The sequence below is a fragment of the Schistocerca gregaria genome, chromosome 5, assembly GCF_023897955.1.
Source record: "Schistocerca gregaria isolate iqSchGreg1 chromosome 5, iqSchGreg1.2, whole genome shotgun sequence".
Classification (NCBI taxonomy): domain Eukaryota; kingdom Metazoa; phylum Arthropoda; class Insecta; order Orthoptera; family Acrididae; genus Schistocerca; species Schistocerca gregaria.
Genome location: NC_064924.1, coordinates 208,429,711 through 208,548,195, shown reverse-complemented (window position 1 = coordinate 208,548,195; position 118,485 = coordinate 208,429,711). Strand labels below are relative to the sequence as shown.

General features: G+C 38.6%; 1 protein-coding gene across 1 annotated transcript; it reads left to right on the top strand.

Annotated features, from left to right (window-relative positions):
* The first annotated feature begins 43,937 nt into the window (after positions 1–43,937).
* LOC126272345 (H/ACA ribonucleoprotein complex subunit 4) lies at positions 43,938–112,189 on the top strand. The gene is made up of 13 exons (XM_049975143.1): positions 43,938–44,063; positions 44,545–44,687; positions 44,841–45,057; positions 60,651–60,766; positions 64,123–64,258; positions 71,649–71,762; positions 71,901–72,061; positions 81,860–81,980; positions 82,065–82,183; positions 85,371–85,474; positions 92,155–92,227; positions 96,907–97,080; positions 111,921–112,189. Exons 1-13 carry the CDS (start codon positions 44,051–44,053, stop codon positions 111,999–112,001), a joined length of 1,572 nt encoding a protein of 523 aa, XP_049831100.1. The 5' UTR covers positions 43,938–44,050; the 3' UTR covers positions 112,002–112,189.
* Positions 112,190–118,485: the final 6,296 nt, after the last annotated feature.

The window sequence follows — 118,485 nt, the reverse complement described above, 5'->3', positions numbered from 1 at the left end:
TATTGACTTTCATTGTGTTTGTGTCGATAATTGATAAAGCCAGAACTCCAAAAGCAATGATTGGTAGTTTAGAGGCACCAATTTGTATTCGATGCATTTTCAAGTCAAATGCAAATTTTAAATGTTCAAGTTTGCAAGAAACTTATCTTATATCCTTTGGTGTCTCATGGATGTATGCAGGGATGATATAAACAAGCCAGCTGTCATGTCAACAAAGTGAAAGATTTGTAGTGACCTATTTGTGACAATCGATCCCTACAAGTGTACAATGTTTCATAAACATTCCGTGAAGTGTTATAGTTATTCTTTGACTTACCTTTTGTTAGTTATTCCGTGCTGTTCGTGCCTACACAATTCATTCATGCGTGTACTGTTAAGTTATTGCTACATATGTGTGGGAATAAAGGAATCAGCTTTTGTCAGTTATTCCATGCTGTTCATGTCTACACAATTCATTCATGTGTGTAGTGTTACGTTATTGCTAAATATATGTGGGAATAAAGGAATTGTTTTCTCCAACACCCACATCTGGTGGCCCTGTCGAACTAAGTTAACATCCGCGTCAGCTTCAGCGTTTAACGAAGTTCCGCAACATTCACGTTTGTAACTTCCGCGCCAGCCGCGTCGCGCTCATTTCAGCACGATAATGACCGATTCGCCAGTCTCAATTCAACCTGAAGCCAGCAGTGCAATTAACAAGGTGACAATAAAACCTCCACCATTCTGGTTACATAATCCTCTATTGTGGTTTGCCCAGTTAGAAAGCAGGTTCGTCCTCGCACAAATATCGCCGGACGAAATTAAGTACAGCTATGTCGTTGCAGCACTTACAGAAGATCTAGCACCAGAAGTACAAGATATCCTAGCCGCGCCACCGGATACCGATCGTTATACATCCATTAAAAACAATCAGAGGCAATCAGAGGCAAAACGGCTTGAGAAGCTACTGCGCACTGAAGAACTCGGAGATCGCACTCCATCACAACTCTTACGACGTTTGCGCACACTGTAACTGATGATGTGCTGCGAAATATATGGTTGTCTCGGTTGCCGTTAGATACTAAAAAAATTCCCACGGTATATGCAGGCGATTTAAACGCACTGGGACAAACGGCCGACAGGTTAATTGAAATGTATCCCATATCAAGTGTCTCAACATTAACGCCACTACAAGAAAATTCGCCCACAGTGACGTTAATCTCCCTACAATCACAACTGGCAGAGTTGACCGCACGGGTAGCTGCATTACAAACAACGCACAACCGCCAACGGCCACGCGGCCGACGGTCACGAAGTCGCAGTCGATCACCATCACTACAGAACTTATGCTGGTACCACAAGACATTTGGTAATGATGCACGAAAGTGTACACCACCTTGCAAGTGGAAACATGAAGCAGACACCATTGCAGCGATAACTTCCAGTGCAGACACTCGCCGACTTTTTGTGACAGACCGCGAAACAAAACTACAGTTTCTCGTCGATACAGGCCCATAAGTGTCCGTATATCCAGCAAACTGCCTATCACGCCGGAGCTGCGACGACTGTTATCCATTCGCCGCCAATGACTCCAAAATTAGAACATACGGTCGAGTAACATTATTCCTTAACTTGGGGCTCCGCCATGTGTTTGAATGGCAATTTACAGTGGCAGATATATCACAGCCTATTATCGGAGCAGATTTTTTGTCCTTCTACGACTTACTGCCAGATCTGCGACGTCTGCGACTAATAGATTTGGCTACTAGTCTGCATAAAACAGGAAAAGTCCGTTGTATCACACCACTGGAGGTACGCACAGTCACAGGCGACACACTATATATACGATTACTGAAAGGATACCCCGAGATCACACAGCAATGGCCTATTCTCCCACCAGTCAAGCATACAACCGTCCACCACATTTTGACCACGTAAGGGCCGCCAACTCACGCTCGGCCTAGACGTTTAACGGCCGAAAAGCTAAAAGTGGTAAAGCAGAAATTTCGCAGCGTGCTGTCACAAGGTATCTGCAGAGTTTCTAGTAGCAGTTGGGCATCCTCAATTCACATTGTGCCTAAGAAGAAGAATGGATGGCCCCCCCTGCGGTGACTATCGCCAACTCAATGCAAGGACCATTCCAGACCGCTACCCAGTTCCACATACAGAAGAATTTTCTGCAAATGTTCACGGTAAGACTATATTTTCTACCATTGATCTAGTTCTAGCTTACTATCAGATCCCTATAGCTGCAGAAGACATTCCTAAAACATCGGTGGCAACACGTTTCGGTCTATTTTAATTCACCTGAATGCCATTCGGACTATGTAATGCTGCCCAGACCTTCCAACGCTTTGTGGATGAGGTTACAAGAGATTTAGATTTTTGCTATGCGTATGTAGATGATTTATTGGTGATGTCTGCATCAGAAGAGGAGCATTTACAGCATTTGGCACAAGTGTTTGACCGCCTGCACACACATGGACTGGTAATTAATCCTTCCAAGTGTGTTTTTGGTGAGAAAGAGGTCCACTTTCTAGGATATTTGGTGAATGCACAGTGTATTCGACCGCCACACAGTATAGTAGAGGCCATAAACAAATACCCCCACCCTGTCACAGTCAGAGAATTACGACGATTCATTGGAGTAGTGAATTTCTACCAACGCTTCATTCGCAATCATGCACTGATAACTGCACCATTGAATGCACTACTTAAAGGCACACCTAAACCTAACCACAGTGTGCATCGGACTATCGAGGCGGACACCGCGTTTCACGCTATAAAAAAGCTATAACAGAGGCCGCATAATTAGCACACCCGGTCACGCATGCTCCGCTTGTTCTCATGGTTGATGCTTCGTCCACTGCCATTGGTGCCGTACTTCAGCAACAAATTGATCAGTTATGGCAGCTCATTGCATTTTATAGTCACAAGTTGTCATCATCTCAGCAACATTGGGCAACATATGACCGTGAGCTGTACGCCGCTTATGCGGCAGTAAAAAAATTCAGACATGCATTAGAAGGGCGACAGTTCACGATTTACACAGATCATAAACCGCTTACCTATGACTTTAAGGTAAAGCCAGAGAAAGCATCGCCCAGGCAGCTGCGACACTTAGATTATATCAGCCAGTTCACGACCAGCATTGTGTATGTGGAAGGGAAGCTAAATGTTCCAGCCGATGCACTTTCTCGCATAAAAGCAATGTCCACAGTAGCAGATGACATCGCACAGGTGGAAGCAGTGACAAAGGCCATTGATTACGACGCTCTCGCGCATGCGCAACAAGAGAAAGGATTGAAGCTACAGCTCGTGACATTTCCTGAAGCAAGCATTGAGTTGTACTGTGATGTGGGAAGAGGAAAGATACGTCCATTTGTGCCACAAACTGCATCAATGCACAATCTGTTACACCCAGAATTAAGAGCCACACTCAGATTGCTCAAACAAAAATTTTTATGGCCACGTATGCACACAGACTGTAAAACATTTGTGAAGCAATGCTTTGTGTGCGAGAGGAATAAAATCACACAGCACGTCAGGGCACCATTAGGCACATTTCTTCCACCAAATCAGCGTTTTGACCATGTGCATGTTGACATCATCGGACCACTCTCGACATCGGAAGGCTACAGTTATTGCCCCACGGTGATTGACAGATTTACTAGGTGGCCTGAGGCATTTCCAATGAAGGACATCACTGCAGAAACTATAGCTCAAACATTTTTTCGTGGTTCGATTGTCCAGTTTGGAGTTCCACTGAGAATTACAACTGATCAAGGACGACAATTTGAAGCCTACGTTTTCAAAGCATTGGCTACATTATTAGGTGCGAAACGCATACGCACCACTACATACCACCCCGCATCAAATGGCATGGTTGAGCGTCTTCATCGACAGTTAAAGGCAGCACTGAGATGTCACGCAACACCGAATTGGACAGAGATACTACCTACCGTACTTTTGGGTCTACGAACGTCATTCAAAAGTGATCTGAAAGCAACAGTAGCAGAACTGGTGTATGGACAAACGTTACAACTACTTGGAGAATTTCTGACAGATGATACAATCACAGCCTCAGAATTCGCCACAAAATTAAGAGAGCATATACGCCAATTGAGACCAACAACGCCTACAAACCAGCTTGGAAGACTCTCGTTCGTTTTTGTAGAGCTAGACAAGTGCACGCATGTATTCTTACGCAATGATACTGTGCGTAAACCACTGCAGCCACCATACGATGGACCATATCTGGTACTCAGTAGGGATACCAATACTTTCCGCATAATGATTAACGATACACCCACCACAGTTGCAGTGGACCGTATGAAGCCTGCATTTCTGGAAGCAACAGACACCACAGCTACCACTGAACGCAAACCAGAGAAGACAGGAGAAGCTACAAGGTGTGTTCCTGTACCCCATGAACACCACAACGCTCAGCGAACACCAGTCACTGCAACACCAAGACCAACGTCGAGGACTACTACACCACTCCCTGACACAACCACTGACACACGTGATGCACCACCCGGTTTCTAGAAAGAAGTAGTTACAAGAGCTGGACGGCGTGTGAAATTTAATTTGCGGTATCGTTAGCATTAAAGGGGGGAGTCATGTAGTGACCTACTTCTGACAATCGATCCCTACAAGTGTACATTGCTTCATAAACATTCCGTGAAGTGTTAATTTACGTGCAGTGATATAGTTATTCTTTGACTTAGCTTTTGTTAGTTATTCCGTGATGTTTGTGTCTACACAATTTGCTTTTGTAGAATGGAATCAAAACATGGAGGAACTTGTATATATGTAAAAAAAATGTAGATTGTATAGCCTCTGTTTGCAAACTTGGTTGTGAAAAAGACTTTGAAATCTCAGCTGTTGAGTTAATGTCTGAAAAAATATTGTTTTATGTGTGTGTAGATCTCTTGTTACAACGTGTTTTTTTCTTTTTTTACAAAAAACTAGACCTTGTATTAGGAAAACTTAAGACAGCTGGGAAAACAGTGGTACTGTGTGGAGATTTTGATACTGACTTTCTGAGCCATAGTCCTCAGAGGGAAAAGTTTTTAAATATCAAAGTCTACAATCTTTCTTGGACTATTAGCTCTCCAACACATGTAACAAAAACTAGTGTCGCTCTCCTTGATCAGGTATGTGTAAACATGGACAAGTGTACATCAGAAAACTTTGATACTGGCTACAGTGACCACTTTCCGCAATTACTAACCATACTTGTAAATCGCATTTCGAACAGTGTAGCAAATATTACCCACAAAAGTATTTATAGTCAGAAAAATATTGAATGCTTACAGTATCTAATCAGCCAACAATCTTGTAGAGAAGTAATACCAATGAAAAGATGGAAAACTTTTTGAACATTTTCAATCATAACTTTGACATAGCTTTTCCATAAAGGAAAGTGATTTCCAGAAGCACAGATAGATTCAGAAACTGGATTACCTCAGGCACCACTAGAGTATCTTATAAAAGGAAGTGGGAATTTTTTCCGCAGTCAAAAACTGACAGCAACCCTGAATTTATTAGTTATTTAAGAATTGCAAGCTAGTTTTGAAACATGTAAAACAGGCAAACATCAAGGAAAATTACAAATATATTATGAAGTTATCCAACAAAACTAAGTCCATGTGGAAATATATCCAGGATCTTATGGGGAAGAAGACAACTCACAAAAATATTGTGATACTGCACAATAGCAAGAATATCACTGACCTTAAGGCGGTTGCAAACAGCTTCAATTCTTAATATACATCTGTTGCTGGAAAATTTATGAAGGAAAAATTTGTTAATCCACCTAATACAATATGGAAAGAACTTTCAGTTATTGAAATAAATAATATATCCATGTCCTTGGCCAATAGGCCGAACAATGCTCCTAAGAGATAGTTATTCAACTGGTATTGATGGTATTCCAGATTGCATTATAAAAATAGCAGCAAGACAAATACTCTCTCCTTCATTAAACATATGTAATTCATCCTTATCTTGTGGTGCCTTCCTACAGTAACTGAAAATGGCAAAAGTAATATCCCTATATAAAAAAGGTGATCAGCAATGCATGGGTAACTATAGGACTGTGTCTCTGCTGTCAGGATTTTCGAAAATTATTGAAAAAATTCACCTTTCACAACTAACTGCATTCTGCGACAAGAATAACGTTATTTCTGAATATCCACATGGTTTCAGACCACAGTGATCAAATGAAACTGCCACTTTCAATCTGATCAACCACGTCTTAAATGCAGTCGACAACCACAGAAATATCTCAGGTTTATTGTTAGACCTAACAAAAGCTTTTGATGTGATTAATCATTCTGTGCTCCTGAGGTAGCTTGAACAATATGGTCTAAGAGGTGCGCCAAACCAGTGGATTAAAGCAAATCTGGAATCTCGCTATCAGGTAACTAAAATTAAGTACTTGAAAAGGAATGAGCTCTGAGTACACATTTCAGAGCCATGTGGACTATGTTCTGGTGTTCCACAGGGCTCTATTTTAGGTCCCTTTCTTTTTTTGGTTCACATTGGTGATTTCGCGATACACGTTAGTGTTCCTGGAATAGTACTGTTTGCAGATGACACTAGTCTATTGATTGAAGGGAATAATGAAGAAAATCCTACTGCACTTGCAAAATATATTATAAAATATTTTTCAATATCATGAAAGAAGTGTCTGAATGGTTTACCAGATACAGGCTAATAGTTAATCCCCAAAAACGGTACTCATGAATTTCCACACGGATCAAAATAAAAATGTGGCACAACCCTTAATATGTGTAGATGCCCAGAACATTAGTGCTGTCAATGAAATTAAATTCACATCCAGGAAAATCTTAAATGGTGTATTCATATCACATCCCTAAATTCAAAACTAGCAAAAAATGAGCTATGTAGTAAGAATTACTTGCAAAAATATTTGTGCAGAAACAGTTAGGGCTGTATGCTTTGCTCGTGTACATTGAGTACTGAAGTACGATAGCGTTTTCTGGGGGAAAAGTACACCAGGTCATAACAGGTTTTAGGAAACAAAAGCAGTTATAAGGATAATGAAACAACTGAGCAATATAAATCATGCAAATCCTTCTTTAAAGATCTAAAGATCGTGCTCCTTCCCTGCATTTAAATACTGGAAGTATTCTTGCATGTCAAAAAAAGTGTACAAAGAAAAGGAAACCATTTTCCTTAAAACAAAAGTGTCCATGTCCATTACAGTACCAGGTCAGACTGTGCCATACGTGTTAATCATTGTAACACCAAATTATCAAAAAGGTGTATATCATCCAGGAACTAAACTATACAACAGATTACCAAGAGATATAAAATCTCTTCCTAAACTACAGGGCTTTAAAAAGTCTGTGACATCCCACCTTCTGAAAAACTGCTGCTATTCAATCTCACAGTATCTTATGCAAGAGAAAATATAGTTTGTATCTTTAATTGTAGAAATAATTTATAAATATACAGTATTTAAAAATTGTAATTGTTAATTTTAGACATCCAATTTGTTATAAAAATTTACGTAATATATGTTTGATATTTGACAAACCAATAGATAAAAAGGTTTTCTGTCCAACATCCTGTGTACGATATATGTACTGAAAAATGGATTTAAATGGACACATAAATAAAAAATAAAAAAGCAAGAAGCACATAAATAGTATACCTAGAAAAAAGTAGCAGATTGATGGCATCCCGCATGTGGCATATAAGTTCCAATTTGTATACAATGGGATACACAATTTAATAAACTTGTCAGTTCGATTCAGATGAAACATTTCCACACACGATAATATTCCATCAAATACAGGTGTACAATAGATGGTGAATTGTAAGTAGGTATGTAATATAGAAGCAACTTTGAAATGCTGTCTGCTTCGTGAAATAGTAGGTCTTTCCAATCTCTCCAATAAACAGTGACAGCACAGACATTGTGGAGACTGATTTCATTGAAAATTCTGAAAGGTGTTATTGACTAGCTAGCTGTTGTATTTATATCTTAGACTGATTAATTAATGACAGCAGCAATAGTTGTTCTACAGAACAAACCCTTGCTGAATTACTTAGCACTATTAGTGCATCCACTTTTGCAGTTCTTGGGCATACATAAATCCTGTTTCTGTGGTGTGGTGATTATTAATTATATTGAGGGTATATATGAAGAATAAGATTCCAACACTTACAATATGCAAACTTTATCTTTTTTTATAATAATGGGGTAGAAATGCACCTATGGTATGTATCAAACTGGAGGTTGTTGTTATTGTATCCCACCCTAGGTATTTGAGGAACAGTAACCATTTCGTACATAATTTTGGCTTGTGCAATCACCTTAGCACTTAAATGTCATCTGGGAGGGAAGAGGACATAACTGGAGGTCAGACTACTTCACTGTGTTCATCCTTCTTCTGTACAATCATCTCAGTCATCTCAGTGTAGAACTGTCAGTTTAGTTTTCAGAATAAAAATACCTATTTTCAAATGTGAAAGAAGTAGCAGAGTTGCAGATGGTATTGCTATGAAAGTAGCTTGGGAAGCACCAGAGTGGTGATGGTTAAAAACAGAACATAAAGTACAAAATTAGGATCAGAAAATAAAATTGAAACATGACTTTAGAATAACATATGTAAATCCACGTTGACACCAAAACAGTTTTTCAACAGACAAAAGCACGGAGGAAAGCTCAACAAATGCTAATAGCCCAGTTGGCACCCAATGCACCATCGTGTTGGATGCTGCATGCAGGCCTTCAGACTCTGGGGAGCCTATGCCAACACACTTGAAGGTATCAGAGACTTCTGCAAAGATTAAGCACATACGCCCAAATTACTTTGCCACCTTTAATGACAACTCACTTCTGAAGGCTGATGAACTGAAACAATTTACAGATACCCTGCAGCAACATAAGATACTAATTGCAGCGATGGTTCTCAGATGAACGTACCTTTGAGTCACAGGGCTACAGAAGACCTAAAGATAAAACTGGCAGACGAGTTGTAACAACTATCCGTCATCTTGACACAGGATTTATAGTCAACAAGAAAGTTCTAGATTCCATCATAGACTTTGCCTCATAAAATATCCGAGTATCTACTATTTCTTCCCAAAGCACAAACAAAGTTTGCTGGATTATTAATGTTCAATCACCTACCAACCAGGCTAACTATAAGACCTCCTACCCAAGGTCCCAGACAAACACATCATCATCCTGCTCAGTGATCCCAATGCGCAACTTGTTAAGGAGAAATATTCCAAGACATTGTTAGAAATTACCCAGCTAATAAAAGAACCAACCGCAATGGAGAGAGAGTCATCAAACTGTGTAAAGCTTCTCACCTAATCATGAAACCAACAGCATTAAAACACTTGCCAAGAAAACAGAAAACCTGGTCATGCCCAAATCCGAATCTTGGAGAATATCAAATTGATGCAGTTGCCATCACCCGAAAAGCACAACGAAACATCCAGATTGTTAAAGTTCTGAGGAATGCCAATGTGGATTCAGATCGCTGTCTCTAAAAGATTAAAATTAAGGCAATTGCAAGAAATTCCAGCAAAACACAGCAAAGAAGACAGGCATGTTTGACACAGAAAAGCTGATGTACAATCGAGAATTCACTCGTAAACTTGAATCCTTAGATCCAGGTTCTGGTCTGAACTGCAAAGGAAACTGTTCTGCTTCTGAAACCGAAGACACATGCTTAGTGGAACAGTGATTGTGAGGCAGCAGTGAAGCAAAGACATAAGTGTGGCAGAGATGAAATGCCAAGAAAAATGAAGCTAATGAAACTAACTTCCTGGATGCTAGAAAACACGCTGAAATGATCACACAGAGAGTGAGGCATACGTTTGAGAAAATGCAGTGGGCACAAATTGAATAAGACTTCCAGAAGACAAATACACGAAACTTCTATAGAACATTTAAGGACAATCTCACCATGTACAATCCTCCAAGCCTACACTTCAAAGCTACAAATGGGAAGCTAACTCACAATGATAAGACAACTGCCAGATGTTAGCGAATTACTTTACAGCTCTTCTGAATTGTAAACCTTCAAACTCCACATTCCCTTGACTGACTATGAAGAAGTACACCGAAATTCAACACCACCACAAAAGAGGAATCAAGCGAATTATTCATTCACTTAAGAACAACAAAGCACGGGAAGATTCTATAGCTGCTGAGATTTGTAAGCATGCAGGGGATAAGGCAGTAGATAAACTAATAGAAATTATCAGCCAGATTTGGGAAACTGAAAGACTCTCACATGGCTGGAGTTCTGCTCTAATTCATCCTCTTCATAAGAAAGGCAACAAATAGATGGAAATAACTACCTTGACATCTCTCTCATGTCAACAACGTACAAGATTTTGTCGAAATCTCTGCAAACTAGGACAGACCCACAGCTGGGAGAGTATGATGGAGGTTTCAGGAAGGAGCGATCATGTGTCAAACAGATAATGAACGTCAAATGCATCCTTTTGTACCTGCAGCCAAAGGAATAAAAATTTTGGTGTGACGTTTGTGGGTTTAAAAAAGGCTTACGATTGATCGCAAAACCCTGGTCAGAATTCTAGAAGAATTTGGCCTACACATGAAGACCAAAGCGACAATCCAACGAAGTCTAGCCAACATAACCTCGAAAGCTAAATTTAGAGGAGAAACATCAAAAGCTTTGGAAATGAAGACTGGAGTGAGGCATGGAGTTGGGCTCTCACCGCTGTTCTTCAACGGTGCCCTCGAGAAGGCGATTCGTGAGTGGCGCAAAGAAATGGAAAACCAATGAATTGAAAGTGGTGCTCAGGTGGATTACAAGAAATAAAATCTTGTAATCGATTGTCTCGATTTTGCAGACGATCTTGTATTTTTTTCTGATACTATGGAAACAGCTGAGAGACAGATTAATGAGCTTAATGTACAAGCACAGAAGACTGACCTCCAAACTTCATTTGCGAAAACCGAGTTTATAACTAACATAAATTCACCACCAAGGGAGTTTGTAGTGGGTCAAGACATGATTAAGCGTGTTGAAAAGTTTAAATATTTCGGGGAATGGATAACAGACACATTATAAGAGAAAGAAGCCTTCACATCATGCATGAACAAAACGGAAATGGTATCTCCAACAAAAGATCAGTATCATTAAAAGCAAAATTAAGGCATTACTGTAGTGTTATCCATCTGGAGGTCTTTTACGCTTCTGAATGAACAAAAACGCCTAATACAAATACTGGAGGCCAAGGAAAGGAAGATTTTGAGAAAGATCTTAGGTCCCATCAAAGAGAATGGGGATATAGAAGACGTCATAATCATGAACTGTATTCCCACATAGAGAAGATTATGTTTTATGAACATATGCACCTAATGAGCCCTGGAAGACTCACCAACCATATGATCACCTACTTTCAGGAGAAGAAAACAAAATGGGCCTCGTTCACAGAGGTGGAGAAACATCTTAAAGAAGTGGGGATCACACATGATGACACTTAGGAGTGTGTACCACTCAAGGAGGAACTTATGGCATGGCAGGTTTTCCAGCAAAATCCAAAACTAAAAACAGGAATAGCTTGGACCCAAAACAAGAAGGAGCAACACCAAGAACGAATGCTGGAGCATTGGGAAAACATCAGAACATGTAAAGCAAGACAGTTGAATAACATGGTCCGACTATGGCCTATACGAAGTGAATGAATGAATGAATATTAATCCATACACATTTGCTTATTATCTTTTCTTTTAATGTCATCAAAGAACTGAAATAATAAAAAAACTGGCTCTTGTGAATGTTGTCTATCTCATGCACATCTTTTAATAATCCTGCTGGCTGTCCCTTTGCTAATACCAATGAAGTCTCCAGACAGAAATCAGCAGAGGCAAAATATTTGAGTGTATGTAGTACCTGGTTCATTGGTCAAACAGATTGATTCCTGAAAAAAAGAAAAGGATAACATGAGACAATTGAAGAGAAATTTAAAACCTAACTTACCAGCCACTCTTTCCACTGTATTTATGTAGATTCCATAATTAAAGATTCCTGTTAGCCAAGTGACAATTAACTAATTTCTTATAACAAAAAGATAACAATTACTATATTATAAATATGAGTGTGGGTATGTGGATAGGACTAATAAATAAGAAATACGACAGCTATATGCTGTAGCTTACCTTGAGAGGACTGAATTCCCCGTTAACTGTACCATGTTAAATTTATCTTGAGTAAATTCAAATAAATTACATGTTATGTTAATAATGCTAGGAGGTGGGATATTTTGTTACTCTGAAGCATTAACTAAAAGATGTGAAGTAGTTGTCCTAATGGGAGGTAACAGTGAACAGTATTTTCTGGTAGAGATGGAGCTGAGTGAATGTTGGGCATTAGCACAGAATCACATTTTTTATTACACTAATCAGTTATAAGAAGCCATCAATTTCAGAGAAATATTACATCACGTAAGTACCACATAAAGTATTTAAATTTAAGTTACCTTCAACTAGACACAATTTGACATAAAGGAGGACACTGAAAATAAATTGTTATTCAAGAAAAGTTAAAAACAGCATTCCAGGCATTCCTTCCAAATGTTACAACTATGTAGATTCAACAACTAGATTCCTGTTCTCCTCTTATAATGTACAAATACAGCTAATATTTTATGATAAATATTGGTGAGCTTATGTGGCAAATACTAATAATAAAGAAACACAACAGCTATGTTCTATAGCTGGGGAAGCATCACTAAGAGTATAAATAAAGTATATAAAGAATAAATGCTAACTTTCTTCTTAAATTCTCTGTGTTAAACTTAGCATGAGTAAGAACAATTAGTTCACAGGCTTCAGTGAATAGTGATAAGGGAGAGACAATGTTATTACTCCGAAGTATTAATGGGCCTGTGATCTCAATATCTTCACTAAAATAGTGAAGTTGTTCCAACACTGCTGTGTTGTTTAGAAAAAGGGCCATTCCCTATATAAAAAAACAATGAAGAACAATATTTTCTACTATTGACATAATGTGAATGAGTGAAATTGGGACACTAGTATTATATCATAGCGTTTTGTAACATGTTTTGTTTAAAAGTGAGAAAGCTATTAACACAAACAGCACACAGAGCTGTTGTAGTATTTCGATTTGGCTAAGTCTGTTATGGCATGGTATGCTAAATGAAATGAAACAGTCCTTTCCACTATTGTAGCAGTCGTAACACACACCATGTAAACAAGGCTATTTTGGCATGACTCATCATTTTAATGTGCCCAATTTTCAAAAATACAACAACAGAATTCACAAAATACTGAAATCTAATGCATCGCCTGCAGATAAACAGTATTATTTAAGAAAACAAAGGCATAATCTCGCCTGCCCGTCACATGCTCCAATTTCTCATGTGCAAGACTGAAAAGATGAAGTACAGCTTCCCCTGGCCTGCAAAATCTAGATATAAATTCAGAATGGGGATCGTCTCATTTTCTTCTCCTTCCTCATCCTCACGAGTAGTTCAGCCCAAATCTCCTTATTGCTGTCTACATCCATCACTGTTCCTACCATCTTTCAAACTTGTTGCTCAGTTAATCTCACTAAGCGACCAGAAACGTCTGGATAAGTTAGCCCAAGACGATTTTCCGGAGATTGTACATCTGGCCCGATGCAGTGTTGTGTGTGCAGTGGTGATGTATTTGTTTACTTCTATAATAAACCTAATTCGCCCAAGTTGTTCTAAGCCTATAATATTCAGAGACTTTTGTGATGATGGAGAAGCTTACAAAGACCTTCATCATATTTCTTAGCATTTCCGAAACTTTAGTGGCATAAGATCATAAGCTTTTTTGTGATGGAAAATTTAGTTGCTGGTTGGAATAGATGGTCGAATTCAGTTGTTGACTGTTGAATAGGCATTACTCCAATAACTTTTTTTGTTGCTGTGTGGAAAGTAAACACAATATGCTTTTGCATTAGCAAGTGTGGATTGCAGGTGGATAGGTCTGTAATTCCTCGTGAACAGATAATTATTTATTTTAAATTATAGAAACAAATTGTAATAGAGTATTTTATACACAAAGTATAAAGTATAACAGATTCTCTGAATCAATCTTGGTATGGTTCTATATATGGATAGCCATTTTCCAAAGTTTGGCTCAACAACATGTAGTTACATATTTTAAATGATAACTTCCCATAATCGTGTAGATAAGGTTTAATTTATAAAGCGTAAAATAATATGATTCTGAATCTTAGGAATCGAAATGTGGGAGGATATAGTCATGGGACTAAAGTGCGGTATTGGACCACTCACCTCCCACCCCCTGAAATCTTGGTTGGGAAGCAAAGCCTAATGTTTACACATGTGCCTTACTTAACAACACCTTTCCATATTTAATGCACTTTTCGTCTTTAAAACTGAATGTGTATGGTAAATTGAGAAAACGTTTGTTAGCTGCTGCATTAGTCTCCAAGTGTAATTTTGCAATTACATTACATATGTCATAAATAAACAACGAAAATGTATATTGACTATTATTTTCATAAAAGTACGGTCAACCAAACAATTCACTGCATATTCGACTGCCTCCTTGATTTAGATCGTAAATACCTACTGTAGGGGGCGGTGTCTCCCTGCTCATTGCGACAGAATTTTCGCTCTGAATTTACACAGACTGTCACTAGAACATTAATTTCAGAAATGGCTCTTACTCTTCGAAAGTTATCTTTATAGAAGGGTGTGCTAAAACGAACGAAGAAGGATTCTAAACTTTACAGGCTGTATGTTCTACTTGTAAATCTCTGCTTGTGACCATCTGGGGTTAAATTATTTAAATGTAATCAATTGATACTCTCAAGATACAGCATATATAAAGTGTTAATTTTTTATGCTCAGAAATAATATTGTTAATGAACACTAACAGTCGCAATTTTGTAATTTGCTTACACACTGACACACATCACACCCTCTCTTTTGACTTCTGAAAATATGGTGGAGGCTTCTTCAGTTTGCTTCACGCTGGTAGCGGTGTTGCCTCTCCCTATAGTATTGTGTCTTATGGCCAGGAGGTGTTCATTAATTAGTTAGATTCTGGAGTTTATTTCCTTGTTGATAAGATGTGTTTTCATGTGTAACAAAAATTTGGCCATTAGCCAACACCAATGAGCTCACTGGTCAACCACCACATGAAACACACCAGCCAAATTGCGGTGTTGTCCTGGAAGGCGTTGATGCAACTTTCCACACTTGTCTATCTGGTGCAAGTCTGCAAACTACAATTATTTGAAGTTGTTTATTGTAGTCAAGCTTTGGCCCCTTCAGCAGTGTCCCACCCCTCTCCCCCTCCCATGTTTTGCATCTTTTTATTCTCTGCACTCGAAAATGATTCACAATATTTTATACAATAATAATAATACACATTGTATCTCACCTGAGTAGTAATGCTCACTTATAATCTAACATTAAAATGTTTTTTTTTCACCGTCATTTCCAAGTTATTTTTAATATTTCACTGTGGACAACACAATGCCCCAGAAATACTTATGTTTACATTGGCCATATTTTATGTTAACACTCTCAGTACCTTTTCACATTAGATTGTTCACCTGTTTTTTTCCACCGGCAGCATCGTCGTTTCAGTCATTGTAGTTGGTGATGTTTGTTGGACAACAAGCAATACAAATGAAGTTATTTACACAAAAACATACTATACAATTGTTCACATATATAGTCATGTACAAAAAAAGAAAATAGAATACAATCAAATTGACATTTATAATATGAAATTTTAAACAATCTGTAAGTTGGGTTTTTATACCAAGGTTGTACTGTCATTTTGGCTGCTTATTTAAGCTGTTGCAGCTTATGCAGTGCTTAGAGGCACACAACTACGAGTTAGTCTGAAATTTATGCAGTCCCAGAGGTATTAACTGTTAGCTTCCCATTGGGTGTGGTCTGAGGAATACCCCCTTCGAAAACCTAGGCGGAGTGACAGACTAACATGCTTTTGCTATTTACAATTAATAATTTATATGATGTCAGTTAAGAACAGGAAGTGTGTATGTTATGGGCAATTATTTGTTACATTATGCAAAAGAAATGACGTTATGACGGTAATTAATACATCGTAGCAATAAATTTGGTATGTGAGACATAACAGTTTCTGTAGTTCTTAATTCAGGTTGGCATTTGTTGCGATGTTGCTGGTGATCTATGCCGCGACGTTTAGCTCGTGACGGCGCCAGTAGGCGTGATCTGGGCTCTGCGCTCGCTGTGGCGACGGAGAGGTTATAGCCCACTCGGCACAGGCGTGACTGCCCCCCCCCTCTCCCCCGCCCCCGGCATGGAACGTCAGAGTCAGCTGATCAGCCTCGCAGCTGGGCGATGCGCGTCTCTCTGCAGCTGGGTGTGACGGAGTGGGATGAGGTCCGCCACCTGATGTTGTACATGAAACACACACGCAAACAACGTCGTATTTCCTTCCCGCTTCAGATGATAGAGCTAGTGGGAGAGGAATATTTAATTGCCCGGCTGTTGTTGTTAAGTTTTCACCAGTTTCTGAGTGTCAAACTAGTATTGTCTTGCAGAATACATGACAAGGATCTTCTCCCTTGGATGCAGTTTAGATACGATACAGTTTTCATTACAAGTCAGTTTTTGTTTTGTTAAAATCTCTTATATGTTTTCGCAGCACTCGCAGGCACTATTGTATGTCCATGTACAAGTTTAGCACAAACATTCGTTGGTTCTGCGGTTGCTGTTTCTGCAACAGTCCGCGCATCACATTGTTGTATTGAATGAAAATACAGTCTGTCCCAAAAATATGGGTTCTGGGTTCGTTTGACGTTACCAGTTTACATTTATAAGCACACTCTCAGTTCTTCTAGCATATTATTGGCGTTTGGCGTACTTATCGTTGTTGAACGTTCAATACTTGCACTTCCATAATTACAGTTTCACTTTCACAGTTTTTCACACGGTTTACAGTAACTGTTCAGTTAGTACACAAGCACTAACGTATTCAATTCAGTCTAAACTGGATTTTGGCTGGTGCTGGATTTCACCAGTCTCTTTCTCCAAATATGAAGTTCCGATTTTTATTTATTGGTGTGTACCTTTCTTCAGATTTTTGACTATATGATTGTATTGTCTTCTGATCTGAGATAAGTCCCAATGTCATGTCTCCCCACTCATTGTGTGCTTGCCCTCCAGAGCCAGGCTCGACTTTACAAAAACTTTGCCTCTAGCATTATTTAGTCACTTTACAATCTAGGCCTAACATGCAAGTTCCTAGACTGATGTTAGATTATGACTTTTAGTTGACGATAAATTCGTGAAAATCTCTGCCAAGGCAGATGGTATTATGCCTTAACTGGGCGTAGTGTTACTCGCGTTTATTGATTAACTGGGCCTTGCCCGCAACACATGAGGTACGTTAGGTGTTTTACACCTTACACTCATTTTTGATAGTAAACGAGATTAGTTACGTTTTAGGATTGGAATACACATAAATACATGGAACAATTCACATATATATATATATATATATATATATATATATATATATATATATATATATATATACTGGCTTCATTGCTTCTACAAATAAAAAACATTCACTACCCACTAATTAAAAACTCTTTCATCCTTACACGCTGTTGGATGTCTTGAATAAGTTTTTAAAAGCATGTTTAAATGAAATTTTCAAAGTATTCTTAAATCTACGTTTATTTATTATTTACAAATAGCAATTGTCTTTATATTACTCTTATTATTAATAGCTACAAGAATGAATAGCACATAGTCTTGGAGACTCACTGTCCTTACATGCTAGACTGAAATTAGAAAATTAGAAATTAGAAATATATGAAAAACACACTATAAACTTAACCTAATATTTACACTTGGAAATATTGCGCTATTGATCAAATTCCTTCAGGTCTTTGAATGGATATAATCCTTTTATCTTTTCAGATTGGATGTCGCCTAGCAAATAGCTACATCTGTGTGGTATGTCCATGATTTTGTAGGGCCTGGCACATACCAGTTGCCATTTCTTATTCTTTTTAACTAACAGAGATGACTTGGGCAGGGTCTTTATTAGCACCAAGTCACTTGGTTGATATATTGTTACCTTTTTTATCTTCTTATCATGTTTCTCCTTTCTGTGCTCCACACATCTCATTAAATTATTAAAAGCTTCAGTTCTCATTTGTTTGTGAGGTACAGCTTGTCGATTTACAGTCAGCAAGGGTGACAGACAGCTGTTGGTTACATTCTTTCCAAGCATAACTTATAACAGAGTATAACTGGTGGTTGAATGTGGCTATCTATTGTGGAGTTCTACTAAAGTCGAAACATATTCTACTCATTTAGTGCGTAGATTCGAAATGTAAGTTTGCATGACCCTGTTCAATTCTTTAAATGTGTGTTCTACAAGACTTCTTTCAGGATGAAATCGAGCTACAAAAATGTTCCTAACATCTTGATCTTGTAGAAACGTTTTCAATTTGAAGCCAGCAAAACAGGTGGCATTATTGGATACAATGATCTGTGGTTTGCTAATATTAACAAAGTAATCTGTTCGTAATTTCTGGATGAGGGGTGTGGCCATTGAACTTTTCACAAGGTATAATTTTAGAAATTTTGAAAAGGCATCACACCTGGCAAATATATACTTAAGACCAACTCTACCAGTGGATAGTGGTCCTTGAATGTCTAAAGAAACCAGTCGTAATGATTTGTTAGGAACAATAGGCTGTAACTCACTTACAGTGGGCAGATTTGTAGGTTTTGTCTTTTGACAAACTAAACAGGTCCTTACAATATTCTGAATTATTCATTTCATATTTGTGAAATAACACTGTCTTGCTAGAAGAGCTCTACACTTTTCAATGCCCATGTGTTCCAACGAAAGGCTCATGTGCCATATTAGATAATTGATACATATTTCTGGTACACAGATACACCATAAGTACTTGTTAACATCTTTTTGGTAATATAATACCAGTTTTTGTACAGAATAGCGATTGCCTATTTGATTTCCATCCGAAGCTATGAGTTCTTGTTTGATTTTTTCCAAGACGGGATCTACATCCTGTAACCTAGGTAGTTGCTTCCATACCTGTAGGAACTTTTTGGGTTAAGTGTGGTCCTTCATGGTTAAAATTTTATGTTTTGATGCCTGTTCTATTGTTGTTGTTAGTTCAGGTAGACCCTGTGGCAAATGCGATAGGGCATCAGGTATTACGTTGTCACAACATTTTATATACAATATGTGAAATTGATGTTCCTGCAGTGCAAGCACCCACCTAGTCAACCTGTTGTGCATTAACTTGCATGTCAATAGAAAACTCAAGGCCTGATGATCACAGAAGATGTTTACATTTTTTCCATGTATATATCTGAACTTCTTCTTGGCCCATACCACTGCTATTGCTTCGAGTTCTATGACTGTATATGCTCGTTCATAACTTGACAACTCTCGACTTGCAAAACCGATTATTCTTATGTCCTTGATTCCTTCCTCCTCATCGATTTGGAATAAAAAAGCGCTTATTCCAACAATGGAAAAGTCGGTAGCAAGGCAAAACTCCTTTGACATGTCAGGAGGTGGCAATAGATTAGCATTGAAAAGTGCTTGTTGTATTTCTTCAAATGACTGCCAACACTGTGCATTCCATATCTTGGGTATATTATTTCTTAACAAGTTTAATAGTGTCTTATCATTTAGATGCTGGTTGGGCATGAATTGTCTTACAAAGGACACTAGACCTATAAATGCCTTCATCTCTTTCTTGGTTCTAGGAGGAGGGAAGTTCTCAATTGCTCCCATTTTCTTGGGATCAGGCACAATACCTGTTAGGTGATATTATATGCCCGAGAAATTTTATTCTTTCTCTGTCTAATTTGGATTTAGCAAGGTTTGCGCTTACGCCCACCTCCGATAATCTTTTTAGTACGCGTCTCAATGTGTCCATGTGGCTTTCCCAATCGGGAGTAGCTATTAATAGGTCATCTGCATACAACGTTACGTGGTCTGACAAATCTTGTCGCAATACTGTATCGAGTGCTGCAATGAAGACACCTGCACTAACATTTAATGTAAATGTTAAAACTTTAAATTGGTGACTTCTACCAGCAAACACAAATGCAGTGTACTTCCTTTATGATTGAGTTAGTGGGATTTGCCAATACCACAAACGCAAATCATCAAAGGTCAAATATTTGGCACAAAAAACTTCTGTATGTGTTCATCCAGGTTCTCTGGCTGCGTCCTCACAGGTACAATTATTTTATTAACATCGCACACATCAAGCACGAGATGTATACTACCATCCGCTTTCGCTGCTGCCACAAGCGGGCTGCTGTACAGAGATAGAGATGGTTCGATTATCCCCTAATCAAGCATTTTCATTATTTCCTTCGTTACTGGCTCCTTCTTTGAGCTCAGGATGGTGTGGTTTGCGTGACATGAAGTAGCTGAGTCAATTCGGTTTGTTGTTCTGTAGTCAAATATTCTGACTCCATGACTTTAATGGTTATCAGCTTCCATTTTCCCTCCCTATCTTCAGTAATAGACTCCTTATAATATACTTGTCTTGCACTCAAGTCAGAATATAAATCCATCACCCGTAGGTCTTCGAATCTATACTGAAAGCTCCAGCAATATTTACCGTTCATTTCCCGTGTCCTCAATAATGGCAAATTTACACGTCTACCCTCATTAATAATGGTTACTTCCTCTCACAAGAGGTCGATTTTTGCGTCCCTTTGGCGTAAAAATTCTATCCCCAGACTGCAAGCGACTCCTAATCCTATTAGGAACGAGTTTTTCATAACTTCTACATCTACATCTACATTTATACTCCGCAAGCCACCAAACGGTGTGTGGCGGAGGGCACTTTACGTGCCACTGTCATTACTTCCCTTTCCTGTTCTAGTTGCGTATGGTTTGTGGGTAGAACGACTGCCAGAAAGCCTCCGTGCGAGTTCGAATCTCTCTAATTTTACATTCGAGATCTCCTCAGGAGGTAGAAGTAGGGGGAAGCACAATCTTATGATACCTCATCCTGAAACGCACCCTCTCGAAACCTGAACAGCAAGCTACACCCCAATTCAGAGCGCCTATCTAGCAGAGTCTGCCACTTCAGTTTGCTAAACATCTCCGTAACGCTATCACACTTACCAAATAACCCTGTGACGAAACGCGCCCATTCTTTGGATCTTCTGTATCTCCTTCGTCAACCCGACCTGGTACGGATCCCACACTGGTGAACAATACATAAGTATAGATTGAATGAGTGTTTCGTAAGCCATCTCCTTTGTTGATGGACTACATTTTCTAAGGACTTTCCCAATGAATCTCAACCTGGCACCCACATTACCAACAATTAATTTTATATGATAATTCTACTTCAAATGCTTTCCGTACGCATACTCCCAGATCTTTTACAGAAGTAACTGCTACCAGTGTTTGTTCTGCTATCATATAATCATATAATAAAGGATCCTTCTTTCTATGTATTCGCAATACATTACATTTGTCTATGTTCAGGGTCAGTTGCCACTCCCTGCACCAAGTGCCTATCCGCTGCAGATCTTCCTGCATTTCGCTGTAATTTTCTAATGCTGCAAATTCTCTGAATACTACAGCATCATCCGCAAAAAGCGGCATGGAAATTCCGACACTATCTACTACGTCATTTATATATATTGTGAAAAGCAATGGTCCAATAACACTCCCCTGTGGCACGCCAGAGGTTACTTTAACATCTGTATCATATAATCATATAATAAAGGATCCTTCTTTCTATGTATTCGCAATACATTACATTTGTCTATGTTCAGGGTCAGTTGCCACTCCCTGCACCAAGTGCCTATCCGCTGCAGATCTTCCTGCATTTCGCTGTAATTTTCTAATGCTGCAACTTCTCTGAATACTACAGCATCATCCGCAAAAAGCGGCATGGAAATTCCGACACTATCTACTAGGTCATTTATATTGTGAAAAGCAATGGTCCAATAACACTCCCCTGTGGCACGCCAGAGGTTACTTTAACATCTGTATCATATAATCATATAATAAAGGATCCTTTAACATCTGTAGAGGTCTCTCCATTGAGAACAACATGCTGTTTTCTGTTTTTAAAAACTCTTCAATCCAGCCACACAGCTGGTCTGATATTCCGTAGGCTCTTACTTTGTTTATCAGGTGATAGTGCGGAAATGTATCGAATGCCTTCCGGAAGTCAACGAAAATGGTATCTACCTGGGAGCCTGTATCTAATGTTTTCCTGGTCTCATGAACAAATAAAGCGAGCTCGGTCTCACACGATCGCTTTTTCTGGAATCCATGTTGATTCCTACAGAGTAGATTCTGGGTTTCCAGAAATGACATGACTCTGGTAGTTGTTACTATGGTTGGGTGTCCTGACCTACCTCCCCGAGGGTATATTTTGATATGGTGCATGGTTCTGGTCTTGAGGTGGTTGGTTATAATCTTCTAGCATATTTTGTCATTTCCTATCGTGAATTCGACTTGCACCTGGTGCTTTATGGTATGAGATTGCGCACCAATTGCAACTGTCACACAACAGTTCTTCACTGGCAATACAGGTATTTTATTATTTTGACTCAAGTCCTTGTAAAGGTCTACACTCATGACTGACAGACACACTGATATCTACCATTATCTGTATTAGTGCTCCATACATTTCTGCTTCTAATATAGCCTGCACAACATTTTTGTCTGTTCGGTACAGTTGTAGAACTTTTATCAGTTCCTTCTCTATTTTTATCCTATCATTGTATCTTATCATACAAAGCTTATTACTGTCGTAATTGAATGTGGCCTCACTACACTATCTCGCAGCCAACAATGGAGAGCGACAGTAGTTTGAAAGTTATCTGTCAGCTCCACTGTCCTCACATTGTGACTCTGGTAGTTGTTACTATGGTTGAATTGGCTGACCTGCCTCCACGAGGGTGTATTTTGATACGGTGCACGGTTCTGGTTTTGTGGTGGTTGGTTATAACCTCCTGGCATATTTTGTGACAGACCTGGGTTGGCGTTCGATTGTAGCTCTGTGTTTTGTTGCCACTCTGGTGGTGGTTCATTTCAGTCATGCCATTGGTTTCGGTTATTCCGTCATTGCCGATTCCGTTACCATTATACCCATGTGTCATGCGTCCATCATGACATCTTTTTCGATTTTGATAGTTAACACCGTTGCCATTATAACCGTTGCCATTGTTTGTGCTTCGATTCTGTTCCCTGTACTCTCACCTATTCCCATTACCATTTGGTACTGAATTTTTATTGTTATTGTTGCTGCCATTGTAATGAGCTTTTTGTTAATTACAACCTGCATGATTCCACTTGTTTTCAGTCTTCATGTCTTCAGTTAACAGGTCAACAGATTCCACTATCTCCATGAACTGTTCGAGATCATATTGAGGTACATTAATGAAATATTTTTTAATCTCACTGACCAATTTCGTTTTTATTAGCCTCATTACATCCCAATCCGACATGTGTTCATTCCAGTACTGAGTTTTGTGAATGTACTTTTCGAAATATTTGCGTAAAGTACCTACCTTTGGGTTGTATCTTTCGTGACTGTACAATTCCTTGCTTAGTCTTTCTTGAACACTATCAGACCAGAATTTTTGCAAGAATGCACACACAAATTGCTGCATCGTTAGGCATTTTTCGGACATGTCTGTTGCCCACAGTGCCGAGTCACCTTGGGCGAAGGAGATGACGAACTGTATTCTATGTATTTCCGTTCAACGTCTGGGAAAAACATTTCTAAAGATCTTAATGAATACTACAGGGTGAACATTTCGTTTTTCTCTGTTGAAGGGTTGAAATGGCCTGTGTTTTATACATTGTCCTCTTTCCTATAGATCAGATTACTACTTTCTGTTTCATTCTTTACCTCATGATGTGCACTGCACGGTACTGCGTACTGCTTGTGCCCATAATTCACATTTGGTTGCGTTCGCACACATGCGCCTTGTACACCGTTTGCGTTATTAAGATAGTCAGTGCGCGGAATCGGATTCATTATTGGTCCGCCACCGTTTACATGTTTTTCGAACACAGACAGTCTCTGCACGACCTCTTGTTGCCAATTCGGTAATTCTGCTGGCACACAGGTTTTTATCTGTGTTAGTTCAGCTTGCATCGCGGCAGCACTCAATATTTACACTCACATACGCTGTCGCCTGTTCTACAATCTATTTCACTTCGCTTTCTATCTTTGTAGTGATTTCATGATCCTTTAACTCTAACTATTTGTTTAACTCTTTTTCCTTTTTTTAAGCTTGTACTTCCAAATATGTATCAATACTTATTCGTACTTCTAGCTCTACATTACTTACGCGATTTGTTAAGGTTTGGACATTATCTTCAAGCTTAGCCTGCGATTTCTGTAATTTTTGCATCTCTTTGGCCAAGCTTTGCACAAGATTGGATATTTCTTTGCAAGCGACCCGCTTCTCGACAAGTTCTCTTTGGATATTGTCTAGTTTCGCTTCACTGCTCTTGCTCTTTGAGCTTTTGCATCATTTTTTTCTCCTGCTCATGTAGCATCTTCTGAATCAGTTTTTCGTCCCTGTCTCTTTCTTCGAGCCTATGCAGAAATTTAGCAAAAGGGTCTGCAATTGGTGTGCATACTGGTGGCTCACCTAATCTAATACTTGTCTAACCCCCCTGTGCACGCATTGGAGTTTTTGTTAGTAGCCTGTTCCCATACTCCTGTGAAGTGTCATTCATCATCCACAGATACAGATCCTCACCCCCACCCCCCACCCCCACCCCTCCACCCGGAAATTTTGTTATCTGGGGAGGTGGTTTGCGATTCGTTCACGTTTTGCACATGATCTTCACTTTCCATGTTAACAAAATTTTGTTCATCTGGTACGGATGCTGTAGGTTGTCCTATCTTACTCATAATAAATTTAGTTTAACACAGTTACAAATCCTAACAGTAAAACATAAAAAGAATTATTCCCTCCAAAAATAAACACATAAATACACACACTTTTAGTTTTCACTCTACTTACTATTTTTCACCAAAATATAACTCATTCGCATATGGATATAGTGTTCGTGTGGAACAATTCTTGATGCTTGCACAATAGGTCTTACTTTTATGATTTCTCTTTCAAGCAAATTTGTTTCCTTTATATTCTTTTTCTTCTCCAGGTCTTCTCAGGGTGTGGTTTTGTTGTAAATATAAATGAATAGACTTAAGCATTAATATATTACAATAATTATACACATATATAATTACATTCATTGTAACAACATCACTTCAAATCAATATATAATTCAAGGTCCGAGTTTGAAGCATGAGTCTAGCATTTGTACTTGTTTCGAGCGACACATTTGGGTGCCAGTCTCGGGTGACAATTTGATTTATTATGTTTTACACAAATTATAAAATGATAATGATGGAGTATTGTTGTCATAATGTGATGGACTTTGTTCAAAAGAATTGATAATTTGGATTTGATTTAAAGTTACATTAACTTGCTTTTGTGGAAATTGCCTGTTTAATCAAAGTTAATCTTTAGCAAAATTATTTGTCACTGTACTAACTATAAGACACATTGATCTTAGAACATGGACATGTATGTCGAAAAATGAAATAACTTTTTTCAGATTATTGCCTCAGCTGATTGGGTTTTTAATCAAGCATGAGAACTTTAATTATTATTTGCATTTTGCTCATACACCGTGAGAGAATTATTTATTAGCATTTTTAGAGTTTGCATTGTAGTCTGGGGTATGGCTCTGGATCTCGGCTATTGAACCGGAAATAGAAATCTTAAAACTATATCCTCTGCAGCAAAAGCTGGCAGCTGTGAAAAAAATGTTATTATAATTGTAGCGGGCTAGTTTTTCACTTCTGCTAATTTTATAAGTTAAGATTGCCAACTAATGCCATCATTGGCTGCAATGGCTGCCACAATTGTTGCGCTTTAAATTACTTCAAGGACAAGGAAGCGGACATGACATAGGGCTCACCTCTTAGAAATTAAAAGTGAATAATATGAAACTAATATATTATCTGATTAAAGATACAGTATTGGTTACATTCAATGGCACTGTATACTCACAATAAGGGCAAGAGAAGGAGTGATAATGGCTAAAATGAGACAAATATAGCTCCTTTTTCATCTATCTGGTCCGTTCTTGTTTCGAGTGTATCTTGTTATTCTCTGCACTCGAAAATGATTCACAATATTTTTATACAATAATAATAATATGCATGTGAGAAAATTGTATCCCGCCTGAGTGGTTAGTGTTCATTTATAGTCTAATATTAAAATGTTTTTTGTTTTTCTTTCACTGTCATTTCCAAGTTACTTGTAATATTTCACTGGGGATGGTACATGACCTAGGTAGACACAGAGAAAGCTGTAATGTCAAAAGGAATTAGTGACAAGTTATGGGGCACATTTGGAATGGTGGCGTTACAAGAAAAGTCAGATTACTCTGTAAACTTATAACCACTCAACTGGTAACTGCAAGAATGTGGATGAGTATGTGAGCAAGTTAAAAATCCTCATCTAAACGACTGAGAAAGATTCAGCTCCAGATTGCCAATGACTGAGTAGGGACATTATTGCCTAAAAAATGTGCACAAGTGATTGTGAGGATAGAAAGCTTGGGCATACTGATTATGAGACACAGCATAGAAGTTAAGATCCTGTATTATGTGAAACGTAAGTCAGTGTACCTAGTCAGTGTACCTTAATTTGGAGAAGGAAACAGCTACAGCTCTTTATTCTAAGAAGGTGCTACAATTTCTGGAAGATGGGTCACATCACATCCCAATGTCACCAAAGTCCAAGTACAAAGGAAAAAGGGTGTGATGCAAATAGTCCATGGAGAAGGACTGCTGATCAAGGTAAGGCACTCTCTATTTATTACACTTATGGAGTAATGAGTAATAGAAAACCAAAATGGATATTAGATTCAGGAGCATCAGTGAATATTATTAGTGACAAAACAAGAATTTGTGGTGCTACTAATGAAACTTGTATGGGCATATCCACAGTGGATGATACTAAGTTACAGTGTTCGATTCCTGGAAAGTTGATCTTAAGATAACTGTAAATGGAGAATGAAAGAATGTTACAGCACAGGGTATTTACTATCTAAATTGTATTGCAACTAACTTGTTATCTTAATATGAAATAGTCAAGAAGGGAAATAGAGTAACCATTAATATAAAGGGAGCACAAATACACTCCTGGAAATGGAAAAAGAACACATTGACACCGGTGTGTCAGACCCACCATACTTGCTCCAGACACTACGAGAGGCTGTACATGCAATGATCACATGCACGGCACAGTAGACACATGAGGAACCGCGGTGTTGGCCGTCGAATGGCGCTAGCTGCGCAGCATTTGTGCATCGCCGCCGTCAGTGTCAGCCAGTTTGCCGTGGCATACGGAGCTCCATCGCAGTCTTTGACACTGGTAGCATGCCGCGACAGCGTGAACGTGAACCGTATGCGCAGTTGACGGACTTTGAGCGAGGGCGTATAGTGGGCATGCGGGAGGCCGGGTGGACGTACCGCCGAATTGCTCAACACGTGGGGCGTGAGGTCTCCACAGTACATCGATGTTGTCGCCAGTGGTCGGCGGAAGGTGCACGTGCCCGTCGACCTGGGACCGGACCGCAGCGACACACGGATGCACGCCAAGACCGTAGGATCCTATGCAGTGCCGTAGGGGACCGCACCGCCACTTCCCAGCAAATTAGGGACACTGTTGCTCCTGGGGTATCGGCGAGGACCATTCGCAACCGTCTCCATGAAGCTGGGCTACGGTCCCGCACACCGTTAGGCCGTCTTCCGCTCACACCCCAACATCGTGCAGCCCGCCTCCAGTGGTGTCGCGACAGGCATGAATGGAGGGACGAATGGAGACGTGTCGTCTTCAGCGATGAGAGTCGCTTCTGCCTTGGTGCCAATGATGGTCGTATGCATGTTTGGCGCCGTGCAGGTGAGCGCCACAATCAGGACTGCATACGACCGAGGCACACAGGCCAACACCCGGCATCATGGTGTGGGGAACGATCTCCTACACTGGCCATACACCTCTGGTGATCGTCGAGGGGACACTGAGTAGTGCACGGTACATCCAAACCGTCATCGAACCCATCGTTCTACCATTCCTAGACCGGCAAGGGAACTTGCTGTTCCAACAGGACAATGCACGTCCGCATGTATCCCGTGCCACCCAACGTGCTCTAGAAGGTGTAAGTCAACTAACCTGGCCAGCAAGATTTCCGGATCTGTCCCCCATTGAGCATGTTTGGGACTGGATGAAGCGTCGTCTCATGCAGTCTGCACGTCCAGCACGAACGCTGGTCCAACTGAGGCGCCAGGTGGAAATGGCATGGCAAGCCGTTCCACAGGACTACATCCAGCATCTCTACGATCGTCTCCATGGGAGAATAGCAGCCTGCATTGCTGCGAAAGGTGGATATACACTGTACTAGTGCCGACATTGTGCATGCTCTGTTGCCTGTGTCTATGTGCCTGTGGTTCTGTCAGTGTGATCATGTGATGTATCTGGCCCCAGGAATGTGTCAATAAAGTTTCTCCTTCCTGGGACAATGAATTCACGGTGTTCTTATTTCAATTTCCAGGAGTGTAGTTAACCAATATGGGCAAGTTATAGCTACAGCGACAGATGAAAGGGGAATTTTCATCTTAGATACTGCTAAAGACATAGGTAGAGTTGTAAAACATTCTGTGTACTATGCAACAGGTTTCTTATAGCATAGAAGACTTAGGGCACCGAAACAAAAAAGATATGTAATTATTAAAGGATATGATGGTAACAGAAATGGAAGATGGTGGTAAATAATAAGAAATCTGTGAAATATATGTACAAGGGAAACAGATTATACTTCGCTTTAAGCCTAGCAAAAGGAGAACCACAGACATCTTGCAGATAATACATATGGATGTTTGTGAACTGATGGGGTGTGATTCTATAGGAGGGAGCCATGATTTTATAACCTTTATTGACTACTTTTCAAGATAAAACCGTGTTTATATTTTGAGTTCTAAAGATCAAGTGAGTGATTTGTTTGAGAACTTTCGTAATAAGGTAGAAAGAGAAACTGTAAAGAAGATTAAAACTGTCAGACCTAATAATGGGACAGAATATAATTCAAGTATCTCTCTGCAATAGCAATGGAGATACTATTGAAGACAGTGCTGCTAAAGCAGATTTACTAAACACAGCCTTCCAAAATGCCTTCACAAAAGAAGATGAAGTAAACATTCCAGAATTCGAATCAAGAACAGGTGCCAACATGAGTAACATAGAAGTAAATATTCTTAGAGTAGAGAAGCAACTTAAATCTCTTAATAAAAGCAAGTCTTCTGGTCCAGACTGTATACCAATTAGGTTCCTTTCAGAGTATGCTGACGCAATAGCTCCATACTTAACAATCATATATAACTGTTCTTTCTATGAAACATCCATACCCAAAGACTGAAAAGTTGCAAAGGTCACAATAATATTCAAGAAAGACAGTAGGAGTAATCCACTAAGTGACAGTTCCATATAATGAACATCGATATTGAGCAGGATTTTGGAACATGTATTGTGCTTGAACATTATGAATTACCTTGAAGAAAATGGTGTACCGACAAATAGACAACACTTATTTAGAAAACATCATTCTTGTGAAACACAGCTAGCTCTTTACTTGTATGAAGTGTTGAGTGGTATGGACGAGGGATTTCAAATTGATTCCATATTTCTATATTTCTGGAAGGCTTTTGGCACTGTACCGCACTAGCAGCTTGTAATGAAATTGCGTGCTTATGGAATATCGCCTCCGTTATGTGACACGATTCGTGATGTCCTGTTCGAGAGGTCACAGTTTATAGTAACTAACAGGAAGACATCGAGTGATTTCTCGCTTTCCTCAAGGTAATGTTATAGACCCTTTGCTGTTCCTTATCTGTATAAACGATTTGGGAGACAATATGAGCAGACATCTTAGGGTGTTCGAAGATGACACTGTCGTTTATCGACTAGTTAGGTCATCAGAAGTTCAAAACAAATTGCAAAACGATTTAGAAAAGGTATCTGTATGGTGTGAAAATTGGCAATTTACCCTAAATAACGAAAAGTGTGCGGTCATCCACATGAGTGCTAAAAGAAATCCATTTAACTTCAGCTGCAAGATAAATCAGTCAAATCTAAAGGCTGTAAATTAAACTAAATTTAGGAATTACAATTATGAACAATTTACATTGGAAGGAACACATAAAAAATGTTGTGGAGAAGTCTAACCAAAAACAGCATTGTAGTGCCAGGACACTTAGAAAATGTAAAACATCCATTGAGAAGACTGCCTACACTACACTTGTGTGTCCTCTTTTAGAATAGTACTGCGCAGTGTGGGTTCCTTACCAGATAGGATTAACGGAGTACATCGAAAACGTATCATCGCGAAGTAGGGGAGCGAGTGCCACTGAAATGATACAGGATTTGGGATGGACTTTTTCGTTGTGGAGCAATCTTCTCACAAAGTTCCAATCAGCAACTTTCTCCTCTGAATTCAAAAATAATTTGTTGAAGCCAAACTACATAGTGAGAAACCATCACCATAATAAAATGAGGGAAATCAGAGATAGTGTGGAAAGACATAGCTGTGAGTTCTTTCTGTGCACTATACGAGATTGGAATAATAGAGAATTGTGAAGGTAGTTTGATGAACCCTCTGCCAGACACTTAAATGTGATTTGCAGAATAATCATGTAGATGTAGATACAAAACCACCATCGGATACTGTCTGTACCAGAATGGAGTAGCAGAGAGAGTAAATAGGACTATTGTTCAAAACGCAAGAAATATGTTAACTGATGCTGGTGTGATAAACCTTTTGCATTTCCTTTATGTTTTCGTCTTCTTTAAAGGCAAAGAGCGAAAATGAAGCGGTAGCCCATCATAGAGCCTATGCCTACCGTCATGTATTTTTTGACTTTCAGTTGTTAAAAAACAGAAGATTTTTTCTGGTACCAGTAGGAGGAAGGAAGGATTCGCGCTCAGCTAGTGAACGAGTGAGAAGTACGCCATTTTAGCGAGTAATTGTAGACCGCCATTTTGGGGTCGCTATGAATAAGTGAGGAGTATTTATTTCATATGTGGACCGTTTAGAAAAATAAAGTATTGTTTTATTAACAGAAAGGTCGTCTGAGTTGTTATTTCAAATACTACAGTAATTACAATAACTGAAGCCCACCTGTGTACTTTGGAAAATTACGAAGATCCGATAAGCTTAATGGGACACGGTCAAGACTTCAATGGTGAACACAGTGACCAAACGTAGCGTTATAAAGAATGGCAAGCACGAATCTACAGTGGAGAAAGAAACTACTTCGCCCTGCAAAATAATATGAACTAAAACGAACTTATTTCCAGGCATAGCTCAGCTTATTGTGCTTGTCATTCATGCCGAAAAATTAATCTCATTAATTCCATACAGTTAAAAAGCTACGCATTTCAACATTTTATTATCATCTATTCCATTATTTTATTATATTATACTGGGTTACCTAAATGTTTTTAATCAGATGTGGTATCGACAGCTGTGTATTTGATCAATCGATGGTCTGCCAGAGGGATAACAAATAGAACCCCCTATGAGGTATGGACGGGGTAGAAGCCGTACACAAGAACTCAAAAGTTTTTTTGGTTACAAGGTTATGGTACAGATCCTGAAACAGTTAAATGGAAACAGGGATCCCAATTCCTAAAAATATGTTTTTGTAGGGTTTTACTCAAAGGGTTACCTGACTCATGAATCCTACGAATAAGAACTGCCTAGTAGAGACGTTGTTTTTCTTGAAGATAACAAAAACGAAATAAAAGAGAATCATCAAGAGAGTGCAAACACTTCATTATCGTCGTCAAGTCCATGAAATACAAATTCTAGGAAAGAAACAGAAAACGAAGATGAGGAAGGAAAAGATGGCAACGAACACATACATACATTCTTTGAAGATGAAGTTTTAAAGTATCAAGAAGAGGAAGAAAATATTTTGATACATTCTTCTCGTGTATCTAAACCTAAAGCATACACTGATTATGAAATGTTTGTAGCCCAACCATTTAATGTTGGATCTACAACAATTGAAGAGGCTATGAGCCCTCTGAATTATCAACAATAGAGGGAAACTATGGAAAGAGAATTAAGAGTCATTTTATGAAACTGGGTCGAAATGCCAGAAAGGAAAAAAACCGTTACAGTCATGATGGGCGTTTAACATAAACAACCTTGAAAGAGCAACACGAAAATGTAAAGCATGACTTGTAGTCAAGGGATGTTCACAGAAAGAAAGGATAGATTACAGAGAAACGTTTTCGCCACTGGTAAAATATGAATCACTTAGACACATTTTAGCCCTAGCAACGAAATAAGGTTTACTAATTCACCAAATGGATGTGAAGACAGTTAATGAAATAGAAAATTAAATGAAGAAATGGATGTGATCCCACCAGAAGAAGCTAGAAAAACTCTTCTAGTTAAAGAAAAGTATTAATGGATTGAAACAGAGTGGCCATTGCTTGAGCAGATGTTTGCATGAAACCTTTCTAAAGATGGATATGAAACAATAGATCCTGGTCTCTATTATAGAAGAAGCAAATAAGAGGTCACAACAATGGCTATGTGACTGGTTGATTTATTGCTTCTAACTAAAGATGAAGACGAACAATTTTAAAAGATAATTTAAAAACAAGTTTAACATACATGACTTGAGAGAGATGAAGCAATACTTGGGTATCAAGATTTTTAAAAACAGGAAGGTAGAAGAGTTATGCATAGACCAGTCGTCTTAAAGGAAGAAAATGTTGAAAAAGTTTGGCATGAGTTACTGTAAACCCAATTCACTGATGGAACCAGGAATCAAGTTAACAAGCAACGAGTAAGGTATTTCGTGAATGAAAACTTTTAGAGGCTGTAGGGATTCTTTTATATTTTAACAAACATCAAGCCCTGATATTGCTTTCACCACAAATGTTGTAAGCAGATTCTGAAAAAGCCCAAGAGAGAAACAATGGAGAGCTGTTACAAGAATTTTTAGATGTCTCAAAGGCAAAACAGACTATAAATTGTGGTATTGATAAGAAGAAAATGTAAAACTGAAGGGCTATAGTGATGCTTATATGAAAAGTGAATTGGACAGCAGACATTCCACTACTGGATGTTGTCTTAGATTAATAGGAGGACTTATATCCTGGTTCTATAAGAGACTGAAAACAGTAGCCTTGAGCACTGTAGAAACTGAATGGCTTAGTCACACATAATTCAAGAAGCATTGTGGATCAGGACTCTAAAAATCGTATATCACCAAATATCAGTATGGAAACCATCAAGATATTCTGTAACAAAAAATGAGCAATAAACTTAGCCAAAAATAATGTCACTAGTGCCAGAACCCAAGACACTGATATACATCTTCATTTTATAAGCGATAACATAGAGCAAGGGATGCTGAAGTAGACTATTTGTGTCCAGAAGAGATGGTGGCTGATCTACTAATCGAACCCTAGAAGAAGGAGAAATTTCGGAATATAGTGAGACAATATGGTTTGACTTGTGAAAGTGACAACGGAAACATCTGTTCAAATGGAATTTGGGTATATATGAACAATATATCCTCTATGTGAATGTGTGTGTGGCAAAGTGTACTGCAAGGAGTGTAATAGACCTCTATGCCCATGCTTTGTATACTCTGTGGCATTACCTTAACGATGTACTCTAATGCATTCTTTTATGTAATTATGGATGATGAAATATACCTACATTGTTCGTGTTTTGGAATAGTTATTTCGCCATGCTGGTTCCAAGAAAACTTCTTTTTTTCAGAAATGTTTTTTCTTGCTATTGGCGATCTGAGTTTTATATCCTCTCTAATGCAGCCATAGACGTTATTTTATTGCATAGACAACAAAACTCATTTACTACTATTAAGATTCTATATCCTCATTTACCTCTCTCTTCAATGCCTGATTGAATTCGGGCGCATTACGTTACTCTTGTTTTATTTGAGCTGACAATTATCTCATAACCTCTTTTCAAGACACTATACAGACTGCTGAACTGCTCTTTCAAGTCCTTTCCTGTCTCTGACAGAATTATAGTATCATTGGCAAACTATAAAATTTTTATTTCGTTTTAATGATCTTTAATTCCCTTTTCAAATTGTTGCTCACTGTACAGATTGAACAGCATCAGAGAAAGGCAACCACATTTCCCTGTTATTGTATTCCTTTCATGTCCTCCAACACTTATGATTCAAATAAACTTTTGTTGCACACATTTTATCCCTGTTCCCTTCAAAATGTCATAGAATATATTCCAGTCAACATTGTCAAAACATTTCTGTTTGACTGCAACAATTATTAATATAGTTTTACCTTTCATCAGTCTGCCTTCAGAATTAAATCGTAGGACCAACATTACTTTCCATATCTATACAGGATAAAATTAAAGCAATAGCAGCCCTCGGTTGCAAAAAAAAGTCCTTAGACCTAGGTTTCAGCACTGCTATGAGTGTCTTCATCAGAATTAAAACACTCAAACTGGCCTATAACATAGTTATAGAACAGTGCTAACTAAAAGTACAAAAAGGAAGCATTACTCACATGTCATGAATGTCTTAAAATATCAAATGTCTTAAAATATCAAATATATATATATATATATATATATATATATATATATATATTGCTCTAGTTTTACTTTCTAATTGGTGGCTGACCAATAATTTTGCTTGTAATGGGAAACAAACAAACTCTTTCTGTCGATGCTAGGTGTGGTAAAAAGCAGTGAGAAGCAGTACTTGTTTTTTTGGCTAACACAAGCTACACATTGCAATAACGAAATCTCAAATATCTACCGAAACAACAGAGAAAATGCGCCTGACAACCAATAGGAGAGACACCTGGTATACTTTGGTTAACAGAATCTGCAATGTATGTTAGCAAAATAGCTCTACATGCAATCATGAAAGAAAAAATGACAATAAATTCATGTCTGGGATGCCAGAAGATCTGATTATGAGAAAAGTATCCTTCATAATGGAACAAAATTATACAGTCACCATCCTAACAACATCAAATTGATAAAGAAAGAAAAGCTGTTCAAAAATCTGAAATCACTTTTAATGGACCAAATTTTTCACCCTGTAAATGAATTTCTCACACAATATAGAGGAGCACCATAATGTACAATTTACAATTACTAGTCATGTTATAGTCGTCATATGTGTTGTCAGGAGTAAAAAATGACAATAAACTCATGTCTGGGGTGCCAGAAGATCTGATTATGAGAAAAGTATCCTTCATAATGGAACGAAATTATACAGTCACCATCCTAACAACATCACATTGATAAAGAAAGAAAAGCTGTTCAAAAATCTGAAATAACTTTTAATGCGCCAAATTTTTTACTCTGTAAATGAATTTCTCACACAATGTAGAGGAGCATCATAATGTACAATTTACAATTACTAGTCATGTTATAGTAGTCATATGTGTTGTCAGGAATAAAAGACCAGACAAATATGCTTCATCGTTGTATAACAGCATGTTACTCATAGCAACATAATAAGATCAACAGCAACTCCTCTAAGAACTTACTTAGCAACACTGATATCATTACATATATATTACGATGTGAAAATGTAATTTACGCTTCCCTTTACATTCTGCAGCATTGTTCATATTTTATTATTGACTCAAAATCTAAACTTAGCCATTTCAATCAATGATTTTATTCTTGATAACATCTTCACAGGTAGACAATTAGTAAAAATGTCTGTTGCTTGATCTTTTACTGAAACATATTTTACATTTATCTTCTTCTCACTGGCATGAGTACTGTATATACCGATAACGTGTTTTAATATGTTTAGAGCTTTTGTAGAGCCCTGTTCCTTTTATGTATTTAAAACTGCGTACATTATCACTGCATACTTTAGTAATTTAACTTTCTTCAATAATTGTAATGTTCTCCAATAAATGATCCAGCTACACTAATGATTTACTTGCCTCACTTGCAGCAATAAATTCAGCTTCCATTGAGAACTGTGTAACACATTTTTGAAGTTTGCTTTTTCACGTTACTGGTCCATCTGAATACTTTATTAAAACTCCACTTGTAGAACTTGTAGCAAACTTTTCACCTGCATGAGCAGCGTCACTAAAAGCTTCTATAACAGAATCCGTTAATGCTCTGAACTGAATTCCATCTTCAATTTTGCCTTTTTGATAGTGAATAATTCATTTTAACCAACTAAAGGTGGGCTTCAGCAGGTGAATGTTGTGCTCATGTAGCAACATTGGCAATGTATGTTAGATTTGTGTCCCCAACGTTAAATATGTGAGAGTACCAATAATCACTCAGTAAGTGTCACTGCTGCAAAGTAGTGTAAATCACCAAGTACACATCCAGTTTCAGTTAGTAATGATACTGGATTTTCATCAGTCATACCATACCTTGACAACACACTTTTGACACATGCAGTCTTATTAATCTTCACACAATTTTCAAATCTTTGGATTTGGAGACCAAGATAGCAATCCACTTTACTTACCACAATATCAAAGTCTTCTTGTAATTAGTTTTGTAACTATGAACCATTCCATCAAATCCCATTATCAGTCCATCATCGACATGAAATAAAAGGGTTCAATGCTCATTAAAATTCATATATGAATCAGCACTGCTCTCCTGTAAATTTTATTTCTTAAGGCACTCTTTCAGCACTCATATCCAGATTTTGCTGCTGTTCAGATCTAATGACATCAACTCCTGGTCACTCACTAAATTTTTCTACAACTAATATAGCATTGTAGCAGATGATATCATCGTTATTATTCAATTTTGTTGAAGACTTCCAGTGCTTGCCAATAGCTACTCTTCTGACTGGCAAATAAACTGATTTCCAAGTACAAAACGTTTGATGTGAGTGCATCTGTTCATCCATACCAGCTCTCCACTATCTTAAGATTTCACCATTTCATCATAGTTCTCTGTAAGTTCCAGCAGCATCATCATCTTTGGTTGCTCAGGTTCATTTGGGTAATAATTTATGTATTGTTCAGGACTCGATGCCCATCTATATTTTCAGCTACATTTAAAGAGTTGTGATTTGCATCTTCAGTAGCTTCACTTTGATTGTGATGATACAGCACTGTAACATTTTCTTGTGATGTTTCCTCATCATTTAAATTACATGGTGTTGCATTTTAAATCATCCACAGTCAAGACATCAACTAACTTGTTAATATCACTCATCAGTGCTGGTTGTAATCTTCCATTTTTGAATTTTACATCTTGGCTAATAGTAACTGAATACCTGTCTGGAAGGAAAACATGATAGCCACAGTTGTCATTGCCAAGTATGCAACCTTTCAAAGGTTTGTCATCGAACTTCTTCCATTTCTGTGCTGAACTCCAGACAAAACATTTTTTCCCTAATCCTTACAGATGACCATAGTAAGTCTTCTTCTTTGTAATTCTATTGGTAGTTCCTATTTAAATCTTTTTGGTCCAGTTCCTTTCAGAGTGTGAGTTGTATCAAGTACAGCTTCACCACACAATGTGTTTGGGATATGCCCAGATGACTGAAGCCAAAAGCCACAAACATACCACCTCACATATAATCCTGTTCTCATATTCAGTAACTTTATTTATCTGTAGTGTATATTGTGTGGTCAGAGAATGTTTCATTCTAACTGTCCTAACATGTCTTTTTACATCACCGTTATGAAACTCCTTGCCACCATTAGTTCACAGTTCTTTCATATTTAGTTGAGCTCATGTTTTCATCACCACAATAAATATTGGCTATTTCTGTTAAAATTCACCTTTTTGTCATAAACATATGTCACTCTGAAACCAAAAATATCATCCTTAAGAACAAGAAAATACCGATAACCAGCTAAATTCTTTTCTTCCACTGGACCAGAGAGATAAGCAATGACTAATTCTGCTGAGTCACTTGATTTATCGACTTCGTTGCCAAGAACTAGGTACTATGTGTACCTGGCATACAATCCTTACAAAATTCGCCATCAGCATTACATCGATACCATGTCCTGTCAAGAATGGCTGTGCATGACGTTTACTCTCCTGAGGAAATCTTTCATGCCACCTTTGAAGATTATCAGTAGCTTCCTTTACAATAGACTTTCTTGCAGAATGACCTTCACTACCAAACGACCAAGTTCATTCTTGTTATCAGATAAAGCAACAGGAATTAGTATGTTGTTTCTATAAAATAGCCATACTTTGCCATAACCTTTGATACTTTGATCAGTGTGTTTATCTCCAGCCTTTTTAACAGTACATAATTTACAGGCACTATCTACAAAGTACCACACATATTGAAAGAATTGTATAGTCCAAATTTTTCCATCAAACATTTCAACATTGGTATGGTCACTTCCAAATGCTTTGATATGCACATTATTCCTAAGACTACCCAGTTACTTTGGCATATAAAAAAGATCGTTCGAAACATACCGAGCTTAAAGGTCCATTACTTGATGTGTAGCACCACTATCACTGCATCATTCGTCACACACTGATATATCTAAGGTTTCAGGTATATCAGATTTCTTGAACATAGTTTTCCCTGGAACTACTGCTGATGATATATTCATAGCTGATAACATCGTAGAATCAGCATGATTGCATTGAACTGATGATCCATCATGACTAGGACAGTCTTGGGATAGATGACCTTCATGTTTGCATTTAAAGCACACTAAAACTGTTTTGGAATCTTTCGAAATATGCCCATTTTTATCACTTCTTCACATCATGTTTACTTGAATTTTGGACATTTTGCTGTGCTGATATCATCTATTGGATTCTGAAATCATTGCAGTTGCTAGATTTGTATCATCTGTTCCTTATATGCACAACTCGTAATTTAAGCATTTTTCTTGTGGTAGATGTACACAAATCAGCTTCGCTTGTTGCTTTATTTAGGGTAGGAATCTTTGTATTCCTGTTTGATATAAAGCAACTTATGCCACAACAAGGCAATATTTTCTGCACATTTACAATCACAGATATTGTGCAACTTTCCCTATATATATATATATATATATATATATATATATATATATATATATATATATATATATATATATCCCCATGTGGCAAATCAAAGTTACTGTTTTATATCTAATGACAAAACGAAACCTTTCTTTGCTTTGTGATTCGAATTCATCCAGTTAGCTGATTTTTCAACATAATCTTCAGAATTTAGTTGTGGTTTGATGAAAATATCACTTACCACATCATAAACTGCCTCACATTTCACTATAGCTTTTGTGGGAATATCTATTGCTGCCCATTTCTCTCCATCAGTTAATTTTTTGATTTGTTATTTTTATTCAATTATGATGTTTCTCCTTGTCCGCATGTGCCAACCGAAATACTTTCCCTCTTCGTTGTCTTCTTTTATACTTGTAAAGACGTGCAATGGCTTCATTAACTGTCCACATTGATGTGATGTAACATCATAAGTTGTCTGACTGAATTTGTCATTTCCTAGATAACCTTATTAAACTACACACCTAAACAATTGATCAAATCAGTGTTTGGCAGAATCACACCCACCTGCTACCACGTCAAGAACAAAATACTTATTTAATGAGCAACATAAGCAAAGATTTATATAATGTTTATTATCAACAACTGTAGTCATCTCAACCTAACAGCAATAAGACCTCAGCTAGGAACTAACAGGGAAACACTTATATTAGTCACATGCAATAATATATGAACCTGTAATTTGTGCATTCCTTTACATGAAGGGTAAATTGCACTAACGTTATTATATACACATAATTTTCTGTTATTAATGACCTCTATCTGGATAGGATGTCACAGACCCACTACAAAATAAATAAATATACAGACCTATCGGCACCTACCTTTTTTAGAATGGGAGTTTTTCTGCTTCTAGTCTGATGGTATCTCATCTGCCTAAGTGTCTTGTGTGCTGGGTGTAATAGAGGAGCCACAGTACTGTAAAGTGGGGTGAAGTGATACAGTTTGCAAATTAAAAACATATTAACACATATAAAATTTTTATAATTTATTTAAACCAATGGCTGATTAGATCTATGTTAGGATATCTGTCAATATAATCCCTTTTAATTTTCTTATTTTCTTTACCTGTTATTTTTTTATACAGCCCCTTGTATCACTTCACCCCAGGTAAGGGGATGAAGTGGCTGCTGTATCATGTTCTAACAGTGCCGGGGTAAACTGAAACACGTAGCACGTTTTTAAAAAACTATTTACCCACAAAAAAATTAGAAAATCCTTTTTGGAAATTGAAGGCGACCATAGCAAAAAATTGTTGGATTTGGAAGACACGCAATAACTTCATGAGGGTATACGATACTTGACTTCTTACCATACAAAACTGTCTCTATGGCATCTATACTGTTTTAGAAAACTTACTTCTATAATCCTATTACTACCACTGTTGGTTTCTGACTTGCGAACAGTATAACTTGTCCTTTTCTGTTATTTGGTTTTTTAGTTTTACAAGCAAAAAGTTTCCTACAGTGTGAGTCATGTAATCAACTTCTCTGGTTGGCTCAACTACTTCAGTTTCTTTCTAACTTTCTTCTGGGGCAGCCATATAGTATCCTTCATTTTCGTCATTGCTGTCCTGAAATGTCACTATCTCTTCTTCTGATTCTGGTTCATCTTTTCTAACGTTCTTGACACCTCTTCCTGTTTCAGTGTGGAGCTTTTCCATTAGCCTGGTTCTCGGCATTGTTTTTTTTTTCTTCAATACCAACAAGATTTGCATCCAGTTCTGTGTTAGGCAGCGGATTCAGTGTTCAACATGTTGTATTGTAGGGCGGGCAACCACAGCCAAACTATGATATTTTTTCAAAGAAAATTACTCACTGGTTGTATGAATGATTTTTATTAAATCTGCGGCCAGTTTCACAGTACTTAGTGGTACATCCTCAGGCAACCTGTACAAAAAATAATATAATAAGAGCTCATACAAACTATTCGATCCCCCAATTCTGAAGATGCACTGATAAGTGGTGCGAAACTGGTCACAGATTAAATAAAAATCATTCATACAGCCAGTGCGGAATTTTCTTTAAAAAAAAAGATTCAGTATTTCCTGACAATCTAATGGAGCAATGCCCTTTTTTCTGAAACCACTTCTAATGTTGTCTCCACAATTTTTATTCAGCTCTTCAATGAGTTTATTCAACATAGGTGGAAAATGTATATTTGTCAGAGAGCCTCGGTTACCCTCATTTCTCCATATTTGGAGGAGTGATCTCCACTTACTTTTCAAAGGCCTAAAAAGGCCACATCAGAGGCTGGGCCAGATGAGTCAAGTGTTTTGGGAGCATTGTAAGTGTGATTCCATCACCTCCATAAAATGTCAAAACAGCTTCACAAAAATGGCTTGACAAATTGTGACCAATGAAAAATCTTAGTTTGTGCTGTTTCTGCAGGTAAGGCAAAGCTATTGTAAAATACCAGTCCTCAAAATGTTTTTTGGTCAAACCAGCCACTCTTTGTACACCCATAACATGTGTCCTTAGGCTCTCCAATGCGCCATGAGTCATACAGATTTTCAACTTTGTAAACAACATAAATTGTTAGCAATTAAATATCACCATTGCAAGCAAAGATCAAGCTTGTTGCTGATTTTGCGAAGTCAATTACTTTTTCAGGGTGCTTTTGACCCCTTCTAGAAATAATTTTTTTGTTTCAAGGATCATCTGTGAAATTTGTCTCTTCATAGTTTACGATACTGCAAGACTCTACACCACAAAGTATTTCTTCAAGATTGTCAAAATAATCATTCATTGTTTATGTAGAAATGCCCACTCTGGCCCTTTTGATATTTTGTCTCATTCTTGAGCTAAGCTGCTCTTCGTGTCTCGTCAGAGAGGAAATGACCCAGTCTTCACCTGGTAGATTATTTTCGAACTTCGTTACTGTCCTGCCTTGTTTGCCCAAATATACTTTAAGAACAACATGCAAATCTATATATGTTAATGGAAAACCTCTTTCTCTGAGAAGAATAATTTTATCTGAAAATTAAAAATGTTTAAATAATGTGGTATGTTTGTCTTATTAGATGATTTAATAGTAGTATATCACACTTGGCCTAGATGGGTTCTGCCTAAAGATGGTATCTACAATGCTGACACTGGTAGTGGTACTGTGATTATCTACAATAATTGTTAATAACTTGGAATGAAACCGCTACTGTATGTGGTGTACTGTACATAATTGTTGCCAACATTATAGAACCTACCATTCAAAATATACTCTTCCACATAACTCAAAGTTTTCTGCCCACTGTGAGACTTTTGATGGATGTTTTTGGATTTTCAATATATCTTCATCTTGTCTATGCTATACGTTTCTGAAGCAGCATGCAAAGTTAATTTTCCTTTCTTTACATCATTCACAACTTCATCTAAATCATCAGCATTGTACTGATTTTGTCGCAGGGGGCCTTTTGTAAAACCTGGGCATCTTTTTCTAGCCAAAAAAATGAATTGCATAGAATTTACATTCAGTGGGGTCAAGTGATACATGTACCACTTGACCCCAGGCAAGACAATTTTTTAAAAAAAATTATTTTTAGAAAACGTATTTTAAATATGTAATAACAATAGCAAGTTAATGATCTTAGATATATTCCTTATCTTTTACGAGAAATTCAGCTTTATTCAAATGTAGGATTTGTGTTAGTTGAATAACGTTGCCAGTACCTTAAAAAAAGCATAACATAACCTGTCAAAGTAAATAATACAACTGAGCAAAAAATTGGTGAGAAAAAACAGTTGACTGTTGCAGGCTTTGGAACAGACCTCGATGGTCATAGAAACATAATTGTTGCCAACATTTACTTTGAGTTGCTAATACACTGACATATTACAACAAATGTTGCATTTTGACTCAGTTTACCCCATCATATCACTTCACCCCAGATTACGGTAGTTTCCCCTAATCATCTGAATAATTCTGGAAGACTGTTGCTTACACCAGATTCTTTCAACTTAGATGTTTGTGTGTTATGTCACATTATTCTTGCGGTATGGTGTCTCCTTCATGTGGTTCATTTACTTCCTTAAGTTATCTTCTACAATACTGCCTTAAAATGTTTTCCCCTCCCATAAGACTTCAACATATTCTTTCCACTTTTCAACCTTCCCTTCTTTTGAAAGTACTGGCCTGCCTCCAAACTTTTGATATCCTACATGTGCTATTATTTTATCCCAAGATCTCTCCAATTTTCTTATAGGTGTTATCTGTTTTTTTCTCACAGTCTTGTATGTTTCAACACACTTGCATTTCTTCCATGACTATTCCTCCTTGGCCATTTTGCACTTGCTGCGAATCTCATTTATGAGACATCTGTATTCCCCCTTTGCTGTTACATCCAGTGAATTTTTTTCGTGTTGTGTCCCTTTCGACAACGTAATTCAGTATCTTATGTTACAGCTCATATTTCTACAGACTGCACCCTTGTAAACTTTCACTAACAGTGCTTTTTTAAGCTTAGCCATGCTCCATCTCCTTAATTTCTTACATTTATGCATTTTACAGTTATAATATGCAGTTCATAAGCAACAAATCCCCATCCATGCCAGGGAATGTTTTGTTGTGTAAAATCTAGTTTCGAGATCTCTCGGTGTCCCCAGGGTTCTTCCACGTTTACAAAATGCTTTTGTTATTCTCAAACCAAGTAATAAAATATTTTAACTCCTAAAATGTGTTATACATGTTTAGAAAAATAAGTGTTCCATTAAGGAATCTTTTTATTTATATCGTGAAATCGATTTCCTTACCAGTTCCAGCAGTTGGTGGTACTTAGATTTACGTTGCCGCGTTCTCTGGTTGTGATCAAACGAACGTGCCGACGTTGCCAAATGTATCGAAAGTTGAATTTAGTGGCGCCTGTAGACCACGTGTGTTGAAAACATGGAAGAAACAGGTATGAAGGATGTTCATTGCAACTCCATTTATTTTACAATTATGTTTTTGTTGTAGCTATGTGAGGAATATTTTGTTAGGATTGTAATTCGCAGATAATAGGTTAAGTTAGTTGTAGCTTCACGCAGGAAGTCTTATGTTTTACTCGTTTTAAAAGTTGTAGAAGTTAATGAAATAAGTGGATATGCCTAAAGCTGATGTTAATCTTGATATATTTTCTAAATTATACATTGCTAGATCGGTATTTGTATTGCTTTAGTTTGTGTTTGTGTTCGCCGGTTTTTGTTTACATTCTGTGAGAACGTGTGATTCCTATACATACGAGAGACCTGTTCATACTCTTACGATGTGGTAAACGTCGTATATTTATTTAACTTACAAGTACTTACATTGTGCAGGCAAGTTAACGTATTCAATTTCTTTATATTGTAAAGTACTTTATGTGAGTGTGTAATTTATGTTTTATGCTCTCATGTTAACAGAACCTGTGCTTGGGGAGAAGAAAAGTAAGAAAAAGAAGAGGGAGAAGTCAGTTGCAGATATTCAGCATGAAGAATCGTTTCATTTACAGTCTTCAGACAAAGTAGCCAAGCTAGACACATCTGAATGGCCACTTTTGTTAAAGGTATATTTTTTAATCTTGGATGAATTGTGTATAATCAATGTTGTTAGTACTGAGTACTACTTCACATCAAGTAATTACTAGTAGATGTTGAAAATATTAGACAAAATTGTGCATTTTGGTGTCGTCAGTAAGAACTAATTGTTTTATTTTCAGAACTTTGACAAATTAAATGTTCGCACGAACCACTTTACCCCGTTACCATTTGGATGTTCTCCTCTTCAAAGGAGCATAAAGGATTACATTAAGTATGGATTCATTAACGTTGATAAGCCAGCCAACCCAAGCTCCCATGAAGTAGTTGCATGGATTAAAAGAATTCTCAAGGTGGAAAAAACTGGTCATTCTGGAACATTGGATCCAAAAGTTACAGGTAAGTACAGTGCCAATTTTAGTTCATTATAAGTTATTGAATTGATGAATTACAAATAATTTGGCTCTTTGCTCATTACACTGCAACTGTAAGTATTGTTTGAAGAATTAAGAGAAAGTTGAAACAGAAGTGTGTGAGATAAAGGATTTCTTAGAGTAAGTTGTATGGTAAATTTAACCTGTTGTACCATCATTGGGGTACTTATTCAAATTGTTTAAATTTAAAACAAAATCCAGTTATAAGTGAGTGGGCTTTAGGACCAACTAATCATTTTCACTTACTTCAGTTTTTATTAATAATACAATCACTTTTAATCATACTATTTTAGACATTTCCAACATCTGCATGTGGGCGGCCCATTATAAACTGTAGCTGATTTCTGTAGTATGTAAATTTTCTGCAATCTGTGAAGTTTGATTTGATTTTAAAGAGGATATTTCATAGGTCAGTGCTGTTATTGCATTTTCAGATAAGAATCAGTAGGCCTACGTACACACATGAAGAGTTATTTTTTCATTCTCTCATAATTTGGGGGGTAATACAGCGACCAGTAAATTAATTTCTAAAAAACAAATAAAAATGAGGATATTTAAAGTGTAATTTTTATGTAAAAAATATGAGCTATTAATATACACACTTTTATTTATTACCAGTGTATCATTTTGTTCATCAGGCAACATCAGAAATCCTTAATGTAACCTATGTATCACTGTTAGTGCTGTTGTCCCAATGAAAATAAAATTATAAGAGGCCATTATGTGCCACTGCCATGAAAAACATAAAAATCTTGCTGCATTTAATGTGCAGTATTTAGGTCACTTTACAGAATCATAATATACTTGCTGCATAATGAACACATTTCTCTGTATAAAATGCCACTATAGTCCTATCATTTTTCTCTGAACAAATGCTACAGCAGGGTTTCCGCAAGTTCTGGAAATCCGGAAATAACAGAGAATTTCAAACGTCCTAGGGAAATATCAGGGAACTTCTGGGGGGGGGGGGGGGGGGAGGAAACGTAAAAATCTCATTTTTGTCTCTGTAGGTGAAATGGTTTGTTTACTGAGATGTCATGAATCGTCGCTGACCAGGCACAGCTGAGTACATGCGTTGCTTCCCTACACCCTCATTCTTACTGCTTCTCCCCATTCTGCCACCACTTCTTGCCACCAGCCTAGCAGCTGCGAATGAGAGGCAGGGAGGGATGAGGAGTGGTTTGTTTGGATTCTCAGAGATTGTTGGCTGGAAATGGTTTTCATGTGTGCATGAGTTGTCTCTGAGTCATTGTGTGAATGAGTGCGCACTTTTGTATTCTGACAGAGGCTGTGACCGAAAATTTAATTGTGAGAGTGTGATTGTTTTTTCTGCATGCCTGTCTGTGGCTCAGTGATCATCATTACGGTGAGTTGCTACCTATCCTCGTCACTACAGGGTGTACACAAAGTCCGGGAACACTTTCAATTATTTGTTGCTCAAGAACTAAACATTGTGCAGATGTCATACATATTGCATTTTGGAGAGAAACTCTGAGAAAGTTTTTTTTACAAACATATGATATGCGAACCATGAGTGACATGGCAGTTGTCAATATGATGATAGAATTCTTGCCATACCTGCCCCAGCATGGCAACATCAGCTGTGGCAGTCACTTCCTGTATTCTCTCCTGGAACTCTAAAACATCGCGTGGTAGAGGCGGTATGTACATCAGATCTTTGTGTCCCCATAGAAAGAAGTGACACGGAGAGATATCTGGTGATTGGGGAGGTCATTTTAACAAACAGCTGTCCCCAACTGTAGCACAGCCAATCCGTTGATTCGGCAGTCCGTGTTCAGGTACTCACAAACTTCACGATGAAAATGGGGTGGAGCCCCATCCTGCTGAAAGATGAACACTGTGTCCAATTGCATTTGAGGCATCAGCCATTGCCCCGACGCTTCCAAGTAGGAATATCCAGTGGCAGTGCTCTCGGTGAAGAAGAACGGCCCATACAGTTTTTGACTTGATACAACACAAAAAACACTTACCTTGGGGAATCATGCTCAAATTCAGTGCATTGATGTGGATGTGTTGTACCCCAGAGTCGACAATTATTCCTGTTTACTTTCCCATTAATGTTGCTTCGTCAATAAAAATTAAGCGATTAACAATGCCATCCCCACCCTCATTCAGTTGTTGCAACTGCAAACAAAACTCATAATACTTGTCTTTGTTGTCGTCATTGAGCTTCTGCATTAGCTCCAATTTGAATGGTTTCATAGACAGCTTCTGTTGCAGGACTTTCCACACTGTCATTGGAGCCATTTTGAGGATGCACGACACACCGATTTATTTGGACTCCTAATGAATGTCTCTCGTATGCGCTCTTACATTCACTTCAGTTACACTGGGACATCCGCTTTTCTTTGTCGCGCACAGGCAACCTGTCGTAAAGAATTTGCAGTGCCAGTGGTAAATGGCCTTCCTTGTTGGTGGGTTCTTACCAAACTTGATTCTAAACCTCCATTGAACGGCTATAGCACACTTATTTTGTTTAACTCCAACACACAGGAAGCTCGCTCCACACCTGAACTCCCCATGTTTGCGTCTGGTGCTAACTATCGGCAAATTACCAAACTACGGTGTGGTGATATACATGAAAAAAAAAAAAAAACTTTTAGGGTTTCTCTTCAAAATTGCGTGTGTATGATATCTGTACAGTGTTTGGTTCTTGTGCAGTAAATAGTTGAAAGTGCTCCTGGACTTTATTCACATCCTATATTAATACTCATAGTATTTGCGCAAGTTATCTGCTGCATGGATTTATCACTGCGGTCTCATTTCATTGACAGTGTCTGTGACATGTGCATAGCTGGCCACATGAGAGGACTTCCACGACGGGCGGAAACAGCAGGCCATTTCTGTGGGTACTTCTAACGGATCAGGTCTGCCAATGTGAAGCTGTAGGCCCTGCCTGTCAGATCTAATCTAACTGATCTGCCCATAGGCTGGGTCTGTTTGTGTGTGGCAGATTTTATTGGTTATCTATGGTCCCAGGACTGTGGTGCTCCTCGGCAGGCCAGTGGTCACGGGCGATGCATTTCAGGAATTGCAACTGTCTGACTGCAAGTACATTACACAGCGCAGCATGTGATAGACTTTTATTTATTCTAGTACATTTTAAGACTTCAAAAGTGGTTTATATATTAGAAAGTTTGGACAATAAGAAGAGGAAAATTGTGGCAGTGGCTGGCAGTTTGTACATTATGTTCTCATATATTTCTTGAAAGAAAGATCACATAACACCTGTAAATGAATAGACATAACACAATGAGTAATAACTGACAATGGTGAACATAGTAGAACCAACATTTTATTGGCGATCACCTGTAGTGTTGGTTTACACAGCTCTTCCCCGACTTGTACACCTCTTTCAAGAGGCCTACTTTTGCTGAGGTATTTTAAATCTGTCTTGCGGCTCCAAGGAAGTGCGTATTTTTGTCACCAAATGTTTCGTTTTATTGAAATAAAATGACGACAGGGGTGTTAATGACACATATAACATTTGGCTTGCTTTCTCCATCTGAAAAGAGTCCATCACGAAAGTTGTTGATGTTAGTACTTAAAATTTTTGCTCACATGGCAGAAAAATATGGAAGTTCTTACATTTTGTTTGTCAGCTTATGCCTCTGCTTACCTCAAGATTTGTCAGTGAAAAATGCTAAGACTTGTCTGGAAACCAGGGAATTTCACTTGGGGAAACTTGTGGCCCCCATGAACAGGGAACATACTGTCTTACAATTGTCAAAATGAATCATATTTGGTTGACATTTTCATTACGAAAGGGCTGCTGAAATGTAGCTGAATCGTTCATGTAAATACAATAACTCATAATATCAAATTAAGATGTTTATATTAAGTACTTACCAAACACTGTAGTGTGTATGTAGTATATCACATTTGTGCATAGTGGTACTCCTTAATAACAAGATAAGATTTGTTGCGGAAATGGGAAAAACAAAACACTGTAATAAAGATTAATCACGCAAAAAGAAATGGCACTTAGTTCACAGGCACTTCCTTCGTCAACAGTGATGTTACCTGTACTGTGGTCTGTGGAAGAGTCATTGGAATTGCTCAAATGATATTATATTTTCAACATTACTTTCTGCAGCATCTTCACTCTTCCATGATTCTTTAATAACCATTTCTGTTTAATGTACAACATTACTCCAATTCTTTAATGTCATTTGTGCTGCTGCTTCTGCTAATAGGTTTTTTAAATTTCTGCCACAGTGAAGCTTTTGTTATGTGTTGCCACACAATGTTTGATTTGTGCCCAAATTATTTCAATGATTTGAAATGTTAGTGGTGTGGTGGAAGCCTAAGAACCCTGTTCCCATGTTCTTTAGCCATATCTCTCTCTCTCTCTCTCTCTCTCTCTCTTTCTCTCTTTCTTTCTTTTTTGACTTGCTCTGCCTTATGTAAATCATCCTGAACTTGAAACATTTTGTTGCTTCATCAGTGTCAGGTTTTTCAGTTTTCTCTTGTTGGAGCTTTACCTTCAGTAACAAAATGGTATGGGGCATTCTCTGTTATAGTAACAGATCGCTGATGTTGGTTTTCCAGTAGTTGCCCCCTTGAATCCCAAATCTTTCATCTGTAAAGTCTTTTCTGGCAGAATCACCACCATTTACCCATGTTTCCTCAAGCCACACACTGTCTTCAAACGACTCTTTAACAGCGCTTTTTAAAACCGAGAGCACCGTGCTGCAATATCACTTCTCGCCATCAAAATTTTGTGTCCATTAATTTTTTTTTGCACCAAAAATGAGGGTTCTGACGATCATTAACAAAAAAGTCGTGCTGCTGCAGAATAATTCTGTCCTCTAATAGTAAGGTACAGTTTTTGTTATAGTAACATTCTTTTCTCTCATAATATCCAAATGTGTGGTGATGAACAGCATCTTGTTTGAATTAGCCTAGTTTAGGAATTAGTTAAAGTCAGTGATTTTGCCTCTTTCTGTAAAGAGTAGTCAAATGAAAAGGTATGAAAAGTCATAACAACCAACAAGTTGAATTTGTATATGCTGCTTTGGGATAACATAGTGAGATGTCTGATTATGTAAACATAGTTTGTCATGTGCACATGAAAAGTTTCAAAGCTGTGCCCTGGCAAGGTGATACTCACTGTCTTATTTTATGTCCAAGCTATGATACTCATCAATTTCCTTGATAAGGAAAAACTATTAACAGTGATTTGTTCTGTGAGGTGGCTTGCGCTGCTCAAGGTGGGAGTGATTCTGCTCCATAATAGTGCATGTCCACATGTCTAAAAGGTCACAAAAGTGTAATGGCTAAGCTAAAGTGGGAGCTAGTTGAGCATCCACTCTCCAGCCTAGACATGTTACCCTGCAACTCCCATGCAGCTGTTAACTAAAATTACATCTCAAAGGGTAGTGCTTCACCTTGTACTAGCTTCTGTCATAGGCTCAGGAATTCTGGAAACAGGGAATCTCGTGGCTCATGAAATAGTGGGATACTTGTGCTTAGGCCTCTGGTGATTAATTTTGAATAAGACTTCAATTATACCAACACTATTATTTTGTACCTTTTCTTTTGAATACCAGCTCATACTAGGTGTCCGTTACTTAGATAACGAGGCTCTCCCTTCACTGTGCTGCATTTTTCCTTACAAACATTGATGGCAATGTGATTCTTGAGTTTCTCCCGGCGTATTTGATAATCAAAATATCCACGGGTGTACTGCCGGTCTATAGTGTCCAACGGGCACAATATTTCGGCGATCAAACATGTCGCCATCATCAGGTGAACTGACGGACTGAGCTCCTGTGAACGTTTTACAATTTGATGAATAATATGTTATGACAGCCAGAACCTTTCATTATGAGTGCACAGTAATGAGACTTTTCCTACATTTCTGCTACTTTCTGTATATTGTTATAGTGCATGGTAGGCATGCGACTGTAAGGTATGTGACACTTTGTACATGGAATTTAATTACATAGAGCTTAAAAATGACTTAAATATACCACAAGAACACCTTAAAACATGACTAAAGATTTATTTATTCTATGAATTTACCAGGAAACCCTATGATGATACACTTCACTAAAAGATGAAAATAAAGCTGCAATCATAAACAGACATAACTATCAAACAATACGACAGCGTATTTAAACCCACCACTTAACATGCATTGTATCCAGAAAACTCAAGAGCAAAAAAATGTTGGTTCAGATAAAACAGACACTGTTGGCATAATCCTTGTTACCTGGCTATACAAAGATGACACCCTTAGATTTTAACAAAATCAGTCTCCTCAGTTTTCACCTACATTTGGCATAACAACTGAGATAACACGTAAGCCTATTTGAGACTAAAAAAAATATTATTATTAATCAGATCACAGGTCATCTTGCACAATATTATCGGAATGCTTCTTGCATGATGTGTCACCAACAACTCGTGTCTTTTTATCTATCAATGTCCGGATCCTGCTACAGCTACTGCTGGGTCTGGGTGCTGATGAGTCCTCTCCATTTGACTTGGTCCTCTCACCACTTTTCTTCATCCACTTGCTGCAGGGTCACACCTGTCCTTTCCACAGACATTCTCACTCTCGTTTTCCACCGTGTTCTTGGGTGCCCTCTAGGTCTTTTTCCATCCATCCATCTTTAGTTCTTCCATAATTTTGGGGAGTCTCTGCCCCCTCTTAACATGCCCATACCATCTTAATCTCTTTTTTTCAATTTCTTCTCTCATACTTTCTTGTTTAAGGTCCTTCCTAATTTCTACATTCCTTACTCGGTCCATTCATGTTTTTCCAGTAACTGCTCTGAGAAATTTCATTTTCCTTGCTTGCAGTCTGCTCCAGTCCCTTTCTGTCATTGTCCATGTTCCCCCACTAGAGGTGACAGTAGGGAAGTAATAATTCTTGTACTTAAGGAGTTATGCTTTTTCTGAAACCTTCTTATTCCAATTTAGGTGTTGTATTATTTGGTAGAAATTGCCTCCCATCTGTAACCTCCTTTCAATTTCGTTGGTTATTCTTCCATCCCTAGATATTTCACTCCCTAAATAAGTGAAACTTTCTACCACGTTGAGGGATTCTCTATCCAAGGTAATATTTCCATTGATCCCTTTCTATCTTCCAAATACCATTACTTCACCCTTATCTTTATTTTTAATCCAGAACCATGGACCTTGCCGTTGGTGGGGAGGCTTGCGTGCCTCAGCGATACAGATGGCCGTACCGTAGGTGCAACCACAACGGAGGGGTATCTGTTGAGAGGCCAGACAAACGTGTGGTTCCTGAAGAGGGACAGCAGCCTTTTCAGTAGTTGCAGGGGCAACAGTCTGGATGATTGACTGATCTGGCCTTGCAACATTAACCAAAACTGCCTTGTTGTGCTGGTACTGCGAACGGCTGAAAGCAAGGGGAAACTACAGCCGTAATTTTTCCCGAGGATATGCAGCTTTACTGTATGATTAAATGATGATGGCGTCCTCTTGGGTAAAATATTCCGGAGGTAAAATAGTCCCCCATTCGGATCTCCGGGCGGGGACTACTCAAGAGGATGTCGTTATCAGGAGAAAGAAAACTGGCGTTCTACGGATCGGAGCGTGGAATGTCAGATCCCTTAATCGGGCAGGTAGGTTAGAAAATTTAAAAAGGGAAATGGATAGGTTAAAGTTAGATACAGTGGGAATTAGTGAAGTTCGGTGGCAGGAGGAACAAGACTTCTGGTTAGGTGACTACAGGGTTATAAACACAAAAACAAATAGGGGTAATGCAGGAGTAGGTTTAATAATGAATAGGAAAATAGGAATGCGGGTAAGCTACTACAAACAGCATAGTGAACGCATTATTGTGGCCAAGATAGATACGAAGCCCACACCTACTACAGTAGTAAAAGTTTATATGCCAACTAGCTCTGCAGATGACGAAGAAATTGAAGAAATGTACGATGAAATAAAATAAATTATTCAGATAGTGAAGGGAGACAAAAATTTAATAGTAATGGGTGACTGGAATTCGAGTGTAGGAAAAGGGAGAGAAGGAAACATAGTAGGTGAATATGGATTGGGGCTAAGAAATGAAAGAGGAAGCCGCCTAGTAGAATTTTGCACAGAGCACAACTTAATCATAGCTAACACTTGGTTTGTATACATGGAAGAACCCTGGAGATACTAAAAGGTATCAGATAGATTATATAATTGTAAGACAGAGATTTAGGAACCAGGTTTTAAGTTGTAAGACATTTCCAGGGGCAGATGTGGACAATCTATTGGTTATGACCTGTAGATTACAACTGAAGAAACTGCAAAAATGTGGGACGATGGGACCTGGATAAACTGAAAGAACCAGAGGTTGTACAGAGTTTCAGGGAGAGCATAAGGGAACAATTTACAGGAATAGGGGAAAGAAATACAGTAGAAGAAGAATGGGTAGCTCTGAGGGATGAAGTAGTGAAGGCAGCAGAGGATAAAGTAGGTAAAAAGACTAGGGCTGCTAGAAATCCTTGGGTAACAGAAGAAATATTGAATTTAATTTATGAAAGGAGAAAATATAAAAATGCAGTAAATGAAGCAGGCAAAAAGGAATACAAACGTCTCAAAAATGAGATCGACAGGAAGTGCAAAATGGCTAAACAGGGATGGCTAGAGGACAAATGTAAGGATGTAGAAGCTTATCTCACTGCCTACAGGAAAATTAAAGAGACCTTTGGAGAGAAGAGAACCACGTGTATGAATATCAAGAGCTCAGATGGCAACCCAGTTCTAAGCAGAGAAGGGAAGGCAGAAAGGTGGAAGGAGTAAATAGAAGGTTTATACAAGGGCGATGTACTTGAGGACAATATTATGGAAATGGAAGAGGATGTAGACGAAGACGAAATGGGAGATAGCGATACTGCGTGAAGAGTTTGACAGAGCACTGAAAGACCTGAGTCGACACAAGGCCCCCGGAGTAGACAACATTCCATTAGAACTACTGACGGCCTTGGGAGAGCCAGTCATGACAAAACTCTACCAGCTGGTGAGCAAGATGTATGAGATAGGCGAAATACCCTCAGACTTCAAGAAGAATATAATAATTCAAATCCCAAAGAAAGCAGGTGCTGACAGATGTGAAAATTACCGAACTATTAGTTTAATAATTCACAGCTACAAAATACTAACGCGAATTCCTTACAGACGAATGGAAAAACTGGTAGTTGCGGACCTCGGGGAGGATCAGTTTGGATTCCGTCGAAATGTTTTAACACATGAGGCAATACTGACCTTACGACTTATCTTAGAAGAAAGATTAAGAAAAGGCAAACCTACGTTTCTAGCATTTGTAGACTTAGAGAAAGCTTTTGACAGTGTTGACTGGAATACTCTTTTTCAAATTCTAAAGGTGGCAGGGGTAAAATACAGGGAGCGAAAGGCTACTTACAATTTGTACGGAAACCAGATGGCAGTCATAAGAGTCGAGGGGCATGAAAGGGAAGCAGTGGTTGGGAAAGGAGTGAGACAGGGTTGTAGCCTCTCCTCGATGTTATTCAATCTGTATATTGAGCAAGCAGTAAAGGAAACAAAAGAAAAATTTGGAGTAGGTATTAAAATTCATGGAGACGAAGTAAAAACTTTGAGGTTCGCCGATGACATTGTAATTCTGTCAGAGACGGCAAAGGACTTGGAAGAGCAGTTGAACAGAATGGACAGTGTCTTGAAAGGAGGATATAAGATGAACATCAGCAAAAGCAAAACGAGGATAATGGAATGTAGTCGAATTAAGTCGGGTGATGCTGACGGAATTACATTAGGAAATGAGACACTTATAGTAAAGGAGTTTTGCTATTTGGGGAGCAAAATAACTGATGATGGTCAAAGTAGAGAGGATATAAAATGTATACTGGCAATGGCAAGGAAAGCGTTTCTGAAGAAGAGAAATTTGTTAACATCGAATATAGATTTATGTATCAGGAAGTCGTTTCTGAAAGTATTTGTTTGGAGTGTAGCCATGTATGGAAGTGAAACATGGACGATAACTAGTTTGGACAAGAAGAGAATAGAAGCTTTCGAAATCTGGTGCTACAGAAGAATACTGGAGATAAGGTGGATAGATCACGTAGCTAATGAGGAGGTATTGAATAGGATTGGGGAGAAGAGAAGTTTGTGGCACAACTTGACTAGAAGAAGGGATCGGTTGGTAGGACATGTTTTGAGGCATCAAGGGATCACAAATTTAGCGTTGGAGGGCAGCGTGGAGGGTAAAAATCGTAGAGGGAGACCGAGAGATGAGTACACTAAGCAGATTCAGAAGGATGTAGGTTGCAGTAAGTACTGGGAGATGAAGCAGCTTGCACAGGATAGAGTTGCATGGAGAGCTGCATCAAACCAGTCTCAGGACTGAAGACAACAACAACACCTTGTATTTTTATGATTGGCGTAAATATGCCTGCTCTACAGTTTGCTTCTCACACTTATTATGGAGAAATTTTATGAACATTTGCATCTTGTTCCTGCTTTGGAAGTTTTCTCACTGTTGCTGTTAAAGTTTCCTTTCTGTGCCTCTTTTGCACCTCTTCTTTTCCTGTCAGTGTCGCACTACTTTTCATCTTTTGGTGACACACTCTGCCTCTCTCTTACTGCTTCACTTTAGAATGTTTTTTGTCTACACAAGCTAGCTTCTTCCTCCAATTTTTCCAGTTTACATTCCCAGGTGCATGACATATGGCCACTAGACTTGGTCAATTTTTGGAGAAAGAACAGTCTTGTCATACGCCTAACAAAAAGAAATTTAGAGAATGCTCCACCTCATATTTCAGAAACAAACATAATTAGATGAGAATTAAGTATTCATGTAGACTCACTTGTGATGAAATTAGAGCATGGAAATTCACAATTCAGAAGGCATTGCTTCACAGCTCAAGCACGGAAAAATTAACTTAGATTATAAACATTTGACCAGAACCATGTGTCCAAACAGTGTTGTCATCCGTTTTGAATAATTTGAGTGGTGTTGACATGTAAGATTCATTGATGCTGTGTGCAACTATCAATGGCACCAGCTTTTGAAAATTCTATTTCCCTGATGTGGGAAGGAGAAAAAATTGTCATGTGCCAAACAGCAATTTTACATTTTTATTATTTACTGTTACACCAGCCTTCGTATATGAGTTTCTGGCAGTTAATTTTGTTATATTTGGGAAGTACATATAATTACCTTTCGCTTTGTATGCCAGTTTCTTGAAAATTAAAATACATCTATCTTGTCCAAAATAGTGTGAAATGTGCCTCTCATTCACTTACCACATTATATTGCCCTTGAATTTTTAACTACAAAGAAATAATTATGTACACACACACCTGCAAAAGCTCACACTTTTGTCTGCGAGGTGGTGATTGCTGTGGCTATCCGCATTCTCAGGCCTCTATATATAGGACTAGTGGAGATGGTGATTCACTTTTTATAATCAAGTTTCATAATGTTGTTTCCATTATTGATCACTCGCCTATAGTACTACGTAGAATGCAATAAAATATATTTGTATTGCCTTATGATTGTAAAACTTGATACTGGTTACAAGAGAGGTTTGTTTATTAACAGCTCATTGTGTTGCAGAAAACTGACTTTCTTTGAATATTTATGAACTGTGAAGGCGCTGGCTGATGGGGAGGGGAGAATTGAAGCATGCGGAAATCAGTATAACTTCTTGTAACATATATGACATTGGTGGGTCTGTAAGTGACTAGAATTGCAATTCTCTAAGACCAGTAGAAGTACACCAGTGTGAATTACTGTTGCTTGTATTTATTGTTGGTAACATTCCTCTTAGAGTATACAAGTGGGCTAGAACTTGATCAGGTGTTGAGTGATTAGAGCAAAGTACGCAGAGGTGATGTGTGCACATGTGAGACATTATCAGCAACTGAAAGAGCTTGAAGAAGTCCTTATTGTGGGTCTCTGTTTGACTCACTGTTTGAATTGTGCAATATCAAGATTTGTGAGGCATTCAAATGTGACAAGTGGTCCTGTGTTGGGATGATGGGAGTATGAGGACAGACGTACCCATTGTCAAGGTTGTAGACAAGCACATGTGACCACTTTAAAGGAGCATTGCTGTTCCATGCATCAAGCACATTGTAACCCCTACACATCTGGATTTGTCATTCAAGAGCAAGTAATGGACTCACTGTAACATTCAGTCATCCTACATCGTTGGTCGGAGACTAGCAGCAGTCGGACTAGGCAATTACTGTCCTGTGAATGGACTGCTGTTAATACCACGACACAAACAGCTGCGTTTGGAGTGGTGCAGTGGCCGGGAAGCTTGGACTACTGATGAAGGCACCTCACGATAGTTTGCAGAATATACATGTAGGTGCAGAATTATGTTGCGTCATGTCCAGTGATGTATTATGGTTCTGCACTATCCCTGAAGACCATCATTGGCAAGTATGGCAGTGGCCTCGAATGAAATCCCATTGTTTTGGAGGAAGGCAGCAGTGTCAATCTTGGCATCGTTGTGTAGTGGTCCATCAGGTATGACTTCAGGTTACAGCTGGTAGTGATTGAGTGAACTTTTGACAGCACAATTATGCATTAAAGACATGATGATGATGCCTTCACGTGCTACCTCGCTTGTGACAGCATTGTGGTGCCAGTTTTCAACATGACAGTGCTCATCCACACGTGGCATATGTCTCTGTGAACTGTGTGCTTGATGAGGCGCTGTGGCCAGTGAAATTCCCAAATCTTTCCTCACTAGAATGAGTGTGGTCCTTGCTCAGATGTCAGTTCTGTCTCCGTGCCAGTACCCAGAATGTCAAGGACCAGTTGGGGCAAGTTTGCCTCAGAGAGGATAAAAATGCCTTGACAGCTTTCCCAATGAATCAGTTCATGCATCCATGCCAGTGGGGATGAAACACTGTACTGGTATGTGACTTCATACTCCCAAAATTGCTTGTAAATTTGACTTATTTTTTAATCACTGAAATGAGGTCTAATTACCTCTCAAGCCACGAAGTTTTTTTTTCCTTGAGTCCTTTTCGGATGGTTCACTTTTTTTTTTTGTCAGCATGTATATTAAGAGGACATTGTGCAGCAAGTGAACATTTATGAAATATTTATTGTCAAGTAGATGTGATAACAAGCATATATTGACTGTACAGTTTCAAAAAGGTATGAAAAATGAGCGACCATACATCTCATTGGTCTCAAAATTGAGGAAATAAGAATTGTAGCAGCATTTATTAATGGCCTAATCAAAATCTACAATATCTGAAGGATTGTATCCTAAATAATGATCACTAATGAGAATTGGAAAAGTTTTGCAAAAATAATTGATATTTAAAAACTTTATTTTCTTGAGAAAATTAAGCCTATTAAAAAAAAAAATACCCACTTCTGGCACCTTTCTTCAGACGGCATGATAAAGCCTGTCTGCACACATCAAAATTTCCACTGCTTGTCTTCGTGCTTGCCAAACTCTACCTTGGCCACCAAGGTAGTTGGATCTGTTCTTCAACAAGAATGTTTGGAGCATTATGGACAGGGCCCTCCAACCAGGTTGGAATTTTGATGATATAACATGTCAATTGGATAGAATTTGGCATGATGACCATCAAGTGGAGATCCAGCAACTCCATCAGTTGGTGCCAAGCTGAATAACGTCTTGCATACAGGCTAGAAGAGAACCAGCATGTTAATGGCTTGGTCAGTTTGTAAAACTCTCTCTTGAATGAATCTTCCAATTTTTTTCTGAAATTGTGATCATGTGTGTCCAATACATGTACATCACATCTACTGGTTTCCGTCCCATTTGGATAATTCCTTCCCATTTGGATAATGCCTTTGTGCCCCCCCCTCCCCCCCCCCCCCCCATGTGTTGGATTTAACAATTTTCATGAGGGCATCAAAAATTAAGTTTAATGTGTGAAAATAATAAATATGGGAGGTGCTTTTGCCGTTATTGCTGAGAGTAGTTGGCTTTTGAAGAATGCATTGTAAATGTTGTTTCAATAGTTTTTCTGGGACTGTAATTTTTTCAGGTGAACTGCTGTTAAACAACAGTCATTGTTACCTTTGAAAAGTCACTATTTTTAATTGGTGATTGGCAGATAGCACTGTGAGGAGCAGAATTGCAATCACATGCACAACATTCTAGTGCAGTCGATAGTTGTGGATGCACCAAAACAGAAAAAAAGTTGTCTACTTTTTGATTGTTGCCAATGACTTTGCAGGTAATAGAGAGGACTGTGGTGGGAACTGTAGGTATGACGATGCACAAGATATCTCTGTCACATGTTATACACAAATAACAGCAATAAGATGAGCATTCCCTTAGACACATCTCAAAGTAACAAATTATCTAAATAAATGGTGAAATGGATACAAGGCAGTTATATGTGAATCATTTTCACTGTTGCCTGTGTGGTCTCTAGAAAGTGCTGTTAGGGTTGAATGAAATAAGTTGTTCAATATTGTTTTCCACCACACAATAATTCTACCCTCTGACAATAAAGTTTGGTTTATAGCATTCCTTGTTAGTCATTACACTTCTGTGAGCATACAGTTTTGGTGTTTCATGCCATGTAACCCTTAACTTAAGCTCATATGAGGTCAATGGAATTGAAATGACATTGATTTGATGGCAATCTGAGAACCGTAGAGCCATAGTTTTTGCTAGTTTATTGACAACATAGACACAAAGGTGATGTCCAGTAATTTACCCTTTCTACAGTCTTCTGGTATGGGAATGTTTTGTTGTAAATGGCTGATAATGTCTGCATTTCCTTATCAAGGATATTCAAATGACATAAGGCAATGTCCATAACTGATGCTGAAAGTTGGCTTAAATTTATGGTATCTAAAAGTCACTGTATATTTGATGTTTTTTTTTTCCCCTCCCCTTCTGTACTTGGGGGCTGCACTACCTGGCCCCTAGTAACCCCCACTGGAAGCATCACCTTACAAGGTTTGTGCCTGTATAACATACAACACAGCGAGCTTGTGGAGGCAAAGAAATGGCTGCAGTTGGCTGGGACCTGGCCCCTACCACACGACTCCCCGAAATATCAATCACAAAGCAATTTTAATTGGTGTATAATGTGATAATTTGTAATTTGTTTTACCTGGATGTTTCTGTCAGGCTCCGATATCTTAACTTGCTTATGCCAGGTGCTTCTTGCAGCTTAGAAAGACTAGCTGTTACAGTGTTAGAGTGAATATGTGAGAAACTTCCCAATTATGGAGTTGTGTAGCTGCACAACCTGTGATTGATCCCTCTGGAACCAGCAACCACTGTTACAGATAAGTTATTTATTTGACAATAGCAGGGAAGATTTCGTAAGATAGCATAGGGCCCTTTCCCATCTCAGTGCATTTGGTAAACTGAGAACTACTAATTAGCTTGCGCAAGTTAATGTTTCCATTTCTGTGTGTATCTTGCTATAAATATTGAAGAAGCACATAATGTCTTGTAACATAATAAAAAGGTTTATTTTGCCTTCATAAAAGAAAACAGCCATTAAATGTGTTAACATAGGCACTACTGTAAAATTAGCATGCTTTATAAAAAATGTTTGTTTGTTTGCTCACAGGTTGTTTAATAGTATGCATAGATAGAGCTACGCGACTTGTAAAATCACAGCAAAATGCTGGGAAAGAGTACATATGCATATTCAAGTTGCATTCTGCAGTAGAGAGTGCTCAAAAGGTAAGTTGCATAGTTGAAATGTGTGTAATGCTATTTTTGTTTTCTATAAACCATTTTGTAAAAAAGGTGTTGTCTACCAACAGTTTCACATAAGTATACTGTGGCTGAAATCTGTACACACATTTCTCAACATAAGAGAGAGACCCTCTCCATTGTTACGAAAAAGAAACTGCAAGGTGCTTTCTTGTACTAATACATGGAAGCATTGCAGTTAGTTGGAGGTAACATTTCTAAAGCACAATACAGTGTGATACAGTTCTTAAAGTTGCACTCCTGCACAAATATACTGTGCCTTTTAGGACAGTCATCACCTAAGGAAGAGCATTCCGAAGTGTTCAGGTATTATTTCAAATTATTAAATTTTACCATGTCATGTGTGTTAATACATGGCTACTGTTTGTGCACTCATTTGCGGCTAGGAAGGAGAGGTTAGGCCCTGCAACTTTCGGATTTTGGTGAACTACTAGCCTGTAACAGCCAAAAGTAACTACTGTGACAGGGTTTATGCCATTAAAATTCAGTTTTTTGAAAATTGGAGTTATCACAAAGGATCAGATGGAATTGTTAAAGCCATCAAAAATAAGCATGGCTAAAGATACATGGATTGGCCTGACACAGCTGTAACATTCCAGCTGGTGCCGTAATTGAATTTCTGCACGACACTCAACTTCATCAGTGGGCAGCATCATGTTGGCCTAGTTCTCCAAGTGGCATGATATATCACTGTGGTATAGTGTTTTCCATGTGTACCAGGATTGGTGACATATACCTGCAAACAAATTAAAAAAAAAAAAAAATACTGAACTTTCAAACAATGGAAAGTCCCATGTTGGAACATCAACTCACTGTAAAGATGAGGTATTGAGTGACAAGGTATTGAAATGGCAACTAACCCTCATAAAAGGATTTGTATATTTATGTTTAAAAAAATATTGTATGAAGTGTGAATTGACTATTACTTTAAAGAAGGCCTTGTATCACTTGATCACCACCCCAGTTTGAGGGACTTATCTTTCTAAGTATATGAACAATTGGTGAGAATCTTTATTTTCCTTCAGGATCTGTCACAGTTGCGATAATAATCATATCCGTGTGGGCAATAATGTCCTCTCATTAAATGACACCACCTGTAATTGTAAATACTGTTCCTATAGGGACTGATGACCTCAGATGTTAAGTCCCGTAGTTCTCGGAGCCATGTAAGCTACTGCTCCTATAGATAATATATAATGGAAGCTCGCCACAATGTAATAAATGTCATGTAGGACAATATCAAGAGATGAATTTGCTGATACTGTTAATCCAGTTTCAGACGCCTTTTCTTTGTCAAATTGGAAGAAATTGACATTGTATGCTCGTAAGAGACTTGTCACATTGTATCTGTTTAATGGTTAATAGTGAGCAATCGTGCATATTTGATTACTCATGTATACATTGGTGGGAGCTGTATGATTATACTTCCACCTAAGGCCACGGTTTGAAAAATGGATGTGATTTTATGAAACTAGTAGCCACAAGTAGTGACTTACTATCACAACTGTGATGGTTATTGAAGGAAAATAAAGATTTTAATAGCCCAAGTTCCTGGTCCATCACCCATCAGAATTTTGAAACTTCATAAATTGGTGAGAATCACTAATTATTCCCTTTTTTCTTCAGAACCATGTAAATTGCAGGCTTGATATTTAAAGAATTCTAATGAATCCAAAACTCGTATGGGGTCATAAACTTTGACCTTCTTTTTTTCTTTTTTTCTTCGAAATAGATGCGTGTGACAAAAGTCCTTTTACAGAAATTAATTTAGTGTGGTCCCAGATTAGTGTGCACAAGCTTGCAGAAATTGGTGGATAGTAAGGTCTGACATCTCATTGTAAGATGCCTTTGGTAGAACTGAATTGATTGTGCTCAGTGTTTTGACAGACATCACTATCAAATGTGAATTTACTAATATTTTAACAGAATAAAATTAATATTCCATCAACTTGTACTAGCTTGCTTATAGCTGTGAAGGCATCTTTCAATAAGTGTCTGTCCTAAACATATTAGTTCACAAGACTCAGAAACTCTCAAACCAAGAGTTTAATGGTTGAGTTGCAGGAAATACATATGGTTTTTCTGTAAGAAAAGTTGCTACAACTGCCAGATTCCGCACTTTATGAAGCCAAAGATGCCTAGGCCAGTACTTAACAGATTAAGAGGAGATACGTTCTATAAAAGTATATGTCCCTTGTGCTGGCAATGAACGCCTCACCAGTCTGTTATTGTCTATGAGATGTCTGTCAGCTGCTGTATTGTCCTCTGCCATGCAGTGTCATGTGAACGTGGTATGGAGGACCATTTTGCAGAATTTCCAGACTATGGAACCACTATATTTGATCAAGTAGCTCCCCAGTTGGCATCAGAAGTGCATCTCGTATCAGTCCTCCAAAGAAGAAAAAAATCCTTGGCAATACTGGGAACCAAATCTGGGTCCTTTTCATGGCAGCCATCTACGCTGACCACTCAGCTCCGGAGGCAGACTTACATTGCGAATACATCTGTGAAAACTGCAAGACTACACTGGAAATTCGTGAAGTGCATATTTTGCCACAATGTAAAATGAAAGCGTTCATGATTTCAGTTAAGGGCGATACAGAAGTATGGAAGTCAGGAATTTACTGTGTCCTGTGCCAGATTGGGAAAATATACGTAGCCCAGACTATCCGAATAGTACAGGAAAGATGCACAGAGGGTAAGTGCCACATGTGTAAAGGACAACCGACAAAAAGATCTTGCAAGCACTGTCAGTTTAAGTGATGTACTGTGAATTAGGACAGCGCACTGGGCCATAGCAATAGGATAAATAATTTGAGGTAGTCGCTTATAATACAATGGAGATCAGACTTCATTATTATCTTGTAAACACATTTGTTTCCAACTAAATAAGGCTTGGGACCCAGCCTTGTGCATGCTGCATGCAAGCAAGCTGCAACAGTCTGTCTTACAGTATTGTTGTTGCTGTTGATTGTGTTTCATTTTTTGTTACTTTTCACAATTTTCAGTAATTTATGAGAAAATGACTAAATTTACTTTCTTTTTGTTTTTGTGTGTGTATTAGTTGTCATCCTCCCCCACCCTCACCACAATGCTGTCTAAAAGAGAACAATTTTTTACTTGTTGGAAATAAGCAAATTCTGAAGTTCATGCTGTAGATTGTGGTTCTGAAGTTCTACATTAATAAAATCCACATACGCATTGTCACCTCACATTTTGTGAGGGAGTGAAACAGCATATCTTAATTTTTTTGGTTATACGGTGAAATAGTTAGTTGATCATATTTTTTTTCCATTTGGTACTACAAAACTCAATTTTTACAGGTCAGCCAGACGTTGGAGAAACTTCGTGGTGCATTATTCCAGAGACCCCCCTTGATATCTGCAGTGAAAAGACAATTGAGGGTCAGAACTATATATGATAGTAAACTTCTGGAGTACGATGAAGAAAGCAATATGGGTACGTCATTCAGAAAGAATTGTCATGGAAGTTGTGATTCAGGTGGTGGTTTGGAGGTAGCAGCATAGATAATTTGTAAAGAAGGTTTCAGTGTATCTTAGAGTGAAATTTTGTGCTTGGTTGTTAGCAGTGTATTCTTTAGTTACTCTTTATTTGGGAGTTTGTTCTTTACTTTGTTAAAGATTTTGCTGTTTGACTTAGGTCTGCATGGCTTTAGGCTGTATGTAAACAGTACATCTTTCTGCATTGTCTACTGACTTTGGTATATATTGGTAACACAGCTGGTGCTGGAAATAACTGCAATGTTGTGAAAACCCACCACATGTAGCGCTTTTCACATTAAAAGAAGTATGGCATTTGGTCATCCTGCTTCTCTCATTGAGATACTTTAGAATGGTGATTCTGCAGTAATTGTGAGGATATAACAGTTTGCAGAGGCATTTTAGCTGTTGAAAATGTTACTTGCAATGGAGAAGGTGATGGCATGTCAAACTATATTCAGTACATTTTACATGTAGCCATTACTGGGAAACCAAATGGACAAGCCAGGAACAGTAGTAGTTCTATTTCTGTACAAGGTTTAGTTTCATGTTTGTTCTCGCATACTTCTGCGAAGAAATGAAATTAGTCGTGTGTTTTTTTTTTTTTACTGTTCTCACTAGTGTGCACTAATTGAGAAAAAGTTCTAGTGTGAACAATAGTGTGTTGGGATTGTGAGCTTTCTTTGGAGTGTAGTACAAACCAAAAGCGGCATCGCAGAACAAATTTGATTGAATCCAGTGATTTCTTGGGAAGTTCTATGGTCCTTGCGGTATAGCCACCATCTAGTTACTGTGCCTGTTGTATATATGCATACAAGGAGAATTGGCCACTGCCCATAAAATGCTGGACGCTGTATTGGCCATGGCTGACAGGCTTCAGGCTGCTTCCATGAGCTGTGGTGATGTTTGAGCATCTGAGGTGAATCCTTCAGCACCTTGGTGTACTGCATGCGGGAATTTGCTACTAGGATAGTGACGTACATGTGGCATGCACTTGTGGGTGTTGTACAGAGAACTCCTTTCACAGGCCTAATAATACATATAAAGTTTTTTTTAATTACCGCTACCAGTCACAAACTTTGTCAACTGTTGTATTATTTATTTATTTAGCAACTTGTTTTGAGGGTTAAACCTCCTCTTCAGGCTAAATGGCATTAAAAAAACAACTTTACAATAAGATCGTACTGATGTTACTTAGTCTTTTCATAAATGCTGTGTCATGCTGTGGAAGAAGAGAGAACTTAGTAAGATGTCCTTTGGAAGCTGGACTTATGTTTGCACGAAATGCTTTGTAATGGTCACTCACTTTTTCATTCAATTTTACAAAAACAGTAGAAATTTAAGACCTCGTTTTCAGTGAAAATTCAAAAAGCAATTCAAAGTATTGAAGATCTTCGTATCCCATCCAAGGCAAGCTCATCTCCTTTGACATAGTAAACTTCTGTAGCAGCATACCCATCAAAGAATCCATAGATATAATCAAAAATAATTTATTCAAAGCTCAGACTATGTCCACAGCTGAAGTTGTTGAATTAATAGTGTTGCTAGAGCTTGTTCTTTCACACAGTTATTTCACATTTAATGGCAAAATGTACAAACAAGATGTAGGCCTAACAATGGGAAGTCCTCTAAGTGGATCATTGCAGAAATTTTCATTAACTACCTTGAAAATAAACTTCTCAACAACAAAGAAATAATAACCCAGAAAATAGTATGCTGCTGCAGATATGTTGACACATTCATTGTATACAACAACATCCAGTTCAGCATAGAACATGAGAAAGATAACAAAATTAATTTTCTAGACTTGGCAATAAGTAACACAAATCAATCCCTAAATATCAACACAGGTACAGTCATCAATAAATCTTCCACACATCCCAACTCACATAAACAAGACACATTCAGATCCTTCTTAAACAGAGCACAGAAATTCCCACTTAATGCTGCCAACTATGAGACAGAAATGAACACTATCAAATACAGTGCACATAATAATGGCTATCACAAACATGAAATGGATACACAGTCCAATGCGCAACTAAAAATAACAGCAATCAATGTGATACAGCTTCCTCACACAACATCCAATAACCCAAGTACATAATGTTGCCATATTTAGGTGTCATATTAGACAAAATAGCCAAGCTATTCAAAAAACAGACATCACGATCACCTTTGCCACCAACTACTACTTAAAAAAGAAATTGATACATGACATCTCACACACAGAGAAACTTAACAAAGCTGGAATTTATAAAATTACTTGCAGTCATTGCATCAAATATTACATTGGTCAAACAGGAAGAAATTTTAAAACCCGCTTCAAAGAACACATTGACTGTTTCAGACTTGGCAAACCGAAGAAATCAGCTATAGCGAAACACATAAATGAAACATAACACACTGTTACAATAGACAACGATCTCAAAGTACTAAATAATTTAGAAAAGAGCTGGAAAGTGGACATCTTGGAAGAAATACCCACATTGGGAATAAAGAGATCCTGAATGAAATGACAGACATCAAAAATTCACATTTCTTTTCCAGTTTCACTACAGTACTCCTAGAATAAAAGATACATAACATGGGTGTTGTTTGACTGTAGCCCCAGCAATAGCTTAGAAATATGTAAAATCAATAGTTTATATCACAATGTGTTCAATCATATTGTAACAGGTGCTCAATTTGTAATGTATTTCATGAACACACATCTGTAATATGATAACAAGATGTGCAGGAGACATGTAAACATATGACACCACATAGATCGACAAATCGATAGTCAAATCGAAACCCGCTGTATTTTGACTGCCATCTTGTCCACCACACTACAGAACTGTTTGAGATCGCGTTTCCAAGTTACTGCTGTGTTAGTGACAATATGTGTACCGTGACCAAGAGAGCCACAGAAATGGAAGCACCGCAACACATCACATTTCTTAAGAAGCTCTTGTAGGAATGGCAATAGGCATTTAACTTCTTGACCAATGCTGTCATTGAATGTCATAAATTGAGGTTTTTCCTCATATTTGCTGATTATTCTATGTATGTGGCCTGTTGGGTGTGCAACACACCACAGTGCACAAGGAAAAAATTATATTTTGTGTCAAGTGTCAACCAGATCATTTGTCTAAGGTGACTGGAAAGATCGGTAAGTGTGTGTGTGTGTGTGTGTGTGTGTGTGTGTGTGTGTGTGTGTGTGTGTGCGCATCACCAAATAAGGAATTGCTTGATAAAATGAATTGTGCCGTTTTTTGTGCAAGATGCTGAAGGGGCATCACGTTGTAAAGCTTGCACTGGCAAAGCATGCCCCCTCCCCCCATGTCGTCCTCCATGGACCTATCAATTTCTTGTGACTGTGTATGTGTTGTGGCGAGCATGGTGCCCCTTGAGCCATAGCAGTATGCCTTACTCTCGTGTGCTGCAATCCTGCTTGCCGAATGTTCCTTTTCTCTAACTTTGTCCGTTAGATGGCTTCCTTGTTGACAACCAGGCTATGGTTGCTTACTTTACTTTTTGCAGATTTACTTTTACCCACACATTTTGGCTAATTTCCATTTGATCCCAACATTTGGGTTTGACTTTCACGGGTTTTACTTCATCTCTCAAAATTGTACAGTAATACAAGCCATGCAGGGAAGGTTGCTCAGTGCATGTTCCAGCCACTGGGGAACCCAATCTTAACCACTTGTGTGAGCAGATCAAATTAGGTGGCCAAATTCTAACATGATAGCCTGTTATTTGTGGGTTAGCATGTGGGGAGGGTGTTCTTTAGGTCACAGTCATATCTACCTGCCCACCACCCCCTCCCTTAACAAAGCAAGGAGTGCACTGTAGGTGCCAGAGCTGAAAACTCCTCATGAAATTGGAGGAGGAAGAGTTAGTCATGTCTGGCGCAAGGGGACTTTGAGCATGTGTGTTTGTAGCAGAGTTATGCCCTTGGGGACATCCTCCAGTCAGTGAGGGTGCCACAGTCAATAATTTGCAGTGAAAAGAGATCAACTTTTTCATGCTGTTGGCTGCAAGATCCTACCATCTTGCAAGAGAGCATAGACCATTTCACTGCAGAGAGATAAGATCCCAGGACTCTCCCTTCCTTGGAAATGACATAGGGGAAGCATATTCAAAATAAATGGTGAGAGATACTCTCTTATGCACCTAGTTTATGCCAACAGTTGCAGTTGCAATTGCGAGGGAATCCTGAAACACGTCTATCGTTAGAAGGCAGGTAAGGACAAGATATGCTAATAGCTTGTGAAAAGCGCAATTGCGGTGTAGAAATAAATTTGTTACATTGTTGCAAACCCATCCAAATTTTCCTTTCTTAGACTATTTATGGCCCCTAAAAATTAAATTTTCCATTGAAAAATGTATAGTTAACTTCTGTAATCCAACATTTAACAAAAATTCACATATTAACCATATGACAAAATACTCCCTTTTTACATGTCACCATGTGCCAAAAAGTAGTTTAAAGTGTTTTGAACTTTTATGATATGTGATGGACGTTAGGAATAATTTCCTGTCACTATTGTGGGGCACACGGGCAGAAGAGTGCACTACATACAGTCAATTTTCTCTGATTTGAGATATCTCCTGCGAAGTTTAAAGAAAAATTCAAGATTTTGCTTCATTTTGTATGCTGCAGTGTATGACCTAACTACCATCAAATGTAAGTTCGTTGTTTTTACTGCAAACTTACGCTGTTTTGTATGGTAGATAATCATATTTTATGGACTATAAGACACCACGGACTAAAAGATGCACCTTAATTCTTAGCCTTTTTATTTAAGAAATCTTACCATTTTTATTATTAGATTGCAAAGTCGGACTAAAGGAGATTCTTACTTCACGCAACCAAACTGACCTTTAAAATTCCTGAAAATTGTATGAACATTCTTCTTCTTTTTCCTCCTCCTCCTCCATTGGCATCATTATCGTTTTCACATATTTAAGATGGTCTTCACTGCCATCGAGAATGTTACATAAGTTGCACTTCTTGAAAGATTTAACAATAATGTCTTCTCTCACTCTAGACCAAGACTGTTTTATCCACTGACACACTTGTTTGATCGTAGGTCACTTTAAAGCTACCTTCGGCATGAATTGAGGTTGGGTTTCATCCATTTGTTCCATTCCTCTTTCTTATTCACTTTAAATGGTTTCTTTATTAAGACATCAAGAGGCTGCAGTTATGAAGAGGCAAGTTCTCCTGGAACAACAGCAAGCTCTTAATTTCCCCGTCTCAGTTTCTGTTTCACAAAGTTTTTCAAATGACTACTAAATTTGTCTTTCCCTCCCACACACTGTTAATCCAAAATTTTATACCAGCTTTGTCCATCCACCCTTGTAATATACGTGAACACCACCTTCTGGTGGTATCTCAGAAGGTTTCAGCATTGTTTTGCCCTTGAAAACGGTTATTGGATTTCGTACCGTCAGCACTACATGAAAGGACAACAGTGTAGTGCACTTTTTCTTGTCCACTTGTTTTTATAGTTGCGGTTTTAACACCTTTCATGGCAACAGTTTTCTTACCCACCACATCAAATGTTGGAGGGGCTGTGTCCCTATTCACTATTTGGCTTACTTCCACACTGGTTTGCTTTCAATGTTGAATAATAAAGCGATGGAAAGTTAGTATCTTCTCTTCATAATGCTGTGACATTTTCTGAGGTATTTTGGTTTTGGTTCAAATGCTAAGTCCATAACACTACATAAACCTAGCACCAACCAACTCCACCCGTAGTCTAGACTGAGTTCCACGTAGTGCTAGCTTCCGAGCATCTGTTTGAATTTATCTTTCTTTTAATTCCAATACCATTTTGACGGTGTCATTTAATCCGTCTTAACACGTCATCATCTAGTTTTGTCCATTTTTCACTCAGTCCTTTACTTGCACATTTAGTCTTCCTATTTTTTTTCATTTATTATTTACTAGTCTGCCAATCACGAATAGATTTTTTTCTGTCGGTGGAGGGCCAAAATGTCACTAAACTAGTCTGCTTCCATGTTATTCTGAATATGCTATTACTTTCAATTTATAGCCTGCATCTTGTGAATACCTTTTAATTTTTTCTGTAGCTACTAACAAAAATATTGTACTGTTTGATAACAAACAGCTTTCAATTAAAGTTCATGGGACCATGGACTGCAATGATGCATCATAGAGCACAGTGTTCTGGGTTTGTGATGATGGGATGGAAGAAAGACAGTCTCAGCACGCTTCTGAATACCCCACAACTCACGTTTGTTGCATTGGTGTACTGCTGCTGCCTGTTGAATCCAATGTTACCAGACAGAGATAGGTTTCCTGTGGCACTTTTAAGACTGGTGGAAATTTTAAAAGAAACACAGTACATTTTTATGTTAATTTCGAGTATAAGACATACCTGAATTTTGGAAGAAATTTCTTTGAAGAAAAAAGTGCATCATATAGTGTAAAATATGATATTGAAATACTGCAATAATTACAGTTCAGTCTTCTGAGAAAGATAGCAGACCAGCCAGGTTATGTGTGGCTTGCTACTCGTACTGATTCTGCTGCATGGACTGGCAACCAGTCTCATCTGAGTACACCTTCATGTAAGCAGAACTGCAATGTTCCACTTCGGGATTCAGGATTCTTTCTGTGTATTCTCACTCTAAGGCTTTTAGAACTTGATATGTATTTTTGCTCATTTGAAGAGTTTAAAAAACTGAAGGTTGAAGATTTCGTGTAAACGGTCACCTCAGCACATACCCCAACATTGTTTTGTGTATGCAAAACAATTAGGTTTTCGAAGTTTTAGGTTCAGATTTCTAGCAAAGATCTTTTAAAACTTTGATACTATAAAGTTGTGTGTTACAGTGCTTAAAAAGTCTTTTTTTGTGAAAGAATGTTTAAAATAAATCTGAGTGTATCAAGTAATAAAAGTGAGTTTGGCAGTGTGATCTGGAATTAAAATTTTCCTGATGACAGTGTTTTTGATAACAGATCTTTAGTATCAGCTCTGAGCAAGGTGATAGTGATGTGTGTTCCTTGTTGGACAATTGGATCGCACTTAGCTTTAGTTATTGTCTGTACGTATGGTCTGCAACATATCTAAAATATATTTGTCACCTGTTTGTTGTTAATTCATCCTGGCTTCTGAAATTCCATTGAAACAACTGTATTATGCTTCCATGAGATGTACCTGATAATATAATGAAAAAAACTTCACCATAGCAACAGAGCTACTTTTTCATTCAGAATTCCAAGGGAAACAAGAGTTTCTGTTCTTGTAGCTACTTTTGGGCTCTAAAGTGTAAATATTTCTAAATTTGACCTTCTATTTGCTTTGATTTGCTTTGATTTGCTATTTCAGGAATTTTCTGGGTCAGTTGTGAGGCTGGAACATACGTCCGTACATTGTGTGTTCACCTAGGACTGATGTTGGGGGTGGGTGGCCAAATGTTGGAACTGAGGAGAAACAGATCAGGTAAGCAATAGAATTTTAACTGACCTGTAATTTCTTTTTTTCCTGTGACATCAGATTCTTATTTTTGAAAGTAACATATACCAGTTTGTTTACAAATGAGGGAACTTTATATTTAAGTATATTGTAAATTTATTATAGGGATTCAGAGTGAGAAAAAGGGAATGGTTACTCTTCATGACGTCATGGATGCACAGTGGTTGTATGAGAACCATAAAGATGAATCATATTTACGTAGAGTTGTTCGACCACTAGAAGAACTTCTGACGTCACATAAGAGGATAATTATGAAGGACAGTGCAGTAAGTGGCCTATGTTTTTTGTTTGTGGTTTGCAATAAATTTGTTATGTTCGCAAGCAGGTCTAAATACATTTTGAAGAGGTCATAAATTAATGAAAAATATGAAGCCCTCCCAAACCAATGTAGTTACATGTTGTTTGTTGTATTTGTGATACATTCAGAAGCATCATTCATTCCTTAATTCTTCTGTTTTGCTCACTGCACACCTATGAAAAGAATATATACAGACATTATTAACAGGCATAGGTGTAATGATGCGCACATAAAAAAACACAAAACTAAGAATTACTTTGAAATAAATGTTTGTGTGTGTCTTTGCTGCTACACTACTGGCCATTAAAATTGCTACACCACGAAGATGACGTGCTACAGATGCGAAATTTAACTGACAGGAAGAAGATAATGTGATATGCAAATGATTAGCTTTTCAGAGCATTCACTCAAGGTTGGCACCGGTGGCGACACCTACAACGTGCTGACATGAGGAAAGTTTCCAATTGATTTCTCATACACAAACAGCAGTCGATCGGCGTTGCCTGGTGAAACGTTGTTGTGATGCCTTGTATAAGGAGGAGAATAGTGTACCATCATGTTTCCGACTTTAATAAAGGTCGGATTGTAGTCTATCGCGATTGCGGTTTATCGTAACGCGGCATTGCTGCTCCCGTTGGTAGAGTTCCAATGACTGTTAGCAGAATATGGAATTGGTAGGTTCAAGAGGGTAATACGGAACGCCATGCTGAATCCCAATGGCCTTATATCACTAGCAGTCGAGATGACAGGCATCTTATCCGCATGGCCGTAACGTATCGTGCAGCCACATCTCGATCCCTCAGTCAACAGGTGCGAACATTTGCAAGACAACAATCATCTGCACGAACAGTTCGACGACATCTGCAGCAGCATGGACTATCAGCTCGGAGACCATAGCTGTGGTTACCCTTGATGCTGCATCACAGACCGGAGTGCGTGCGATGGTGCACTCAATGACGAACCTTGGTGCACGAATGGCAAAACATCATTTTTTTTGGATTAATCCGGGTCCTGTTTACAGCACCACGATGGTCACATCTGTGTTTGGCGTCATCGCAGTTAACGCACATTGGAAGCATTCGTCATCACCATACTGGCATATCACCCGGCATGATGGTATGGGGTGCCATTGGTTACACGTCTCGGTCACCTCTTGTTCGGATTGATGGCACTTTGAACAGTGGATGTTACATTTCAGATGTGTGAGGACCTGTGGCTCTACCCTTCATTCGATCCCTGTGAAACCCTACATTTTAGCAGGATAATGCATGACCGCATGTTGCAAGTCCTGTACGGGCCTTTCTGGGTACAGAAAATGATAGACTGCTGCCCTGGCCAGCACATTCTCCAGATCTGTCACCAATTGAAAACGTCTGGTCAGTGGTGGCCGAGCAACTGGCTCGTCACAATACGCCAGTCACTACTTTTGATGAGCTGTGGTATCGTGTTGAAGCTGCATGGAGAGCTGTACCTGTACACTCCATCCAAGTCCTGTTTGACTCAATGCCCAGATGTATCAAGGTTGTTATTACGGGCAGAGGTGGTTGATCTGGGTACTGATTTCTCAGGATGTATGCACCGAAATTGCTTGAAAATGTAATCACATGTCAGTTCTAGTATAATATATTTGTCCAATGAATACCCGTTTATCATCTGCATGTATTCTTGGTGTAGCAATTTTAATGGCCAGTAGTGTATGTTATACATTGTGCTTATATCTGTTAAAGAAACAGGTAGTATACTACTTAATCTGTTAGAAGTGCACACACTCAGTAGAACAGATTAAACTTTTCAGTCATTATTGGAATTCAGAAATAGGAAAAGAAAATGTGCATCTGAAAACCTAGCTTTTGCCTTTAACCAAAAAGTAAATAGTATTTAGACAACTAAAAATTAATGTCATTTTTATTAGAATGCTGGGATCCAGATTAAAAATATTGAAAAAGAAAGAAAACACTGGTTGTCCATGCTGTGTGTAACATAAAACTACTTCAGAAGCCTGTTGTAAGCCTTTTAATACATCTGTGAGAAGTGTTCTAAATCTTTTGGAACAATAATGCACTACATTGGAGACTTATTTTACCCTCTGTGCATTTGGTGGGAAAAGTGTTAATAAGTTGTTTAAAAAATAAGTTGGGAGATCTACCTACTCAGTGGTTCGTTACTTCAATTTTTTATTTTGCAAATCTGGCTGTTAATAAAAAAGATTGCAAATGTATCGTGTACAAATTTATAAGTGAAACCATTCCATTTATTCCTCGTACATTTACAAATTTGTCCTCCTGTGTTGCAGGAGGCTGGTTTTTTAATAGGTAGAGAAGTAAATTTGATACATAGAAAAAATGTGATCCTCGGGGGAAAGACACTGGGCTTTTGGACATGTCATATTGTGCTCTTGACATGAAGTAAATTAATTAATTTATTAATTGAGTAATTAATTGCCACTCCTTTTGCTAACATGATATTTACTTATGTTCATGACTGTTTTCGGCCTTCGCATCCAGGTCATTTTCAAGTGAATTTGAAAACTGGGTCGGGCAAAGCAGTATAAACATTTATCCACAATAAATACATATTTGGTTTTGGTAGAGAATATGTGATGTGCATGCTAGATTCACCATCAAGCCAAATATTAAAAGGGCATAATAAAAAGTACAAACACCATACACAGCCAATAATCACATCCACGGTGGCATCATTTATACTGGCTAGCAACTGTTTGTGTTACTATTATCACTTGGCAATAAGAAGAAATATTTGCCTGAAAACCAGCAATGCTCTTTGTTGTTTGTGTCTGTCAATGCCTCAGCACCTCTACTATTACCATCAGTCCTGCCATCATATATATTCTGCCAATGACATTCCATTACCACATTCAGAAAGTTTTGATGGTAGTAAACCTCCTGAAATTGCAAATAAGAAAATTACCACAAACAATTTAGCCATGTTAATACATATTAACTTTGTCATTTCATCCCATTTACATAATTTCTTAGTTGCTTAATAATATTCATGAATATGTATTCCATCATTTCCTGCTGAATGAAAGACAGTATGTTTTTTGCCACATGTGTATCGCTTCTTTTATTTGTGAAGCATATGCAGTGCACTGTAATGTGTGTATAATAAATGTATTCTTCACTAGTTACAAATATGTTGCTACATTGTATTATGTCTTGCTATTTCCTTGTTTCTCATGTTAGAAATAAGTTTCGCAGTGCAAATTATATGAGGTTAAAAAAGTTAAAAAAAGCCAATCCACTTATCCACATCTCTCTCTCTCTCTCTCTCTCTCTCTCTCTCTCTCTCTCTCTCTCTCTCTCTCTCTCTCAGTAAATGAACAAATATTGAACTACACCTAGATACCAGAATAAAAATAAGACGAAGGATAAACACACAATGGCAGTTGGTAACTCTACGCACTGTAAACACGCACATTCAGTACACAACGATAAGTTGCTGAAGTAAAGTGGTGAAGTGTTGAAATAAAAGTGGTTAAGAACTCACTGAAAAAATAGCCATTTAGAGTGTGTGGACTGAGTGAATACATCTTCAGAATGAAACACTCTGGATTAACATCATCAGAAAATGTAAGAAAGACCAAATGATGATTTAACATCATATAAGTTAATACAGTAGGGACACTACGAATGTAGTGCATGGTCATACAAGTTAAGAATGGGAGTCTCATGGGAGGCGTGTGCAAGAGAGTCCCTGCAGTTGCGCTATCCTTTGTGCCCTCTGTGGCTCAGATGGATAGAGCATCTGCCATGTAAGCAGGAGATCCCATGTTTGAGTCCCGGTCAGGGCACACATTTTCACCTGTCCCCATTGATACCTGTCCCCGTTGATATATATCAGATGAAGGTATTAATATATAATTCTAATCATATAAGTTCAGCTGCAAAAGTTGTTCTAACATGACTAACAAGAGGGAACGTAATGTAGTAATATATTTGTAACTGCTATGGAATGCATTATATACAGAAAACAATGGAAAATCCAAGATGGAATGTAACAATATGTGTGGCAGTTTGGTTTTAGTTGTCTGAGGCTGCAGTTTGTGTGTCGTTTATTGTTGACAAGGGCCTTAATGTCGAAAGCTTTATTTGTGATAGTCTTTTTGTTGTGCTTATCAGTGACTCAGCATCTCTGCTGTATGGTGAGTAGCAACTTTCCTTCTCAATATATATATATATATATATATATATATATATATATATATATATATATATATATATATATATATATATATATACTTAAAACAAATATTAAGGGCCATTGAAGAGGCTTCGTGAATAAAAGAAATGAAACACTTGTATTGCAGTGTGTGTGTGTGTGTGTGTGTGTGTGTGTGTGTGTGTGTGTGTGTGTGTACAACAGAACACCATTACACATTTGAGCTTTCAGTCAAAGCATTCTTCAGGAAGGAACACACACTCATGTTGAACGCTGAAGAGGCATGAAGTCAAAGGCTTTCACCGGCAACACAACAGCCCAATGTGGTGCATGTTCTGCCCACTGGGCAATGCTATCTTAACCACTGGTTGTGTGAATGGATCTAATAAGGTGCTCAGATTCAATATGATAGCCAATTAGTGAGTGTTTAGAGTGCGGAGGGGGGTTGTCTTCAGGTCACAGACCTATCTACCTGCCCACTATCTTCTCCCTTAAAGGGCAAGCAGTGCACTGTAGATGCTGTAAGTTCCCCTTGCACTCAGAGGAGTAACGTCATGTTTGGTGCAAGGGGACTTCAAGCAGCTGTTGCTGTGGCAGGGTGGTGCCCATGGTGACATGGGATAATTTGCAGTGAAAGTGGCTTCCTCATGCTGGTGGCTAAAAGATTCAGCCATCATGCCAGGAGTGTAGGTCATTACAGTGCAGAGAGATATTCTTGGTATTCCATTTTAAACTGCCCTCCATTGAAGTTCAAAGAAGGAATACACCTCCATGAACACATTAACTTAAACATATTAAAAACAAAGATTCCAAGACTTACCAAGCGGGAAAGTGCCGGTAGATAGGCACAATAAATAAAACACACAAACACACACACAGAATTTCTAGCTTTCGCAACCGACGGTTGCTTCTTCAGGAAAGAGGGAAGGAGAGGGAAAGACGAAAGGATGTGGGTTTTAAGGGAGAGGGTAAGGAGTCATTCCAATCCCAGGAGCGGAAAGACTTCCCTTAGGGGGGAAAAAAAGGATAGGTGTACACTATCGCGCGCGCACACACACACACACACACACACACACACACACACACACACACACACATCCATCCGCACATACACAGACACAAGCAGATGTGTATGTGCGGATGGATGTGTGTGTGTGTGTGTGTGTGTGTGTGTGTGTGTGTGTGTGTGTGTGTGTGTGTGTGTGTGTGTGCGAGTGTACACCTATCCTTTTTTTCGCCCTAATGGAAGTCTTTCCGCTCCCGGGATTGGAATGATTCCTTACCCTCTCCCTTAAAACCCACATCCTTTAGTCTTTCCCTCTCCTTCCCTCTTTCCTGAAGAAGCAACCGTCGGTTGCAACAGCTAGAAATTCTGTGTGTGTGTTTGTGTTTTATTTATTGTGCCTATCTACCGGCGCTTTCCCGCTTGGTAAGTCTTGGAATCTTTGTTTTTAATATATTTTTCCCATGTGAAAGTTCCTTTCTATTTTATTTACATTAACTTAAACAGATAGAACCAACAGTTCATGCTAATTTCAGCATAAGACCAGTTGTACTGAATCTATGCTATGTAGTGCTCTATGATATAAGATGATACATCTCACGCAGTTAACCAGTAGAAACTTGCCTCACTGTACCAGCACCATATATCATAAACACTAAAGTCTTCTGGAAACAAGTGTATGGCGGAGGCAAAATGTTTCACATTTTGCAACTTAGCAGTTGTGAGTGCAGTATGTACCAGATCTACTGATCAGAGCTCTTGAGGTGTGCATTTTAGAACACATGTTTACTAAACTTTTTTGCTTCGAATGATCATTCTTGTCATGTCCCTGAGTATTGACCATTCCTGCTTGCACCCTGTTCAATTACTTGGGGTTATTTGCAACTAAGGTGCATTTTTAAAAACGTAAGAATCGTATCAATCTGTCAGTATCAGCACAAATATCCAAGTGAAATCTGAGCTGCAGTGATGCAGGTTATTTAAGCAATATAATGCAGTAAAATATGAAACGGGTCATATAAAATCTAAATATTGTGCATTACTGACCTGGTCATTAACCGTTGTTGAGTGCCAACAATTGACACTAATAGTTACCAGAATCAGTGCTATGTACATGAAAAGTGGGCTATATTTGTTAACCTAATTCATAACAGGCACCTGAAATATAATTTACACAGAATCCAAAATAACTGGTCATTTGAACATAAAGCCGCCACTTAGTTTAATACTTTCAAACAAATGTGGCTGAGTAGTAATCACAAACTGTCTCCCCACTGTGTGTCTTGGCTACTAATTTTTAAAATCTTTTATGGAACTCTTATTCCTCAATTCATTAAGAGTAATACCTGTGTGTAAATAAATGTGTCTGTGTATTTCTCTTTCCCCATAACACCAAGTAATCTCATTTTATTTGCTTCATGTCGGACAATAAGGTGATTCTTAATGTCTCTTGCGGTCTGTTTTTGTTGTCTTGGGTGAGACCAAAAGATGAGTGATTATTTCACTAAAATAAATATGTTTCCTGAATCTTGTGTTAAATTTGCTTTCAGTCTGTCCCACACACAATTGATCACAGTTGATGCACTGAAGTCTGACACCTGATTATAAATAAAGATCTTTTTTACTGTTGCATTCCCCTCCCCCGAGGTGCATGGCTCTTTTAGGAGTTCATGTGTGGTGCCCATTGGGGCCCAGAGCTTCCTGGTCTGCACTCCCTTCCCCGTGCCCTTCCCTCCTCATCCTTGCTCCTTCCCCACTGCCTCCTCCTCCCCCTCTCTTCGTGTTCTTACTTAAGTTGACCTGACTATCCACCCATTTCTTGTATTCCTTGTGGTTTTGTTCCCCTCGCCTTTTCTGTTTCATCCTTCCTTTTTGGCAGTTTTGGTCCCCCTTTGGGTATTGACCTCTACTTCTAGGAAGAACTTCCTCCCTAGTGTCTATGGCATGGATTCCTCTCGTATCTTCATACCACAGCCCCCCTCCAGTCCTCTGGGTCATCAGTGCGTATAGCCAGTTTGTATGGTGTGGTTGTTGGGTACCTATCTGGCTGAGCCCTCCTGACAACACAGGGATCACACTACTGATAGCTGAGCTGTTGCCCCTCCAGATACGCATAGCAGAGGTTGCTTGTCATTCTGGACCATTGGAACTCCGGACAATGGCCGCTGTGCCAGACGGCTCTCCCTGTGTCTGGTGACGCCAATGGGAAGAGGCCCCTGATCAGAGTGGACGGTATCAGAGCGGATTCTTTGGATATGAAACGTATCAAGTTCCAAAAATCTGGCCATATCTGTGGTTGGTAGTGGATCATTGAATGCTTACGACCTTACGGCCTTTTCTTTCATGGCTGCTCTCGGGGAAGAGGGCCAGGTTTGCTGGCTTAGGGTAAAACACATTGCCCGCTATCTGGTCTGTACTAAGACTGATGGTGATACATTCATTGCCACAAATCTTTTGTTTTCTGTGGAAACTATTGAGACAAGTTTGGCAATGTGGAGTCTTTCAGTATGATGCTGGTGGGTTTACTGGTGATTAAAACTTCTGCTGCCCAATCTGCAGCTCTTCATGCTTTTGATCATCTTGGCGATGTCCTGGTGTCCATTACACCTCACCAGTCTTTGAAGATGATTGAAGGAGTCATTTTACGTAGGGACCTCATCTTTCAAACTGTGAGAAACTCTGGATCAATCTGGAGCGATGGGGTATTCATTTTGTTTGGCATGTGCTGAAAGGTTGTAAGGGAAATCGTGCCGATACTGGGCCATTTTTTTCTGGCTTTTGAGGGAGGTACCTTCCCAGAGTATGTCGAGGTTGTGCGTTATCATTGTGATGTGATGTGATGGCATGCATCCTGCCACCCATGAGTGTGTTTGGTGCTTTCAGTGCTTACATTTCGGGCACGTCTTCCCGACGTACAGCCATGTGAATTGTGACAAGGCGCCTCAGATCGCGCGGCTGATTTCATGGTCCCAGGTCCTGGTTTCCTATGCCATCACTGTCCCCTCTTCCCCTACACACCTGTCCTATTCTGTTCTTTTCTGGGCTTTGTGCTGTCACCAGCCTGCTGCCCACCCTCGTATCGGTTTACTGACTGGGCTTTGTTTCACTTCTGTCCGCCGTGACTTCCATCTCCGCTTCCAGTCCTCTTCCCCATATTCTCTACTGACCATCCCCTTTTAGTTAATTTCTTAGCCTGGGGTCCGAAAGCCTCCTTTCTCCAATGGTGTTAGATTGTTTCTTCCAAACAGTCTTATGGGTGTTTCGGAATGTCATTGTTTCTTACAATGATGGGTCTAAATCTACCGATCAATGTGGGATATGTCTTCTGTTGGCCTGGAACACTTATCTCTTGCCTGCCACGTGTGTGTGGTTTACTGTGGAGTTGATGGCAATGTATCGGACCTTGTGCTTCATTGAACGGTTCTCACTCACTTAAGTAGTGGCCTTCAGGCTATAACTTGGAGTTTTTCCAACCACCCATTGGTCTCTGCCATCTACAACCTTCTCGCTGAATTTTGTGTTGCTGGTTGTTCGGTTGATACTTGCTGATCATCTGGCTGGGGGAGTGACCACCTTCCCCATGTTCTCCATGCCCCCTCTGGGGGGGCGGATTTGTTGCTTTACTTCGGATCTCTTTTTGCTCAGTCATGGGCCGACTCTTGGGAAGCTACTACCGTCCCCTCCACGTTTAATGAACTTCATGCACTCAAGGAGGCTTGCACCACATAGTGTTCTTCCCTGTGCCTCACTCAGCAGAAATCTACCATCCTCTCCTGTCTTCGTATACGCCATACTAGGTTGACCTATGATTTTTTTACTACTCCCTCCCTCCCCCTTTCCTTCTTCTGGTCCTTAGAGGACGACCCGTGCATGGTTGCATCTGTCATCTGGTTTCTTTGTGAAAGTGGTTTGTCCTCTCAGGTGTAAGTTGTTGAATTTTCTTCTGGAATTTGAGTCCCTGTTAGCGTAAGCATTGCTTATGGAGACCTTGACCTTGCATCCACAATGGCTGGACCCCCTGCTCTGCCCCCTCCTTTTTCCTACATTTTGTCTGCTCTGTTATGCAGTTTTGTTTCCTCTTTTGTCATGTATTCTTTCCTTTCTTTCCTGTTGTTATCCCCATTGTATCGTGATAATGGTATGGTGTGGGTGTTGGTACGGGTTAGTGGGGCCCCTGGTGTCCCACAGCAGGTACCGTTTCCGGGTCGCCCCTGCTCTCCCAGTTTCCATCAACCCCATTCCTCTTCTTTCCTCTTTTTGCTGCCATGATGTCCATTTTCCCCTATGTTTGCCCATTATCCCTTCCCTGTGACTGGACTGTGCTGTTTGTGTCGTTCCTCCCTTGATTTCTGGCATCTTAGATCATGGGACTGATGACTCACTGTTTGGTCCCCCATCCAACCAACCATCCTTCCATCCAGTCATATTCTCCACTCTAAAGTGATTCTTAATTTAATCTTGTGAAATAAATAGCTGATTTCATCAAATATGCACCCTTTTTACAGTAGTACAGTGAAATCATAAGTCCGTGCGAACAGATGGTTTTTATTCGTATTCCTGATTCTCCTATCTATTTTTTTACAGGTGAATGCTGTTTGCTATGGTGCTAAAATAATGCTTCCTGGAGTTCTTCGTTATGAAGATGGCATTGAGCTGAACATGGAAGTTGTTATTGTTACAACAAAGGGAGAAGCTATTGCGCTGGGTGAGAGTTATCACTTCCAATTAGAAAACTTGTTGTTTGTTTTTGTAGATTACTCTAATTAAGTGTGGAGTTTTGTTTTTTCAGGCATTGCTCTAATGACTACTGCTACTATTGCAAGTTGTGACCACGGCGTTGTTGCCAAGATAAAACGTGTTATCATGGATCGGGACACATACCCCAGGAAGTGGGGTCTGGGACCTAAGGTATAGATTAGTTCCATTAACTATACCTGCCTGGTGTCCTACAGATGTATTTTGTGGTAGAACTTTCTAGACCACTCTAATTTTTGTTTATATTTATGACAAGGGACACACATCACTGCTCAAAATAATTAGAGGGACAAGAATTTGATAATATACCATGTATGTAGTCTGTGATTAATATGCCTCTGTACTTCCGCCTCGACTGACATCTCTACCCAAACTCTTTGCCTTTACAAATGTCTGCTTGTGTCTGTGTATGTGCGGATGGATATGAGTGTGTGTGCGAGTGTATACCTGTCCTTTTTCCCCCTAAGATAAGTCTTTCTGCTCCTGGGATTGGAATGACTCCTTACTCCCTCCCTTAAAACCCACATCCTTTCGTCTTTCCCTCTCCTTCCCTCTTTCCTGATGAAGCAACCGTCGGTTGCGAAAGCTTGAATTTTGTGTGGCATTTCATCAGTCAGCGTCAGGCATCTGATTGAGACAGAATGTGTTTGGGCAGTGACATTCCTGCAGGAAGATTGGACTATTTGTGCAGTGTCTGCAGAGCTTAATGCAGCTTTATCTGTTGTCAGGAGGATCAGCAATGATTTCATGAAACTGGTACATACATAAGACAGCCAGGGCAAGTAAGAAAATGGAAAATCTCCCAGAGATGACAGTTATGTAGGTAATTGTTACCTCTGCTGGCATATTGCAACTGCCTGGGACCAACAAAAAAGATCGAAGAGCAGCAGCTAGTTGTAGTGTCAGTGGTCAGACAACACACAACAGACTCAGAGAGACTGCTTTAAGACCAAGAAGACTTCCTCACATCCCTCGATTAACTGCTCGGCATGTGAGAGATAGACATTTTGCTGAGGATGTGGGCATTGGCAACAGTGTCATTGGCACAATGTATTGTTTAAAGACAAGTCTCGTGTTCATCTGACACAGTGTGATGGGTGTATACATGTAAGTTGTTGTCACAATTAATGCTACAATGAAGGAGTGGTCCAGAAAATGGACAGGTTTGGCTGTGCTTTTGTCGTGGCTGGGTTGGTGTCACTATTGATGGTCGATCAGACCGTCTGATATTCATAGACCGGCGTTACACTTAAAAGGTACATCAACAAGAGTGTACTGGCTTACGGTATGCGCATTATAGTTGTGCTGGGTCCCCAGTTCACCCTGCAACAAGACAGTGTGAGAGTGCATTCAGCAGCAGCCAACGTAGCAGCGTTACAGGACCTCTAGATTCAAATATTAGACTGACCCACTCTGACTCCTGACCTCAGTCCTATTGAGCATTTATTTGATAACCCGGACAGATGACTTCGAGCCTGATCTATGGCGCCTCATACTCTTGAACAAGTCGCAGAGGTCTTTATTGAGGAGAAAGGAAAAAGTTCACAAGAATGTGTTTGCAGACATGCCAGGAGCATGCCTCGAAGATATGAGGCAGTAATGCAGGCACATAAGTGGCCTGGCAGATATTTAAATTTTTCTTTTTGCACATCATGTGACTTAAGTGAAGAAGTTTCCACATTGGATTATGACTTTCTGATGAATTTCTGGTCATAGCATCAAGATGTGTGATGAGAAGAGAACAGGATCTGTACATTTTTGTTAAAGGTTTAATTTTCGAGATTAAAAATCTGTTTCACTCCAAACATTCTTGAAATGTAATTTCAGGTGTTTAAAATGTTGTCCCCCCCCCCCCCCCCCCCTAATTTTTTTGAGCAGAATATTTAAAGCCTTTATAATTTATTCATGAACAAAATAAGTAATTTTGTATGTAAATTAAAGATAAGGGAAAGTAATGGATTATTGTTTAAAAAGTCTGGATTTATCGTAAACAATATATATTGTAGTTGCCTAGTGGCTTTTTGGCTGCACTCACTTGGTCAGATACCTTCTACAGGAATTATATACTGTGTGGGATGCCTTACGGATGGAGTTTCTATTTTATGTTCATGGATTTTTTTAAAAAGTCTAATAGTGTGCCCACTGGATATTGATACCCAGATTCCAGTTATATGATCATGCAGTGATGTTTCAAACACAACACAAGGAATCTCATCTGACCAGAATTGTGTGTTAACGTGGCCAGAAAGATAGACTATGGTGTCATCTGTATAGAAGATGACATCAAGAATATAAATGGTATTCTACTCAGTAAAATGTGACCATTTGCAGTACTGATTTGATTTTTACAATCCGCATCTTTCAATTCATACACTGCTGTCTCTTAATTCACGAGTAATTTCATTGTTTACCTAACCACCCTGTGTGATTTAAAGCCCAATAACATTTTCTTTTGCCAAGTTTAGCAGTTATTTTGCTGGTCTCTGCTGTGTAGTCGGAAATATCCAACCATTCTGTTTAGTTTAGGTAGTCTTCTGATTCATTTGGCACCTAACACTGAGCCTGCCCCTCGAAATTTCTCAGAAAGTCGACAAACTGCTTTACAGTGATGTACGGCTCTTTCTGGGAATTATTCATCGGATGCTTCCTGCACAAAATCTTAGTATTTGTCACCTTGTTGAAATACATGTTCAAAAATAAAAAGGGTTCCTTTGTGGAAGGTGCCATAGTTCATGAACAATTTATGTAACTTTCGTCAGCAGAACGAAACAGTTAAATATCGTGCAACAGTGGAACAAATTAAAAAACAGTAATGTATATATAAAAAACATTCTGCCAACTTTGTTTTGAACTTCCGATGTAATCTAAATCTGTAATCCAGTGCACAGTAATTTTTTAAACACAGCATGCAAAACTATAATACAGTACATCATAATTTGATACTCTGCAAAATATTTACTCAAGCTAAAAGCTGATTGTGTCTGATCCACAAGGAGTACTCATTTATGAGAGAAATAATGAAATGAAATAATAAACAGAATAGTGTTCACAAGAAGACAGCAGAGTGCAAACTGATCGTCTTACTACAATGTAAACCTCAGCTCTTTTTCATGGTAGTGATGAGCCAACATAGGCCAGCTGTAACAAAATTGAATTTTGATCAAATTCAATCTGACTGGGATTTAGTGCATCCAGAATTGTTACTTGTATTGAAGAATTGATTTTCAGCACTTTTTCTAATGTTGTTGTATTGAAATAGTAAATCAGTGAATAAGTGAATTATTTGACATTTATCACTGGTTCTCTCTGTAGTAATTAGCCTTTGTTTTCCTGATTGTAGGCATCACTGAAGAAGAGCATGATTAAGCAAGGTCTTCTGGACAAATATGGAAAGCCCAATGATAAAACTCCTGGTGAATGGCTAAATGAGTATGAAGATTACAGGTGAGGACAAGAGATTGTAAGGTTGAATATTGCTTCCTCCCTTTTTTTTCAGATGTCTAGTGAACAGGTTTATGGTGGGTGATTTAAAATATGTTAAATATTTTTAATTGAAAAGAAATATGAAGACAATTTAATGTAAAGCTGATGATAAAGCTTAATGAACAACTATGCTTATTCAGGAACTGCTAAGTTTCAGTTCAGATTAGCAATTCTGATTACGTTGTTTGGAGCTGACTGTGGGTTGTGTTGGTGCCAAGAAGCAGCTGCAGTAATCCAAGGTGGATGGTGGGGGTAACTAGGAGGCATTGTGTGGGGGAAGATGTGCTGCTGTGGTAGCAAGCATTGACATGACGGGGCTGCTGCTCTCATCTTGTACTTTCCCTCTTTGGGGAAGTGTGAGGTGGGAGTCTGTAGCCTTTCGGCTTTTACTCCCCTCTGAATGTGTGTGTGTGTGTGTGTGTGTTTGTGTGTGTGTGTGTGTGTGTGTGTGTGTGAGTGATTTTTCTTTAGTTTTTTGGTGTCTGATATTGTGGTGATTTTTCTGTCTGTGTCTGGTACTTACCTGAGGTAGGCGAAATGATTGGTGTTATATGGGAAGGAACAGGATTAGGGATTCAGTGTTGGGATTTTCTCTTCGACTTAATCGTCGAAGATCGTCGTAGGGCGCTTATGCTTATCGCGGGACATGTCGTTCCGACCTAGCAAAAATGTTTGTCAGTACAACATTAAACTACAGTACATTTCCTATGAAAAATATCCTATTCTTTTTTGTCTATAAATACTAGCTTCTGTGTTGTATGGCATTGAAAAATTGCAGATTATCACTAATAATGACAATACTATGACAAGGATAGATTGCTACTCACTATATAGCTGAGATGCTGATTCGCAGATAGGGACTACAAAAAGACTGTCGCACCATAAGTTTTCAGCCAACAAGGTCTTTGTCAAAAACACACACACACACACACACACACACACACACACACACACACACACACACACACGCACGCACGCACGCACGCACACGCACACACACGCACCACCAGTCTCTCACTGCCGAGGCCAGACTGCGAGCAGCGGTGCACAATGGGAGAAATAGTCTCGGTGGTGGTAGAGCTGAGGAGGTGGCTCTGGTGGTGAGGGGGAAGGTGAAGTGCTGTTTGTGGGAACATACTGTGACAAGATGAAGAGAGGGTAGGGCAACTAGATTCAGCTGGGAGGGTAGATGGAAAGCAGGGGGGCAGAGGGGGAGAGGCAGTGGAAAAGTAGAGAAGTAGAGAGACTGTGAGTGTGTTGGTGGAATACAGGGCTGTTCAGTGGCAGAATGCGAACAGGGAAGGGGATAGGTGGATGTATGACAATGACAAATGAAGGTTGAAGCCAGGGAACACAAGATATACTGCAGGGAGAGTTTCCACCTTCGCAATTCAGAAAAAGTTAGTGTTGGTACAAAGGATCCTTATGGCACAGGCTGTGAAACAGTCATTAAAATGGAGTCTTACCTTGGGCAGCGTACTCTGTGTGTAGTGGTCTGACTGTTTCTTGGCCACAGTTTGTAGTGTGTGTAGTGGTCTGACTGTTTCTTGGCCACAGTTTGTAGGTAGCCATTCATGCGGACAGACAACTATTCATGGGCCAGCTAGAGGAATCTTATCTAACCATCTAGAATCCAAAATATTTCACCTGGTTCATATTCATGGATGAAATCTTCATGATCTGGATTGAGGTTGAGGGCACTCTATCCACATTTGTCCAGAACCTCAACACCTTCTCCCCCATTCACTTCACCTGTCCTCTTCGACCTAAGAAGCATCCTTCCTTGATGTTTATCTCCACCTCAGTGATGGCTACAGCAGTACCTCCATCCATATCAAACCTACCATCCACCAGCTATACCTCAATTTTGACAGCTGCCGCCCATTCCATGCCAAGAAGATCCTTCCATACAGCTTAGCCATCCAAGGTCGTTGCATCTGTAGAGACTAGCAGCCCCTCTCAATGCATACTGAGGATCTTGCCGAGGCCTTCAAGGACTCTAATCACAGCCCCACCCTTATACACAAACAGAAATCCTGTGGCTTATCTCTCCAGTCACCTCCCACACCTCCCACCATCCGGCCACAAAGGATCATTCCCCTTGTGACTCCTCAGTACCACCCAGACTTGCGCAGCAGGATTACATTCTCTGCCAGCATTTTGACTACCTGCCTTATGTCCTGAAATGAGGAATGTCTTACCAACAATCCTTTCCACCCCTCCCACAGTGATATTCCTTTGCCCACTCCTTGTCCATCCCTGCACCACACCTGCTCCCAACCCCTTGTACCATGGCTCATATCCCTGCGATAGATTTAGATGCTAGACCTGTCCCATACATCCTCCCACCAACACCTACTCCAATCTGATCACAAGCATCACCTGTCCTATCAGTGGCAGGCTACCTGCAAAACCAGTCATGTGATCTATAAGCTAAGCTGGAACAATTGTGCTCTCCTCCTTAACCCAACCACCCAGATTGCTTCATGCGATGTGCTCAGTGTCTGGCCTTCGCAGCCAGACTCTGTGGTTTTGTGTGTGCGTGTGCACTGTCCCTTAAAAAGAGCTAATGCTGAAATTCTAGTGTGAATACTGTTTTCTGCTGTGTGTTTCTGTGCTTCATGCATTGACCCATTATTGATGAGTGGTTACTTTTCCCCTTATTTCACATACTGTTTCATCCAGTGATTTCTGTTATTGTTGAAATAATCTTTTGTATTCCATGTAGTGTTCGGAAAATAATCACCCTCTGGCATGTATGTGCATTGTGTCCCCAGTGATTGACAAAGCACAATAGAAAACTCTGTATATCTCCATGAAACAGCATGTAGTTGCTTCTTGCGATGTAGTGGTATAGATAGAGCATGGTATCACCTGCTCACCTTAAGTTTGCTGACCTATGGAAAAGGGAAGTGCATGACCACAATCTGATGACCTACATTCCTCCATGTTTTTACCATTGAGATCTCCACTTTCTTACACCCGCAGAACACTATTTCTCTTTTAATGTGGCTCTTACACTTAGATATGGGAACAATTTAGTATTTGTCCTTAACCCATTTTATTTAACAGTAAGCATTGTTTATTTTATAATGTTAATACATTATTTTTAATAATTTGTGAATTTTCCATGCTCTGCAACACAGAAACTACTACTCCCAGAGAAAAATGAATAGGACCTTTTTTGTAGAAAATTTAAGTAGTTTAATTTTGTACTGAAAAACATTTTTGCTAGAAATCACAGTTTTAGTTATTGAAGAAAAACTTAAGTGATCTTTAAATGCCCCCCTCCCCTTGCTCCACCTCCAGGCTGACACCCCACCACTGGAGGTTTTAGTATTTTGTTCATGATATGCCCTGTTACTGCTGTACAAAACTGTTCAACTGTCGTTGACTGGGCTGCTATGACAAACTGCAGTTGCAGTGTAAGCAAGGCCTTAGTATTCTATACACACCTCAGAAATGTTTTGTGCGCTAAATGATTTTTGTTGCTTTCCTATTCTTCTATAACATCTCACTGTATCCAAGTGGTGGTCAACTTGTATCAAGAGGAGGAGTATTTGGATAATCTATTGTGAAACATTTTTGGGAAATATAATCCAGTACTTCTGCTTTCTCTACATTACCTCTGTTTCAGGGCCAGTACATGGTCTGGGCTACTGTGTAGTTGATATTAATCTTTTGACTAATTTCATGTATGATTGAAATTCAATATTTTCGATCAAAGTGGCAGATACAATTTTACTTAGGTGTATATGTAACATTTTATCACATTGCTTAGCTTGTATTCATTTTGGTTTCATTCACTGTTTGTCTGTCAATGAGGCTTCAGATTGCAGAAATCTGTGCTGTAGCTATTTTTGCATTTGTATCAACTTTCTACGTCCCTCATAACATTAGTAGTCACTCATCTGACAGTGACTTTATAGTCACTTATTCCCTCCCCTGCATTAATTAAATGGAAAAATTTGGGCCTGTTAGTTATTGATATACTTAAAGTTTTTCCCCTGATAGATTTCTAATTACTCAAGACAGTAATTTTTTAATAGAAATAAAAGTTTACAACACACACTCAAATGTTAGTCCCTAGTGGCTGTTTTACCCTCATAACCTTCTCGTTCAGTAATTGTAAAATTAAAATGTCACCATGCTCCAGTAATGTGAGCAGGAAATTTAGCCACAGTATTTTCCAGTTTCCTTCTGAAATCCTGTGGCACTAAACCTCGGTAGCCTATAGAGGCAACCGATTTGACTCACCTTTGATGATGCCATCACCCTGGCTATTTTGTATTCTGAGTCTGTAATGATGTTAATAGATATAATGTAGTTATTTATTGCAATAAATAATATTGTTGCATGTGGCATCCAACCTATCATTGCGATATAAACCCGCTTGGAACTTAATATATCAACAAAAGCAACCAATTATTGAAAATATAAATGTAATTGGATAACTTTAGAAAAAAATATTTACCAAGCAGCAGCAGAAGTTGGCAACTACTCCTACAAGGCTGCGACTCTTTAAAATCATGTCCTGAGATGAGATCCATTCTGTCCCACATTTTGACCACTACACATAGAGTAGCTTTCTGTTGACCTCCCAATCTGTGCAACATCCTTGTCAGACCCCGTACTCCTTCTGCACTCATTTCCTTACCCTATGACTCCTATCCCTCAGACTGTTCGCATTGTAAGACTTGCCTATGCATCTTCCACCACCTGTACCAGCCCTTTAACTGGCAAAACATATACTATCAAAGGGAGAGCCACCTGTGAAACAAAAGATGTCGTAAACCAGCTGTTATGTAAACACTGCTCATCCTTTTAAATTGGAATGACTTCCACTAAGTTATCAGTTAGAATGAATGGACATAGGGCAAGGCTGTATAATGGCAACACACATGCTGTACAACATGACACTTGTGACCTCAGTGCCAGTACTACAACATGTGGCATCTGGATTCTTCCCCCAGACACCTTTTTCTCTGAACTCCGCAGATTGGGAGCTGACATTACTACATGTCCTTGGTTCTCACCACCAACTTGGCTGTAATTTTTGTTAATTTCTTCGGTTGCAGCATTTCTTCTTAGTAACTATTCCTTTCTTCATTCCCTTTTAGTTTTCTATATCTTTTGTTTCCTAACGCAGCTATCCCCCCCTCCTCTCCCCCCCTTCCCCCCAAACTCCATTGGATATGATGCATTTAGCTTTCCCCTATTGTTAACTTGTGTTCAATGTTTGAGCAGTAATTTCTGTCTTGCATATTACCCTGTCTTCCAACTTTACGCTCTCAGGTTTTAAAATACCGTCTAGTGCAGTCCTCAACAATCACTTTCTTTCTCATCCCATCTGGTAAGTCTCTCCTGACCCAGGGTTCTGGACAACTTTTCTGAACTCTCCTCATTTTCTAAACATCACCAATTATTTTCCCTCACCCCTTTTTTCCCCCTTCAATGCTTCTGTCAGAGGAGGGAGCAACTGGCTCCAAAAGTGTGCAGATTTCAATTGGAACTTAAGATTTGGTGCTTTCTTTTCTGATTTTGGTCAGATTCCTATTGCTAGTAGCATGTGGTCATTACTACCATAAATAAGTAACATTAATTCTTGGACTTATCAACATTCCTGCAGTCCACAAATAACTCATTCGTTCTTACTTTCAGCTGTGTGTAAGATACACAGAGGAGAATATGCCGTGGTCAAAATACGGAACAGACTGAAGAAAAATATTTCAGCCTGTCAAATTCAGATAAGACACGAGTGGTTTTCCTATGTCTATAGCAACACTTTATGTACTGCAGTAGCTTTACCTGCAGATTGTTGGAATGTGTGTATTGTAGAGTATTATGTCATTCACATGTGCTAGCATCTTTCATAAGGATTCATGTTAACAGAATATGTTAGACTATCAACTTACCTGACACAATGTTTAGTATGTTTTGATGGTATTTTGAGGCTGGCATTGTCTATTGCAACTTCATACTCACTTAAAAGGAGTCCTTGCATATTGAAATTGCTATCAATTAGATCTGTTCATTGTATGTGTAACAGCATTCATTCACTCATTCATTCATTCATTAACTGTTCATCCTCTGTTCTGTGTTGCTCTGATGTCAAGAAATGTATTCATATGATTCTTATGTATTCTTTGAAAATGTTGAGGTTTCTGTAAAAAAAAAAAAAAAAAAAGACAAAAATTTGCAACTTAGTGAGCGTATGATAAGAAATCCAGAATGAATGTTCCAATCTGTAGCAGTGTGTGTGGTATTGTGCAACTTCTTGGCAGATTAAAACTGTGCCGTATAGGACTTGTACCTGCAGCTCAGCCTTTTTCGGATAATGCTCTTACCAACTAAGCTCTTCAAGCATGACTCCTGATACACCCTCCCAGATCTTCTTCTGACAGAACATATCTCCTACCTTTCTGATGCCAGTGCTTAATGCTTACCGAACTTAATTTTTACATGGATTTTCTGCCACTAGTGAATATGCAATTACTAACCAAGACAGTATCTTTAAAAACCAGATTTTATTATTTAAGTTAAAGCTTGCAACCTTAGTCAGCTCGAGGAGCTCCATTTCCAATTTTCTGTTATTTGATGTTTTGCAGCATATGTTTTATTTCATTGCTAATATTTTGCAGCCTTCCAAAACCAGAGAGTGAGATTGCAACAGTGGCTCCATCTGAAGTTCCAGAAGAAACAGAGACAAGAAAGGTAGTGATATTCATTATTTTTTTCTACTTTTAGTTATTTACAGCTACCACAAACGAATACTGAAATATTAAAATTAAATACAATAAGTGGTGCTGTTCTTTCTTGTCTGAATGGCAACAGCACATTAAAGCACACACGCATTTTTAGATTTAAATATTAAACATGCGTTCTGTGGGGCCTGTGAAAAAGAATGTAGTATAGGGTAGCAGGGGGAGAGCAAGAACAAATTTGTTCCTCCTGTAAAATGTAATGTGGTAGACAGACTGCTTATATTGTTAATGCAGTCATAAGCTGTACTGCAGACACAATTACTGTTGGACTTGGGGAGGGGGGAGACACACTGTATCAGTTTGTGTGTAGCACAGGGATAGCCAACAACTCTGCACACGTGTATATATCTCATCTTAACTACTCACTTTCTCCCTTCACTGTGGTGTTTGAGTGAGAAGAATGGTTAACTACGAACATGCTGAATTTGATGGTAGAGCAACTGTTCATGGAACACTGAACAGATTGTATGTGTCTACGTTTGTTGTTATAATGTATTAGCAAATTCGAAAATCTGAAGCTATGTACAACATACCATGATGAGCAATATTGTACTATTACTGGCAGTTGGTACAAGAGAATATACCTAAAAAACTTAAAATTTATTCATGCAACATTTAAGCTGAGATTTAAAAAGAGGCAAAAGCAAATAATTTATATAGCGTGCTATTAAAGGCAGAATAAATGGTTTTAACTACGTGTGAAAGAAACAAATTTTATCTACAACTTCTCTACTGACATTGCAGTGGCAAAAATTTTCAACAATATACCTCTCAAAATTTCAACATTATATTTATTTTTGTTTTACTGAAGATATACTATAATTTGTATCTGGCACCCAGTTAGGTGCAGACAGTTTCACAGATTTTTCTCTCTCAGGTTGTGTTCGCAGCTTGTGATCTAGTGGCTAGTGTCGCTGCCTCTTTATCACGGGGTCCTGGGCTCGATTCCCAGCTGTGTTGGGGGTTTTCTCTGTACGGGGACTGGATGTTTGTGTTGTCGTCGTCGTCATCATCATCATCATCATCATCATCATCATCATTCTTGACAGTGACTTGATTGGACTGTGTAAAGAATTGGGCTGTGCAAAGAATGGGATTTCGTTCGTAGAGAATTGGAACTTCGTTTGGGCTCTGATGCCTTGTGCAGTTGAGCACCCCCACAAACCAAACATCATCTTTCAGGTTACTCTATAATCATGATCCAGGTTGTTTAATTATTGAGAAATGTTGATCCAATCATTGACCACTTTTGCAGCCTCATTATGCAGATGTGGAAAATCTTCCCCAACAAACCTATGTAAAACTCCAGGACAGTTTTAATGTGAAAGAACCTGTTTGTTAAACTGAATGCTGCAGCTCGATCAGTTCAATGTGCAAATGCACAGGGGTGCTTCCAGTCAAAATTGCAAATGATCTTCAAAAGACCACAAAAACTGATGTGAGGTTGGCAGGATCCTGAAAAGTTTTCAAAAACTGTTCCCGTATTTTTCAAAACCAAAATGAATTCTTCAAAATTTTACTTTCTTTAAGACCAAAGAGCTTAGGGAAATAGGTGGAATTATTTTTCAGGCATTGTGCTTTCACAGTAGGTGTTTTTTTACACGTACATAAACTTTTCACGAGTTCTGCCGCCTCAGTAAATCATTCTTTTATGAACTGAAAAGTTTATTTGATATGGGAAGTTTAAGCAGTATGCTGTAGCTTGCTTTTAATGGTGGCCTGGTGTAGTTGGTTGCTGGTTGCTGGCTAAGAACAAGAAACAGTGAAACTGACTGTGGATACGTTGGAGTTCTACAAGCAAATACATACAAATAAAAACAGCAAAAACTCTGTGATTTGTATATTTGTATGGGTTTCTCACACTGGCATTGGATTGCATCTTTTTAGGTCTGCCAACTCCTTTTCTCTGTCATTGCAAACTAAATCTTTAAATTCTTTATACTTTGTATTGTAATGCCACTCACACTCGCAGCAAATTTTCAGTGCCTGGCCATTATGTGACTAACAGCATAATAGACATTGAGAGTTCTTGTTTGTGTGTGTGTGTGTGGGGGGGGGGGGGGGGGGAGAAGACATTGAGTCTGTCACTTTCGAAGCCTTGTGACAATAGGGTGATAGATTGCATCTTTTTGAGTGTATGTACCGTTGCAACAACCACTAAACTTTCAATTTCCTTTAAACCACAAACAAATAGTGCGGCATAAAAAGCAGTGGCACTCTGATTCTGGCAAGTTTAATCATGTTGATCGAAAATTACTGCATCATATGTCGGAAGAAACAGTGCTGTATTGCACTGCTCCACAAAATGCTGCTCTGTACTGAGTGGTTCCGAGAAGTACTAAGTACAGCTAAAATAGGTCTCAGGAAGCAGAGACATACAGAGTAACTGTGAGCCAGCCTTAGGTATGTCAAAACAACACTTAATGTCAGAAATAAATTTTTTGACCTGTTATCTAAAGTTATATTTTTTGTGATGATGATAAGACTTAAGTCTTCCAAGGACGGAATGAGAGGTCAGTACACCACTTTAACTTCTCTCATAAAATTTCATTATATGAATATTCATTGTCTTGGTGACACCACAGAAAATTAGTCTTTTATGTAACTCTGCCAAAACTGTCTTAGTTATCACAGAATGACTGTGTTGGCTGTTCTTTACGGAAAGAAGACAGAGGTTGAACTATTTACAATAAATTTCCACTGGATTGTATAACAATTTGCATTTATTACATGAGGATTTACTAGTGTACTTGAAGTGTGGATATCTGAGTGCAGTTAAAACAAAACTAACAGCTTCTCCTTTTTATCCGAATTGTATTTTTAATATACGATCTTATAATGTAATCCCCGCTGTTGCCTCCTTTGAGGCTCCCCTTCTGTGTCTGTGCAGTGTTGGAAACTCCATGTTGTACTTACTGTGCTGTAAATATGTCAGCTGGCAAACTCTTGCCATTGCATGCCACGTAAACAAATAACAATAAAATACAAATAAATATTTGAACTAATATAGCATATTCTGTGCGAAAAAGAGGAGCTATGTGCTGTTTGAAATATGCATTTTAGTATGCTATTAATAAACGACACAATTACTTGTTTAAAAATGAAGATGAGGGAATGGGAGACTTTGCAAGTATGACTCAGAGAAATGTACTGAATTTTAATTACATAAAAATTCTGTACTTCACTGTCATGGACTACTTTGTAAAATGCTGGAAATAATTTAATCTGTGAGAGATCTCTGTTCTCCCACCCATGTTTAAAAATACTTTGCATGACTTTTTCGACATTTTTGGAGCGACATCTCCCTACAACGGCGAGTATTGTTTTACTCTTCTGTTTGTAATGTCATTCAACTTTGGGTTTCAGTTGCTACTTTGAGTTGAACATTTCGTCTAGTGTTTACAAAATAAATTTCTTCTCCGAGCCCTTTGTTCTTGCAAATGGACTAGAAATAATATTGTGTGAGTAATAAAAATATGAATTGTGATTGATTGGTACTCACCACATGAAATATGTTGAATGGTAGTCACACATATAAAAGTAGACTAAGTTTTTTGATGAAATTCGTTTGCTAATTTTCTAGTTTCAGTAACACACACACACACACACACACACACACACACACACACACACACGTCTCCACCCTATGGCATCATGAGAAAGTCGCTACCTCTTCACCAGCGTAGTAGGCTGCAACCAAAACCCATTTTTAAGGATTATTTAAAGAATGACCCCCATCACCTGTGGAGAATAGCTCATGTTCCATGCAGACTGGAAAATAGACCTGGTGTCTATAATAGTGAACTGAACAGGCCTGCAGGTGTGACCTGGAATGATGAGTTATAACTTTAGTTGAGTAGCTACCTTCCTCCCCAATTCAGCACCATCAAACTGATATATTAGATCTTCAGAATACGGCAGTATTAACTGTATAAAAATCTTGTTTGTATTTCAGCTGTGACTTGTACACAATCAAAACAATTAATATTCATGTTTGTCACTTAATACTGCATACAAAGACTTGAACATAATTCATTGGAATGTTTGACATCAATTTCACTCTGCTTTGTGGAGGAATAGCTATTTTCCTGTAAAGTTGATCAGTTGGGGACTACAGTAATACACAAACATTGTATACATGACAAGATGTTGCTGTTCACTATACAAAGATAATGCAATAAGCTTCATAAAAACATATGGTGATCGCGTAAAGGTGTAGCTTGGAAGCTGATCCCGTAGAGGGGATTGATCACACAGGTCTGATGGAAACTTTGTCTTGCACTGCATTACATCATCTTTCTTTAAGCCAAATCTGTCCAACTAACTATTGTAATGATTCATTGGGCATTATATGTTCAGTCTATTGTTGGCATGTTTACTCTTACTCTGGCCCCATACACCTGAAAGTCTGGGCTGGTGTAACGAAATAGTGCTCTAGTTCCAAATGTTACTTTAGTAGGTTTCATCAGTATATACATAAGTAGCTTTTAGCTGCTCTTAAATGTATAATGACTTCTATGCACAGGAATCATCCAGATGACTAAAACATTAATTAACTAAATATGCTATGGAACCAAAATCAGATAATGCTGGTATATTAAATGGCTAATTACATCATTTTGTTTGCAGCGAGCATTGAGTACAAGCAGTTCAGGTTTGCAGAGTGACCTAGATAAATCAGGAGCGTCTACTGAGAAAGTAAAAAAAGAGAAGAAAAAGAAGAAGAAAAAGAAGCCCAAACTGGAGCTAGAAAGTGCAGAGGAAACAGCACAAGCTGCAGAAGGGTTAGAGGCTAGTACAGAGGTTAGTATTTTGTAATTCTAAAATTGTGAACCATGCAGAATGAAATGTAATTTGTATTTGGACAGTTCACTTCTCCCATACTGAGTAACAGGAATATAAATAAGGATAAAAACTCACTAAGCTTCTGGGGACAGTCTTTTGCCACAGTTAAAACAAATGTATATCAAGACACACTAGCAAGAGGACATAGCTTTTCTGCACTACAAAGGTAACATGCGTGATAATTGTGAGACTATTGTGATCTGCACTGTGGTATATAATACCCATTTCTCCATATGAAACAGTTTTGTAAATTCCGTGAGTTACTTCAGTGCACCTAATTCATATTTGTTACAATATCTTGCAAAGCCTCACAAATCACTAAAAAGAAATTATATTTCAAATTTATATTTGCTTTCTGCCTGGTAGAACACTTTCCGGATACTGGAATAAAGCAATTACAGTATGACTTTGGAATGTTGGTGCGGGTCTTATGTACCACAGTAAAATAATGTTGTCCTAAATGGATCTGAAAGACCCTGTAGCATGTCTGCTGTGGCCTTCCATTGGTTTCGGAATGCAGGAAATTTATCCGCGAGTATACATTTGGCAAGTTCAGTGACACATGATGTCTGGGTAGAAATGCAGTGTGCATTTTCTCTGTCATTAGTTTGACCCATCTGTGCATTATCAGTTCTGTTAGGTATTGTGTAAGTGATGTCATATCAGATAGTTGTGACATTGGTATCCCTCTTAATTTTGTTTAAAGTGAAACTACACTCCAGCTCGATCATTAGAAGTCATGAAGTACTTACTTGTTAATGATATTGCATGTATATTTACATGTCTATGCTTCTCTTCCATCTAACAATACGAGAGAAGGAAAGTTGCTACTCACCATATAGCAGAGATGTTGAGCTGCGGTAGGCACAATAAAAAGATTCACATAATCATAGCTTTTGGCCATTAAGGCCTCTGTCAGCAGCACACACACACACACACACACACACACACACACACACACACACACACACACACACACACACTCAGGCAAGCACAACTTGCGCACACATCTGCAGTCTCAGATAGCTGAAACTCTCTAATTTGACAAATTTGCCTGGTGTTGTAACAAAAAAAGGAGGGGGGGGGGCACTTCCAGAGTATAGTTTCAGCTTTCTGAGACTGCTGATGTGTGTGAAAGTTGCGCGTGTTGTGTGTGTGTGTGTGTGTGTGTGTGTGTGTGTGTGTGTGTGTGCTGCTGACAAAGGCCTTAATGGCCGAAAGCTATGATTGTGTGAATCTTTTTATTGTGCCTATCGCGGCCCTTCTATATGGTGAGAGGTAACTTTCCTTCTCGTGTGTTGTTACATTCCATCCTGCATTTTCCATTGTTTGACTTCTCTTCTGTCTTTGTGACAATGCCTCAACAGTTAAAAGATTAACAGAAGCAGTAGGGATGTACATACAGATTATAGATAGTATTTGGAGAAGAATGGGGGGGGGGAATGGAAAAAGTTGTCAGTTTTCTTTTTTTGTAATTATTTGAGGTCTCTCATTTGCCAAATTGCCTGGTGTTGTAAAGATACAGTACAATTTTAGTTAATTTAGTAAATAGCACGATGAGCAGAATTGTAAGGATTAGACAAATAATCCGTATCACTTCAGGCAAGTTGGGCCTATCTTCATAGTCTCGGATGTTATTGAATTTAGCATATGTTAAAAGTCAGGAGTAAGTAAGAACCACGTACTTTTGGTTTTCTCAAAGAAAGAAAGAACAAAGAGAGAAAGAAAGAAAACCTGTCCTGATATACAGGCCTCCAAAAAGATGACACTGTGAACACCATTCTGAAGATACGAATTTTGGAAAACTTTTTAAAATGCTGTATCTCTGTAACAGTTCTGGATATTTTATTGCCTTTCTATATATATATAGAAAGAAACTTCCACATGGGAAGAGTGTCTTTCCGCCGTCCACCTAACCTTCGTAACCTCTTGGTTCATCCCTATGAAATCCCCAAACCACCTTCCCTACCCTCTGGCTCCTACCCTTGCAACCGCCCCCGGTGTAAAACCTGTCCTATGCACCCTCCCACCACCACCTACTCCAGTCCTGTAACCCGGAAGGTGTACACGATCAAAGGGAGAGCCACATGTGAAAGCACCCACGTGATTTACGAATTGACCTGCCTGCACTGTGACGCTTTCTATGTGGGAATGACAAGCAACAAACTGTCCATTCGCATGAATGGACACAGGCAGACAGTGTTTGTTGGTAATGAGGATCACCCTGTGGCTAAACATGCCTTGATGCATGGCCAGCACATCTTGGCACAGTGTTACACCGTCCGAGTTATCTGGATACTTCCCACCAACACCAACCTATCCGAACTCCGGAGATGGGAACTCGCCCTTCAGTATATCCTCTCTTCTCGATATCCGCCAGGCCTCAACCTCCGCTAATTTCAAGTTGCCGCCGCTCATACCTCACCTGTCTTTCAACAACTTCTTTGCCTCTGTACTTCCGCCTCGACTGACAACTCTGCCCTTACTCTTTGCCTTTAAATATGTCTGCTTGTGTCTGTGTATGTGCGGATGGATGTGTGTGTGTGTGTGTGTGTGTGTGTGTGTGTGTGTGTGTGTGTGTGTGTGTGTGTGTGTGTGTGTGCGTGTGCGCGAGTGTACACCTGTCCTTTTTTTCCCCTAAGGGAAGTCTTTCCACTCCCGGGATTGGAATGACTCCTTACCCTCTCCCTTAAAACCCACATCCTTTCATTTTTCCCTCTCCTTCCCTCTTTCCTGACGAAGCAACTGCCAGTTGCGAAAGCTCGTAATTCTGTGCGTGTGTTTGTGTGTTTTGTTCATGTGCCTGTCTGCCGGCGCTTTCCCGCTTGGTAAGTCTTGGAATATATATATATATATATATATATATATATATATATATATATATATATATGATTACAGTGGTATCCTCTGTTTTACTGTCACCTTTCGAATTTTTTTTATAATTTACAGAAAAAAAATTTTGTTTCGAAAATGCCAATCCAGAAAAGTTAGATTTCTTCTGTTGATTAGTACCATTTAATACTATATCCTATGTGAAGGAGAGCTTCCACTTATAAGTTGGACAGATTTTATTTTTAAAAAGCATTTTTTTTAACTTTCAAGGGTAATGTGTCTTCACTGAAGTTGTTTCATACTAATTTCTTTGTTACAGTGTTCATTTCTGTTGTCTTTGTTGTAGTTATTTCTTATCACTTTCTTTGTTGCAGTTAGTTCTTTTCACATTCATTGTTGCAGATATTTCTTACTTTGTTGTAGTTTCTTGTCAGTTTCTTTGTTGTGGTTGTTCATTGCGGATTTCTGCATTGTAGTTGTTTAGTGTTAATTTGTTTACTGAAGAGGATTCTAAGAAATCTTAGACCATCCAGTGAGTTCTGTGTTTTCGTGAGGAATTTGCCGGTTGATTCAGTTGCAGTGTGTTTTGTGAAAAGGACTGGTGTAAATGTCTTCTGATTGGGGCCACAGGAGAGTGAAGTGTGCTGACTATCTACATATCCATAAAAAAGTGATACATAAGACAAAAAAACAAAAAACAAAAAAAGACTTCAATGTTCTGACAGAATAACAATTATAGTATCTGAACAAGGTGAAGCCTCCCATGGTGTAGATGATACGGATTCTGCATCGGTAGAGGAAGAATTAAATATAATACTACAGAGGTAGGTGTTAGTCCTGTTAAGAATCTGTGGTCAGTGAAGTAGAGTCATAAGCTCTATGCATCAAGAAAGCGCAGAGAACTTACTAAAGCTATGGATGAACACTACAGCAAAACTGACCACACTCTTCAAAGTAGAAATTCCATCTTCAGAAGAAAAAGAACCAAAGCACTCTTGCACCTCTTGCCAGGAATTTTTCACAAATATTAATTCAGCTGTTGAATATTGTGCATCCTGCAGTGAAAAAATGCAAGTTTAAACTATTATTCCAGAGACATTTTCAAAGAGAACATTTTTGAACCACATTCCATCAGTATCAAAGTACATGGTAGACAAACCAAGACATGTAAGGTCTGTAAAAGGAGTCTTTGGAAGACCAGATCACTGTTTAGGTCATGCTGTAGAAGCATTTAAAGTTCAGATAGTGCAGAACTCTTAAAATAAATGGGTTTGTTCTCACCAGAGTGACAACAAAAGGACACTACAACTGTAACAGTTAAAGGTAAAATAGTTGTGAAAGTGAAGTAGTACATGACTCACAGCATTAAAGAAACTTTTGCAGTGTATAATAGCAACTATACAACTTCAAATATTGGAAGATCAAAATTTTATGTATTACAAACTGAGTGGATAGTTCCACACCCACCTAGATGTCTGTTTAGGTGTGAACTGTGTGAATTTTGAACTTTTTGTGGTAACTTTGAAGAACTTACCAGAACATGTGATGCATGACACCTTGGTTGAGCATGTGAAGTCATTAGTAATCTGTGACATAAAGCAAGAGACTTGTTTGTTTCAAGAATGTGGTGACTGCCCTGGAAAGGGAGGACTGTCTTTAAACACACTTGGCCTGGAAGAGGTAGCAGATAACTCTGCAGAAATTACATATGCGACATTGGAGCAAAATAAACTAATTAGGAAAACTGTTGCCTTTGACAGTTTCATTGATGAACTTGGTAAATGGGCAGTGAAAGCAGTAACACACCAGCATCTGAAGAAATTGCAACAACACAGTGCAGAAGTGAAAGGTTGTGTACAGGCTGAAGAACTATGTTTAGTGCTTCACTGTGATTTTGCTGAGAACTGAACTGTAATTCTTCCAAAAGAAGTACAAGGGTATCGTTGGAGTAATGACCAGGTTTCACTTTTTACAGGAGTGATATATTTCCAAAACAAGACCACAAGTGTTGCAGTGATGACACAGGACATGACTCAGCACGTGCTTTACTAGCAATGCGCAAAATTCAACTGCAAACAGGCACAGAGAAGAGCATCATCATCATTCCTGATGATGCTCCTAGTCATTTTAAAAATTATTACCAGCTGTTTGAATTAAGTAAATCACTTCTGCCAACTTACTGGATATGCAGTGGTACTGGTCATGGGAAGGGGCCTTCTGATGGTGTTGGAGGCTTGCTGAAGTACCATGCTACAAAACATAACCCTTCCAGAGCAAATACAGCTACAATTCAGAATGCTGAGGATTTTACAAGAGTCGTGAAATCTTACACATCCACAGCCCTCATTCTTTTGTCCAAAGAGGAAATCGAAGAATTCGTGAGCAGATAAGAGAAGAGTGGTCCAAACAAACTACTCCTGTGAAAGGAATTCAGAAGACACATTTTTGGACTCAGTGATTGACTAACTTATAATGCATGCACTTTAAAGAGCATGTAAGAAGAAATTTCGTTCATTCGGCAAACACCTCAGAAACAGCAGGATAATATTCAGATTTACAACCTGAGAAGGGGTATGTTTGTGGTGTGTGAGACTGTGAGTGTTGGCAGAGATTATAGACACCGGTTATGAGTTAAACGAAATTGAAGTGAACTTTATCCTACCACACGAACCAGCTGCTTTATATAGGTTTCCAGCTGGAGGACAGCAACAATGCGATCAGTGCTCACTTCCTGTTCATAATGTTTTGAAGATTGTAAGTGCTCCAGTTCGTATTGGTTCATCAGGAGGGCATCACTCAATATCAAAGGGAGGTACTGAAGCAACGGGACACGTTTTTAATTAATTGACTGGCTAATTTCAGTATAAAACAGAGTCCACAGAAGTTGTATTAATTAAAACCTTTAAGTCTTTGGATATTTCACATACATTTCGGAACCATTTAAAATGCTTGAAACATGAGTCTCTTACTCATCTTTCAAAACTAAAATTATGTTAAAGAAGGCTAGGTTTTGATTTTTATGAGCCTGTTATGCAATAATGTGGTAGTAAAACAGGTTTTATGTATGGCAAAAATTTCAATTATTTATAAAACCTGTACCATCTAAAAGTGGAAGCTCTCCTTTCCAGAGAATGTAGAACTATATGGCACTAACCAACAGGAAAAAAACAAAATTTTATGGATTGGTATTTTTGGAAAAAAAATCCTATAAATTGTAATGTAAGTTACGAACACTGTAGTAATAGTTTTGACAGATAAATCCAAATGGAAGATTTCTTTGTAATCATAAAGCAGTTATCTTTAAAATAAAAAACAACAAAATATCTAGAATTGTTCCAGAGATACAGCATTTCAAAATTTTTCTTACAAAATTTGCATCTTCAAAATGGTATGCGCAGTGTCATCTTTGGAGAGCTATGAAGATAAGATTTTTTCCTAGCCTGCATGAATTGATATGGACTATGCGTAGAAGAAAGATCAGAGCTATGAGACTTGTTAAATACTTCTGTTGCAGGCCGTAAGTACATTTGATTCAATATAAAAGCCTTCTGTTAGGTTTTCAGATCCATTACATTTTGTTTCCTCAGCAGTAGCATTCTGTGTCATTTCGTACCATTTAAGTAGGTTTTAATGAATTGCCTGCAAATAGTAGGGTAATGGGTCTGTTGTTTCCTTGAATGTATGTCAATAGATTTTAATCATGATAGCAATGTAGCATCTAAAATGCAGTCCGTCTGTCCACTCACATGTCTAAGCTTCTTGGACATTCTTAGAGCAGTTCAATCAATATGCTCAAGAGAAAAACACACCTATAACATCCACAACTGTTTTATGTCTAACTATGCTTGTAAAATATATCTAAAAGCAAAGATGATGTGACTTGACAAACAAAATCGCTGGCAGGTCGATAGACACACAAACACACACAAAAAATTCAAGCTTTCGCAACCAACGGTTGCTTCTTCAGGAGAGAGGAAAAGACGAAAGGATGTCGGTTTTAAGGGAGAGGGTAAGGAGTCATTCCAATCCCGGGAGCGGAAAGAGGGTGTGTGTGTGTGTGTGTGTGTGTGTGTGTGTGTGTGTGTGTGTGTGTGTGTGTGTGTGTGAGCATACCTGTCCTTTTTTTACCCCTACGGCAAGTCTTTCTGCTCCCGGGATTGGAATGACTCCTTACCCTCTCCCTTAAAGCCGACATCCTTTCGTCTTTCCCTCTCCTTCCCTCTTTCTTGATGAAGCAACCGTTGGTTGCGAAAGCTTGAATTTTGTGTGTTTGTTTGTTTGTGTATCGACCTGCCAGTGCTTTTGTTTGGTAAGTCACATCATCTTCGTTTTTACGAGGGCTGCTATATATATTTCTGGCCTAATAATGAAAATACGAATATTTATCAACGAAAATGGTTTATTGTTTTTCAAAATATTCTCCATCAAGATTTATACACTTTTGCATGCGCTCAAACCAATTTTCGAAGCACTTTTTCCACTCCGATTGAGACACCTCCAAAACATGGTTTTTGAATGCTGCAACAGCATCTTCTGGCGACGAAAATCGTTGACCACGCATTTTTTTCTTGATGTGTGGGAATAAAAAGAAGTCATTGGGTGCCAAGTCAGGGCTGTACGGCAGATGACCCATCACTTCGACGTTTTGGCCGGTCAAAAAGGCGCTGGTTTGAGCCGATGTGTGACAGCTCGCATTGTCATGGTGCACAATGATTCGTCTTCTCTTGTTCATTTTTCGAATTTCTCCGAAGACTTCAGGCAAACAAATGGTGGTGTACCACTCAGAATTGACCGTCGTACGTTGCTCAAGCGGAACAGTCGCCACATGACCAGTTTTGCCGAAGAAACAGGCAACCATTTGCTTCGAAGTGCTTCTTCCACGAACAACTTTCGTTGGATTTGGCTCGTCTTGGAAGACCCACACGGTCGATTGCTGTTTTGTTTCGGGCTCATACGCATAGATCCATGATTCGTCACCTGTGACGATCTTATAAACGTCTTTTGAAGCACCGCGATCGTATTTTTTCAGCATTTCTTTACACCAATCCACACGAGCTTTCTTTTGAGCGATTGTCAAATTGTGCGGGATCCAACGAGAACAAACCTTTTTTACGGCCAGGTGTTCATGCAATATCGAATGTATGCTGGTGGGAGAAATGCCTAGGCATGCCTCTATCTCACGGTATGTCACATGACGGTCTTGCATTATCAGTTCACGTACGGCATCGATGTTTTCTGGCACAACGGCTGTTTTTGGACGACCTTCACGGAATTCGTCTTTGAGCGAGCGTCGGCCACGATTGAATTCGTTGTACCAGTTTTTCACAGTGCTATATGATGGTGCTTCGTCGCCATACAAAGATTTAACTTCATCGATGCACTCTTGTCGTGATAATCCACGTCGAAAGTTGTGAAAAATGATCGCACGAAAATGTTCACGAGTTAATTCCATTTTTGTGCCAAATTGATTTCTTCAAGTCCCTGTAAAAGAAAAAAAAAATTGTCGTAAGTCAAAAAGTTCTGAGTTCATTTATGCTAAAAAATGTCAAACTTTCCAATGGAAATGTCAGATTGCACCTGGCAACACTTAGTGTTGCCTAGGCCAGAAATATATATAGCAGCCCTCGTAGATATATTTTTCCCACTTGGAATGTTTCCCTCTATTATATTCATATGCTTGTAAAATGGTACTCATGCTGCTAGTCACCAGTTACATTCATATTCGACAAATGAGCACTGTCAAGAAGACCTGTGTGGTTGACATGGTGGTATGAAGTACAGTTTCTATGCTGTAGTCTTGTCACAGAGGATGCGTGGTGGGTGGTAAGAATAATTACAGGCTGTTTGTGGGATTAGTAGCCTAGCTTTGAAATACTGCCTCACTACTAATCAGGAGAGATGATGAAATTTGAATGTGCTTGAAGCCAGGTCACCTCTTTCTTGGAGAGGAGACCAACAATTGCTTGGTGCAAATTGTGTGGTAGTTTCAGCATACATTTTAATTATCTGCCACTTGTCACATTATCCACTCTTTCTTTGACTGATTTGTGTTCATTTTAATAGTCTTAACTATACTGCTGTATCTCATTTTTGTAGCTGCTTCAGAGCTCTTCTTTTGAATATCTACAAGCTAATATAGTCCTGGTCTAAATCAGTTTTCCTCTTTGCTTACTGAAATTAAGTAAGTAATCCCATAGTTATTGAAATTTGCTTTTCTTGTGTTCTAAATTCAAAACCCAATTCTTCAAGCTGTGAGAGACAAGTAGCATCTTTAAAATACTTGTACGTGTTGCATCTGTTATTTTCCAGTGTAGAATATATTGAACTATGTGGATGGATTTACTTTTGAAAGAAGAAAAGATAAGATAAAATTAAATTCCACAGCTTTGTGAACTACTCAAATTGCAGTAGTTTGTGTAGCAAGTGTTACCCAACGAAATCGGGCTCGTGGTTGGTGTTAACAACTGATGATTCTTCAATAGTAAGGACTTAAATAAACAGCAGTTTCAGAAGCAAGTAGTTAGCGTACTCTGTGTTGTCTTTAAACGATTAAAAGACAAACCTCTTTTGGGGGGGGGGGGGGGGGGCAGATGCTTCCTTCTCCTGTTGTATAGAATGGACCTCATTTCAGCAGGACATGATTCAGGTCCCTGGTATACCTAACAATTTTTGTTAATATAAAAATAAATATTTTGAGTGCACATAAAAATTTTTTAATTAGCTTCTAACAGACCTTTCCAACAATTCGAAGACAGTGAATGTGACAACTTCAAATCACAAAATTAGTGCAGCTAGATTCTAGTCAGTATAATAGTGATTTTTGAATAGAAATGACTGCAAACTGTAACAGAAAGCTTTACTTAAGCAACAAGAATTTTATTTGTTAATGTAACACATGTAAACAATTAATGAAGCCTACAATGCTGTGGCTGTGAATACAAAATTTAAAGTTTTCCAAGCATTTGTCTACTTTTTTTTTGTTGTCACTGCATAGAACACAAGCAGTTTTTGTAATTTTTTTTGAATGTTTTACCTATGCACGTTCTTTTTTGTACATCTCACTGGATATACTACACTTTCTGTCAAACTTTTTTGGACTCAGCTGACATCGGCGTCTTTTTGAAAGCTGGAGTTCTGTAGGAGCTTCACTATATTGTATTCCAGTACCCCAGGTTCTTGAACAAGACTTTTTTGATTACAGTTATCATCTTCGTATGTCCTTTGGGCTATTCAGATACTTGCCAACATTCAGCAGAAAATTTCTCCTCTCTTGCATAGAACTTCATGGAAGAATTTGATTTTCTTTTTCCATAACATATAAGCATTCAAATATCCTATGTCGACAATGTTGAGAAATAAGAAAGTAAGGCCATCTTCTTGTGGTTCTTTTCAAAGAATATTCATTAACATCTTGTCCGTTGTATCTACATCCTCTTTGATTGTGCTATAAAGCTAAATTATGTTTGATTTGCAGCTTTCAGGGTCGCGTCCTACATTTATGTTATGCTCAGTACTACAAAGTCAGAGCACTGGGACATGTACACCAAAGTAACCACATTATGAAAAAGATGAAAAAGACAGATGACATTACTTTCTTTATAGGGTTTGGTAACAAAGCTTCAGGTATTTCTTGCTTATTCTTCCTCATTGATTCTCTTGCAACATTAAATTGCAATTGGAAGAGACATAAAAAAAATATCAGTAGTGATGCTGTAACCTACTCTTGCAAGCTCAGTTCATAATTCGATTCAGCATCAACAAAAGCCCATACTTGCATTCTCTACATAGGTTTCGACTTCATATAACCCTCAGAAAGAGAAAAATTGTTTATCTATTGAAACATACAAATGAAGATTGTAATTCGACTTGAGTTGGTTGACAAACAATTTGACGTTGTCTCTGAGAGCAGCAAGTTCATCATTTTTTCTCCTTTTGTTTCTTGTAGTGATGTCATCAAATCTGATAAACAGACGACTGCTGAAATCCAATTCGAGACATTGAAGCAAGGAAAATGTCTCCTTTGTACATAGCATCTGTGATCCACAACAGTTCTATAGACTCCTGTTTAATTTTCTGAACACGCACAGTTATCAGCATTCCAAAATATGGGTACATTTCATCAGCATCATTCGGCAACCATTGTTTCTCCTTTTTCTGGATATCTTGCATTTCATTCCTCATAATATCTGTATACCTTTTTGTTGGTGGAGTCCACAAGGAATTCTTAAAATGCTGTTGTCAAAGAACTACTTGAAAGCTTTACTTGCTGATTCAGCTCCACTAGATGCTCCTGTAACTCCTGGAAGCACTTCAATATTATTATGAACTGATTGATGCGTAGTTTTTCGTGGATTTATCAACCAAGATCTTCCATTTTTACTTATAAGCTTTTTATCATTTGGTATATTATCATTATCATCATCAACACTATTTTCTATTTCATCTGCTATTTCTTCTATTACCTCTAACACATACTCATTTCCTGAAGATTCTGATTCAGTGTTACTATTTAGTTCTTCGCTATCACTATCATTCTGTGTCATGGAAATTACTTTTCACTAAGGTTCTCTGGGTTGTTCAGGTCATACATGTTGTGGTACCTTTATGACATTTTTGTTTCAGTAACACAAACAACACTTTCAACACCTCAGATCAGTGAATAAAATCTTCTCTGTTTTCAAACTGCGTCTATGGAAATAAAATTCCCGAGCTTTTGTTGGCTGTCTGCCATTGTTGTTAGGAGTAAAACCTATGATTGCTGGGGCTGCCACGGTTTTCTGCATATAGGTTGTGATTGCAGTTGAGGATGTCAGACTAACCTCCAGCAGTATACTAATGAAAGCTAAGCCACCGAAATCTAATATTAGCCAAGAAGAATAACGTGGCTTACACTTATTGCATGAAATGACAACTTGGCTGTCTTGTCATCTGACAAAGGAAATGACACTGTGGTTCTGAACACTGAAGGTACTACATTTGTTACATGAATTAAACCGGAAGCTTAGTTGCGGTCCAACACAGGCCATCATCAGAAAGACAGTGAAGTTATTAAAAGACTGCGGGTTACCAGGAAAGGTAGTTAAGAAATTAAGGCCTTGTACTGCAAGACCTCCCAGGCTTTATTTATTGCTGAAGATACACATTGTTAGTGCGATCAGTTTGCCCACCTACAGACTGGCAAAACATTTTGCAGGATTACTAGTGCCAAAACTGAAACATTTTGAACACCATGTTGAAATACTCAAGAAAATGAAAATAGGCCAAAATGATGTAATGGTTAGCCTGGACATTGTCACTTTTTACAAGGGTACCAGTTCAGGATACACTAGATATTTTGCCCTCACAGTTTCCACGTGGAAGCGTCAAGGTGTTCCATAATATTTGAATGACGACAGACTTCTTGTATTGCAATGAATATTATGAAATGACGGATAGCACAGTGATGGGATCACCATTGTCTCCGGCAGTAGTGAATTTCTTCATGGAGCACTTTGAGAAGTTTGCTCTGAGCTTTGCGGCATTGCGTCCATCTTGCTTTCTAAGGTATGTTGAAGACACCACCCTGATATTGCCTCACAGTGAAAGTTCACTGCAGCAATTCGTTGATTACATTAACAGTGTCCATTCCAACATTAAATCTACCATCAAGGTGGAGAAGGATGGCAAGCTACCGTTCTTGTATTTTTTAGTTAGCAAAAGGCAGGAGGCCGGCTTGGTCATTCAGTATACAGGAAACTGACACACTAATCAATCCGTCAACACCCATAGATTTCACCAACCCGTACACAAGATAGAGATCTTAAACATCTTAATATATGGAGCAAACGTTATTTCTGATAACAATCACCTACAGTCTGAATTGCAGCACTTGAGACATGTGTCCAGAAGAGAATGGTTATAACCAAAGAGACATTGCATACACTTTCAGGTGCCACCAAAGATGAATCAGCAGAAGAGGCCGAGCCAGCTGCTTTCCTGCCATAATGTTGGACAAGGAGCATTAAGTTAGGATGTGTGCTACAGAGACATGGATTTAGACCAGTGTTCCGTTCTGCCGCCAAGATACAAAGTGTCTGCACCCTGTCAAAGACGACAACAGTTCTTTGTGTGTCCAGTATATATGGTGTCCATTGCAAATGTGATAACATCTATGTAGATCACAGGTTTGCACAGTTACACAATGTTGTATCGAGTACAAGCAGCATATTAAACAAAGTGAGCATAAGTTGGCCATGTTCAGCACTGTTTGGAAAATGGGCACAAATGCAGTTTGAAAACATGAGTTTTGGCTCACGTGTCAACATATTGGAATATTCCGCTACTGGGGAATGAATAATAAGCAACAATTTTAACAGAGACCTCGGGATATCTAGTTCATAGGGTGTGTGTGTGTGTGGGGGGGGGGGGGGGGGGGGGGGGTGAGCTTTGGATGTCGAAAGGAAGCAAAGACAGATGCTTGATGCTTGTACAGAGGCAGAAATGGCAGTTTCAAATGTGGCTCCGGCCCCTCACATCACCTGATGTCACTTGGTCTCTGGTGGGCTGGAGCTGCTATGAGCTGCCGAACTCACTTTCCACATGTGTGTTGTTTTTGCCCTCTCTGCCTGGTGTTAGAGGCTACAATTTCACTTATATAAGTGGAAAACCATGCCAACCTGGCAGTCAGTGGTTTTACTCATGATGATGATGGCAGAGGGAGCCCTCAAAAGCTCAAGAATTTTATTCAAATTGACGTGGTTTGAAAATGGAGATTATTTTATTCAGGCATGCTGCAGCGAAGACGCTGAGGTCTCAGATAAGTGCTAAATAATAAACTAAACGAAGTTGGGCAAAACAACTAGTCATACTGCCAGTGTTTAAGGTACTGAAATGTTTGTTAGTGGCATAATTAATTTGGTGACATGAAATATTTTATAACAATTCCTGTGACACAGTTCTTATGATAATTTTTGAATAATGTGTATTTTACCAACAATGAAACAGGTCCTTGTTTGCTCCTTGCATTTGTCACAAATATGCAAAGTGTTTATTGGATGACAAACACAGACATTTTCCTTAGATCAGGCACACCAGTGGAATGAAGACAAATCATATCCGGAAAAATAAGTTCCCATCTTAATCTCTTAGTTATGTAACCAACACAAGAGACGTGAGGTACCGAGTGTATCTGAAAATAAGAGAGAGTGTCATTAAGTACAACCACCGATTTCGTGTCAAAATAAGAAAAAATATAGTTTTGGTTTCTTGACTTTCCCCACTTGGTAGGCTGAAGGTTAACTTGCATTTTTAAAAATGAATCAGTTGTCAGCAATCGGGAAGTGTTTCTTTTTTGAATCGTTTGGAATATTGTCATTAAAGAAAGCACAAGGAATTTTCTGACAGGTGAAAGGATTAAAATCCTTGTTTTTATAGCTACATAATGATTTAAAATGCTTTAATACTCAAATTACAGATTTTTAAGAGTATTACAGTTGCATTCCTCAAGGTGTAAACTATACATATCCCGAGAGAGGCTGCTGTGACATGGTGTAACTGTCTGCTATTGTACTATTTAGGTAAAGTAATTGTTGAAAAGAATATTATGAAGCATCCTATTCTTATTTAGCAGCATACTTACCAGCAGTACTTTCACCCCACAAGATGAGATTCTTACAGTATTAGTTGCAATGCTGCTAACGGGTTACCAAATATGTTACTGAACTTTTTTCTCCAAATCAAGTATTTATGTCCATTATTTCTGAATGTCCATGAATTTATGATAACTATTAGTTGTCATTTTCTGAGGCAGTGTTGTACAATATTGCATTTGGGAGCTTTAGCTGTAAAAACATGGAAGGTCTTTATTAGGGTATGAATGATTTGGGCTTAGCAGTCTAAAAATCTGATTTAACACCCACAAGAGGACACACTGTAAAAATATCATTAATTATACAAATGTGTAAGTCCTTTATGGTGTTTTGTTTCAGGAACCTACTAAGGAGAAAAAGAAAAAGAAAAAGAAAGATAAAGATAAAGATAAAAGGAAGGAAGAAGGTGAGGCAGCGTGAAATTTATGGAGTGGGCCATTTGAAAGAGAAATAGGTTTTTCATTTAGGACTGCTATATTGTGTGATTATTCTGTTTAAATTAAACAGATCATAAATGTGGCGTGGTGGTTTTAAAGACAGTGAAAGTAAAAATGGCAGCCCAGACACTGTCATTTGTTATTTGTACAAATAAATTTTTTATATATGTATTTGTATGTGTTGTTTTTAACTTTCACATAAGTGCAGCAGAAAAATAAAATCTTTTCTGTGCAAGCCCCTCACCTTTTCCATGTAAAAATAATTACTGTAAATGACTGACTGGTAATAAGTTCATACACTTACTTATGCTGTATTTTGAATTTCCATTTATGCGTTACTAAATGTGCTTGAATTTGAAAATATTGTCAAAAAGAGATGTGAAGCTCCTGCCATAATGGCAGCAGTCCCATCTTTACACCTGAGAAAGGACGACTGCGGTTGCAACAGTGGTTGCTTCTGTATTCTTAAAAAGACTAGCATTGTTATATGATAGGTGTGAACAACAATTAAGTTTTGATTGTCACTTTTGTGTGGCTTTAACAGTCAAAACTTTAATACTACAACTATTACTAAATCCTGATCTATTAAAAAATTATGTACAAGAAATCAATTAGTTGAAGAAAGAGACATACAATCTAGAGCATTTTTACTCATTAATCAAATACAAATGGTTACTGCAGTTACCTTGAGTGCTGAAATCATAAAAGTGGCAGAAACAACATCCAGTGAAATCATTGACCATCCATTTATAAAAATGTCACAGCAAACATTGCATATGGTAACAAATTACCAAGTAATGATGCCTTAGAAGGGCATGGTCCAACCCGACATGTTGAAGCCTACCCGGAAACTTTTCTCACAAGAAGAATACACTGAAAATAAGGCACTGCCAAAATTTTAGCTGCCAAGGCCCACTGCAAGAAGGTTTTATTTAAAAAAAAGGTTGAAGTTACTTATTTTTGCTGTATGGAGAACCTCTTACAGCAGTGGTTTGCACAGCTGTTAATGCATATTGAGCGAGTCGGTGAATTCGCAGACACAGTAATGACAAGTAACATTGCGTAATGTCCAAAGTGCACACAGCTGAATTTGAAATGCTTAAATCATACCAAACATGTCTCAAATAATTAATTTTTTGAGCAACATGAATTCAACAGCTAAGCTGTTGGATGTGTAATTGTTACACAAGCGATGCGAAAATTGAGGCAGTGTGATATTACATTACAGAAGACTGCCATTAAATGGGACTTTAATTTATTGACATGAAATATTTTATAGCAGTCCCTGTAAAACAGTTCTTATGCTAATTTTTGAATAACGCATATTTTACGTACGGTGACACAGATCCTTGTTCCCTGCAGTTGTCCAAAATGATAAGTGTCTTTTGGATGATAAAAACAAGCAATTTCTTTACATCGGGCACACCTGATACAAATCAGTGCATTCAGGCATTTCTTTGTAATTATTAGTACTGTGTCAATTAAAAGACTTCTGCAACTAAACAGTTCTTGTTTTAATGTTTGGTCCTAATTTGCCTTGAGCTTCATGAAAACAGATATAATGTTGTGGAAACCTTAATCTACTGATACTTACCACTTGCATTGTTGTATACTAATGTGCCATAGCATTCAATGACTGCAAAGTGGCTCTGACTTCTTTTATCATTTTCAAGTGCAGTTTGCACATAGATCTTCCACGATATTGACTTACTGCCTTTATACTTATCTTTTTAAGGGATAACAGGATCACGTCTGCTACAAATTTCTCTATACTATTACCTATTAATGACATTTGTAGATGTTTACCTGAAGTAAAGTAAATAATTTTGCAACTTCCTTTTCTGTGTGATTTTCTGAATCTGTGTAACCAGATGGCACAGTCTCATACATCTCTCTCAGTAATAGTGCATTGACTATGACAAGCAGCTCTAAATATTTCTTATAGTTTTTTCCACTCTTTTCAGAGTTTCATTTTGATGCATACTTTACATTTAGGTAAGTCTCTCTTCCATTTATACAATTTACTTTCAGATTTTATGAAGCGAAACAGTTCACTTTAAGTGCTTTCTTTCCCTCGTTTAACAAAAAATTTTACAGCCTTTTCTTGTTACTGGAAGCTATTACTGTAAAAGTTTCTTTGAGCTTGGAAGGTAATTGTATTTTTGTTCTGGACTTTAATTAGCACATCAGTCATTGTGCAAACCGCAATTCATGGAATCGTCAGTTATTGCCAGTTTCTTCTACTGCTCACACAATTCCTAATAAAATGTTGACATCATTGGAATAAATTTTTCAAGATATTAACTAATAAATAACATGTATATAGGTCTTCAGGAGAAATTAATGATGATGTAAATAAAATAGAAAGAAACTTCCACATGGGAAAAATATATTAAAAACAAAGATTCCAAGACTTACCAAGCGGGAAAGCGCCGGCAGACAGGCACATGAACAAAACACACAAACACACACACACAGAATTACTAGCTTTCGCAACCGATGGTTGCTTCTTCAGGAAGGAGAGGGAAAGACGAAAGGATGTGGGTTTTAAGGGAGAGGGTAAGGAGTCATTCCAATCCCGGGAGCGGAAAGACTTATCTTAGGGGGCCAGCACATCTAGGCACAGTGTTACACCATCAGAGTTATCTGGATACTTCCCACTGACACCAACCTGTCGGAACTCCAGAGATGGGAACTTGCTCTTCAGTATATCCTCTCTTCTCGATATCCACCAGGCCTCAACCTCCGCTAATTTCAAGTTGCCGCCGCTCATACCTCACCTGTCTTTCGCTCGCGAGAGAGAGAGAGAGAGAGAGTGAGAGTGAGAGTGAGAGTATATACCTATCCTTTTTTCCCCCCTAAGGTAAGTCTTTCCGCTCCCGGAATTGGAATGACTCCTTACCCTCTCCCTTAAAACCCACATCCTTTAATCTTTCCTTTTCCTTCCCTCTTTCCTGACGAAGCAGCCACCGGTTGCAAAAGCTCGAAATTCTGTGTGTGTGTTGGTGTGTTTTATTCATTGTGCCTATCTAGCGGCGCTTTCCCACTTGGTAAGTCTTGGAATCTTAGAAAGAAACTTACACATGGGAAAAATATATTAAAAACAAAGATTCCAAGACTTACCAAGCGGGAAAGCGCTGGTAGATAGGCACAGTAAATAAAACACACAAACACACACACAGAATTTCTAGCTTTCGCAACAGACGGTTGCTTCTTCAGGAAAGAGGGAAGAAGAGGGAAAGACGAGAGGATGTGGGTTTTAAGGAAGATGGTAAGGAGTCATTCCAATCCCGGGAGCGGAAAGACTTCCCTTAGGGGGAAAAAAGGATAGGTGTACACTAGCGCGCGCGCACACACACACATCCATCCGCACATACACAGACACAAGCAGGTGTGTGTGTGTGTGTGTGTGTGTGTGTGTGTGTGTGTGTGTGTGTGTGTGTGTACACCTATCCTTTTTTCCCCCCTAAGGTAAGTCTTTCCGCTCCCGGGATTAGAATGACTCCTTACCCTCTCCCTTAAAACCCACATCCTTTCGTCTTTCCCTCTCCTTCCCTCTTTCCTGAAGAAGCAACCGTCGGTTGCGAAAGCTAAAAATTCTGTGTGTGTGTGTGTGTGTGTGTGTGTGTGTGTGTGTGTGTGTGTGTGTGTGTGTGTGTGTGTTATTTATTGTGCCTATCTACCGGCGCTTTCCCGCTTATTAAAAACAAAGATTCCAAGACTTACTATATATATATCAGCTAAAACTTTGACGTGATGTTTCTTTTGGTGCATTCTTTCTATATAAAAATACTTCAGAGCAGGTTTCAAAATGTTGGATCGTACTCATTAGATGCACTCCAATAAACACTGTGTACAGCACTAACTGCTTCTTGCATCAAACATACAAATCCTTTGGTGGTTACAAGAATCACTAGTAGGAAGTGGTAATTTTGCTGGCTATGATGTTATTAATGGCAGAATATTCAATCTTAAGCGGACTTGATAGGACTACATGTGAGCTATCCCTGCAATCAGTCAGTGACTTAAGTTTTTTTTTTTCTTTCCCCCCGGTCTCCAGTACCCTGTACTGACACCATACCAGAAACTGAAGATAGTTTAGTCACCTCTAATTAAACTCTTTCCAGTCTTCAAAAAAACTTGATAAAAGGCTGTGCAGTTGAACACTGTTTAATCTTCCACAGCATTTCACTGTCTGCTTCTGTTTGCCTCCAGCAAAGGATTCCCTGCGGAGAAAGCTATGTGAATTCGTCCCATATCTATATGAGAAAACAACTCTTTTTGTATATTCTGTTATTTTACTAGGTGTTTAGTTGTAAGAACAATAAAATTTTACTTCAAAATCTAAAATATTATGATACAGTGGTACCTCTTTTTCATGAATGGAATCGCACATCCTTAACAGAAAACTGAGTCATATGTGGGCAAACTGAATAAAACTGAACTCGCAATGGAGCATATAAAATGGCAGTCCCACTATTCCCAACCAAAATTAATTTGCTTTAAAGGACTGTTCAATATCTGTAACATTTGCTGATTATGGAAGCATGTTAATCAAGGGCCAAATACAATGGACAACAAAAAATTCTAACTCAGTTTCATTTCGTGCGCAAACTAGAATGCCTGCTTCTGGAACCAACTTTTGTTTGTTTAAACATGCATTATGTGAGTCTTTGTGCCGTGAAGACCAACAGCTTACTGTGAAGCAGTTGTAGGTCAGTTTAGTCTGCAACTGGGCTGTCTCTGGAAGGCTACTTACCCGGTGGCTCATTACGGTACCTTGGACTGGGACACTGACTCGTGGAGGCACGAAAATGACTCACACGAGTCCCACAACTAGTGGTAATACTGTGGTCGTCATATAAGTGCCATATGCAAAAGAGGTAATAAAACCACACAAACAGCTTTCTATTCACTGTTTAACGATTATATTGTTTCAACTATGATGACCATCATTTGTTGGCTAGACAGACAAAAGGTTACACACCACTGTGCCAAAAAGAAATGTACACCACATATTCCCCTGCTTAGAGGAATGATGTGAATAAATATTCAGCAGTGCCTATATCAGAACTATCCTTTCAATTACTGCATTGTACTTTGTCTGGAACCTACTTGAACATTGTTATAAAATAGCCACATATTTAATCCATTCTCATAGTCATTAATTATAATTAATGTAAATGTGTAGATAGATTAAGTATAACAAAACCCTAAAATACCTTTACCACAATTTGTCATTACTTCAATGCAGCGATAATGGAAACTAATCTACCATGGGGACATATTAGCCAGTTATACTGTGAGCTTGATCTTCAGCTGAGTTAAGGTAATACATGAGCTTGGTTACTTATACTAAGCTAAGGTTATACTCTTTAAAAAAAAAAAAAAAAAAAAAAAATATGATTTGCATAAAATAAGGGAAAGGGAACTGTTCACCTATAGCAAACAGATGTGTGGCACATAGACACATGTAACAAAATAGTATTTACACTTGTTGAACTCTTGCTGTTTGTCTTCTGTTTTTTCTATCCAGAAATTTGCATTGTTGTGTTATACAACTGTCATTTACAAGGGTTATCCACAAATTAAAGACCCTGTTTATTTTAAAAATTGAGAAGATTTTGTTTGTACAAGATGTTCATACATTGCTGCTCTATTTTTCTACTTAATCTCCATCCTTTTTGAGTCTGGGAACGAGGTCTGCAATTAACTTGACAATTCTTCCTGGACTTCCTCGTCAGTTGAGACATGTTTTGTCATCTATATACAATTCAGTTCAAAATCTCATCTTTCAAAATGGTTCAAAAATTTCTGAGCGCTATTCACACAATTATTTTCGTGGACCTCTTGTCAAAATTTTTGGCACCCATGGAGCGCATACCTTCCTGTATCCTAATTTTTGTTTGTTTGTATAAATGGTTTGGATCATTGGTTTGCTGACTTCAGGAATCGAAATTGCAAGGTCCTGGACTGTTGGACAGTGGTCTTCATCAAGTTTAGCCTAAATTTTCTCCAACAGTGTGTCATCAATTGAAGATCTCCTTCCGTCCTTGTCATGCACACTGGTTCTATAGGTGAACATACCAGTTCCTAACAATACGCAGGTTAATCATATCGCCATAAATGGCTGTCAGACAACGAAATAACTGGGAGGACCTTCTATGAGTTAAGAAACTGAGTAACCCTGCACATCTTACATTTGACAGAAAGCAACAGTAGAGTGTCCATTCTTAACAGCAGCCACAGCCAGACTGAATGAACTACGAAGCCATCAACTGCCTGTTGTGAAGCCTGTTCTACAAGATATTGTTGATGACTAGTGAAAAATTTGTACCCATGAACTACTATCAATTGTTCAAGTTCCCTGAGTGATAGATCTCAGTTTTTGTATAATAACTGATACTATTGTCAACATGTCTCTTTTTGGTACTTGCTTCTATGGAAGGAAGATGGTTTGGCTGTAA

Coding starts and splice junctions, on each gene's coding strand:
- LOC126272345 (XM_049975143.1), top strand. Junction 64,259..71,648: donor CGATGAAGAAAGCAATATGG/GTACGTCATTCA, acceptor TTGCTATTTCAG/GAATTTTCTGGGTCAGTTGT. Junction 82,184..85,370: donor AGTGGGGTCTGGGACCTAAG/GTATAGATTAGT, acceptor TCCTGATTGTAG/GCATCACTGAAGAAGAGCAT.